General features: G+C 46.7%; 1 protein-coding gene across 2 annotated transcripts; it reads right to left on the bottom strand.

The window, feature by feature from the left end:
- Positions 1–29,575: 29,575 nt before the first annotated feature.
- Positions 29,576–101,945, bottom strand: NPC1L1 (NPC1 like intracellular cholesterol transporter 1). 2 transcript variants are annotated; one of them, XM_075601719.1, is made up of 20 exons: positions 101,822–101,945; positions 94,985–96,316; positions 87,316–87,530; positions 86,341–86,441; positions 85,946–86,118; positions 63,518–63,646; positions 62,336–62,518; positions 60,827–60,941; positions 60,437–60,564; positions 60,071–60,208; positions 59,043–59,132; positions 58,272–58,462; positions 49,188–49,306; positions 40,379–40,505; positions 39,380–39,435; positions 37,363–37,513; positions 36,939–37,170; positions 32,139–32,252; positions 31,727–31,889; positions 29,576–31,436 (listed from the first exon to the last, which is right to left on the bottom strand). In XM_075601719.1, the coding sequence occupies exons 1-20, from the start codon at positions 101,873–101,875 to the stop codon at positions 31,276–31,278; spliced, it is 3,972 nt and encodes a 1,323-aa protein (XP_075457834.1). In that variant the 5' UTR covers positions 101,876–101,945; the 3' UTR covers positions 29,576–31,275. The 2 variants fall into 2 exon arrangements, with proteins under 2 accessions (XP_075457834.1, XP_075457835.1); XM_075601720.1 differs by lacking the exon at positions 101,822–101,945 and adding an exon at positions 97,099–97,439.
- Between the last annotated feature and the right edge of the window lie 38,102 nt (positions 101,946–140,047).

Here is a 140,047-nt window from a genome sequence, read left to right as displayed (position 1 = left end):
AGCTTTAGCATTGCATCCTTTGGTATCAGAGTTTCAGCATTTCATAGCTCCTCTGCCTTTTGGTTTTCCCCCCTCATCTTTACAAACCTCTCCCCTGTCCAAGGCTCGGAAACAGAACTCCTGCTGTGAGATCATGTGATGTGAGACCAGCTGACTAGTGAAGGCAGAAATGGAGGACGCAGGACAATGAACAAACACTACAGTATCCGGGGGAGAAGACCAATTCAGACTTGTCCTGATTCAGGCCCCCGGCCCCCTCCAGCGTGGGCCAGTTCTATGCCCCCTCTACCCAAGGGCAAACTCCCAGTCCCTACAGTGTTGAAGTGGAGAGGGGGCTTTTAACGTTGTCTGTTTATCTGTGTTTATCTCCTCCATCCCAATTCATTCTCTCCACCTCCCCACACCACCACTGCCCAGATTACCCCTCTGTATCTGGGTTTATTTCACCCCGCGGTTGCAGGTCACATTTCCGGAGAGTCAAAAGGAATAATCAGATTATATTGTAATTCCTGTTCAATTGGAAAATTGCTCTCTCTGTTGCCTAGATATTAAGCATCTCTATACACTTCCAGTCCTGGATAATGAACATACTGGGCCTTGGCACAGTGCTGCTCAAACTTTTTTTAGTGGAAGTGGGCCGAACGTGAAACCCAGAAATGGCCGAGGGTCGCAGAGAATCTAATGCATCTGTTTTTACCAACCACAACGTTTGGTAGTATTTTTATATATCGAATGATTAAAACAAAACAAAAAATACACGGGTCGGCACGCCGGTAATATTCTGACATGGAAATTCAGGGGTTTATGCAAACCAGTAAGGTGGCTTCCTAAATGGCATCACTGTATGATGATTAGCTTAAAATGTTACATAATTCTACTGTTAATCTAAAATGCTGTGATGGTTAACCCCTGCAGTGCAAGAACCAATGGCACTGAAGGGGTTAGCTGATTATTACTGCCAGGAAGACTGCTCTTTCTAAATCTAAAACCCTTCTCTTACTGTCTTCTATTTTCCTTTCCTAATGCCCTTCCCTTTTTCCTGTGGCTCTTTCTTTTTCCCCCCTCGTGTGTCTCTCTCCTGTTGTTTCTTCTCTGATCTTCTTTCGCTGTCAGTCCCATTGTCCCCTCCTGGGACCATACCTTTTTAGGCTCCTCCACGGCGGCCCCCAAGTGCAGTTACCGCTGCTTCCCTATGCTTGCAGCACTGCCGTGGGTAGCATGGAGAAGAAGCGACATGCCTGGCACCATGTGACCTCCATTGCTGTTCCACTGGCGCAGATGTTGGCGCCAGATCTGCGTCCGTGCAGACGATAACCAAGTGGCCCAAATCTCGTGCAAGCCATTTGTATTGGCTTTGCCCCTGCTGTGTAATGATGCTGAGTATTTCTATAGCCGATGATGAACATGCTGTGCTCTAATGATGTTGAGTAGTGCTATAGATTGATATGACCACACCATGCTGAGTATCTCTATATATTGATAATGGACATGCTGCATTGTACAAAGGTATTGAGTATCTCTATAACACTGGTGAAGGTCCCTAAGATATAAAATGCTCATTTAATTTTTTTTCATTGCTGCCCGTGGAGGGGTCCCTAACCCAGCAGGGAAAGCGTTCATGTTAAGCTTTGCTTCCATGAGAACGTTTTCCTAATGCGACATCACGCATTGACTGCGCTAGTTTTCCTATAAATACAAAGTCACCCAAAAAAAATCCAAACCCTGACATGATCTCCACAGGAGGGATGGGGTTAACAATCATCACTCCTTACATGCTTCCCCCCTTAACCCTTTCCTCACTGCAGGGGCACCATGTTCAATTTTAAGATAGACCAGCAGAGTCACAAACACAGACTTCTAATGTAATAGTCATAATTTTTTTATTATTATTATTATTATACACTTTATAGTATTGGGGAGGGTGCATTGCGGACAATTCCAGGCTTCAAGTGGTTAAAAAAAAAAAAAAAAGCCGATCAGAAAGAAACTCGTTCACCTGGACTTAAGGAATTAACCTTTTCTTCTGCGGAGTGAACGCCTTCCATTGCAATGCATAGGCACCTCTAGCAGCCTCAGCCATAAGGACCTGTGGGTTTGGAAAGAGTTAACTCCGCATCCAAGCTCTGTATAGATAAATTATTGTATATCAGTTTTTTTTTTTTCTTGTCTCCAGTGAATTTTTTGCTAACGAATCTGTCGAGATTGTATTTTAATAAAGGTTGGCCTAACATTTCTGTAACAAATGCTTTACTGATGGATAAAATGTACTTTATAGCTGTTGTCATGTCTACGAGGGTTTTATTCAGTAGAAGGGAGATTACTATTGCGGGGGGGGGGGGGGGAGGGGGCCTCATCCGAGGTAGCAGGTAACAAAAGTAAACAACTATTGTAAATGGCCCTTCCAATATTTTGTCAGTATTCGAGAGAAAAAAATATATATATTCTCCATTTTGTAAGGGGAGCACTGTAATTGTGTTTTATTTGACTGCTCATTTGCATGTCATTTCCCAGAATCCCTGGCTGTAGTGGAAGCACTGTATGCTGAGAGATAATGGGGGGGAAAGCAGGGTTGCCGATCTGTGAATGTGCTCTGTTTATTATATTCTCATGTTAGTATCTTTCACCCGCCTCTCCAAGCTTGTCCTGCTATTTACATTTAAAATAAACATGTTTTTGTGGTGTTAAAAATCTCTAGCTTGTGGTTATCACGGTAACACTGCACTGGTCTGTGGAGAGCTCCATTTTAACCTCCAGTTAATATTTCAAGCGCTGATATGTCCTGAATGGAGGATCGGAGATAAAATACCAGAAAGATTAGCGTGACTTCTGCTTTAACCCTTTGGCCGTGATTATACCAAAATCGGCTGGCGGTGTCACGTGGCTCAAAAATAAATTGCTGCAATCCAATTAAAGTAAACATACCTCGCACGCCGATATACCTGTTGGGGGAGGGGAATGGGAATTGGAACTTCTGCTCAGCCAAATAGCATGTTGGTATTACATGTAAAGGAAACGGTGCTGTGCTGAGATATGTACTAATTGCAGATACCGAAGAAAAAGAAATCGGATGTTAAGCACGCTTTAACCTAAGTTATGTTGTGAGAAGTAATTAAAAATATTCTTTATTAATAATCTTGATTAAAATAAATAGTGCACACATAATGGACAAAACTAATACGTAACAGCGTATCGGCCTTGAGGAAGCGCGCATGCGCGAAACGATTGTCGGAAGAGGCTGACTTGTGCAAAGGCTGTATCACTTCGGGCTCCTGATACTCTGTAAACACAGCATATACTAGAGTCGACTATAGATTTTAAAGTTGCGATTTTGGGGTTAGTGGTTACAAAACACCACATAGACTGATGGCCTCAGAAGCAAAATTGTGCTGAGATCAGGGAGCCCGTTTTGAACGATACACAGTAAAGCCTGCCAATGACTTCATGCTGGGAGTGTCCGGACAGACCGCTGATTATACTATAATAGATTACTGGTTTGGATACAGACCCAGCACCTTATCCTTACATACTTATAGGATTTATTATGTTTATGTTGTCAGCCTTGCCCAGGTGTCATTTATAAGATATATCACCCTACTATCTGCATACTACTCTAACAGCATAACTAAATGCAATTAACTGCACTTTCAACATTGGGAGCAATAGCAGCTGCACAAATACAGTTACGATTGCACTATATATATATATATATATATATATATATATTCGCACTCCTGCATATCAACAACTATCAACATTCTATTTAAGGAGCTATATGAGGGTACACTCCAGTGTGGGCATTATCTAACCCTGGAGTTATATTTGTTGGTGGATTAGATCATATATGGATAATTTAAGTATGTAGATACATCTTCAAAGGGTGGTTTAGTATATTATACCTATACATACATACCCATTATAGGTACTATTCTGGTTTAATGGAATGCTAACTTTAGCACCACCATCTGTGACCCTACTATATAGATTAGGGCAAGATTCTGTGTTACGTATTAGTTTTGTCCATTTTGTGTGCACTATTTTATTTTAATTAAGATTATTGATAAAGAATATTTTTAATTACTTCTCACAACATAACTTAGGTTAAAGAGTGCTTAACAGCTGTGTTCTTTTTCTTCGGTATCTGCATACCTCGCACGCCGCCTGAATCTGCAGGGCGGCACACTGGCAAGCAGACTTGAGAATGTGTTATCAGGCGATGGCTGCGTCACGTGAGCGGTTCAGCCAATGAGGGCGAACTGCTCATGGCCACGCCTCCCTGTCTCCTCTGCTTGTCTCCTGCCTGCAGCTCAGCATGCCGCTCGGCAGCATCGCTGGGATGACGTCACCGGATCATGCTGCCACCCCGTCGGAGCTGGTATAATCGAGGCCGTTGAGTGCTCCGAGACATAGCAACAACATCATGGGGTCTGTTAATGCATAGGCCCTATGATATAGCTCGGTCAAAAAAAAAATGGGCGCCCGACGTGATCTCCCATAGCAAAACAATCTACGCTGATGACGAACGGAAGGGGATATGACTTTTAACATTCCGTCATCAGTGACGGAGCGATCACATGACCGCAAGTGTTGGATGGGCCGTGGCACCCAAAGGGTTAATAATTCCTTTTTAAGCAGTAGAAAGAGAATAATTGAGGGGTGCCCTTTGAAAAAAAATGGCCATGTAATTTTATGGTTTGTGGAACAAAAGGACCTGGGAACATAAGGATATAAAAAATATATAAAATAATCCATCTTGAAATGATGAAATGTGGCAGGATAATGGGCTGAAAACATAATCACTGTAGGAATATAATTCTTTTTCTCCCCCACAGCTGCTGCAGATGTCCTGAAGAGGCTCATTTTCTTCCACATGAAGTCTTTTTTTAACTTAAAGTTGCCAGCAGAGAGCAGTCGTGTTGAGTACTGAATATAACATCTAGTACCATATACTGGGTCTTTTCTGCTTGTTTAATTAACTCACCCCCTCCTAATATATAGACATTAGGGACAATCTCACCCCCTCATAATACACAGACATCGGGGACGTACGTCTCACCCCCTCCTCACACAACTAATATGGACCCACTCATTCTCCCAGAGTTCAGATGTAATGACTGCATTACTCGCTCCCCTGTGGCAAGGGGATTCATACTTTGTCCAGGCTCTGACATAAGATCAACTGTTCCCAGGATGAGAATGTCAAGCTGAGACTTTGCAGTGCAGGATGTGACAGGACAAGCCAAAGAGGAGAATGTTTACAAATGACAGCTTCATGTGGTCTGTGAGTGACGATCTGTGACAACAAGTGTCTCGGTATCATAAGCATTAACCAAGTTATACAATATATATTTACAAGAATGGGAATAGATGCAGTTATATGTGTGTGTATGTATATATACACGCAAAAATATGCAGATGTATTTTAAAGGCTACACTGCCAGTTTAGCAACTTCTTTCTCAATATCCAATGCTCCTTGATTTCCTCTAGTTTGAAAGCATAATTTAACCATAATTTAACTAGGTCATCAGATTAGTGTGACGTTATAATGATAGGTTTGTGATGTAAATGAAACAGATCTTTCATGATAGACAGATACATTGATGACATAAGTGCGTACGTATATATACACTCATGCATGTGCACATACATATATAACGTGTGTGTATGTATATATATATATATATATATATATGTATAACAAAAAGCAGCAGCCAGCACTCCAAGCAACAAATGTAAAGTCAAGGTGCATGCTCCATAGAAATCAATATAGAAACCCTGTCTTCCCATAAGAGAAGGCATAAAAGCAGCAACACTCAGATAAAGCAAAAAGACATGTATTAGCAGTTACAAAACAGCACACTATAAACCCAACGTTTCGGTCCTAGGCACCCCCCTGAGGAAGGTCCTGCCTAGGACCGAAACGTTGGGTTTATAGTGTGCTGTTTTGTAACTGCTAATACATGTCTTTTTGCTTTATCTGAGTGTTGCTGCTTTTGTGCCTTCTCTTATGGGAAGACAGGGTTTCTATATATATATATTTATATATATATATATATATATATATATATATATATATATATATATATATATATATAATATCTCAGGTCACTCCCCTGTAGGAGGTAATTAAGTGAAATTGTGGGTGTTACCAGTACCGCCTGCGGGTGAGAGTGAAGACAGACATCCCAGGGGAGACACAGACCTCTCAGGAGAGGGAGGGAGAGAGACATCCCAGGGGAGAGTGATCCCATTGCAGCTGTATAAAGAGACCCGTCAGATACACTAATGAGAGAAAATACAGAAGAGACAGCCGGGACAGTGTGAGACAGACAGCCTCCCAGGTGGGACATGTCTAGGGGCCGTGGACCGAGCCTTTCCCCTGGACCCCAGGTGAGGTGATGGGGAGGGCTAAGACCCCCCTCTCTGCACTGTGGGGCATAATATTAGACCCCCTCAATAAGTAAGTTTGGATTCTCCTCCCATGGGCTGCTCTTTCATCTACATGTTCATGTGCACAGCAGAGTAATGCTCTGCAGAAGAGATAGGGATTAATGGAGATGCTCTGCAAGAAGAGAGCGGTGAACTGAGTGATGGTTTAGTACAGGGAAGGTGTTTCTGGAGCGATGGTGTGCAGCAGGGACGGGTTTAAGATTATTGTTCTCTGGAAGAGGGTTAATGGATCGACACTCTAGGTCTCTGGCAGTGGAGAGGTTAATGGAGTGATGCACTGCAGGTCTCTGGTAGCGGAGGGGTTAATGGAGTGATGCACTGCAGGTCTCTGGCAGCGGAGGGGTTAATAGAGAAATGCACTGCAGGTCGGTGGCAGTGGAGGGGTTAATAGTGATGCTCTGCAGGTTTCTGGCAGCAGAGGTGTTAATGGACGCTCTGCAGGTCTCTGGCAGCGATGGGGTTAATGGAGCAATGCTCTGCAAGTCTGCATTCTAGATGTGATGTTCTGCTCTTGTGCGATGTTCTGCAGATTGTTTTTGTGTAAAGTGGCTGAGCTGGGATCTCAAGCCCCTGGAGGGCAGGGAGTGGGTGCAGAACTGCCTGTGGGGAAGGTGCTACCCTGGGGGGGAGGGAGCCGCCCGTGGGAGGTTGTTGGGGGGAAGGGTGCTGCCTGTGGGGGGCTGTTGGGGGGGAGCTGCCCCTGAGGTGTTGATGTGGGGAAGAAGTTGCCCTGGGCTCAGGATTCCTGCGCTTTTCCCCACACGAGTTTTCCATGTCGGGGGAAACCGGATTGACTGCATTGCTGGGGAAGTCATGTATATGTTCCACCCTAGGGGTGGCTGCTCCGTGTCCTCCCCTCCTCCCAGCACAAAAGAGCACTGCAGATGTTATTTTACTGTCATGTAACATTACTTCAGACTGTGGGGGGTCAACTGCAGTGCATTGCGGAGGAAAGTCCACCTCTGTATCTCTGTCTATTAATGTGTATGTGTGCGCGCGCACTCACTTTAACCCCCTCACAGAGAGGCCTGGAATGCATTGCTGTGCATGGTATATATGAAGACAGGGGCACCGTGCAATGCTCTGCAGACTCCTCTCACAGGGGTGAGGTTAGAACGTTTCTGTCTCATTCACTGTCCCTCCTTTCTCTCTCTCTCAGCAACTTTTTATGTGGATGAAGAAAATAGAGGGGGGGTGTCATCAGCACGTCCTCTCTCTATATGCATAGGGTGACCATATGTCCTCTCCTACATATGCATAGGGTGACGATACGTCCTCTCCTATATATGCATAGGATGAGCATATGTCCTCTACTACATATGAATAGGCCATAGGGTGACCATACGTCCTCTCCTACATATGCATAGGGTGAGCATATGTCCTCTACTACATATGCATAGGGTGACCATACGTCCTCTCCTACATATGCATAGAGTGACCATATGTCTCGGATTAGCCACGACAGATCCGGATTCCGGCAATTTTCTCAATTGTTAAATGACCCGGTTTTTAGCTTTTCCCTGTTCGAACTCTCTTAAAACTCTTAAAACCGTAAAAATAGGCACTGTGTGTGTTTTTATGGAAACATTTTAAATATGTTGCTAAACTCCTAATGACTGGTAGTGATACAATAATACAGTAATGCAGTGTGGTCGTGAGATTGTGAGGACCCTGTTGGGCCTGTGTTAGGGGGTCCTGACTCCCTCCTCTCATTGGCACAAGGATCCAACTTCCACCTGATCAGAGGGGGGGAGCTGGAGGAGGGTGCCAGGTCATTCCCCTCACCCCCCTCCCCTCCGGTTGGGGGGCAGGGGGAGATCTTGAGGATCCAGATGTGTATGCATATGCCAGCGTGACTCCTTGGGCCCCGCAAAGCCTAAGGCCCTACCCGCGGGTTGGTGGGTGAAATACGGTGAGTTGAGAAGATGGTATAAAGAAAGAGAATAACATGGAGTTTGATATTCATGCCATATTAGTGATGTGCAAATATTAAGATGCAGGAGGTAAGATTAGATCATTTAATTAAACAATGTATTAATATAAACCAAACCGTTATTTTGCGGCACTTTTGGATTTGTGTTGTTAGGGAACAGAAAATAAATCAATAATGCAGCATAATTGTGTACGCTATTAGAAAAATACCATATCATATTTATTTTTAGTAATCTCATTTGTTTTCTGAATAATTTTTTTTTAATGTGTTTTCGGTTTCCACTTTTGAAAATATAATCACCCTAATATATGTATGTTTGTTTCTTTTATATAGAGCCAGTGTGCACAGGATACAATACAGGGACTTATAATACAAGAAGTGCAACAAACATTAAAATCAGGCAATAGGAAAGAAAATCCCTGCCCCGGGGAGCTGACAATCTAAATATCTAAATTTGTGTAATGACACTATACACAGGTCAGAGTTCTTGCTTGTAATTACCCTTACTCTGCTCCCTGTATTAAGATGTTTCAAGGACTCGCCTCATAAACCTTAACCCCCTACAGTGCCAGACCAAGGCGGGAGGGGTTCATGGAACAACTCTATGTGGGTTTCTAGCAGGGAAAGGGTTAATGAAGCGACGCTCTGCAGATCTCAGTCTCTTCTTGCTCTGGTCTGCAGGGGGATGCAGTCCCTAGCAGAGAGCGAAGCTCCGGACCCCCAAGTCTACCCGGGATCCCCATGAGCTGGAGCTCCCCGCCAAATCCCACCAGCAGCACAGAGACCGAGCACAGGAGCGGCCTGGTACCAGGTACCCGCAGGGCACAGAGCTGCTGATGGGGCCCGTCTCCCCTATGCTGTGTGCTCACTTTCTACCTTTCTTGTGTCCCTCTGTTACTGTCCCGTGTCTCATGTGTGTTTCCCCCCCCCTCTGTTTTTGTCCTGTGTGTCTCCCCCCCCTTCCCTGTCTGTCCTGTCCAGGTGCCCCCCCGCCTCATCTCGTGGGCATGCCTGTTCTCCCCCCCCCCCGTCTCACCAGCCTGCCTTAACTCGCCAGTCTGCTTGCCTGTCCGTCCCCCCCCCCCCCTTCGTCTACCTGCCTTTCCCCACCCTCTCTCACTTGCCTGTCCTGCCCTCGTCTGCCTATCTGTCCCCCATCCCCCCCTCCCTAAAAATAATAATTATAATAATAATTATGTTGCTACTGCCTCTCATGCCTCGTCTGCAGGTCTCATCGCTGCCTCTGTGTTCATAATGTTGCTGCTCTGCCTCTATACTATACTATGGAGATGTATGGTGTCACAGTCACTCAGGTGAGTGTCACCGCAGGGAGGGAGGTGAGTGTCATCTGTCACTCACCTGAGCTTCCTTCTCCCATGTATGGAGTGTGTATAGGTATATAGATCTCTAAATATACAATCACCACCATTATTAGCAAGACATTTCAGATCGGTAATATACAAAGTTACAGAGTATGTAAAACCGGAGACGTCACTGCCCTGCAGAGCTTACAATCTAAATGGAATAAGGGGAGAATTACAGGATAGAATAGGTGCAAGTGCAGTATAGAATATACTTGGGAGGAGGGTAAATGCATTAGGAATAGATCCAGGCCTAAATTAAAAAAAGTGCTTAACTGAGGGGGAGAGATTTCAAGCATGACAAGAGATGGGGGATTGGAGAAGGCTCAGTAGGAGGAATTTCCTCAGGTAGCGAGCCAAAATGACCACTCTGCTTGCTGAAAAGGCTCTGCAGCACCCACTGTCTTTCCTGCCACTGTTGAGTGGCTTCTCGCTGTGGACCAGTGCATTGTTTGTGCGTTAATTTAACCCTTTCCTTGCTGTGTCCCTGCAGACATGTGAAGCGCCACCAGAGGAAGCGTCCCCCCAGCAAACCAATGTCACAGAAGCCCCTCTGTGCAGTCTGATTGGCAGAGCATCGCTCTGAGCCGCTCAGAGACGTACTGTGCCATAGGAAGACCTGCAGAGTATCGCTTCACAAGCTCCCTGAGCCATTGAGAGATCTGCAGAGCATCGCTTCATGAAACACATTGCATTCTGAACGTAGAGCACCTCTCCATGAGCATCCCTGTACCCTGCAGAGATCTGCAGAGCGTCACTGCCTAATCGTCCCTGCAGAGAAGGCCTATAGATTTAATTTTTTCCTGAACATATTGAATATTATTTATTTTTATTTTTGGCTAAGACACTTTTGCAGCGTGTAGGAATCAGCAGAGCATTGCACCTTTCTTTTTTCGCCGCAAAATTGGTGTAATTCACCTCGGACCTGGACCACTGCAGTGTTGCGCTACTGTCACAGGATTTTCTTAGTCCATTGTAAATACATTTGTTGTCACATGTTGTGAGCTGGACTGCTTTGTGAACACTGTCAGGAACATGTTTACGCAGTAAGCCCAACAACAAAGGCGATGGTGCCTAAATTGCCAAACCCAGGTGCTCATGGTCACGTTTAGGGGTTGCCAAACCTAGTTGTTCAGTGGTTCTAAAGAGCCCTTCTAAACATAAAGAAAAACAGCGGGCAGTCTTGCGTACCTTCCTATTACAAAGAACCGTAATACATATCAGAGTGAAGCCATATAGGACCCAATTCATCAATATGGTTTATTGTATCCATAAATAAATTGAACCTTTGAAATATGTAATGACCATTTCAATTACTATAACCTCTAATACATCACCCTAAAAACATACTTTATTCATATTTAGCTTGCCAAAATCTCACTGGTAATCATCTAAATAAAAAGCACGTTACTGTAGATATCTAGTGTCACACTCTACACCTGCTGCCCATCGGCTGATGAGCAGCAATCACAGGTGTTTAAGTTTGAACGTGCTATATCACGATGTCCAGTTCCACTGACGGATCACTCTTTGACAAAGGCCTCATGGGCTGAAACGCGTCAGAGGATCCGTCAGTACTACACTTTGTCTCAAAGTTTTATTAGTCACCATCCCAGCCTTCTCTCGCTCTTTCACGACGGCTGTGCATCGTTCCTGCCTCCTTTGGGAGGAGCTCCTGTTTCCTGTTTGTCTCCGGTAGCATGCCGGGTTGCTGTCTATGCTACCTTTGACCAGTGCAGTCACCGCCGGTCATGTGACCACCCATCGCGATGGCGCAGTTGCTTGAGGGTTGGCGGTGCAACAGACTGCAACTACAACGGACTGCATGAGGATCATCAAGGCACGGCACCACACACTTCATGAACTGTGAATCCCTTTATCTCAACTTTATTAGTGCTCACAGGGGAGCCAGCTGCTGGGAGAGACTCCTACACTCACTTGCTTGAAGTTTGCCGTGACTTGCTCTAACACTGCATTATTAAGCAACATTCAGCTACCATTTTTTCTTCTTGAGCACCTCGTGGGTTAACCCTTCGTTCACCCGTTCACATGTTTGCGTACCTTCCTATTACAAAGAACCGTAATACACATCAGAGTGAAGCCATATAGGACCCAATTCATCAATATGATTTATTGTATCCATAAATAAATTGGACCTGTGAAATATGTAATGACCATCTCAATTACTATAACCTCTAATACATCACCCTAAAAACATACTTTATTCATATTTAGCTTGCCAAAATCTCACTGGTAACCATCTAAATAAAAAGCACGTTGCTGTAGATATCTAGTGTCCCATCTAGATATCTAAATTTCACTTTGCTACTTCATCTGTGACCTTTTGCATTGTTTAAAGTTGGTGTAGCCGTGCCTGGTTTGGCTACTAATCTACCCTGCCTACATGTTAGCAGTGCAGGTAGTGTTGGGCCCAATCCAGAGTTTTCGCCACCAGCAAGTAGCTCCCTTGATTGACAAGGGGGGAGGCAGGCTAAGGCCTGTGTTCTGCTCAATAAGGGGCTCAGACCTTGGACTCTCCCCCTCGGTACTTAATCGGGCGGAGTATCGCCCTGAGAATGGTCCAATAAGAGTGTACTCAATCAGGGCCCCCTATTATAAAGGTAGGCTAGTTAAAAAGCCTGACCCCCAAGCACTATTATTGATGGGATACAAGGTTCTCCATGTTGGCAGGGATCTAGGTCTCATTACGTTAATAAAGAGTGTATGCGATAAGTGCATATTGCCGGTTATAGTAGGTGTACTATCAACTGTATACCATTGTTGTATTGTTGGGTATGATATTGTCGTGTTGTATTTCAGGTTGTTCAACTGAAGGCTGGCACACTAAATACGGTTCCAAGCGGGGACGTTGGGTTCTCCACCACCGGGAGAGTGTAGCCATGCCTGGTTTGGCTACTAATCTACCCTGCTTGACATGTAAATCCTGGTATCAGTACAGGCAGTGTTAGGCCCAATCCAGGGTTTTCCCCACCAGCATGTAGCTCCCTTGAGTGACAAGGGGGGGGGGAAGTGGGCTAAGGCCTGTGTTTGCCCAATAAGGGGCTCAGACCTTGGACTCTCCCCCTCGGTACTTAAGGGGCTGCACACCCAAATTGTTTCAGTTCTCCCTCTCCCTTGAGAGAGACTGGTCTCACAGCAGAGGTGTTCAGGTCTCTGGCACCTTCTGTCCCCTCCCCTTGGGGAGAGGGAGTGAGCACAAGACCCCCTGCTCCACCAGGGAGTCACTCAGTAGGGGAAGAGATCGGCCAGCTCTGGAGGCCTCAAGCCCCAGAGTTGGAGTCCAGGGACCATCCGGAGGCTGGAGGCCTAGTGTGTGCTGTGTATCCAATGTATGCTGCAGAGAATAAAGTGTTCCTGTTTATGAAAATATACTTCTACCTGGGCGTGAAGTCTGTCTGAGGGAGGAGTAGACAGTTCTTCTGCAGGGACTGCTTCCAGAACTACTGGAGCCTGCGGTGGATGGAGGTGCTGACACCAATGTGAGAACCAGCTATCACCCCTAAAGCCTGTCCTGTTTCCCCAACAACATTGGCGGAATCTCAGATCTACTGTGAGCCAACATGTACTTAGCACCACTGTACGCCTAGTAGCTGGGGAAATCTCCCAGAGGGTGGGGGAAACACCACTACATTGGTTTGGTTTGTATGCCATGGATATATACTGGAAGTACATTTACATCACGGAGTTGCATCCCATTTAGAGATGCTCAATCAAGTTAACTATTCCACTGCATTATAAAGAAGGGACTGGGTGTTTGTATTTAGTTGGACACTGGCCAAAGTGGGCCGTCTCCTGTCTCTCTCCCTCCCGCCCCCCTCCCCCTGTGATAGTGAAGGAGTACGTACCCAGGCCAATAAATAAAGGTATTATGTCCGGTTGGGTGGCCCTGAGCCATATGGAGGAATTGTGATTGTCAGCTCTTCAACCCAATCATGGCATGTAACTGCATTGGTAATAAAGATATATGTGTATTTTTACTGTTCCAGGAGTGCCAACCAGTGGAGAGGTGCAGGGCATGAGTTTCAGGGGTGATTTTACAGTAAAATGTCAGAGTGTTTTGGGTAGAAGGGAGCCAGTGTTGCGGGTTACCCCGAAACATGTACTCAGGAATCCCCCCCAGCTTCCTGACGACATGAGTTACACAGACCACTGGATAGAATCCTCCCTAGAAAGCAGTTTGCAGCTCACCGCCAAATCTCCCTGCTTCAGCACAGACCAGAACAGTAAGACTGGGCAGGGAATCGAATTACATTCAAAGGTTCCTGGTATATGCCCCCCCAAAAAAAACTCAGAATCAAGGGGGTGGGGGGCGGGGGGAGGATCAGTGTATCATATGGCAGGGTTTCTCTGTATAGGTGGAGACGAACATGGTTTTAAAAGTACCCAAGGTTTATATGTTTATTGAAGTAAGGTACAGAGGAAGTCATTCAGTATGGATAAAAATCCATTTGCATGGAAAATGGGGGCTACTCTGCCCCCTAAGCTTCAGGGGCACTCCAGGATATGGAGGCGTTAACCATTTGTTAGCAGGGGGGGGGAGAGAAACATAATTTCAATAAGCCCTCCTGGCCAGTTTCAAAGGCAATCCAGGATATGGAGGTGTTAACCATTTGTTAGCAAGGGGCAGGGGAAAGGAAGAGTAATTCAATAAGCCCTCATGGCAAATGGCTACTCTGCCCAGACTGAGTGGCGGCAGGTAGAGGGGACAGGCCTCATATGCTAAGCGGGAAGGTGCAAAGTTGGCACATGCCCAGAGCATACTGAGAAGCCCCTCTGCCACGTTTGCAAAGTAGTGGCAATTCCATGATAGGGGGAAAGAATTATTCCCACGGAGTAGATTGGCTGCATGGGTTAAGTATAGGACTGTTTAGTGCATAAGAAACCCTGCAGGCCATCAGGAAGGAGTTCCATCATGTAACAAGATTCATCATGCAGTGAAAGATTCATCCTGTAACCAGACTTACTAGTTACGCTGTTAAGTGTATTTTTCGTTGTAATTGTAAATAAAGCTGTGTATGTTCATTCTGTAAATAAATCACAATTTATTTTATCTCTTGTTTTACTCAATCAAAGGATCTGGGTATTAATGTGTTAAAAGCGATGGTCTCCCGTGACACGCCCCTCCTCCCCCCCCAGATTGTTGCTGCACTGGACACGGACTTTTACAAAGTCCCCCAATGTCCCGCCAATTTGTTACTCAGTTCATTTTCAATCCTGTCGATGTTTTGCCCATGTGTATGTGCAATATTTGATGAGGATACTTGCCACTGCACTGGCGTCTGTTGACAAATGGTCCATTCCCGGGGTTCCTTCAGTCACTAATTCTGATTCTCCTTCCCCCTCCCCCACAGCTTGCGAACCCTTCACACACTCTGAGTGTATAACTTCTCTGACTTTGACCATGCCTCTAAAATGGCCAGATAAAGTAGCAAAGAGACATTTATATTTGGAATTGTGTCAAACATCTCCAGCTGTCTGTTAGAAAGATCTGGGCCGCAAGATATCTACAGCAATCTGCTTTTGATGTAGGTGAGTTCTAGGCTTCCAATTGATGTCTTATTTTGCATAATATATGTAAGCCCTCCCCCCCCCCCCCAATGGACACACACAAGCAAATTGATAGACATTGCCCTCTGGCCAATGGCAGTAAGACACTGAAAGTACTAAGATCATTGGACTTTGGGACAATCAAAATGGAGCGACTAGCGGCAACCAACTCTCCTCCGAGCTGCCCAGGGCAGCTCATGCTAAGTACAAGTAAGGAAACCAGTGCTTCAAAGATTAATTGTATCCATATAATTATATAAACACTCCGCAAATGGACTCCATATAGATTGTAGAAAGTATCAGCATCTCATAACCAGGGAGTGGGGAACTAGTACCTAGTGCTGCCAATGGCACAAGCACAATAATAAGAGTACAATATACAGTATGTCCCCAAACTAAAAAATAAACCATGAATAAGGGAACAGGGCAGAAGTAACTCACTCAGTGGATATCCATTTGTCCTGTCCGTCCATGGTGTCCATAATGCAGATCAAACGGCATGCAGAATCTGCCAAAGAGGGTAGGCAAACAAAAATATGAACAGGGCAGAGCACTGCCACAAATGATTAGGAGGAGGCTGACATTAGAAAAATAGAAAAGTTTATTGTATCATTACAGACCTCTGATACAATAACGCACCTACGCATTTCAGGGCATACGCTCTTTATCAAGGTGTGACTAACAATGGTTAACACCGGCATTTAAGTACCTTACTTTTTAGCGCCAGCAAATGTCACGGGTCGCCGTCCAATGAGCCTTGCGCCCCTCCGTATTTAGAGCTAGCGCCAGCCCTAATTGAATGCTACCAGTTTTAACAAGAAAAACATTAATGGACAATCTCCACATAGACAACCTGTGTCAGAGGATCCGCGAAAGCGCATACTGCCATCCGCGCACACTCTACACAGGAGCGCGCATACTGGTGCAAGCCTCGGGCAACCATTAGGGAATTCAAAACTTAAAGAATAAGCATACACAGCTCCCGCAATGATGTCCAATAAGTAAGTGAAACCAATGTCAAAAGAAACATTAAAACCATTAGCAATGTAATACACAGTAATGAAAAGAAACAAAAGGAAAGAACTTTTTTTAATAAAATGGAGAAAAAAACTCAGAAATGAACAATAAATAACAGTAACTAAATTTATTAATCATTAAATTGTGGGGAAAAAAACAAATTCGAAAGAAAGATTTTTTTTTTTTTTAAGAAAAAAATATTTAAATAACTAAACCAAATTAAATGATAATACCCCTCCACTAGAATAAATACTGTGTGTGCAAGAAAAGTACCAAGGGAATCAATATATAATTGACTATCCATATCCATACAAAGAACATATCTTATAGTGTAGTATAACACCCAAACTGGGTTAATCTCAAAATTATTACATACTAGCTGAGATACCCGGCGTTGCCTGGGATTTAACTTTCCCACTCCCCCCCTGTCTCCACTCCCCTCCCCGCATTCACAGCTCCATTCCCCCACACTCCCCCCCCCCGTACCCAGCTGCGCCTCCCCTTCTATTCACAGCTGTGGGCCCCCACTTCAAACCTTTTTTCCCCTTCACAGCTCAGTTCCCCCCCCCTTAACAGCTCAGTTCCCCCCCCTTCGTTCAGAGCTGCCGTCCCCACCGCTCACAGCTCCATTCCCCCCCACTCATTCACAGCTGCGAGCCCCCGCCAGTCACAGATCCGTCCCCCCCGGTAAGGTCTGTTCCCCCCCTTCACAACTCCACACATCAGTCCCCCCCCCCTGCACCTCACATCACTCTCCCCCCCTGCAGGTCACCTCACTCTCCCCTCGTGCACCTCACATCACCCCCCCCCCTACAGCTCACATCACTCTCCCCCTTGTACATCACATCACTCTCCCCCCTTGTATCTCACATCACTCTCCCCCCTGCACCTCACATCACTCTCCCCCCCCTGCACCTCATATCACTCTCCCCCCCCCTGCACCTCACATCACTCTCCCCCCCCTGCACCTCACATCACTCTCCCCCTCTGCATCCCCCCTCTGTCCCCGGTGCTCGTTCCCCCCTGCCCTCGGCACTCGTTCCCCCCCCGGCGCTCGTTCCCCCCCGGCGCTCGTTCCCCCCCTCCCCCGCGTCCCCGGCACTTGTTCCCCACCCCTCCCCCATCTCCAGGCACTTGTTCCCCTGCCCTCCCCCCCCCCTTAGGCCCCCGGCGCTCCCCCCCCCTCCCCGTCCCCAGCGCTCCCGGTGGGGTGAGGTGTGAGGCGACGGGTGAGGCGGGAGGCAGTGCGGTGGCTGTGTGTGAGGCGGCGGATGAAGTGGGTGGCGGTGGATGGCAGTGTGGCGGCTGTGTGTGAGGCAGGAAGCGTCGGGTGAGGCGGGAGTGCCCGGCGTGTGGTAGGCACTCAATCAGAGGCGCACACAGTGTGAGGGTGGTGTGAGTCTCACGACCTGCGTAGCCCTGGCCGTGACGTCACCCCACCCCGGCAGCCAATGAGAGCGAGAGCCGTTGGCGGCGACAACCAATCACAAAACGCAAAAACCCACAGACAAACATTTCAGTTTTATATGTATAGATGGTGTTTGGAGATAGGAACCCATATAGAGATCACATTATATTTTATCGTCGCTTCATTGATTGTAGAGGGAGAGGGGGGTTGGCCCGGTATTAAAGGGGTTGCAACCCATATGGCCACCCCCTGACCTCACCAGAGAGGCAAGGGGTTAACTGGACAGCGGTCCAGGAATGTGGTTTACACCTTGTCATGTCATGAAAAATGTATGTTCCCCTGTTCCCATGTTTCATGATAATCCTGTATTTTAATGTTTTAAAGTGCATTTCTGTATCTCCAGTTCTGGAGGTCACAGAGAGTTGATATTTGGCCAATATGTGGAGGCACTGTAGGCATTAAAAACTGGCAAATTTCGACCCACTGAGCCCACCAGAATGGAACTTATTAATATGTGTAGATATTAAAGTGTATATGTATGGTATTTTGGATCTGCTCTGACAATGCAGATGCCATCTGCTATGCTAATAGGTCATGAAGGGCAGCCGGCTGATTGAGCATAAGCACTGTGATCAAAAGTTAACTGCCTGATTGTTTACACTAAGTACTAATCAACCGACCAAGTACTAATCAGCAGACTGCCACTCTAATTGTTACCTGAGGGCAGAGAATCATCAAACTGGAGTGGTTTGTAAGTGTTATGTCTACACCTACAAACAATGCAGATACTTCATTTGGTAGATTGATCGTCGCCCCTGATTTAATTATGGGGCTACCCATAGAGTCTCAGTACACATGGGCTAATTAGCTGGGGGGCATGGGTTAATCTGTGTCTCCACGTTAGGGATTGGATACAGATAATTGTTCACCAATAGTCTGTATTCAATGTTAAGAATAGGGTTACCCAGGTATATAAACTGTGGCAACCCTACAGTTTTTAGTTGTTCTTCTGATTCCACCTGGGATGTCACCGGATTGCTGGAGAATTGCTAGCTGATACTTCTCCATCCCCCCAACCCTAAGTAAGTGTTACCTTCTTGCCTGTTAAGTGTACTATATTGCTGTGTTCACCTTTTTTAGGAATAAATTATATTTTATTATATCTAAGCCTCGTTCAGTTCAACCCAGATATTTGGTGTTCATTATATCTTGTCATAAGTTACCGTGAAATTGATGACCTGATTTTTGTTTGGGAGGGTGATGTCACATCACTATTATTATTTATAGGATTTTAAACAGTAATGACATCGCGCTTTCGCCGATCCTCTGACACAGGTTGTCTATGTAAAGATTGTCCATTAAAGTTTTTCTTGTTAAAACTGGTAGCATCCAATTAGGGCTGGCGCTAGCTCTAACTACAGAGGAGCGCAAGGCTCATTGGACGGCGACACGTGACGTCATTCGCTGGTGCGAAAAAGTAAGGTACTTCTATGCCGGTTTTAACCCTTGTTAGCCACACCTTGATAAAGGGTGTACGGCTCAAAACGCGTAGATGCTTTGTGATTGTATCAGGGGTCGGTCGTGATCCAATATACTTTTCTATTTTTCTATTGTCAGCCTCCTCCTAATCATTTGTGGCAGTGCTCTGCCCTGTTCCTATTTTTGTCAGTTCATGCTAAGGTAAGTTATTAGGGGTTAGAGTAGGGGTTTAAGCTTTTTAGGGTAAAGCGGTAGAGTTAGGGGGTTAGGATAAGGATTTTAGAGTAAGGGCTCCAATTAAATGTTAGGGGTTTTAGGTATGGGGTTAAAGTTTATAGGGTGAAGATTAGCAATTGGAGTTTTAGGGTAAGGGGTTAATGGTTTAGAGTGAGGACTTAATGTTGGGGGCTTAAGGGTTAAGGTTAGTGGGTTACCTTTGTGACGAGACAGGCAGCGGCGAGTTGCCCTTGGCGGTTGATCAGCTGCAGCGAATCGTCCTAGAACGGGGAGTGTGACATCACAAAAGAAGAGTGGCGAGATATAGGCTGGGAGCAGCACGTGAAGAGGGGAGAGCTGCAGAGTGCAAGAGAGTGAGTACCTGTCGCGTGAGAAATACAAGGCGTTAGCAGAGCCTTTGCAGTCTGACAGAGCAGCACGTACCGGAGGTAGCTGGAACATCCCGGAGAGTACTGCATCGGTGTAAACGAGACCCCCGTAAACCTGAGTGTCCCGAAGCAGTGAGTAGGCCACGTGGAACCACATCCAGGGGACCACCCCCACTACTCTGCAGTATCCTTTTCATTGTACACTGCTTACACCACTCTTTGCGAAGTAACAGGCCTGCACCTATAATACCATTGTATACTACATGTTTTCTGAAGCCAGGGTCACGTTTGATGTGTGAATGGCTCCCGATAGCATTAACTCAGTTCCCTTTTAAATCACTCCAAGCCCTGTAATATTTCCTCCACTTTATTGGGAAAAGCAGCAGAATACAGATACTTGTGGATGGTATGTAGTGGTTATTATTAGTTAGAAACCGGTAAAAAGAGATGGCCTCACCGTGGGAGATGAACAGGGAAGGGTGCTGTACTCACTGTCTCCAGGGTGGAAAAGGAAGTGAGGGGCAGTGTGGGTAAAGGGAATAGTCTTGGGGCAGACTATCTCTGAACAAACAGGGGGGGGGGCAGACTAGCCCATTCTGGTGAGGATCTCAGAAGCTGCAGTAGCAGCTCACTGATTTCATGCCCAGAGGCAAGAAATGCAACATAGTTACATGTCACACAGGCACAGTATGTGTATGCAAACTCCATGCAGCTGAAATAAGAACTGACAGGCAGAAGCTGCGAAGGAAAGAGGGGGGTGAACCAAAAATGTAGTTCTTGTTCCATGACAACATGAGCTCCAACACTGTGCCAGCACCATCAGGGCCCTATGGTTAGTATCGGGGCCACTGGAACTGAGTGAGAGACATTGTGGGACAAGTGGCAGTGAGGTACCTCCTTAATTGCTCTTTGCAGGTGTGAAATGTTTTGTTCAGGGTCCTTTGAGTAAGAGTACCCGTGTATGTAATCATTGTGTTCTGTAAACATAAAGTAAGGTACCTTAAAAGATATGTGTTACTCTGTGTTGTCTGTCCCCAGCCTGGTTTTTGTAGGCTGATTATTCTCTATCCTATGCAGGGGATGACACCAAGTGAAATAAAAAGCGTTTCGATATATTTATGAAGGCAGCAAAGAGAAAGTGCAAACATAATCACTTGAATAGGTGAATGATAATGAAAAGTGAAGACTATAATAATAATCACCCTATGGGAGAGGTACAGCTGGTAGAAGGGTGTTTCTCAACACCCTTAATTAGAAGTCAGAACACCACTTCCAAAACGCAAACTCTCCTCATATGCAAAGGAAAATATTTAGTGCAGATATATACACAATAGTGAGTGAATTTAAATCAATAAATGTCCACTCATATGGTGGGGATGGAACGCGAACACTTCTGCTGGGGAAACCCGGTACTGTGACCCTCTGCAATTCAGAGATCAGCCTAGTGCTACCAGCTACCATCCATCTACCGGCTATGTGCTAGCAGGACACCAATATCGCAGACCCAGAGTGGTCAAAACGATCGTTTTTACTGTGGGCATGTGAGTTTGTGCGGGCTCACTGCTCATTTGTGCTTTTATTTATAAAACTGTTCGGTACCATCTATATCTTCTCTTTCATTGTATGATTTGGGGAGTTCCCCATCTATCAACCTACCACGCAGAAAAAACGTCTATATATCTTTGAAAACGATTGAATTCCATCCCCACTTCGTGTATGGACATTTGTTGATTTAAATTCACTCCCTATTGTGTATATATCTGAACTAAATATTTTCCTTTACATATGAGGAGAGTTTGCGCTTTGGAAGTTGTGTTGTGACATATTTCTGAAGGACTACCAACGGCTGGCCTGCACCGTACAGGTTTTGAGAACGTTTCTTTTTCATGAGATTTTAGCAAGCTAATTATTAATAGATGTAGCCAGGTTCCCCCCCTCTGAGGTTGTGCCCCCTTACTGCTGTTCATGCAGGAGAGTTGCGGACGGTTGCGGGGGCGTGCGGATGCGCGTGCACGCATGTCGGGAGCTTCAAGAGAGGGAGCGTGTAGCGGGAGGTTGCCGGTGTGTGTGTTGCCGGGGGCTCGGGTGATTGCCGATAGACAGCAGCCATCTAGGTCGCGCATGCACAGTGGGAAAGCGCACGAACACTAACCAATCAGGGAAGGCTCTGGAAAAGGACTACAAGTCCCATGAGCCTTAGGAGTGTCCCACCTGACGCCAGGGAGTGAATAGGAGCTGGAGAAGTGCTGAGGGAGGATAAGGAAGTGTGTCACAGGAGGTAGCGTGGCAGAGTGTGACAGGGAGAGGAAGGGGACAGAGGGTCCGTGTGGAGGGCAAGTAAGCCTCTACACTAGGCCAGTATATACCTCCCTAGGCCCAAGATAAGCCCTGAGTCAACCATAGCTTGTGGCTGCTACAGGAACAGGCCCTAGCATAGGGAACGGATCCCTGTAGTACCTAGATATATTAGGAACACAGCAGAAGCTAAACTCCTTGCAGAGAGGTTTGAGATGAGGCTCACTGAAGAGACTGCAGAGACATTGCCTTGGTGGGATCACCTTGACGACGTCGCGGTGAGAGGGAGGATCGGCGGATCCTTTGTGAAGCTTCATCAGACCGGGTGCTGTTGCACCCGGCATATAACAGTCAACAAGTGCACCAATATACCGGTCTATACCCAGGCACTGATCACGCCTATAAGGGTGGGTTCTTTGGGGAATAGTGGCCAAGGGATTTTACACGCTAGAACTCTTAGGGACTCTGTGTGAGATACACATTTCTCTGGACACAGTGGTGGGTAGAAATTCAGGAGAGTAAGCCCTGCAAGGCGTATGGTATTCGTGTATCTATATCTTACGCATAAGGGAGAATAATCCTATAATCTATATAAATCGCATTACAGTCAAGGTTGCATTATTTTACACTGTGTGGGTGTTTATTGTTGTGTCCTGTGAGTGTCTGCTTCTGCTCTACTGGGATCCCTAACAGGTAGAGGCGCTGCAACAGAGTAAGTATACACCCCAGGCTCTCTGTGGCAGAGGCTCAGGCTCCTGGAGCCAACAAGTATAAGGCTTTGGTCCCGTTGCGTCCGGCGGTGCGCGCGGCCGCGGGCCACCAGCTCCTTTCCTCCAGTCTGAAGGTCCCCGCTGGCTCCTTCAGACATGGCTGACTGCGTGCTGTGACGCGTCAGCTGGCCAATGCTGCAAGCTTCTGGTGATCAGAAGCGCTGACGCGCCACGTGGTGCAGCAGTCAGCCAATGAGGGAAGGGAGGTGGCTACCCTGTCTGTGCAGCCGTGCATAGCGCCGCCCCTCCCCCCCATCTCTGGTGCCCGTTTCGCAGGCTGTCCCTGCTCCGGGAGGGGGGGAGAGGAGGGGGCTCCGGGAGGAGGGGGAGAGGGACCGACAGGTTGGGGGGGGGGACAGCACGAGAGCCTTCCCCTCAAACCACGCCCCCCCGCTCAAACCACGTCCCCAGCTCCCGCTCCCTACAGACCGCAGGGAGCGGTCAATTGCAGGGGCTGAGGGGCTGCTGTGGGGCTGAGGGGCTGCTGTGGAGCTGAGGGGCTGCTGTGGAGCTGAGGGGCTGCTGTGGGGCTACAGCGCTGTGCTGTGGGGCTGTGTGATGGTCCCGCCCCCTCACGTCATGGCCACGCCCCCCCCCACCCGTTTTGGCCACGCTTAAGGGCAGCAATAGGTAGTTCCTGTGTTCTAGGGGAAACAGGGCTACATAAAACATGATTTTTAGGATGATGTCTTAGAGGGTATAGTAATGAGATTGTCTTTACAAATGTAATGGGACCAATTTATTTATTTAAAGACAATGACTAGCACTGAGTTTGAATCAGGGGAACCTGGTTCAATTCCCAGTGTCGACACTTTGTGACCTTGGGCAAGTCACTTTATCTCCCTGTGCCTCAGGCACCAAAAACATAGGTTGTAAGCTCCACAGGGCAGGACCTGTGCCTGCAAAATGTCTCTGTAAAGCGCTACATAAAACTAGCAGCGCAATACAAGAACATTATTATTTATATTATATTTATTAATTATTTATAACCCAAATTGATGAATTTGGTGCAATGACTGCACTCTGTATTTACTTTTTGTAATAGGAAGGTATATAGCAGTGAAGTTTGTGGGAACAGGTCACAGATTGGTGCATCCAAAACCCTCTGAGATGGTAATAGTTTTTGCTTTGAATAGAGACTGTTAATGAATCTTGAGTAGGCCTGAAATTTGCTGTATATAGTGGGTTCCCGTTATGTATAACTGGAATGTTCATTTGATAGAATAGAGCCAATATACCTGTGGAAATCTCTGTGTTAGACTTAGATTGGGAGAAGGGGCACGGATACCGGCGATCACACACAACCTCTGCTACAACCCAACCCTCGACTGTGTGTCTCCCTTGGACAGCCCGAGTGCAAAACCACCCAGGCCTAAATTCTCAGAAAGCAATCAAGTGAGTTTCACTCCATGGGGCTTATTCTGTAAACTCCGATAGCGCTGAACCGTGCAATCTGCACGGAAAGCTCCATTCAAGTCAATGTGGCTTTCTGTGCAGATCGCATGGTTCAGCACTATCAGAGCTTGCAGAATAAGCCCCATGTGCCTCTTTACTCATGGTACAGTAGTCCCTGGCCGTTCCCTTCTATTTGGTGTGCTCCTGTAGGATGGTCGAAAAACAGAGTAGCAGAAAAAGAAGAAATGGCGGTGCTCTGCATGGATGTTTGAAAAGGGCTGTAGTTCAATTACAGTAGAATTCAAAGGTTTTGAAAATAAAAATAAATGTGTAATTTGTGCTGATCCATACTATTGTTCTTTAAGGATCCTTCTCAATATATCTCTTTTGAGGAATAGATATTAAGAGTGTTATCCATATGCAAGAGTTTCTCCTGTTTTCACTACTTCTAGGGGTCTGGATAACCCCATACCTACTGCAGGATTACACTTTCAATGTTGACCTTATTGACCAATTTAAAGTTAAGGTGTATAATATATGTAACCCTTTTATCCCCCCCCCCCCCTAAGTGAGATGGGGGGTATGCTCCTTGCTGGTTACCTCAAGCGGTCTGGGTGCTGCAGCCTGCTGGCAACAGGAGGGCTGAGGGCTCCGCGGTGGTGTGGGGAGATCCAGGACAGGGAACAGGGGGACAGATTACCTTGACCTCTGATGTCTTCTGATAGTGCAGTGCCTCCAGCCAGTCAGGATCTCTTGTAGATCTGCAGAGGATGGACCCTCACTGACACTCCTTCATACCCAGAGACATGAATCCACACAGCAATGTCTTTCTGTATTTTATTGCAGATAGCCCCAGCACAGAGAAACAGTCTTTCATGATCAGTCCTTTCTCTCTCTAGCTCAGAGCCCTGACTTGTAGCATGATATTCTTTGCCCCCCTCCCTCCAACCCAGGCATTGATGGAGGGAGAGAGATCCTGCAACCACTCACTCTCTAACTCACAAGCTAACACCAACTGAACTGACTGATAATTTAGGAGGCATGTCCCAATTTGAACATCTTAGGGGAGTGTCTCTAAGGGCTCGTTCAGGGAGGCAGCTGAGGACTCGGAGGGGGGGCGTGCGGGAGGCAGTGCTGGGAGTTTGCTGGCGACATGTGATTATCCCCCAGCTGACTTTTCAGCGTTGGGGAGGGGGCGGGGCTACAGGCTGCAGGGTTAAAGTATCCAAGCTGCAGCCATGAAATCATTCTGAAGAATGATTTCATTGGCTGCCTTGGTCCCTGTGACGTGGCTTCAGCTCCAAGAAACGAAATTTTCGTTTACTGAGCTGTCGTCAGCGGCAACGCCTGGCTTCGGAGGCAGGGCAGTAGCTACCTTGAAAACAAGTATTCAAATTGAATACTTTGTTTCTCACTGCAGCAAGCACGTCAGCACGCCCTCCCTCCGAAGCCAGCACCCTGAACGAGGCCTAACTCTGGCTCATTACAAGCCAGAGCCGGATACAGATTGGCCCACACACAGCAAGGGGCGTTCCAACCAATATCCACCCCTTAGATTGACAGCCTCAGAGTTGCAAGGCCCGCCCTCGAATATTGATACAACATTCAAGGCTGAAATACACATGCAGGCCTAATGGTGGAATTAACCTTTCCACTGCCTGCACTAACAGGACTGGCAGAGGAAAGGCCCAGAAAAAGAAATAGCTGCTGGAAGGCCAGGCTATATATATATATATAAATATATATGTGACCAGGGTTCCCCCCTCAAGTTTCCCTTACCTCCCCTGCAACTCGGGAGAGTGTGGTTGCTGCAGGGAGGTTGCACCGGGCGAGCACATTGCCGGAGGCGCTTGTGGTTTGGAGAGTGGGGAGCCGCCATCTTGTGGGCCATCGCAAGAGGAGCCCGGTGGCCAATGGCAAGGGAAAGGGCTCGCAAGGGACTAAAGCCCCCAGGATGCATAGGGGCAATGCACCACCTGACCCACGGCAGCCAATAGGGCTCTAGGATTCCCTGCTGAAGGGAATAGATACATTTGGCGCGCTGGGACAGCGCGTCAGTCGGTGCTGGGACAGGATAAGGGTAGGGTGTGTATGTGCAGGGAGCCAATGGCCCCTGCACTAGTCCAGATACCCCTCATTTGGCCCCGACTCCCCACAGCTTGTGGTTGCTGCAGGGACCGGCCCATAGGATAGGGACATAGCCCTGTAGGACCAGCATAAAAGAGGGACACAGACAGGACACGGCGGTCTCCTGTTCACAGGTGGTCTGGGACCAGACACCTACTACATAGACACTCCTAAGGTGGTACCATCCACGCGGGACCCACCCAACGTAGAGGCGGAAGCTTCGTGGGTTACGGCACCGGATCCGTGGATCCCATCATCTGCAAGACAGCATCAGCACGCCCGGGTGTGGACACACCCAGCAGGTACTTTCCTCTAAAGTGCACCAACACACACAGTATAGTGGCAGCGCCGACCACATATAACGGGTGGGGATATATCCTTGTGGACACTAGGGTGGTTGAGTGTCCAATGGCCTCATAAGGTACTGTGGGGACTGTGGTCAAGAGTGTGGGACGTTGGTGGGTGGTTACGGCCGTGTGAGGCTGGCGGGTAGCTGTAACCAGTTGCCATGCTATATTGCTATAGTAAACTGTTATTTTATGTTACCCAGAGTGTGATTATTGTGTAAGCGTATATATATATATATATATATATATATATATATATATATATATATATATATATATATATAGCAAACGACAGGGGGTGCCCAGTGCTACATCCAAATTAGTGCCACAGCCCAGTGGCACTCTATGTGGCATTACATATAGTCAAGATTAGGTGGGTGTGGGCGTTTGAGCTTGCTGGGTTTGTGTGTTAATATATATATATATATATATATATATATATATACATATATACATATATACATATGTATATATGTATATATATATATATATATATTGTCCTGTAATGGGCAATTCCACATCGTAGTATCCGTTACAGTTGGAGGTGCTGACGAACATCGTTCAGGGATACACCACAGGCTCCCAGCAGGGGAGGCTCAGACCTCCTGCCACAGGTATTGCACCACACACACTGTAGTCACATCACCTCACAGAGGGTGGGGGATACATATGTTACACACATCTGTATGTATGTATGTATATATATATATATATATATATATATATATATATATATATATATATATATATACATGTATATATATATATATATATACATACAGATGTTTATATATACATACAGATGTTTATATACACACCGTATCACACATTAGCACCTCTTTCTTCTGTCTTATGCAAGTCGATAAGGTTAAATGAAATATTTAATCAGCACAAGACAAACGTGTAGAAGGAAAAAAATCCTCTGATGCGTTTCGTGCCTGTCCTGGCTCTTTATCAAAGAGGGATTGAACTTGATCAATGTGATCCTTTCTGTATGTGTTTCACACCGCAAGTGTATCCCCGAAATATAGCAGTGGAAAGACACAAAATGGGAGTGTAGCAATGAAACAAAGCTGTAGCGACACGGTCAGTGTATGAGACCCGCAGATCTGAAGGATAAAAAGTACTGAAAACATTTAAAAATAAAATATCATAAAAAAACAACATGGTATTAAACGTAGTGAGACATTTGTCCGCAACCGCATGGCCACCGCAGACGGATCCTCCGCCGCAGTTGATTCGCCAAATCCCCGCCGCCGGACACTTCTAAGGTAAATTATTACTGATTAGGGTAGGTGGTTAATTTAAGGGTTTAATCGGTTGGCGTAGGGCAGGCCTGCACAACTCCAGTCCTCAAGGGCCGCAAACAGTCCAGGTTTTCAGAATATCCCTACTTCAGCACAGCTGGCTCAATTAGTGCCACAGTATGACCGAGCCATTAATAGAGCCAGCTGTGCTGAAGTAGGGTTATCCTGAAAACTTGACCTGTTTCCGGCCCTCGAGGACTGGAGTTGTGCAGGCCTGGCGTAGGGGGTTGACTTACCTTAGGGGCCGGCAGAGGCAGCTTCCAGGGGCGGAGAGAGTTGCGACGAAGCGCTGGCGGCCACTTAGTCATGGTAAAATTGCCATGACAAAATTTCCTAGACCGGATAATAATGCCTGTTGGTTTTCAATGTTTTTCTTTATGTATAACTCCCTCACTCTGACTCTTCCCCTCTCCCCCCTCACTCTCCCCTTCCCCACACACTCTCTCTTTGCCCTCCTCACTTTCTCTATCCCGCTCCCTCTGTCTCCAAATGACGCCGCGTTGCCATGACAACGTGGTGCTGCGTGACGTCGTCATGTAGCATTTAGTTGGCATGGCAATTGGCAGCCATATTGCTAGTATTTGCTATGGGAAGATGCCGGGAGATGTTGCCGCCGCCACCGCCCACCCAAGGTTGCCACAACCCGGAGGTTTACTAGGTAAACCCATAGCCCGGAGATACGTGGCCAAAACCCATAGTCTTCGGGTAAAACTCATAGTGGTGGCAACCCTGCCCCTTGCGCGCTCACTCTCTCCCACCCCCCCGCCCCCCACCCCTCCCAAGTGTGTTCAGCAAGTGCTTGTACAGACAGTCTCCCTCAACGTTTTTGGTTCTCGGATAAGGACAGGGTGGAGTTATGGGTAAAGAAAACACTTCATTGACAAACACTTTCCTATTCAGAGGCTCTGAAGAAATTTAACTGGCCAACTATTTGGTATTGCACTTTTTTAAGGGGTTAGTTAGTCGCGCCTAGGACCCGAGTACTAATGACGGTGACATGAAGGGGTCCCTTCCAGGTGATTGATGCATTTTGACTCAAATCTGTCACATGTATTTTGCAACATTATTTAAAGTTACTTTGCCAACATAACATGGGGATCTGAGGGGTTTGCTCTTCTCTGGCTCATTTCACTGTGACCAGCAAGCGCTTGTACACAAAGCTCCCCTCTCTCCTCATCCTCCCCCCCCCATATTGCCCCTCTGATTTGAACAGATTGGGATAAGGGTAAATAAGCACTCCCATATTCAGAGACCACAACGAAATGCAATTTTAAGTTATTTCCAAAGAAATAAAAGCAACCAAATCTTTGCTTTTAGCACGGTTGGATCAGTTCTAGGAAGCCAATTTAATGCTTTAAATTTTTTTTTTTTTAAATGCTGCTTTTTTGTGTGTCCACTTTGTGCTATTAAGCCTTTAATGCAGATTACAGAGCAGCACCTGCAATAGTCAGCATTGCTCTAAAACGTTGCGTGCTCCGTTTCAAAACAGTTTGTTTTTTTATGAAAGACACCGGCTGCAAAAATAGTATTTTTTTTATTGTACAATATATTTGTCATTTATAACATTTAAGGATAAGAAATTAGCAAGAAACCACAAATAACCCGTTATCAGACCTGTACACACTGGATTTGGGTGTCATCTAAGGCGTGACTATAGTGATCGCGTGACATCGCGCATGCCGCAAAGAAAAGGCCACACCTCTATTAGGCAGGCCATAGAGCGCATGATCGCATGCGCGATTTTTCAAAATACAATTGAATGTTTTTGCAGCACGACGGCCGCGTCACGTGAGCGGTTCAGCCAACGATGGCGAACCGCTCATGTGTCTTCATGGCCACGCCACCCGATTGCCTGCAGCTAGAGTGCATGTTTTGTGTGTGCGTGATATCACGCACTCGGACACGCGCGTGCCCACTATAATCTTAGCCTAAGGCTGAGATTATAGTCTGTGCGATGGCACTTGCACGACCAGAACAGGCAGAATCCCTGTGAGGCCGCCCCTAGTGAGTGCGCGTACGACGCATTGCGATGAAAAAAAAATTGTCTTTTCAAACGACGGCCGCGTCACAGCCGAGTCATGTGAGCGGTTCAACCAATCATGGCGAACCAACCTGGTGACGTGTCCGCCACGCCTCCCAATAGCTGGAAGTTGAATTCACACGTACGCCAGAACGGACTATAATCTCAGCCTAATCCAGCTCTGTTGGTTTTATATATTTTATTCTAAAAGGTAGTCCCCTTTAATGGTAATTTGTTAAAACTTCAGATGTGGTTCTGTGGTGTGCTGCATGAGGTTCTGGTGTGCTGCAGGGCCGCCGAGAGGGGGCATTTTTTATATGTATTGGGAAGGGTTGTTTTTTTATAAGTATTGTTTCAATTTTTTTTTAGATGGATATTGGGGTATATATATATATATATATATATATATATATATATATATATATATATATATATATATATATATATATATATATATATATATATATATATATATATATATACACTGAGTTAAGTTATGGTGAGTAAAAAAAGTGACAAAAACCCTCCACAGGAATACAGAGCATACAGCTATATTTGCATATATATATATATATATATATATATATATATATATATATATACCGGTATGTATGTATGTGTGTTTGTGTGTGTAGGGGGGTTATATGTATTGGTTTTTTTTTATATGTCTTGGGTAGGTGGTTTTTTTGTATGTATTTGGGGGGGGGGGGGTTGTATATATTTGCGGGGGTGAGGAATTTTTTTTGTATGTATTTAGTGGTTGGAAGTTTTTTTGGGGGTGGGGGGGACCTGTGTCAGAACTGTAGACCAGGGAAATCTGTTTGCGTCCCTGGTGTGCTGCATGAGGTTGTGGTGTGCTGCATGAGGTTCTAGTGCGATGAATGAGGTTCTAGTGTGCTGCAGTGTGATTCAAATGCTCTGCAGGATCTAATGTGCTGCAGTGCACTGCGTCTTCTAATGCACAGAGTGTGCTGAATGAGGCAATAATGCACTGTAGTGCTCTGCATGAGGTTATAATGTATGTTCTGCAATGAACTGTATGCGGTTGCAGTGTGCTGCAACTCATTGCAGCCCCCTCTGGCAGTAAAGACATTTAAAGCTGTGTCCTTCTTTTGTGCTGAATGGTGGAGGTCAGCTTTAAAAAGTTCATTAAATAACCAGAGTCTCCTTTCTATTGAGCCGTGGATGGGCTGCCCTAAAACTTATGCACTGTGGGGTCCTGGCTCGGGGGCTCCTTCTCCTCCCCCTGGAAGCCGAAGTTACACGTTGTGTAAATGTGGCTCTCCTTCCGCATTCTCTTCTCTTTCTCCTCTGCCTCCTGCTGCTCCAGTAACACCGCTCGGTTAATTCCAGGACCTGCGGACCAAGGGTTAATAATGTTAGTGCACATCAGCTCTACCCTGCTAAAGACCTGCAGAGCATCGCTCCACTAACCCCTAGAGATCTGCAGACGATTGCCCCAATAACCCATGGAGAGCTGCACAGCATTACTCAGTTATCCCCTAGCATTCTGCAGAGCATCACTCCAATAACCCCTAGAGACATGGCGAGCATCGCTTTAATAACCCCATGCGATCCTGTTAACCCCTCCACAGCTGGTTCTGCTGAACATTGCTCTGTTAACCTCTTGGCCACCAGTCACATACCGAAGTAGCTGAGAGCAACAGGTAGAAAGACGAGTCCGTGCACTAATCCGAGCAGTGTGATGGTCAGATTGAGACGGAAGAAGAAGATCTGAATGAGCTGAGTTTTGGCAAACGCCAGGACAATGATCCCGGGGAGATTGGTCATCGCAACTCCAGCAAAGACCTGTCAGTGGAAGGAGGGGGTCAGAGGCACAGAGTGGTATGGGAGAAACGGGACACTGTCACTTCTGTGGGGGGGGGGGACAAATTCCATGGGTCACATATCCGTTCTGTGTGTGGGGTTCCCCTGCTATCCCCATGTTCCCGTGCATGCTGTCCCCTCTATTGGGTCCCCGTGTCCTCCCCCAGATGTCCGCTCTCTTGGGTCCCCGAGTCCGCCCTCCGTGCTGTCCCCTTGCTGTCTGCCACTCACCGCGCTCCCCATATAGGTGGTGGCTTCTTTGGCTCGTTTCACTTTGGTGGGTTTGCTGCTAAGAGCGAAGGAGCGAGTGAGATGAGAGACAAACTCCACAGAGATCCCAATGGCCTGAGGGGACAGAGAGAGGTATCATAGACAGGGAACAAAGAGGGGTGTCAGAAACAGGATAGAGAGGTCAGACAGAAAATGGTCACAGATATGGGGCAAAGAAAGAGAGATCGAGAGGGGACAAAGAGAGAGAGTGGACAGAAGAGGACAGACTGATATTCAAAGATAATACATAAACTATATATGCACTGTATATATTTATAAAAATATTTTACCAGGAAGTAATACATTGAGAGTTACTGCTCGTTTTCAAGTACTGTATGTCCTGGGCACAGAGTTATAATGACAGATACATGTTTACAAATACATGGTTACATAGGAGAACAGGCTTATACATTATATATAAATACATTACATTAGGTGAACAGGGTTATACATTAAATATGAAGACACTGCATGAACAATTAAAGATAAAATAAGTTATAGGAGTATGTAACAGATACAGACCAGATTAAAATGTGAGACAGCTTTAGTTTTGAAAGAATTTAGACTGGTGGTGGTTTTGAGAATCTCAGGTAGATTGTTCCAGTTGTGAGGTGCACAGTAAGAGGAGGAGATGCCGGATATTTTATTGAACCTGGGGACCATGAAAAGTCCCTTGGAGTCAGATCTCAGGTGATAAGTGCTCCGTGTGGTAAGGGTGAGGAGCTTCAGATATGGGGTAGCTTGTCCAACAAGTTTTTGAAGTCAAGACAGGAGAGATGAACTTTGCACCTAGACTCAAGTGATGGCCAATCTAGATATTTGAGCATTTGGCAGTGACGTGTGTTGTAGTTACATTGCAGCACAAAGCGGCATATTGAATTGTAGAGGATGTCTAGTTTGCTAAGGTGAGTTTGGGATGCTGTGCCATATATTATGTCCCATAGTCTATAATTGGTACTAGCATCTGCTATGTGATGCACTTTTTGACCAGCGGGCTTGGGGACAATTTGTTCCTATAAAGCAGGGGAGTGCAAACTTTTGGAGCTGCGCCACCCCTGACTGCTCCCCCAGGTGCTCACGCCCCCCCCTTACTTTTTTACCGGCGTTGTGACGTCACATGACACCGTGGGGCCATGTGACATCACAGCACATGGCCCTGCTGCGTCATTTGATGCCGGGTTGCCATGGCATAACAAGGCTACTGAATCCCGGTAAGTAGGTTACAGGGGCCTCGCACGATCCCCCGGCATTTCATTTAAATGCCTTGAGGAAGAGCGCAGGGCCTATGCAACCGCCCGCGCCCCCCTCCCAGTTTGTGCACCCGTGCTATAAAGTACGCCTAGTTTGGCATAGGTTTTGGATGTCAGGGTATCAATGTGCAACCCAAATGTTAAATGGGAGTCCAACCATATGCCCAGATATGTAAAACTAGTAACAGGGGCAAGGATGGTTCTTATCTGAAGCTCTGTTATAGGTAGCTTTAGAAATTTAGCCATGCTCCCAAATACCATAGTTACATTCTTGTCGGTGTTCAAAAACAGTTTGTTTTGGGAAATCCAATTTTCAAGTCTCAAAAAAGCAGATTGAAGTACGTGTTCTAGGTCAGAGAGGCGACGGCTACGTGCATATAGAATTGTGTTATCCATGTACATGTGTATTGAAGCTCCCTTACAATCTGTAGGTAGATCATTGATTAAGACTGAGAAGAGTAGGGGCCCCAGAACAGAGTCGTGCGACGCACCGCAGGTGATATCGAAGTGCCTGAGATAGACACATGTTGGGATCTGCCTGATAAGTAGGAATGAAACCAGTTTAAAGCATGCTTCCCTATTCCAGAGCACTGAAGTTTGTTTAGCAAGATAGCATGATCAACAGTATCAAAAGCCTTTGCACAATCTAGGAATATTGCACCAGTAAGTTGTCCCAGTTCCATTCACACTGAATCTCATTGCAAACTATTAGGAGGGTAGATACCGTGGCGCATTTGCGGCGAAAGCCAGATTGGAATTCGCCTTAATTGGGAGTGATATATATATATTATACACATATAATTATATACTTACACACACAGATGTGAACACATACACTTGTGTGTGTGTGTCATATAAATATATAGATATACATGTATATATTTATGTGTGGTTGTATATGTATCCCCCCTCCCAAAGGGTTACTAACATGGCTTTTATATGTTCGGCCCCATCCTGGGTTGCTATGGGTATCCAGATGTTATGTAGGGGTATATACTGTAAGAAGGAGGGACTATTCAATAAGGTTAGGTTCCTTGAGGACAAGAGGAAAGAGGCCTTGGGGAGAGTAGATAACTAATGTCTATAAAGTAATAGTATAGACCAGGCCCCCCAATTTATTATGTTGTAGATAGGGACAGTACCCATTAAGTAAGGATCCCGAAAGACAGAATGGAGTCCTGAATAAGTTCCAGCGTAATCGGATCAGTATCGATGATGATGAGCAGCCAGGGGGACTGGGTCTCACGTTTATTCAGAGCAACCAAGTCAAAGTACCTCCACCGGAGTGTTAAGAGTGGGCACTTATGGAAGAACTGTATTCATTAGTTCGTATAGTGTATGAGCGGTCTCTGTGATTGGGGACACGAATAAATGATATTTGGACTACAAAAGTGCCTGGTGCCCATTATTATACCACCTTGCTACCTCATTGCCCAGCCGCCTGAATCCAGCCCGAGTCCAGGTAACACATGCGACTAACCACATATAATACACCAATGTAATCTCCCTAGAAGCAGGGCAGGGAACGATATATCGACAAACCTATACATTTGCTCGCCCCGGGCGAGTGGATTTAACCCCCGGGCGAGTAAATATTGGCCCAAGCAGCACACGTTTGGTACTAGGTGGCGAGTAGATTTTTTTTTTGTGATTTGTCAACCACTATATATATATATATATATATATATATATATATATATATATGTATATATATATATATATATATATATATACAGCTAAACCCCGTTATAACGCGCCTCGTTATACCGCGATTCGGTTATAACGCGGTTTTCCCGTGGCTCCCGTTTTTTTTTTGCACACTGCACACACACTGCTCATTGCTCACACTGCCACACTGCACACTGCACACACACTGCTCATTGCTCACACTGACACACTGCACACACACTGCACACTGCACACTGCACACTGCACACTGCACACACTGCTCATTGCTCACACTGCACACACACTGCACACTGCACACACACTGCTCATTGCTCACACTGCACACACTGACACACTGCACACACACTGTACACTGCACACACACTCCTCATTGCTCACACTGCACACACTGACAAACTGCACACACACTGCACACTGCACACACACTGCTCATTGCTCACACTGCACACACTGACACACTGCACACACACTGTACACTGCACACACACTCCTCATTGCTCACACTGACACACTGCACATACTGACACACTGCACACACACTGCACACACTCACGCACACTCACGCACACTCACCCACACTCACCCACACTCACACACACTCACACACACTCACACACACTCACACACACTCACACACACTCACACACACTCACACACACTTACACACACTCACAGACACTTACACACACTCACAGACACTTACACACACTTACACCCACATACACACACCCATATACACACACACACTTTCTCTCCCATATATACATACACACACACACTCTCTCACTCTACACAGACGGGGGGTGGGGTCGGAGCAGAGGAAAGGCCGCGACCAGCACCACCACCCGCTCCCCCCCCACCTCCATGCAGGCAGCGGGATCTGAGGTAAGCGGCGACCTGAGGGACATCCCCGCTCCCATCTCCTGCCCCGCGGCCTGTCCCGCGGTGACAGGGGGAAGCGGGGACAGGAGGGACATCCCCGCTCCCATCTCCTGCCCCGCGGCCTGTCCCGCGGTGACAGGGGGAAGCGGGGACAGGAGGGACATCCCCGCTCCCATCTCCTGCCCCGCGGTGACAGGGGGAAGCGGGGACAGGAGGGACATCCCCGCTCCCATCTCCTGCCCCGCGGCCTGTCCCGCGGTGATAGGGGGAAGCGGGGAGCGGAGGGACATGCCCGCTCCCATCTCCTGTCCCGCGGGATGAATATGCGCTAAAGCGCGACGGCCATTTTTTTTTCCGCGACCCCGTTAGTAACGCGGTGGTCTCGGGGTGGACCCCGAGACCCGCGTTATAACGGGGTTTAGCTATATATATATATATATATATATATATATATATATATATATATATATATATATATATATATATATATATATATATATATATATATATATATATGTCAGATAAGGCAGTTGGCACTCCAATAGGTGCTGGTAAGCCACAGGTGCACGTCCCATATAGAGAATGTAGTTATACGTTACCCTTCCAAGGATTGGTAAACAAGAGACAGCACTCAATGTTGAAAATCAAAGTGTATTAGTGAAAGCAAAAATACATCCAGAAACCCAACGTTTCGGTCCTACAGAACGGGACCTTCCTCAATGGGACCTTCCTGTAGGACCGAAACGTTTGGTTTCTGGATGTATTTTTGCTTTCACTAATACACTTTGATTTTCAACATTGAGTGCTGTCTCTTGTTTACCAATCCTTGGAACGGTAACGTATAAATATATATATATATATATATATATATATATATATATATATATATATATATTATAGTGTAAATATACACGCGCACACACACTCCCATTCCACTGACCGTCACAAGGTTGATGAGGGATATTGCATTGTAATCGATGCCCCACAGGGTCATGACGCCAACCGTATCCACGAGGATCATGATGATGGTGAGCAAGTTGATGAGGCCGGAGCGCAGATCCATGCCCAGCAGGATACAGCACACAGCAAATGTGGGCAACAAGCAGAGCGCCAGCGTGAAGAGACCTTCCTGTACTATAGTCAGGTACTGCTCATAAAACACGTATGTGATCCTGTGGGAGGGAGAGAGTCACCATCACCACATGTGCAGGGGTACCACACACAGGGGGCATAGCACAGGGCAGCACCGTGACATCACTTGGTGATACTGCAGAGGGCATCACGGGTACAGAGGGGGCATCACTCACACAGGACACCGGGAAGGGTGGCACAACACACAGCTCCAGGTCCCCTATGGTACTCACGCGTAGGGAAACACACTGAAGTTGGGGTCTACGCCCGGCACTTGTCGTAGCGTCTGTGTGATGCTGTCAGCGAGGTCCCGGGCAGCTTTTAGAGCAGCTGTATACTCCTGGGAGTTCTTAAGGGGGCTGTGATACGCCATGAAGCGGGTGGCTGGAGATAAAGTCAATGTGTGAGCTGTGCCTGAAACGCTGCACTTTCTGTACATTAAAAGGAGACATGAAGGGGCAGATCTACTAAGCAAGTGCCATGCAGCAAGCCATTGAACAGGGCTGGCGTAGTACTGCTCAGTAAATCTGAACATCGTGTGTTACTTTGAGGCAACACAAAGGAGATTTGGGAACGTGAGTGCAAGCAGAGCAGAAAACAGCACAGGAATGATCCTTTAAAAGGAATCCTATTGAAATGATTTGCATACATCTGGCGCTGCTTTCTGTCCTGGTTTTGCAGCCATTACTAAATGAACTCCTTTTGTCAGCCTAAGCTGTTTTGCGGCTCCAAGCTACGGTGGCCTTACATAGACAGAAAAAGTAATAAGAAAAGGGCCGCTAGGGACAATATTTCAGCTATATTAGTGCTTAAGATGCAACTACGTATAGATGTAGAGTAAACCACTTGCTAAACATGTGACCCCATTTTGCATAGACAATTCAGGTACACGTTAGCTGGTAAACATTATTTTGACCCTGTGACTCCGATACTACCCCAGACCCTTCTATGTTACACCATTCTTTATGACGAGGGTGTGCGCCGTTTAGCGGGATTTCTTTTGATTAGGGGAGGGACTTATTTGCCCTTTTAAGTTTGAGTGCCGGCTTATCACTTTGGGTTCAGATCCACAGAGCTCTGTTAATATGACGTTAACCTTACATTAACTTACACCTTATCTCGTATCTTCAAAGGCGAACAACGTAACATTAAGTCCCGTTTTTGCCTGTGAACAGCATTGCGTCAACTGTAAAGGCCATTAATGATAACTACATGCAAACGAGGCGTTACGCCTAAAAGCGTTAAACGTTAAGTCTATGCTAACAAGATGTGCAAAGGCCATTGTTTTTGCATGTAATTAGCTTTGTGGATATGGGTTACTTTTGTGGACAATAACATGCCTTACTGGTTTAGGTAATAACACGATATGAGCCCTGATTTAACAGAGTTTTGTGGATCTGGCTCTTAGATTTCATCACCCATCTGAAGAAGGGGCAGGATGACCCCAAAAGGTATGCAGTTGACGGACTATGTGTCCATCTTTGAACTGTTATCTGGAAGTAAACGGGATTTTTTTGTGCACTGTGTAATAATTCCAGTGAGCTATTATCTGTTTAGTTATGATGCATAAGGCCGCGTCTGTGGCCAGCGCAACTGCGCACGTGGCGCGCTCAAAATGCCTTAAGGCAATGATTGTGGCCATAGATCGCAAGTGTGCGCGCATGAGCCAGTGCGAAGGGGCACACAAATAATCAAATCAATTTGATTCTGCGGCGCGAAGGCTGGGTCACATGAGTGGTTCACCCAATGAGGACGAGCCAGCTCCGTGACATCACAGCCACACCTCCGCCACGCCCCCCAACATGCCTCTCCGTCGCGTCTATCCAGGCCGCAAATCACTGCAGCTAAAGGCGCGCGTGATGTCATGCGCACGGTCGTGAGCACGCGCTTACCCTGGACGCGGCCTTAGATGTTCTAACGGAAAAACAGCTGGATTAATAGACTGCATTTTTTTTAATGAAATGACAAAATGTATGCGAAGCGGCATTTGCTGCAATAAACCTGCTTTTGAACGTATTTCATCGGTGTGCTTCTATTTTGTATTTGAGATTTGCTTTGCTAAATTTGGTGCTGTTCTTTAGCACTGCTTTTTAAGATTATCAATAAATAATATTATTCACAGGATTCTGCCCCTTTTTTTGTAGTTCAGTAAATAGGGTCCCTAAGTCTGTGTATAGTGAGCAGTGTCGCTGGGAGTGTTGTGGTCAATGGGATGCACCTTCTGACCACGTCGGATCTCAGGCTCCTTACCTATAATCTCTCCCTGATCGTTGAATTTCACAGCGTTATCGTAAGCGCCAAGACCCCTGTGAAGAAATCATTGCATTGTGTGACAGTGTGTCGCATTTGTGTTTGACTGGGTGTGTACATATGTGTATGTCTGAGTGTGTCACTGTGTCTCTGTATGCGTCTGTTAGTTACACTTGGTGTTTTTGTGACTTTGTGTCACTTTGTATCCCTATTTGTCCCTTAGTGTCACATCATGCCCTGTGTTCCTGTGTCTCAGTTCCCACTCCCCTGTGTGTCACTTTGCATCCCTATGTGTCCCTTAGTGTCACATCATGCCCTATGTTCCTGTGTCTCAGTTCCCACTCCCCTGTGTGTCACTTTGCATCCCTATGTCTAAGAAATATTTATTGTGTGTAATACAGATTAGGATCTGTGTGATACATTTCTGCGATCACATCTATTGTCAACTTTGTTTTCCTGATATTTCTGCAGATTCTCTGGAAAGAAACTGAGAATTCATGCTACAGGATTCTACAAGATAAGTAGAAGAGGCCCAAGCAGAGCTTATCTTATAAAGATAAGCATGTGGAGACAAGTTCATGGTCCAGTGATTCCCTACTGATCTGAATTAATCTGTAATGAAACAGATAAATAATGGAGGTTAATTTCATGTCAACAGTGACATCTGCAGGAGTTTGTGTGTATGCTGATATTGCAAGAAATATCGCTGACATCGCATAACAAACATTAACCTGATTAGCTGGGACTGTTCTTAGGGTCTGGTGTGTCAAGGAAAGTATAATTACTATAGTTTAAGCCTATTGCGTAGGTTCCTCAAGAAAAAGCGCTTTGAAGATCTTGTCCAGTTCCCACAATGGACAAGGCTGTACTACACCTGTATTTATATACTGAGCATATTAAAGTGGTTACTTTCCGAAACATCTCCGTGTCAGAATTATCATTCAATCACTGTGTCCCTTAGTATCACTTCATGCCCCTGTGTGTTTCTGGGTCACTTACCCTTTGGGACACTTTAGGTTTGGCAGGTCTCCCAGGAATATGGGCAGATATTTATTGAAATCTTGCAGATTCGGTCTCAGCACCCCGTCCGGAGTCTTCATACACTTCCTGAGACAGCTGGGTAACGCTGGGGAAGACAGGACTATCATGGGAAGGAAGCAACATCTTTACCCTCACACCTGTGCTGAAATTGTTAGTTTAGGTATGCAGTATGTATAATCTGTCTGAAATATTATAATAATAATAATAGCATGTTCTTGTATAGTGCTGCTAGTTTTACATGGCACTTTACAGAGACATTTTTGCAGGCTCAGGTCCCTGCCCTGTGGAGCTTACAATCTATTTTTTGGTGCCTGAGGCACAGGAAGATAAAGTGACTTTCCCAAAGTCACAAGAAGCAGACACCGGGAATTGAACCAGGTTCCCCTGCTTCAAACTCCATGACAGTCAGTCGTTACTCACTGAGCCACTCCTTCTCCTTCTGAAATCACCATCTCCTGTGCTGAAATTGTTAGTTTAGGTATGAAAATTAGTTGGATTGCAATTCACATAACATTTGTCTTCTGTGCCTCACATGTGCTAATTGAGCTGTGTCTGGGCAGAAGTTAATTCATTCAGGTGACTTATTAGGCCAATATATTGAGAGACAGACTGGGCAAGCAGCCAATGCAGGGGGCAAGCAGCATCTCATATTTAAAGTGTACCATTTTAAGTGGAATTCTACATAAGTGAATCAAGAAGTGGACTGCTTTACACCTACTAGTCCTGGATTCTGGAGTTGAACTGCACTGGAAAGGAGGACATTTACTATTACAGACTCAACGCTCTTCTGCAGAACTACCATTAATATATTGCATTTCTCACATTTTGCACATTGCCTTTATCCTAACTCCATTTTCAGTGCCCAGCTCTTCCGCCAACTTTCAACACTGAACTTGCATCACTGCCATGCCTACTCTGCTATTTATATTCGCTCTAACCTCACTTCTTTCCAACTACACTTTACTTTCTACAAGCCTTATGTCACTAACTCCCTTCATATTTCCCCATATCTCCACATAGAGGTCATCTATCGCCCACCTACTCATCTCCCTTCGGTCGTTCTCTCTCACTATGAATCCTGGCTCGCCTTCTTTCTCTCCTCCGACTCTCCTGTTCTTCTGCTTGGGGGACTTAAACTACCATATTGATGACCCCTCTCACCCTTGGGCTTCCCGCTTTCTCTCTCTAACCTCTTCTTTTGGCCTTCAACAGGGGACTGCAGCCAGCACCCACAAGGATGGCACTACCTGGACCTGGCTTTCACTAAAAAAATAATTCTCTGACTTCTCCATTTCCCCCTTTCCTCTCTCCGACCATCTTATCTCATTTTCTCTCCCTCACTTCTCCGCTTCCATCGACCCCTCCTTTCTGCAGAAACCTACGCTCTATTAACCTACCAGCTCTTGATTCCACTTTGCGCTCCTCCCGTTCCTCTCTCAGCCCCACTACAAACTCTGTCAATCTTTTCAGGAACTACAACTCTGCCCTATCCCCCTCTCTTGATTTACATGTCCCTCTTCTTCTCTCCTGCTCTTGCCCTTCTACCTAGACCCTGGCTAAATTGCCACACATGCATGCAGTGTTATTGCACTCGATCCTCTGAACGCCTCTGGAGGAAATCTCACACTCTCCCCGATTTCTTACATTACAAATGTATCATATTTCAGCTCTGCCCTCTCACAGGTTAAACAAACCTACTTTTCGTACTAATCAACACTCACAAGTCTAACCCGCACAGACTCTTCTCTCTTTTTGACGCTCTACTCAGACCACCGGTCTTTCTTCCTCTATTTCACCTCAGGACTTTGCTGACTATTTCAAGACAAAGATGGATTCCATTCACCAAGGCATCCCCGCTCTATCCTCCTCATATTCTACACCTCTTCCTAACTCTCCTCCTGTCTTCCTAAACTCTTTTTCCTCTGTCACAGAGCTGGAACGTGTCGCTGCTGATCTCCTCTTCTCTTTCTCTCCTCCCTCTACTCTGCTACCTTTCCCACCTCCTTCAAGCATGCAACAGTTATACCCTTACTCAAAAACAACAAGCTTGACACTGTCTCTCTAATTATCACCCTGTCTCCCACCTGCCTTTTGCAACCTATACTCATTGAACGCCTTGTTTGCTCCATTTTACCAAGTCTTCTTTAAACTGCTTGGCTATAAGTTTTTCCATGCGTCGGGCAGTCTTTTCTTTCCTGAGATTAAGGTGACCACCGGTATCAGGTTCAGTATCAATGATCGCGAGTGGTTCAACCTGGGCAGAGTTTTTATCCACTCTGGCCACAGTGGCCCAGTGACGGCCTTAGTCCTATATTAATAGGCAGCTATACAATAGCATAAGGATCCCGAATATCCATAAGGGATCCCCATATGTTTCATCAACCTAACTTACCAGAGTTACGTTACTAATGACAGTCACGTACTGTTTGATATATATCTTATTTTAAACCCCATTTTTTTATTCATTGATACCAATAAAGTATTTTAATACATTCATTATACATTTAGTTGTGAAGAAGAGTGCTTATATACTAGGTTTCTTTTCTCTATTTATGCATTCTTGTTTCTACCTAGTTAGCACCTCACATTGGTTCAAAATACTAAGTTGTGCGGGTGTTCTCTGTGTATATATACTTAAATTCCAGTACATTAATTTGGTTGTAGTTCTCCTCACACCTAACTGTTACCCATGGCCTCTTTTTTGTAGTTAGGTAAGTTGTAGTCATGTGCCTTTTTCCCTTGCAAAGACGAGTAGACAACTTGTGTTGCATCTTTAGGGGAGTGATCACAGATACAGTTCTGTCTTATTGTCGCAAAAGACTGAATCCTTATAGCGGCTATTTTCATTGTGGGGAATCTGGATTGGACCCCATGAGAATGGTAACAGGACTGAATTTGTATTGTCCATCTCAGTCCGATTTCTGTTCTTTTTCCCTGGGTTTTATGGACCGTCAGTTGTAGCACTGAGATGGTATTGCAGATGCACTTATAGCAACGCACAGCTTGCTTTGTTGTGACGTAGGACCTACAGTATATCTGAACTGAATCACACAAGCAGCTTCTTTCATTTTCATGTAGCATCTTTGCTGCAGACACTGGCTAACATTTGACTGGAGTAAAATTACACTTTGCTACAAATGTGCAGAATTCTTTCTTTGTCGTTGCATTCTCCATATTGACTCCATTCTGGCGTCACAGCTGATGAGTTTTCGTTCCTTTGTAGGCAGCCTGCATGATGAGTGCTGCAGAGTGTTTGTGCAGATACCTTTCTCTCTCCAACCTTCCTTAGATTAGAGCTCGGCCATATTTCTGGAGTGCTAGCATGCTTCTCTTCTCTCTTTCAGAGTCTGCTCTGATCTGAGAGTCCCAATTGCAGACACAGGGATTTGCTCTATCCCTGGTGAAGAGCGCCTCTGCTTATTCCAGTGCTAACTGTACTTCCAACTTTCCTCGTTGGAGTTATTGCTTCTCCTGAACTTCTTTACTGGCTTGATCAGTCAGATATGAAACCTCCTCTGTCAGGTCTCTATTCTTTCTTTCCACAGTCTCTATAACACTGAGGGCCTTCTCGAACTCCTTCCTTTTATGCAGACTCCAGGTCTCCTGGTGTGAGACTTCCAACTCTAGGTTGAGGGCATGAAGATCCTTCTGTGAGACTTCCAGCTCCGCCGCTAGACTGTGAAATTCCCTTTTAAAGCTTTCCAGTTCTTTGTGGAGACGGCTGATCTCCTGTTGTGAGGCATCCAGCTCTATGCGGAGCGTATGAACCTTGTTCTGCGATATGTTCAACTCTGTCCAGAGACTGTTGACATCCCGGTGTGAGACATCAAGATCTATATTGAGGGCATGGACCGCTTTCGGAGAGATCTCCCGCTCAGTACCTAGACTGTGAAACTCTTTCTGGGAGACATCCAGCTTGGCACGGAGACTGAATCTCTATCCAAGAGACTTTGAGCTCCGTACTGAGGCTGTCAAACTCCTTTCGAAAGCCTCTGAGCTCTGCACCGAGACTTAAGCCTCAGATATTGTAGACGTGCGTGCGCGTCACAGAGCGTATGGCGTCACACGCGCGCCTGCAAGAGAACCAATCTATGGCCTGTAGGATTCCTATGACGTACGCGAAGGAGAGGCGTGACGGAGGTGGGGCCGTGACATAGCGAGGCTGGTTTGGCCTCATTGGCTAAACCGCCACGTGACCCGGTCGTCGCGCGGCAAAATAAAAAAAATTGTCTTGCAAAAAATTGGCCGCGCTATTGCACTTCCTCACGCATGATCTTGCGCTCTATGTCCTGCCTTTTGTTCACGCACACGGTCACACGCCATATGGACACAGCCTAAGAGACTGCTTCTGAGATAGTCCAAACTCTACACTGAAACGGAGGGCCTTCTTTTGAGCCTCCTCCTGCAAGTCAGCAATAACTTTATCCGAACTGGTCTGTTTCTTGACCGTAGCGGTAATAAAAGCGTTCACAGTCTTCAGCTCAGTCGTCAGGTCTTCAAAGTCACTACGTAAGCAACGCTCCGTGTTCATCACAGTCCCATAGTCAAAGGCGAGTGCGCAGATCACTCTGTAGCTTGGTGTTAGCTTCTATCTCCTTTTCCAATCGTTCACAGAGGAGATCACCGTGAGGTCTGGCAGTTTGCAGTGCATCTTCAGGGCTGCTCAAGGGATCATTACTTATTGGTTCCGGCTCCGCTTCGCTGGCACTGTGTGTTGAGGGTTTCTCACTGTCAGAACCGGACAGACACTTCTTCTGCCTTGGGACCTCTGTAGATTCCGCCATTCCTGTGACGAACCTTCTATTCACTCTAGGCTGCAGGTCATCTCGGGCCCCCTTCTGAGGTCGCAGGTTCATCTGCGGACATGTCTACAACATGGTAAAGAACTTCTTTTCTTTTTCTGCCTTTTTTGCTTTGGATAACTCCATCCCATCAGTGATACTGGGGTCTCTTTCTTTGCTGGAAACTTGAACAGTTTCACTGTATCCACCATGCTTCTCTTGCGGTTGTATTAGCTAGCAGAAATATTCGGAATTCAGCTGGTCCTGCTCTTGCTTCCGTCAATCATATTTGTGGTCATGGAGACCTGTCTTTTCGGTGCATACAGAGTTCAGGCATCTCCACCATCCTAGGGGTGTTTTGTGGGTGTGTAGCGTTTCGGGGCCCACATAAGAGATGTCTTTATCCTCATATGTATCCTCTTAGGACCGGAGGACACTCTTCCATGTGGCTGGGTTCATTACAGGAACATCACATTTTGCCCTCCCATTTGGCGGTATCAGGTGTATTCTTCCCCCTGACCTCAGGTGGTGTGATTGCAGTGATTTTCTCTGTATATGCTAGAACCCCAGCTGGTAGTCCTACAGGTGTGCACAGGGAAACCAAATGGTTAACCAACCAGGTGCTCAAAAAGTTAGTAAAAGTTGCTGAATCCTGTTCATCAATTCAATTCAAGTAAAAAGGTCACGGCTAAGCTCCAGATTAGTGAGTATAGGAGTCTCTCCCAGCAATTGGCTCACCTTAGAGCACTAACAACATTGAAGATAGAGGGACTCACGTTTGAAGCGTATGACGCCGAGCCTTTGTATGTAAAGTCTTCCATTGAGCAGATACACCGCCAACCGTCAAGCAACTCCTCCGTCGCAATGGATGGTCTGTGACCGGCGGTGACTGCGCGGTCAGCTGAGACAGCAACCTGGCGTGCTACCGGAAGCAAACAGGAACTGAAGAAAACTCCTCCCACCGGAGGAAAGAACGATGCACCGCCGTGTAGAAGAACCGGAGAAGGCTGAAGTGGTGACTAAAAAACTTTATTGAAGCATAGTGTAGTTCTGGCCGATCCTCTGACACGTTTCAGCCACAGCAGGCCTTTGTCAAACAGTGATTTTCTCTGTATATGCTATAACCCCAGCTGGTAGTCCTACAGGTGAGCAAACTTCACTTGGTGTTTGCAGCTCTCATAGGCGTCGCTCTAGACTTTTTTTTTTCCTGAGCGGCCATTTTAAAAATCCATGTTTTATTTTTATTTTTGCCCACGTAGTGGGATAGACTTTGGTCACAGAGTCAGTACCTTGTGTGGGTCACCGTCTGTCACAGTCCCCTCAGACTGGCGTTGTAGCTTTCTCCAGTGCAGTGTAGTTTTCCTGCCTGGATGTGTAGCCCTTTAATTCTGGTCACTTATGCACGTGGTTCTTTTGTTACATAATTCCTGGTTTTGTTGCTCGAAGTGTTGCAGGAACTGTAGGCAAACAAAAAGCACAACAAATTTTCCCAGACAGTCTCCGGGGGCCCCTTTTAAATTCAAGGGCCACCTCTCATCCCACTCCAAACACCATATGTAGGAGACGAGTGCAGAAGTATAACCAGGGCGACAAATACTGGGAGGGAAAAAACTTTGGCTTTTATTTAGCCTGTATCTTCAAACAATACAGCTTTAAGGCAGCATACAAATAAACAAACAGCCTATCCCTTTGTAAAGGCTAACTCACTCTCCCAGTCCCTATCTGCAGGGCTGGGAGGATAGGCCTCTTACCAGCTTCTGACACACAGTTCAAAGAGGTACCTGATATCAGTGGCTCTTTCCCTCAGTCCTAGTCTGGGTTGGTGTCTGTGGGGGGCACCCTCTGGTGGGTTCCAGTGACCGCTGCATCCTGGAATAGAGGTTTCCTGAGATCCCTCTCTGTCAGCAAACACTTTCCATGTGCTAGAGCAGGGGCACGCACACTTTTTTTGCGGCGCCCCCCCCCTGCCTAACCTTCTCCGTTGGCTTCCGCCCTCCTCCTTACCTCACGTCACGTGACCCACAGCGTAATTTGACATCACGTTACCAGGGCAACCGTAACGTCATTTGACGCCGCGTTGCCATGGTCACGCATGCTGAAGCCGGCTGAATCCCGGTAATAAGAGGTTGCAGAGGCCTCGCGCGGTCCCCCAGCATTTAATTTAAATGCCTGGGGGGAGAGCGCGGGACCTCTGCAACTGCCCACAGCCCCCCAAAAAATCTCCCCCCCCCCCCAGTTTGCGCACCGCTATGCTAGAGCGATCCCCCGAAGTTCAAGCAGGAGGCTTTTCTACCTGTCTGTTGAGTCAGGTGGTGACTGGTTAATTGTCTAGCTGCAATTAACTAGCTCCCTGCTGAACTCATCAGACCAATACAGGCTTTCTATTGAAGCCCTTTCAGACAGGGGTTAAGGCCCTGTCACAGTATCCGTAACAACGCTCTATCCTGGATTTCCTCTTTGATTTCTCCAATCGTACTTCCAGTGTCTCGTTTGGTAACACCTCCTGGCTCTGTCCTGGAACTTCTTCTCTTTTCTCTTTACACACTCTCTCTAGGTGACCTTATCACATCTCTAGGGTTCAAATATCACCTCTATGCTGATGACGCCCATTTACCTATCAACTCTGACCTTATACCTGCTGTACAGACCAACATTTCTGAATGTCTCTCCGCTATATCATCCTGGATGTCAAACTTAATATGTCCAAAACGGAGCTTCTCATACTATCTCCCAAGCATGGTACCTACTGCCCCCCTTCTATATTACTATTGGCAGTACGATCATACACCCAGTATCACAAGCACACTGCCTAGGTGTCACATTTGATTCCTCCCTCACATTCACAATGTAGTTAAACGTTGTTTTTTCCTCCATAACATTGTAAAGACGCCCTTTCCTCTGTCCCTCTACTGCTAAAACTGTCGCAGGCCCTCATTCTCTCCCATCATGATTATTGTAAGCTTCTACTGTCCGGCCTTCCTGCCTCTCACCTGTCTCCTCTACAATCTTTCCTAACCGCTGCTGCTAGAATCTCTTGACTCTCTTCCTATTAAATTCTGTATCACTTAGAAAATTATCCTCCTCTCTTTTAAGGATATAGACTCTTCTGCCCCTCATCTCAGCCTTAATTTCTCGCTATACACCTGCCCGACTTCCATTCTGCTCAAGGATGTCTTCTGTCTACCTTTTTGTATCTAAGGCCCACTTCCACCTAAAACCTCTCAATCACTGCCCAACACCTCTGGAATGTCCATCCCCTCAATATTCGACTGTCACCCTGTCTTTACACCTTTAGAACCTTTTCTTAAAACACACCACTTTAGCAAAGCATATGGGTAGCTCCCCTGACTGATACTACAGTACATATCTCAGATGCACTGCCCTTCGCCCTTTGTACCATAACACCCTCCTACTCTCTCTGGAAGTTTTCCCTATTTACCACTTAGATTGTAAGCTCTTCAGGACAGGAACTTCCTTTTCTATTGTTTCTTTCATGTCTGAATCGCTTATTCCCACTATGTGTTATATTATTACTGTATGTGACGTGTGTTACTGCTTTGAAGCGTTGCCTGGATGGTGCTATATAATTAAAGATATATATACATACATACAAACATACAAACATACTGTACACCAAAAAACCCAACCTTGTGCTGTTTTTGTAGCTGGTTTTGCTGAGTTTAGTGTAGATCCTGGATGATTCTGATTTAGTGAGGGGTGTGCTGGATGTGCACATAAACACAGAGTTACTCATGATACAATAAATGAACCCAATTCAAGGCCTCCAACAGTGAAGGTGATTGGCAACCTCCAAAGTGGCACATGGCAATAAGGCACCTCCGATGTATGGTTACCAGCTGTTACATGTAAGTTCTCCAGAAAAGCAGAGGAACATTTCCTGAGGGTGCCCTCTGCCATGCCACGGACTGTAATGTTGTTTTGACGAGTCTGTGCCCCAGAACCCTGGCCCTCCCTGGGGTACTTACTGCTGGTGGATGGGCAAAACGTATCATTCCTCAACAGCAGCCGGCAGCAGTCAGACGTGGGGTTCAGCCAATCTATGAAATCATCCACCCAGGAGGATGCTGGGATGGCCAGATAAGAGCTGGAATAGAGGAGGGGACGGGAGTCGGGACTCTGTCACTACACAGATACATTGTGACACCAAGGATACAGTGTGACATCAACACACACATCTATAACAGAACCTTAGAAACACTCAGAGTGCAATATAACAAAAAAGCAATGTCCATGCAATGTAACAACATAAAACGTAATGAAATGCAACACCTCTAACAGTTATAGCACGTGAGAAATACTTGTAACACAAGGAATATTCTGTAACAAGCATGTATAGACCCTGCTACACACACATATATATGCAGCACACGTTTGGTACTAGGTGGCGAGTAGATTTTTTGGTGATTTGTCAACCACTGTGTGTGTGTATATATATATATATATATATATATATATATATATATATATATATATATATATATATATATATAAACAAGAAGAAAAAACAGGCGCACTCCTAGTGTGATAAAGTATAAAACAGTATTTATGGGATTGTAAAATATAAAAAGCGCACTCACAAACAGAGTAAAAATAATAGCATTTATGCGATATACTCAATCGCCTTGAAGCTGTGAAGGGAATGTATCAGCCTGTCCAGTTGGTGCCACCTCTGGTGTATCCGTTGGTTCAGCAAGGTGCACTGGAGCCACCGCAGCCAGATGATGTAATAATCAGCAACACGGTCAGAGACTCCCTCCAGATACACCTCCCACAGCTCTCACTGCTCACCAGCAGGCAACTGCAAAACCGGAAGCGACAGCAGTCCCAAGCAAAATAGCAACAGCTCCAAGGTACTCTCTCCGTTCGTGCAGTAATGTCAGCCACAAACTCGCCTCTTTGGGAAACGCCCTACGAGTTTCGTCACTAAGGACTTTGTCAGGGTATCTATATATCGAAGTCTCTAAGACGAAACGCGTAGGGCGTTATCATTTGGAATATTTTCATTTTATTGCATTGGACTTTCACTCTTAAAGAACGGAAAAGACTATCCCTATACTATCGGGATCTACTGCCAGTACAGCGCTCGATGTGCGGTTACTGAGAAGGCTAACCCGGAAAACTTCCATGTACTCAATGTACCGTGAGTGACGGGGCTAACCCAGAAGCTCTCTATGGTGAGAGAAACGCCTGAACAGCAAGGAGGTTTCTGGTTCCTGTCTTCGATATACGGAATATCTACCACAACGGGTTCCTCCTGTACAGCGACGTAACAGCTTCCTACCCGGAGTTGCAGTCGAGTTCCTGCTTCACTTGTTGGCGATTGAGAATTTATCTCATACATGCGATTAACCTTTCTCCGTTTGTGAGTGTACAGTTCATATTTTATCCAGTACCATATAAAAATTTTTACCTTACTACACTATGAATGCGCCAGTTTGTTGTTTTTTTCATATATATATATATATATATATATATATATATATATATATATATATATATATATATATATATATATATATATATATATATATACACACACACAATACAGAATTAATCTGCTCCACCTATCACATGGTGCGATAAGGAATAAGAGACTATCCCAGATCTGCTTGGCAACACATGACCAGATATATGGGATTGGATAAGAAGAAAAACGGATAGAATCTGGAGACCAACTGTCCTTCTGAGAGACACAGAGATGGGGAGTAATAGTCTGAGAGGCATACAGAGAGAGAGACAGCCCAGATGACAGGGGCTTAAGAGAGACAGCCTGACACTCACAGAGGTGAAAGAGGAGACTTGTAGGAGATTGCTAACTAAGGAGAGAAAGTGAGAGACAGCACCAGAAACACATCCCCTACAGACAGGGAGGACAAGAGTCCACAGCAAGAGAGATCCAGATACCTGCTGGGCTGTTAAAACGCAAAAAGATAACAGATAGCGTCTGTCAATTTTCTCTCAACTTTCACATATCCTTTGTGTATTACACACACCTCACAAATGTTTCACCCTTAACTGGCCTGCAATGCAACTAAACCCCATTTTAAGAAAAGTGCTCCAACGCAGTGCTGGCAATAATATTCGCCTAAGTGACTTCCACATTGAATGAGTGTGTGTGTGTGTGTATATGTATATGTATATGTATTCGTTTCGGTCCCGCATGGAGACCTTCATCAGGGCCGTGCAGGACCGAAACGTCGGCTTACGTGTGTCTATGTTTTGAATACAGTTTTTTTTTATTAACCCCGTGCAGTTTGCTGTCTCTTTACTGGTCCTTGGATTGGTTCGTATGCTGTGTGTTTCTCTATGGGACTAGCATCTGCTTTTTTGCTTCATTACAGGGTGCAGACTGGCCTCTTGTGGAAATATATATATATATATAATTTTTTCCCAAAACGTTGTACGTCTGTCCCAAAGGCCAATCTGATTGGTCAGTTGGTCTGTCACTCACCCTCTGGCCAATCAGATTGGTCCATGGACCAGCCCCGCCCCGCACGCCTCATTGGTCACACTCACCCACGCTGCCTGCTCCTCGGCATCACAGCCTCACCTCAAACGCTCCCCCTCCTCCACCTCACCTCTCGAAACACCGCCTCCCGCCGAGTAACCGATGCCACCGCCTCTCACACGTTGACAGGTACCTCATCATCCCCCCCCCACAATCCCACCCCGCGGCCGGGCCGGGAAGCTGGGTAGCGCCAGCAGCTATCACCACCCCACAACCACCCCCCCTCCGCGGCAAAGGTGGCGCACACACACATACACACACTGACTGACGCACACACACACACCCACTGAGTGACGCGCACACACTGACTGGCACGCACACACACACAGACTGACGCACACACACACAATGACTGACGCACACACACACACACACACACACACAATGACTGACGCACACACACACACACAGCCGGATGCGCGCGCACACACACTGACGCGCACACACAGACTGGCGCACACACACACCCACTGACGCGCACACACACTAACAGATGCGCACACACACACGACTGACGCGCACACACACACACACGACTGACGCGCACATACTGCATGAAGCTGTAAAGGAGGGGGGAACGGAGCTGGAAAGGGGTCGGGGGACCGGACCGGTAAAAGGGGGGGGAAGGGACCGGACCGGTAAATGGGGGGGGGAGCTGGATTGATGGGAATGGGGGACAAACAGAGGGGGGAGACAGGGGAAGAGAGAGGGGGGAGACAGGGGAAGAGAGAGAGGGGAGGGGGAGGGGGGAGACAGGGAAAGAGAGAGAGGGGGGAGGAGAGCAGGAACATTACATTCCGGGCAACGCCGGGTCTCTCAGCTAATATATATATATATATATATATATATATATATATATATATATATATATATATATATATATATATATATATATATATATATATATATATATATATATATATATATATATATATATATATATATATATATACACACACATGTATATATATATACACATTATATATATATATATATATATATATATATATATATACAAATGTAAATACAACTGTATGCTCATCTGCATGTTTTAGGCAGGTCTGCAACCCCGCCTTTCCCCATTATCACCCAGCACACAGCACTTCCACTGCAGCAAGGGATTCTGGGAAATGACATGCAAATGAGCACACAGTGCCACTTTTTGCTTCAAAAACCATTTTTAACATGGTTCCATATAGGCTTAAGCTTGCTGCATGGTCACAGCTTTGAGCACAGCCAGGGTTAAGGTGCATACCCAGAAAACCACCCACATGTTTCGACCTTAATGGGTCTCATCAGTGTGGGGTTGATTATTGATACATATATATATATACACATATATATATACATACACTAGCTGAGAGAACCGGCGTTGCCCGGGTTTAAAATTTCCCACTCCCTCCTCTCTCCGCAGCTCCGGTCTCCCTCACCTCCTCCACCTGCGCAGCTCCGGGCATCCCCCCCCCTCCTGTACAGCTCCGGTCGTGTGTCCCCCTGCGCTGCTCCGGTCCCCCCCCCCAGTTCCCCCCTGACGAGCAGCTCTGTCCCGTCCCCCCAGCGCAGCTCTGGTCCCCCCACTTGCGCAGCACAGTGTCACACACACAGTGAGACACACACACACACAGTGTCACACACACACACACACACATTGCAGTCAGTTGGAGTCTCTTGCCTGTGCTGTCTGTGGCTCCCTCCAGTCTGTGAGGGGGGGCTGGAGGTCATGGAAGCAAGCAAGCCAATGAGAGGCGTGCGGGGGCCGGGCCGGGCCACGGACCAATCTGATTGGCCAGAAGTTGAGTGATAGACCGACGGACCAATCAGATTGCCCATAAGAACAGAAAACAAAGGGGGAGGGGAGGTGTTGGGAAGGGAGGCGGTGGGAAGGGGGGGGAGGCGGTGGGAAGGTGGGGGGAGGCGGTGGGAAGGGGGGGGGAGGCGGTGGGAAGGGGGGGAGGCGGTGAGAAGGGGGGGAGGCGGTAGGAAGGGGGGGGAGGCGGTGGGAAGGGGGGGGAGGCGATGGGAAGGGGGGGAGGCGGTGGGAAGGGGGGGAGGCGGTGGGAAGGGGGGGAAGCGGGGGGGAGGCGGTGGGAAGGGGGTGGGGGAGGGGGTGGGAAGGGGGAGGGGAGGTGTTGGGAAGGGAGGCGGTGGGAAGGGGGGGGAGGCGGTGGGAAGGGGGAGGGGAGGCGGTGGGAAGGGGGGGAGGCGGTGGGAAGGGGGGGGAGGCGGTGGGAAGGGGGGGGGAGGCGGTGGGAAGGGGGAGGGGAGGCGGTGGGAAGGGGGGGGCAGTGGACAGGAGGGGGGGCAGTGGATAGGAGGGGGGGGCAGTGGACAGGAGGGGGGGGCAGTGGACAGGAGGGGGGGCAGTGGACAGGAGGGGGGGGCAGTGGACAGGAGGGGGGGGCAGTGGACAGGAGGGTGTGCAGTGGACAGGAGAGGGGGGCAGTGGACAGGAGAGGGGGGGCAATGGACAGGAGAGGGGGGCAGTGGACAGGAGAGGGGGGGCAGTGGACAGGAGGGGGGGCAGTGGACAGGAGGGGGGGCAGTGGACAGTGGACAGGAGGGGGGACAGTGGACAGGAGGGGGGGCAGTGGACAGGAGGGGGGGCAGTGGACAGGAGGGGGGGGGCAGTGGACAGGAGGGGGGGCAGTGGACAGAAGGGGGGGCAGTGGACAGGAGGGGGGGCAGTGGACAGGAGGGGGGGCAGTGGACAGGAGAGGGGGGCAGTGGACAGGAGGGGGGGCAGTGGACAGGAGAGGGGGCAGTGGACAGGAGAGGGGGGCAGTGGACAGGAGAGGGGGGCAGTGGACAGGAGAGGGGGGGCAGTGGACAGGAGGGGGGGGCAGTGGACAGGAGGGGGGAGCAGCGGACAGGAGAGGGGGGCAGTGGACAGGAGAGGGGGGCAGTGGACAGGAGGGGGGGCAGTGGACAGGAGGGGGGACAGTGGACAGGAGGGGGGGCAGTGGACAGGAGGGGGGGGCAGTGGACAGGAGGGGGGGCAGTGGACAGGAGGGGGGCAGTGGACAGTGGACAGGAGGGGGGACAGTGGACAGGAGGGGGGGGCAGTGGACAGGAGGGGGGGCAGTGGACAGGAGGGGGGGCAGTGGACAGGAGGGGGGGCAGTGGACAGGAGGGGGGGCAGTGGACAGGAGGGGGGGGGCAGTGGACAGGAGAGGGGGGGCAGTGGACAGGAGAGGGGGGGCAGTGGACAGGAGAGGGGGGGCAGTGGACAGGAGAGGGGGGCAGTGGACAGGAGAGGGGGGGCAGTGGACAGGAGAGGGGGGGCAGTGGACAGGAGAGGGGGGGCAGTGGACAGGAGAGGGGGGGCAGTGGACAGGAGGGGGGGAGCAGTGGACATGAGGGGGGGCTGTGTACAGGAGGGGGGGGCAGTGGACAGGAGGGGGGGCAGTGTCGCACACACACACACACACACACACAAACACACACACACACACACACACACACACAGACACGTCAGTCCCGTGATGCGCCCTTTCTCAGTTCCGTGCGGCGCCGCAGGTGGGGGGGGCGGTGGGGGAGCGACACACGCAACACCTACCTGTACTTCCGGCCGCCGCCATCTTCTCACTCGGCGCCGCGAGGGAGGAAGGGGGTCCGCCATCTTACGCGCCACGTGGCAGCTTGTTCCCCCGCTGGGGGGGAGGGAGTGGAGCGGGAGGGAGGTGAGTGGAGCGGGAGGGAGGTGAGTGGAGCGGGAGGGAATGGAGCGTGAGGGAATGGAGCGGGAGGGAGGAAGGGGGTCCGCCATCTTAGGCGCCGTGTGTCAGCCTGCCTGTTCCCCCGCCGGGGAGGGAATGGAGTGGGAGGGAGTGGTGTGTAGCGGGAGGGAGTGGAGTGTAGCGGGAGGGAGGTGAGTGCGGGAGGTGAGTGCAGGAGTGGAGCGGGAGGGAGGTGAGTGTGGGTGTGGAGCGGGAGGTGAGTGCGGGAGTGGAGCAGGAGGTGAGTGCGGGAGTGGAGCGGGAGGTGAGTGCGGGAGTGGAGCGGGAGGGAGGTGAGTGCGGGAGTGGAGCGGGAGGGAGGTGAGTGCGGGAGTGGAGCGGGAGGGAGGTGAGTGCGGGAGTGGCTTCCGGGCGTGTCTTAGGTGGGCGCGTGTCCCCCCGCCGGGGAGGGAGTGGAGCGGGAGGGAGGTGAGCACCGGGGAGGGGGGGAGGTGAGTGTGATGGGGGGGGAGAGGACAGAGATATATGTGTGTGTGGTTTTTTTTTTTTTGGACCTTTGGCCCGTCACTCCGCCTCAGGCCAATGAGAGGTGTGGGGGGCGGGCCACGGGGATGGTGTGAGTGTGTGAGCCCAATGAGAGGTGTGCGGGGGTGGGCGGGCCAAGGGACCAATGAGATTGCCGCTAGGGACGCAGACATACAGTGCTTTCAGAAATATATAGTAGATATATATATATATATATATATTCGTATGAAACGTTTAGGAATTGCAACCATTTTCATACACAGTTCCCTTATTTCAGGGGCTCAAATGTAATTGGACAAACTAACACAATCATAAATAAAATGTTCATTTTTAATACTTTGTCGTGAATCCTTTGCAGGCAATGACTTGAAGTCTGGAACGCATGGACATCACCAAACGCTGGGTTTCATCCTTTTTGATGCTTTGCGAGGCCTTTACTGCAGCTGTCTTCAGTTGTTCTTTGTTTGTGGGTCTTTCTGCCTTAAGTTTTGTCTTCAGCTAGTGAAATGCATGCTCAATCGGGTTGAGATCAGGTGATTGACTCGGCCATTGCAGAATATTCCCCTTCTTTGCCTTGAAAATCTCCTGGGTTGGTTTCGCAGTATGTTTTGGTTCATTGTCCATCTGTAAAGTGAAGCGCCGTCCAAACAACTTCGCTGAATTTGGCTGAATCTGAGCAGACAATATATCCCTATACACTTCAGAATTCATCCGACAGCTTCTGTCTTCTGTCACATCATCAATAAACACTAGTGACCCAGTGCCATTGTAAGCCATGCATGCCCATGCCATCACACTGCCTCCATCGTGTTTTACAGATGATGTGGTATGATTCAGATCATTAGCCGCTTCAAGCCTTCTCCATACTTTTTTCTTCCCATCATTCTGGTACAGATCTTAGTTTCATCTGTCCAAAGAATGCTGTTCCAGAACTGGGCTGGCTTTTTTAGATATTGTTTGGCAAAGTCTAATCTGGCCTTTCTATTCTTGAGGCTTATGAATGGTTTGCACCTTGTGGTGAACCCTCTGTATTTGCGCTTGTGAAGTCTTCTCTTTATGGTAGACTTGGATAATGATATGCCTAACTCCTGGTGAGTGTTCTTTACTTGGCTGGATGTTGTGAAGGGGTTTTTCTTTACCATGGAAAGGATCCTACGATCATCCACCACTGTTGTCTTCCGTGGACGTCCAGGCCTTTTTGTGTTGCAGAGCTCACCAGTGCGTTCTTTTTTTCTCAGAATGTACCAAACTGTTGATTTGGCCACTCCTAATGTTCCTGCTATCTTTATGATGGATTTTCTTTCTTTTTTTGCAGCCTAAGGATGCTCTGTTTCACTTGCATTGAGAGCTCCTTTGACCGCATGTTGTGGGTTCACAGCAACAGCTTCCAAATGTGAATGCCACACCTGGAATCAACTCCAGACCTTTTACCTGCTTAATTGATGATGAAACAACGAAGGAATAGCCCACACCTGTCCATGAAACAGCTTTTGAGTCAATTGTCCAATTACTTTTGGTCCCTTAAAAAAGAGGGTGCTACATATTAAAGAGATGTAATTCCTAAACCCTTCCTCCACTTTGGATGTGAATACCCTCAAATTAAAGCTGATAGACTGCACTTTAAGCCCATATTCATTATTTAACTGTAATTTGAATTTATTTTGGTACACAGCCGAAGACACGTGTGTGTGTGTGTCCCTGTTGAGGACCGAGACGTTGGTTTTGGTGTCCTACGTTATCTTTAATACAGTTTTTTTCTATACCACTGTGTGCTGTCTCTCTGTCACGGGACGTTCTGGCTACTCTGGTAACTATACAAGTTTATTATCTGCTTTATGGGACAAGCATCAGAATTTTGAGAAGGCTAGTGTGCAACACTGTTATATATATATATATATATGTTTTCTTTAAGATTAAGTGCCATTGGATTACGTTTTCCCAGGGTTCATAAAGCACCGGTTATACACAAGTCTTGTCAGGTTTTATTCCACGAGTCCAATTATAGTGTACTAAGGGAGGGCAGACTCAGACCCTGCCATAGCACATATAGACTGTAGAAATAGAAGGGTTACACATGGAACACATCAGACACACTTCTAACACCAGTTTACACTATGACACCAATAAATGAGCAATGACTGGGTGATACAAGTGACACTGTAAGAAGGAGTGGGAGGGCCTGATAGGAAGTGTCCAGTACAAGCAGGGTCTGGGGTGAAACAAGGTTCACAGGTGATGCAAAGGGTAAGAGATGGCACACGGGCTGCAGGTGGAACCCTCAAGAGGTGAGAGATGGCACAGAGGGTCAGAGGTTGCATAGGTCCCAGAGTTGCACTCACCGGTTAGGGTACTCAGTGGCATACTGTATTTTCTGGGTCATGGAGTTGTTATTGCACCCGACACTGGAGCAGATGCCGTTAATGCCATCGACGCTGGAAAAGTTGTACCCGGCCGTGGTGACAAAGTAGGTGGGCAAACCGACCATGAAATACCTGTTCAGGTAATGGAAATAATCCAGGATATAGGAGTCCTGTGGAGAGGAGGAGTCAGAGAAAAGGCACGAGGCACAGTATACAGGGCATATCTATGTACACACATTCAGCTCTGTATATACACACACACACACACACACACACACACACACACATATATTACAGCCTCATATAAACCGCTCTATACAGTACATACTGTACTGGATACAGCCTTTCATATACACAGTTCTGAACATACAGCCTTTCATATACACGGCTCTGTACATACAGCCTTTCATATACACCGCTCTGTACATAGAGCCTCTCACGTATACCGCTCTGTACATACAGCCTCATATCCACAGCTCTGTATATACAGCCTCATATACACAGCTCTGTACATACAGCCTTTCCTATACACCGCTCTGTACATAGAGCCTCTCATGTATACCACTCTATACATAAAACCTCTCAGAGTTCTGTACATAGAGCCTCTCATATACACAGCGCTGTACATACAGCCTCTCATATACACCGCTCTGTACATACAGCCTCTCATATACACCGCTCTGTACATACAGCTCCCATATACATAGCTCTGTACATACAGCCTTATTCACACAGCTCTGTGGTTCTTACCAGCGGCACAGACAGTTCCTGATTGAGTCCCACACGCGTATGCATCATAAAGTATATCCCCGCACAGAATAAGAAGAAAAACACCAACATCTGTATACAGGGGAGAGCAGGAGCTGAGAGCAGTGTGTATAGAGGGGGGAGACCAGGTTGTATAGAGGGGGGAGAGCAGGGTGTATAGAGGAGGAGAGAGCAGGGTGTATAGAGGAGGAGAGAGCAGGGTGTATAGAGGGGTTAACAAATTGTATATAGAGGGGAGAGCAGGGTGTATAGAAGGGGAGAGCAGGGTGTATAGTGGCAGCAGAGTGTATAGAGGAGGAGAGCAGGGTGTATAGAGGTGGGGAGCAGGGTGTATAGAGGGGGAGAGCAGGGTGTATAGAAGGGGAGAGCAGAGTATATAGAAGGGGAGAGCAGAGTATATAGAGGGGGAGAGCAGAGTATATAGAGGGGGAGAGCTGAGTGTATAGAGGGGAGAGCAGGGTGTATATAGGTGGGGAGAGCAGAGTGTATAGAAGGGGAGAGCAGAGTGTATAGAAGGGGAGAGCAGGGTGTATAGAAGGGGAGAGCAGAGTGTATAGGAGGGAAGAGCAGGGTGTATAGGGGGGGAGAGCAGGGTGTATAGGGGGGGAGAGCAGGGTGTATAGGGGGGGGGAGCAGGGTGTATAGGGGGGGAGAGCAGGGTGTATGGGGGGGCAGCAGGGTGTATAGAGGTGGGCAGCAGGGTGTATAGAGGTGGGCAGCAGGGTGTATAGAGGTGGGCAGCAGGGTGTATAGAGGTGGGCAGCAGGGTGTATAGAGGTGGGCAGCAGGGTGTATAGAGGTGGGCAGCAGGGTGTATAGAGGTGGGCAGCAGGGTGTATAGAGGAAAGAGCAGGCTGTATAGAGGGGAAGAGTAGAGCACATAGAGGGGGCAGAACGCATAGACGGGGTAGAGCAGAGCGCATAGAGGGTGCAGAGCGCATAGAGGGGGCAAAGCAGAGTGTATAGAAGGGAGGGGCTTTAGTGCTCGGTGAGGGGGGAGTGCTTCTCACCACGATGACCCTGCAGACTGGGTTTAGTAGGATGGGGGAGTAAACCTTCCTCATGAAGCGGACCAGCAATCCCTCTGACTTCTTCTTGGGCTTCTTAACCTTGGTCTGGATACAGCAGCACACGTCATACCGAGAGTCCTAGGGACAAGGACAGCAGGGACACTGACCGACGAGGCACAGAAATACAGGGACTGCACTGGCATGTGATGACATGTTATGACTAGCATAGCTTGATATGATTGACCTGCCTTGGCACTGCATGATATGTCAGGCACAGGAAGGCATGTTTGGCACAGGAAGGCATGTTTGGCACAGCATGGCATGCTTATATGTGTGGCACAGTATGATATGTCTGCACACTTTTACCTCCTGTCTTTTTGTATCCAGAGACACCAGAGCCACAAACATGGATATCTGCAGCAGGAAATCCAGCAGGATGGCGAGGGCAGCATTCAGAGCAAAGGTGCGTACAGCAGGCATCGGTGTGAGGGCACCTGGGGGCACAGTGACACAATAACACCACTAAACAGTGGGCATCTGGGGCACAGTGATACAACTACATAGAGTAGTAAGGTCCAATGGTCTGCAATACATGTATAGTTAGGTTCAATGCTGTGCAGAGCTTGTAGTGTTAGGTGCAATATTCTGCAGTACATCTAGTGTTAGATGTAGTGTTCTGCAGAGCTTGCAGTTTTAGGTGAAATGTTCTCTAGTACATGTAGTGTTAGGTGCGATGCTCTGCAGAAAGTGTGTTACCCAGGAAGAAGCAGAGGGACTCGGAGATGCTGCAGAGTAACATGCTGGGGGCCACATTGCCCAGAACCCTCCCGATCTGCTCTTCCCTGCGCTCTCCCTCCTTCCGTTCATCTCTCTGTAAACAGCAAGAAAAGAGCACAGCTCAGCCAGCAGGAGCGATGGTCTGCAGTTCACTTACAGGGGCATGTGATAAATGTGCAGCCCCTTTAGTATCTTTGGGTACAGGTGCGCCGACGAGTATTCTAAAACTTGCCTTGGAAAATCTGGGGCTATCACCAACAAGATCCAGGTACATGCTGGGTACATGCTGCAATATTTCAGTGACATTTCTGCAGAGACTAATGGCCCATCGGATTAACACAGCAGGGGTCCCTGGCAGTCCCATTCAGTTTGAATGGGACTGCCAGGGACCCCCGCTGTTAATCCGATGGGCCATTAGTCTGTCTGCAGAAATGTCACTGAAATGTTGCAGCATGTACCTGGGTCTTGTTGGTGATTGCCCCAGATTTGTTTTAGAATACTCGTCGGCACTACAGTATGTGCTGCCCCTCTGGGTATCTCTGGGTTTGTGCTGCCCCCTTGTGGTATCTCTAAATATGTGCTGCCCCCTGTAGTAACTCTGGGTATGTGTTGCCTTCTGTGGTATTTCTGGGTATGTACTGCCCCCCGTGGTATCTTTTGCTGCCCCCTTGTGGTATATATGGGTATGTGCCGCCCCCCTGTGGTATTTTGGGGTATGTGCTGCCCCCGTGGTATCTCTGTGTTTGTGCTGCCCCCCTGTGGTATCTCTGGGTATGTCGCCCACATGTGGTATTTTGGGGTATGTGCTGCCTACCTGTGATATCTGTGGGTATGGGCTGCCCCCTGTGGTATCTCTGGGTATGTGCTGTCCCGTGTGGTATCTCTGGGTATGTGCTGACTGTGGGGGGCAAATAAATCAAAAGAACCCAGAGCTTTAGAGGACCCCAAGCTATCATTTGGTATGCGGGTCCTTGATTGCGAGCAATCGTGTTAGCCACGGTTATAGTGGTGTCCCGGTGTAGACTGAACGCTAACGGAGGTGACGTCAGCGGGCGTACCCTACATAGGTTTAGCGTAAACGCTAGGCAGCTTTCTCAAGTGTTACTTATATGTATTCCATGTCTTTTGTGTCCCGAATATTTTATAATTAGTCTATAGGACAATATTAAACTGTTTTTAGTACACTACCATTGGTACTCACCCTCATTGTCAGGGACATTTACTGGGGGACGTTATACTCACGTCTATCCTGCACCGATTACATAAGTACATTTCCAATTATACACCTTTTATCAGCGGGTGCATGTTACCAGGGGGGCTTTTCCTCCAGTGCCCACTCTCCTCCTTTGGAGTATCGCTAGGGCTCTGGGTTCTTTTGTTTTATTTACCTATCCTTCCCCTAGTGCACCCTGAGCCCCTATTAGTGGCTGAGCGGGTATCTCCCTTCCTCCATGACTCTGTGGGGGGTACTCAGGGGAATTGTAATACCTGCAACTCCAGCATGAAGATGAAGATGTTATCGGCTCCCACAGCCAGCACTAGAAAGGGGACGACCTCCACGATGATAAGAGAGGACGGGACTCCCAGGTACGAGTAGAAACCCATAGAGGATAAGACGGCCCCCAGGACCACCAGGATCCCACCCAGACCCAGCGTCACCTTGGAGTCCACCTGCAGGAGGCGGGAGAGGATGGTGAGGGGAAGGGGAAGGGCAAGGTGGATCTTAATAAAGAGGTATTTCTCATATAAAGAAGGCTTGTTCTTATAAAGATGGTGTATTCTTATGACGAGGGCGTGTTCTTATAAGGAGGAAGTGTTCTTTAAGAGGGGGTGTTCCAATGAAGAGGGTGTGTTCTTATAAAGAAGGTGCATTCTTATAAAGAGAGTGGAGGTTCTTGTAAAGAGTATGGATGATCTTAGAAGACTCAGTTATCTTACCAACACACATCTTAAAAAAGAGGTTCTGTTCTTATAGAAGCGGATATTCCTATATAATCAATTGTTATACAGAGGACTCCATTTTTATAGAGAGTGTTCAGTTGGTACACAGAGGGCTCTGGTTGGAAATTAATGGACTCCGTTGTTATAAAGACGACCCTGGTTGTTATACAGAGGGCTCAGTTGTTATACATACTCTGGTTATTATAAAGAGTATACCCCTTACTGTTGAAGCAACACCTTCATTTTTAGGTTAACTGTATACCAGTACCTTCATTTGAAACATTGATTTAATCACATTTAAACTGTTTCATTCATTTTTCTATCCAGAGTACATCCAGTACTCGACATAGGATTACTATGTGTGTGTGCTCTAGTGGATTTTAACCCCCATTCTTTTAAATTGATGAACAATTAAAAATTAATTTTAATTCATTTCATTATACATTCAGTTTTTGGAAATTGAGTGCCTAATTGGGTTTCTAGCTTTCTCTTGTTTTTTTCTATTATAAAGAGGGCTCTGTTTCGTATATAAAGGGCTCTGTTGTTATACAAAGGGTTAGGATATTATACAGAAGGCAGTCAGTTGTTTATACAGAGAGTTCAGTTGGTATATAGAGGGCTCAGTTGTTATACAGAGGTTCTGGGTGTTATACACAAAACTCTGTTGTTATACAGATAGTTTGGTTGTTATACAGAGGATTCAGTTGTTATACAGATTGGGTCTCTTACCAGTATACGCCTGCAGCTGCTGTACTCCCCCAGGGCCAGTGCTATGTACAGGAAGATCACAGCGTAACTGATGGTGAAGATAGGGATGTCCTCTATGGTGGTACGGCTGATCTCATCCTCCAGGGAGCGCTACAATGAGGGGGCAAGGCAAGCAGGAGAGAGGGGGTTACACAAGAATCAATAGTGCCAATAGTAGCAATAGTGCCCAATATCAAGCAGTAACTGCAAAGGCAAACAAGATCGTATCTTGCATTAAACTGGCAATGGATGAAAGGGAAGTAAACATAATGATGCCACTTTATAAAGCCTTAGTAAGACCACACCTTGAATATGGAGTACAGTTTTGGGCACCTCTCCTTAGAAAAGCCATTATGGAACTAGAGAAAGTGCAGAGAAGAGCCACCAAATTAATAAAGGGGATGGACAATCTATCTTATGAGGAGAGGCTAGCTAAAGACTTATTAACATTAGAAAACAGGCGTCTAAGAGGGGATATGATAACTATATATAAATATATTCAGGGACAGTACAAGGAGCTTTCAAAAAGAACTATTCATCCCAAGGGCAGTGTAAAGGACACGGGGTCATCCCTTAATGTTGGAGGAAAGGATATTTCACCAGCAACAAAGGAAAGGGTTCTTAACAGTAAGGGAAGTTAAAATGTGGAATTCATTACCCATGACGACTGTGATGGCAGATACAATAAATTTGTTAAAAAAAAAAAGTCGGACATCTTTTTAGAAAGGAAAGTTATACAGGGTGTGACAGAAACCAGGGGTTGGTAATAAACTCCATATACAGGGCTCCCAGGATACTGAACAGTTTCTGTCCTCTCTAAGCTGAACAGGGCAGCCTCGTGGTACAGGCACTCCATTCCACAGTTTGTCTGCTGCCTGTTTTCTGTCACCTGTCATGCTGATTAGAGTTCAGGTATATAAGACCTGTTTCCTGTTTCCTCTGGGCCCCGCCCAAGAGCCTGGAAGGCTGCTGAACTGCAGAGGGGTGAGAAAGCCTCTTTCCCAAATCGCTTCATTCATTCTGTTAGTTTGTCTAAAGACTGCAAAGGTACTTATTTTGTTGGTGGAAGTGGACAAGCCACTTCCAACTCTGAGTCAGGGACATCTAAGTTTAAGTTATCGCTCAGACGAGCAGCTTTTTGTTTGGCTTTGTTTTCTGTTTAAACTGTGGCAGTCTCAGTGCCTGGGACTGAATAAACCAGGCATAGCCTGTTTAAAGGAACAGTACGTGACGTCTCATCATTTAACCTACCCTAAAAGACCGTGTTCTAACAGTCCCGGACAGACGGCGGAGCCCCGGAGTAAGCCGTTTGTCACATATGGTGGAGAATGCGGGCAGAACACTAAAAGGTCTGGGGGTTAAAGAACTTTAAAGAAAAAAAAAAAAAAAAAAAAAAAAGGTTTTTTTCTCTCTCTCCAAACAAGATGGAAGACGTGGTGAGTGCGCTGGTACGCAATGTCGCTGTCCAGAGAGACGCGAATGAAGCCCTGCAACAGGCGAATGCAAACCAGCAAGAGACAAACCGCTTGCTGAAAGAGGAGCAACAGCGGTTCGCTCAGGGCTTACAGCAGGAACTCGAGATCCTGAGGGAGACTATCAGTAACCTTCCACTGGCAGCGGCAGCCCCAGTTCCGAAAATGACCAGGGCAAGCCACTACCTTCAGAAGATGGGACCCTCGGATGATGTGGAAGCCTATCTTCTCACGTTTGAACGCACGGCACAGAGAGAGGGATGGCCAGAAGCTGAGTGGGCTGGTCTAATCGCACCCTTCCTAAGCGGCGAACCCCAGAAGGCTTACTTTGATCTAGAGCCAGCCGAAGCTAACGTCTATGCAAAATTGAAGTTCGAGATCCTCGCCCGCCTCGGCGTAACCACGGCTGTTCGCGCCCAAAGGTTTCACGCATGGTCCTTCACGATGGATAAAGCCACCCGAAGCCAGATGTATGACCTCATCCACCTCGCCCGGAAGTGGCTACAACCCGAGATCAACTCAGCAAGCCACATCGTGGAACGGTTGGTCATGGACCAGTTCTTGAGGAAACTTCCCTCTGCCTTACGCCATTGGGTCAGTCGGAGTGACCCCCACAATGCGGATGAGCTTGTGGCCCTCGTAGAAAGGTACAATGCAGCAGGAGAGCACCCGCAACCCACAGTCGTGGAGCAACCCCACTACCCGAGGTTCCAGGACTCTTCCAGAGACGGTAAAAGGGTACCGGGGTTAAGGGGAGCTGAAGAGCGGCGACCACCTTCACGCAGCACCAGCAACAGTGGTTCGCACACTAAGGGCAATAGCCAACATGGGGAGCCGGGAAAAGGCTCTAAGTGGGACACAGACTATGTACCTAAATGTGTAAATTGTCATGAGAGGGGCCACACAGAAAAAATCTGCCCACTAAATGATGAGCCCATGCAATGCAACAGCGTGGAACCTTATTCACTGTTGTCCCAATGTATGGGCCCTAGCCCAGAGGACCCCTTGAATAACCATCTGTGGGCATTTGTAAAGGTTAATGGTAAGAGGGTACGGGCACTTCTTGACTCTGGGAGCATGGTCACACTAGTGTCCGAATACCTCTTGCCCATTAAGAAGAAACAGGTAAACAGTTCACAAAGAGTGGCAATTTGTTGTATACATGGGGATAATCATGAATATTCCACTGTTGATGTTTTTTTTGAAACAGAATTTGGTTCTTTAGATTTCAAGGTGGGTGTTGTACCCAAACTGGCACATGATGTGTTAATAGGGACCGACTTTCCCCATTTTCTAAAAATGTGGTCCCCAGCTCAGAATAGCGCCCAGAGTTCAATAGCAGACCATAACGAAGTGTTAGAAGAAACAAATCCTTTCCCTTTTTCAGAAATGGAGGTTGACGAGGGCCCAAATAAGAAAGGGGAAAAGGAGGAGTGCTGTGAAATTCCCTTCCCCATCACTACTTTGGTAGGGAATACCCCAAATCAAGATGTTGATCAGGCACTTACCACCCCAGTACAGGATAAGACCCTCGCTGACCTAGAGGTCAGTCCTGGGAGTTTTAAGAAGGCCCAGTGGGAGGACCCCACATTAGCGGTAGCAAGGGGAAATATACGGGACCAGAATAGTACTCATGGCCAACCAGATAGGTCACTTGCTTACCCCTACTTCGAGGTAGAGAACGACCTAGTATATCGGGTTGATAAAAGAAAATCAGTTACAACTAAACAATTGTTGGTACCACGGACATTCCGTAACGTAGTATTACACCTCGCACATAGTCATCCATTGGGGGGACACCTAGGGGTGGAAAAGACAAAAGAAAAGGTTCTCCGAAGCTTTTATTGGCCTGGGGTTCTGGCAGAAATTACAAACTATTGTTCCTCATGCCCAGAATGTCAGATCACCGCCCCGTTCAAAGCATACCGCAGCCCATTGGTACCCCTTCCCATAATAGAGGTACCATTTGACCGGATTGCTATGGATCTAGTAGGACCCCTAATAAAGTCTGCTAGGGGACATCAGCATATATTGGTAATATTAGATTATGCTACCCGATATCCGGAGGCAGTTCCCCTACGTAGCACCTCTGCTAAAAACATAGCAAAAGAGTTAGTACTTCTGTTTTCCCGGGTCGGAATTCCTAAAGAGATCTTATCTGACCAGGGAACACCATTTATGTCCCAAGTAACAAAAGAGCTATGTAAACTCCTAAAAATCAAGCATCTCAGAACCTCAGTCTATCATCCACAAACAGATGGTTTAGTGGAAAGGTTCAATAAAACCTTAAAGAGCATGTTACGCCGGGCGGTCGATAAGGATGGGAAAAACTGGGACTGTTTGTTACCATACCTGTTATTTGCCATTAGGGAAGTTCCCCAGTCATCCACAGGCTTCTCCCCGTTTGAACTATTGTATGGCCGACATCCAAGGGGCTTACTGGATATAGCCAAAGAAACTTGGGAACACGAGGTTACCCCTTACAGAAGTGTAATAGAGCATGTTGCCCAAATGCAGGACCGCATTGCTGCAGTCCTACCCATAGTGAGGGAACACATGGAGAAAGCTCAAGAAGCACAAAGGAATACGTATAATAAGGGTGCTAGGGTCAGAATTTTTTTTCCAGGTGATAGGGTACTAGTTCTGGTTCCCACCGTGGAGAGTAAATTCCTTGCTAAATGGCATGGGCCATATGAGGTCTTGGAAAGAGTGGGAGAAGTAAATTATAGGGTAAGGCAGCCAGGTAGGAGGAAACCTGAGCAAATTTACCATATAAACCTACTCAAGCCCTGGAAAGATAGAGAGGTCTTGTTAACCCTAGTACCCCCAGGTCCGTCAGAGAATCAAGAAACTGACCCAGAGGTTAGCATAGCTGAAACACTGTCCGTGCATCAGAAACGAGAGGTCCAGAGTTTAGTGAGAAGGAACAAAGAAATCTTCTCTACACAGCCAGGTAAAACTAACGTAATTAAACATGACATAGTCTCTGAACCGGGGGTCCGAGTTAACCTTAAACCGTACCGAATCCCAGAGGCCAAGAGAGAGGCTATAAGTTTAGAGGTTAAAAAAATGCTAAAACTAGGCGTAATTGAGGAATCCCAAAGTGGGTGGAACAGCCCTATAGTTTTAGTCCCAAAGCCAGACGGTACAACAAGGTTTTGTAATGACTACCGGAAACTAAACGCGGTGTCAAAATTTGATACTTATCCTATGCCCAGGGTGGATGAACTTGTAGAGAGACTGGGCAAAGCCCGATATCTCACAACCCTAGATCTAACAAAAGGGTACTGGCAGGTTCCCCTCACAGAAAGGGCAAAAGAAAAAACAGCCTTCTCAACCCCAGACGGCCTCTTTCAATATAAGGTGCTGCCTTTTGGCTTACATGGAGCTCCCGCCACATTCCAAAGAATGATGGATAAAATTTTAAAACCACATGTTCGGTATGCTGCCGCCTACCTGGATGATGTGGTAATCCATAGTGAAGATTGGCAGTCCCACCTTCCAAAGGTCCAAGCTGTGCTCGACGCAGTTCGGTCTGCTGGACTAACTGCTAACCCCGCTAAATGCACTATTGGTCTGGAGGAGGCCAAGTATCTGGGGTATTCTATTGGTAGAGGGTTACTCAAACCACAAACACTCAAAGTAGAGGCGATACAAAATTGGCCAAGGCCAGTCACAAAAAAACAAGTAAGGACCTTTTTGGGGTTAATTGGCTACTATAGGAGGTTTATTCCCAATTTTGCAACTAAGGCAACCCCACTAACCGACCTCACAAAAGCAAGAGGACCGCTAATGGTAAAGTGGTCCCCCGAAGCCGAACAGGCCTTTAGAAGCCTGAAAGAAGCTCTCTGTGCCCAACCAGTGTTGGTCACACCTGACTTCTCCAAAGAGTTCGTAGTCCAAACCGACGCATCTGAGGTAGGGCTGGGGGCGGTACTCTCCCAGGAGTCTCAAGGGGAGGAGCACCCCATCCTTTATTTAAGTAGGAAACTAAATCCCCAGGAGAAAAATTACTCCATAGTCGAGAAAGAGTGTCTCGCAATAAAGTGGGCTGTAGAGACACTCAAGTATTATCTGTTGGGGAGAAAGTTCCGATTGGTCACAGATCATGCACCCCTTACCTGGATGTGTCAAAATAGGGAGAAGAACGCTAGGGTGACCAGGTGGTTCCTAAGCCTACAGCCCTTTAAATTTTCTGTGGAACACAGGTCGGGGCACAAACATGGCAATGCCGACGGGTTGTCAAGGATGCACTCCCTAATATCCATGGTCGCTCACCCCTCGAGGTCTGAGCTGGGGGGGAGGATATGTGACAGAAACCAGGGGTTGGTAATAAACTCCATATACAGGGCTCCCAGGATACTGAACAGTTTCTGTCCTCTCTAAGCTGAACAGGGCAGCCTCGTGGTACAGGCACTCCATTCCACAGTTTGTCTGCTGCCTGTTTTCTGTCACCTGTCATGCTGATTAGAGTTCAGGTATATAAGACCTGTTTCCTGTTTCCTCTGGGCCCCGCCCAAGAGCCTGGAAGGCTGCTGAACTGCAGAGGGGTGAGAAAGCCTCTTTCCCAAATCGCTTCATTCATTCTGTTAGTTTGTCTAAAGACTGCAAAGGTACTTATTTTGTTGGTGGAAGTGGACAAGCCACTTCCAACTCTGAGTCAGGGACATCTAAGTTTAAGTTATCGCTCAGACGAGCAGCTTTTTGTTTGGCTTTGTTTTCTGTTTAAACTGTGGCAGTCTCAGTGCCTGGGACTGAATAAACCAGGCATAGCCTGTTTAAAGGAACAGTACGTGACGTCTCATCATTTAACCTACCCTAAAAGACCGTGTTCTAACAGTCCCGGACAGACGGCGGAGCCCCGGAGTAAGCCGTTTGTCACAAGGGATATAAAAAAATAAGTATACATGGGAAGGATGTTGATCCAGGGAGTAATCTGATTGCCAAGTATTGGGGTCAGGAAGGAATTTATTTTTCCCCTTATGCCTTCCTCTGGATCAATATACTACAAGTACAAATATAGGATAAAGTATCTGTCGTCTACATTTAGCATAGGTTGAACTTGTTGGACGCATGTCTTTTTTCAACCTCATCTACTATGTAACTACTATGTAGCTATGTAATTGCCAGGGGTGCCACCAGGCTCCAGGCTTATGAACTCTACACTGCCAGAGAAACCTGCTATACAAAACTAATACATTAGGGTTCATTTATAAATCTGGACAGAAGGACAAGTAGATAGAGATAGACACACAGATAGATAGACAAATACATATGTAAACGATGCACTGTGTAGAATAAAGATAGACAGCTGTATACAGTGCCGCCGACAGGGGGGGAAAGCTGGTGTTGGTATCCCGGGCCCGGTGAGTCACTGTTGACGGCCGCGGGTAGTGGTGCTGCAGCCTGCAGGGCCCCCCCCCCACGTGTCTTTCCTACCTCAAAGCCACCCGGGCCCTAGCCATCCTTGATCCTCAGCCCACCCTCCCCAACCGGCATCCTCTGCCCCCCCCCTCAGACCCTACCGGCATCCTCTGCCCGGCCCCTTCCCCCCCTACCTTCCTGGGACTGAGCCTGTCCTCTGCGGCCCGTCTGCAGCAGGCTCCTCTGTTGCCGCCCGGAAGTGGTGCTGCAGGCCCCTCCACGTGTCTTTAGTAAGTCTGGTTTTTTAAATATGTATTGGTGGGGTGGGTGTATTTTTTAAATGTATTGGGGTGGTGGAGGTCTTTTTAAAATGTATTGGGGCGGTGGTGGTCTTTTTAATATGCATTGGGGCGGCGGGGTCTTTCTAATATGTATTGGCGGGGGCTTTTTTAATATGTATTGTGTGACGGTGAAGCGGTTAACCAGGCTGATAATAAAGGTCAAGCCCACTTGGTTAACCATGACCCGTGTGTTAGGGTCTTAGAGTGTCAGCTCTGGAACCCAGATGTCAAAAATGTATTACTGCAACTGTATACTGATTTTGCGACATTAAAGAATTATGTGATTTTTGCCTTTACTGGGATGCTGGGATCGGGGAATTTCTAGGCTGTAAGTTTCAGGGTGGGTTTCACGGAGAAAGTCTTTGCAGAATGTGTCTAGGTAGCGAGGCTCCGGAGTTATGGGATACCCCAACAGTTGTATCTTGAGATTGAGTGATATCTTCGGATACAGCTAAGCGCATTACTCCGCAGACTCGGGCCCTGGAAGCGTTATTATGGCTCAACGCCAGAGTCCCTGCTGCAGCACTTCCAGACAAGGTAAATGGGTATTCAGGGGTTAAAAGATATCTGCAGGTATACACAGAGTCCTTAGTATAGCAGGCGCTCCCCAGTATAGCAGAGGTACCCACATACATGCCCAGGTATACTGAACCTAGTTTAGGGGTTCAGGGGCTGCTCCAGCTAGGTTATAAAGCTGAGCACGTTTTTAAAGTGTCTAAAAGTCTTAAAGTTATTTTCTCATGTGTGCCAGAAATGGGGCTAGTGATTGTAGGGAATATACACTCACTATTCCTGACACCAGAATAGGAACCCATACCTTTCAGCACACAGAAAACAGGACACAATATATTTTATTAAATTGGTATTGTTTAATGTGTATATATATATTGATACAGTATACTTAAATGATTTGCATAGGCGCCACAATTTCCTTTGATATCAACAGTGATATATAAATTCAATGAAAATAAACATAGAAGGTTACCCAACCAGATACTTCTCAACCTTTCCAGGAAATGTACTAAGATTTCCCACAGATGCAGTCTTTGTTTGGGGTGGGAAGGGAGCGATCCAATCAGGAACACATCACGTCAATAAAAAACATAAAAAACAAAAATTGTGCAGTATATTAATACACTGTATTAATATACTGCACAATTTTTGTTTTTTATGTTTTTTATTGACATGATGTGTTCCTGATTGGATCGCTCCCTTCCCACCCCAAACAAAGACTATATATATTGATAACCTGTATATAAACTGAGGGCTTTCTAAGTCACGTATAGCCATGCATAATAATGGTATACTACTTTCCTCTCTGTTGGCAGTAAGTCCTGATAAGTACAGGTATGCCAGCAGTAGTTATGGAGGTTTTCCCTCACACCCTGGTGAGGTGCCCTATGTATGGAGGGGAGTGGCTGTATGCTCTGAGTCCCTGGATAGTGACATCAGGGATGCGCCTGCCTCCTGAAGTATATAAGGCACAACACTGTCAGTTAGTTAGTCGTTCCAGCAGTTATGTGAAGTTGCTGGTAAATTGTATTCTCCTGCATAAGGGATTGTAGGAACACATTGTGACCCTAGTGCAGTAACTAGCGGTACAGGTTGACCAATCAAGCCTGTCTAAGCCACTCTGTGTCCAGGGACCTGGCACAGAGAGGGTCTCCCTAGGAGAAGGGGGAATCCCACTTCAATACGAAAGGGCGTACCTGGCAAAGGGACAGCACAAAGAGATGTGCGGCTAGAGCCGGCAGCTGCATGGGGCAGTCTGCTACATCCCAATCTACAATAAAGATGACCTTGTTAATGAAAATCCCACTGTGTGAGTGTGAGATTACTCAGCAGTGGCAGTCACCACCAAGAAGGAGTTCCTCACCAGGACCATCTCCCTGCGGAAGCACAGACCCTGATGAGGTGGAGGCGCTGCACATGATGTAAGTTGAACTCGCACCCACTACCTCAGCTACCTGTCCTGATGACATCCCCTAATACCATCAAGCGGGAGACTCAGGAGTCCTGTTGCCTACAGGTGCACCACCAAACACGAACACGTAATGGGGACTGGTTAGACCACCCGGGCCAATGTGAGATTGGGGGGGGGGAAACCCGTTACAATTGGAGGCGCTGCTGAGAGGGACCTGTCAACAGGACAGGCTTTTGCTAGGCACACGCTCGGAAACAGGGAAAGTGTATGCTGCCACTTTGTGCTGTGTTGGGATGGAACCGCAGGGACGACCTGGGAACCTGAGAGGAGATACAGCAGACACAGAAAGAGTGAGCCTAGCCTGAGGTAGTGCAAACACGAGTCAGATCTACGTTAGGTACACGAGGTGGTGCACAAGGCATGTTTATTGTACTGATGTGGTAGCTGCCCCACAGAGCGGAGCTCCATGTACAATAATCCAGTATACAGTGATTGAGAAACAACCGTCAGAATGGAGGATCTGCAAAGAGCAGAAGGTCCAGGATGCCGGACTGAGGAAGAAGAACTAGCTACAGAAGAGACTTTTGTGAGCTTGTTATGGAATGGCGTGAAAGCCGTGGCTGCGCCGTGTTTGTCCTGTCTATGTTCTCGGGAAAGTACCCTCGAGACTAGTGAGGACGACAGTCTTGCAAGATGGGAGGAACGAAATGGACTTTATTATACACCAATAAACAAACAGCCAGACGCTACCTCAAATATGAAGAAAGACAATACTAACCAAAACCAAGATGGTGGTTCCCGCGTTCCCGGGCCACCGCGTGGGCCAGCTGCAGAAAGTCTAGCAACTTTGCAGTTTGCTAATTGTTGGCCAGGATTGGCGCAACGAGAAAACCCCACCCTGCTGGGGAGTTTGGCGCGAAAGCTGGAGCCGCGCCCTCATGGACTATGACTCACTCTGCACCTGTGCTGGGTCAGCCTACAAGTCTACGAGACATCCCCCTAGTTTCAACCAGGGGGAGTGGTTTGCCTTTCCGCCGGATGCCGATGGAGAAAGTAGGAGGAGGGATTGCTCAACCAGCCCCTGCCCTTCAGTTGCGAAGAGCCATTGATCGATACAGACCTCTAAGACGAGTGCCTCCGTTGGTGACTATGGCTGAACCTTCTGAGAAAGTGGACCAGAGTCCCTTGATCTCTACCCATCCCTATTCGGTTCCAGGAGGCTTCCTGATTATCCGCGTAGAGGGTGTGGAGACAGTGGTCTGTCTCTGCCTGCAGTGCAGACTGCCGGGTGGAGCTGTGGGCAGCGAGGCTCGATGCCCTCACTGTGGACTGCAGTATATGTGGCCCATGATGACGTTTGTGCCAGTACAAGCCGTGGGAGTGAAAGATTCTACCCCGATGTCGGCAGCGGAGCTTCCGGGTGCACTATGGAGTGAGAGTGCAGGTCCCGCAGAGCAGGAATCAGGCCGGGTTCTCAAGGCAGAGAAAACCAGCCATCGGAGAGGTGACCGGAAAGGAGCCCATCGGCGGTCCCCTACTGGAATGCCCCGCCTGAACTGTAAGTTGGAGTCCTCGGACGAGGAGTGTGCCCGACTGGCTGATACCCAGGACTTGTTAACAGAGTACCATACCAGTGGTACACCTTGGCGAGATGCTATCCCGCGTGGTGTGGAGACACGGAGTTGAGTGTCTCCAGTACCGCGACAACCCGATCGCCGGAGTCCCACTGTCGTGGTGACTAGCGGGTCGGAAGGAGGTCGATCCACCCCGACGCTGCGAAGCAGTAGGCTAGCCCAGTCTATAAGGGAGGGGGCATTAAGGGAGTTCAAGCTGAGCAGAGGGTTTCCCAACTGATGAGGGTTTGGAAAATCGGGCGCAGTATTTACATGCACAAGGCGGTGTACTGTAATGAGCGAGGTCTGCCTCAAGAGTATAGTGTGACAGTCACCGATGCAGTGGGATGGGAGGTGAAGAAACCAGACCCTCGACACTATTATTAGGTCCCGGACAAGAGTGGTCTGATCTTTTCTTTAGCGCCCCTGCTGGTCAGTGTGCGTGATGTTCTGACATTATTATGTAAATGTGGTAATGTTTGACGCTTAATTTGTGTGTTCTTTTACAGTGTTTCCTGGCGCAAGGTACACCAAATTTAGGCCCCAGCCGGGACGGTGGGGATTCACCAGGGGGAGTATAGCCATGCATAATAATGGTATACTACTTTCCTCTCTGTTGGCAGTAAGTCCTGATAAGTACAGGTATGCCAGCAGTAGTTATGAAGGTTTTCCCTCACACCCTGGTGAGGTGCCCTATGTATGGAGGGGAGTGGCTGTATGCTCTGAGTCCCTGGTGTCAGGGTTCTGCTCGCCACAAACCAGGGTCGGACCGCGAGGCTGAGGTGGGGTTGTAAAAGCACCGACCTGAGACCGCGCAGGCTGATCCGGATTGCGCAGTTCGTAGTCATATGTCGCAGGATCAGGATTGGAGAAGACAGCGTCGTCGTTGTACAAGCCAGGGTCAGAACAGGAGACGTCAGGATAAACATTGTCCATGCAGGAGTTCGGCAATAAGGAGATAGGAGAGACCCGCTTCAGCTTAGGAGCGCGGGGTTGGCCTTTGCGCGAGCGACGACCATGGCCCATGGTGCTGGTCACAGGAGATGGTAGGCAGACCAGAATAGCACACCGTCTTGCTGCACGGGTGCACCAGTGCTACAACGCAAAAGTCCTGAGCGGGCAAGGGAATCCACTGTTTCAGCGCAGGAACCAGGACACGGCCTCTCTATATTAGGGAAAGAGTAGGCCCCAGGAACCAGGAAGCTGTAGATACAGGGAAACCTCCGCTTCAGTGCAGGAATCCAGGAGACTGCAGAACGCAGGGACGAAACCTCTACTTTAGTGCAGGAATCCAGGAGGCTGAAGGACGCAGGGACGAAACCTCTGCTTCAGCACAGGGGAACAGAAGCTGAAGGATGCAGGGAATACCTCCGTATCAGCATAAGGGAACAAGCGGCTTGAAGGGAGCTGAAGGATGCAGGACGTAACCTGGAATCAGCATTGGAGAACAAGCGGCTTGAAGGAAGCTGAAGGACGCAGGGCGGAACCTGGTATCAGCAAAGGAGAACAAGCGAGAGCTTGTGGCAAAACAGTTGACATCCAGTTAGGACTATGCTCGGCCAGGAGCATTATGGGCAAGCAATACTTAAAGGCCAGCGGGCCAATCCCCGGCGGGGGTGTGAAGGTACTGCCCCTAATGAGTGAATGCAAGTATAGTTTGCAATGAAAGGCTGCACAGCTGCAGTAGATACCAGAGGGAGTGTGTATTGCTTTGAGTGAATCCAGGCTGCAGCAAACCTCAGGAAAGCTGTTCCAGAACTGCACCGGTCTGCAAGGTAAGGTAACCAGTAAACCGTGGAGCGGATTCCTTACAGTACCCCCCCCTTCACGCGAGACCTCCGGGCGAACATGAGCACTCATAGAGTTGGAGGCCCGGGAATTGTTGCTGAACCGTCTAGGATTGGGGCTAGAGTCGTACTCCAGAGACTCATGATTAGTCCTTAGTGTACCCCCACCCCCCGGTGAGAACTGTGGCCAGACAGGACCATCCATGGGCCTTGGGGACATTGAGTAGTTCCTAAAATTCTTTAGGTAGAAAGGGCATCCGTAAACGAGCAGTTCTTTGGTGAGTACAGTTCTAGGATATAAGATTGATGGAGGAAACATCCTTGGTACATGGCTTGCCTCGCAAAATGTCTTGGAAATCCAGGGCTGTGAAGAACCAGAGAGTTCCAGAGCAAAAACGGTAGAAGAACCCCAACTGAAAGCCCAGTCCTTAATAAAGAAACCTGAATCTAGGATCAGCGGGCCTGATAGTTGATCGAATACACCAGGAGAAACTTTGTAACAGAAAAAGTCTTGGCTGACCACTGCATGTTGGAATTTGCGAGGAATTTTTCCTCTAGAAGGCTCCCAGGTAATGGTTAGTAAGGGTATAGGCTGGTTGGAAGCATCTCCCGGTATTGGTATGGAAGGTGACAAGGCAAGCAGTAAACCAGGCATAGGGACCGAAATCTTGGGATACGTACAGAGTATTTCCAACTGAGAGGAAATAACAGGGGCAACCGAAAATTCCGAGGGACAAAACCATGGTTTAGCAGGAGCAGAGAAGCAAACAACAGTAGAGCTCTCCAATAGTGGGAAATCTTCATTGGGAGATAATATTGTCAGTGAATCAGGAATAGTCCTTGGGATCTTCAAATCAGTAGCTTGAGAAAAAGGCAGAGCCAGGGTAGTGGTGGGAGGGAAGCTAACATCAGAAGCTGAAGTCTGTACCTCAGTGACAGGGCCCTGAGAATCAACAAGCAGCAAGTATGAACTATGAAAACTCTTAATGACATGCACCTTAGGAGTACAAAGAGTCTTCTCTAAAACTGCAATGGCCCTAACCACAGGGGTACCTAACCTGACAAAAACATGAATTGGTGTGTTTTCTAGTGCAAAATCTCTGATCACAGGACTCCTAACCGATAGTGAGGGTATCTGGGTTTGATTAGAGAAAAAATCAGATGTATTGATAAGTGACATAGAAACACTTACTGAGATTCTAAATTTGCTGGACATGTGAGAAAAAATACCCTTTAAGACAGGAGCTTTAATCTCCCCCCCGAGTAACCCCATGTTTGCTGGGACATATTTAGACACAGTACTGAGGGACTGGGTTTCAGCAAAGGCAGGACAGCTAAAAAGCTCAGATTTAAACCCCAGGACTTGTAATATGTGCATGGTGTCCTCAGACAGTACTAAGGGAGTGACCGCAGATATGCTGATCCCCAAAGGATTAGCCTGGAGAGAGAAATCAGGAGAGCCCCCAGACAGGATACCCCTTATAGAAAGAGCCTCAGAATCAGAAGGAGAATCATTACCTCTCAGAGTCTCAAAACTAGTAAGACACAATTCAGCGAAAAGGGAAACAGTGTGCAAGCTCTTTACTGATCTATATGAAAAAGCGTCACTTTTGGGAGAAAACCGTGCGTCCGCAAACATTCCTGGGAACACAATATGAACCCCAGGAGAGACATACAGACTACTGTATGCCTTTAACCCTAAGCTTAAAGAGGAGGAGAACTCAGACAGTACATGGGGGTTAATCATAACTGTACTGGTCTCTGAAGTAGGTATTTGGTAAGGAATGTCTGGGAAACCAGAACTTACTGCAGACTCCATAATGTGGGAACTATGCGCTGAAGCAGGGATCACCGCTATGTGGGCGACAGGCTGGTTCAGTGAAATACCCGGGAGAAGGAACTCTGCGACTAAGCTTAGGGAAAAACCTGACTCCTGAATACATTTAACAGGAACCAGAACTTTAGCCGAAGTCTCCGGAGACGAAACTGCGGAAACTTGAGCTGAAGCAGGGGATTTATAGCAAAGAATATCTAGAGACTCCGTACGGTTATGGGAATCCCTCAATGCAACCTCTGCTGTCTGACTTGTGGACTCATTCTCTGAGGCTACAACGAAGGCATTAACTTGGAGGCAGCAATAATTTACAGGGGTTAATGCAGACAATGCCTGAGAGTAATACATAGGTAACCTTTTCTCTGTATTAGAAGAGCGCAGGAATCTCTCGTCTGAAGCTAGGGGCGTGACCGTGGCTGACAGAGAACAGGGATTTACCAAAGGAAACTCAGAGAGCTGCCCCACAGAGGTTAATACAGAAATAACCCTGGGAACAGAACTTAGGGATTCTTTCTCTGACGGGGAAAGCGCACAGGACTGTCTAGCAGAGTTTAAAGCTGGAAAACCCTCAAGACCTAGAGAGAGGGATTCAAAGCTAGAAATAGGAGAACTAAGGGACTTATTCTCTGATACAAGAACCTTAGTGTTAGTTAGTGACACATATGTGTTCTCCAAGGGGACCTCACAGGACTGATCGGCAGGGGTTAATGTAGACATATCATTAGTGTCAGGGAACCCGGGCATACAATCAGAGCTTGGGACTGTGGCAGTTACTACGTTGGGAGATATTGGTAATAGTTCCGTTTGGTCCTCTCCCGGAGAGAGAGATACGTCCCCCGGTTTAGCAACAGGACTGGTAGCCGAGGGATACCGCCAAACGACGGCGTGAGCGGCTAAGAGACGATCCTGTTTTAACAAGCAATCATCCAATGCACGGGAAAGTAAATGCAGCGTCTCGTGAGCGAGAGCCACCATGACGGAAGGTTCCGGGAGTACTACAGGAATGTCCAAAGATAAAGCCAGGGCATTGAGTGTACTACAGGCGTTGACCAGTTCCACAGGACTCAGCTCCTCCCCAGTTAAAGGGAAATCAGGGGAGCAAGCAATGTTAGCAATGACCAAAACACTGGCCAGATACGGTTTTAAGTCTCTGAGGCAGTAAGCCTTATAAACCAGATTATTACGGCATTTCTTTTGCAAGGGAGTCAAGCCCTCCAACATAAACGGATCTTCCATCAGAGGTATTATATCGCACAAATAATTATTCTCAAACTGGGACTGGTCTACAGGCTGGGACAGGTTTTTAGGAAAAAACTTACCAACCCACACCTCAGCGGGGTCCGAGTTTGTAGGGCCGAGCATACTGTCAGGGTTCTGCTCGCCACAAACCAGGGTCGGACCGCGAGGCTGAGGTGGGGTTGTAAAAGCACCGACCTGAGACCGCGCAGGCTGATCCGGATTGCGCAGTTCGTAGTCATATGTCGCAGGATCAGGATTGGAGAAGACAGCGTCGTCGTTGTACAAGCCAGGGTCAGAACAGGAGACGTCAGGATAAACATTGTCCATGCAGGAGTTCGGCAATAAGGAGATAGGAGAGACCCGCTTCAGCTTAGGAGCGCGGGGTTGGCCTTTGCGCGAGCGACGACCATGGCCCATGGTGCTGGTCACAGGAGATGGTAGGCAGACCAGAATAGCACACCGTCTTGCTGCACGGGTGCACCAGTGCTACAACGCAAAAGTCCTGAGCGGGCAAGGGAATCCACTGTTTCAGCGCAGGAACCAGGACACGGCCTCTCTATATTAGGGAAAGAGTAGGCCCCAGGAACCAGGAAGCTGTAGATACAGGGAAACCTCCGCTTCAGTGCAGGAATCCAGGAGACTGCAGAACGCAGGGACGAAACCTCTACTTTAGTGCAGGAATCCAGGAGGCTGAAGGACGCAGGGACGAAACCTCTGCTTCAGCACAGGGGAACAGAAGCTGAAGGACGCAGGGAATACCTCCGTATCAGCATAAGGGAACAAGCGGCTTGAAGGGAGCTGAAGGATGCAGGACGTAACCTGGAATCAGCATTGGAGAACAAGCGGCTTGAAGGAAGCTGAAGGACGCAGGGCGGAACCTGGTATCAGCAAAGGAGAACAAGCGAGAGCTTGTGGCAAAACAGTTGACATCCAGTTAGGACTATGCTCGGCCAGGAGCATTATGGGCAAGCAATACTTAAAGGCCAGCGGGCCAATCCCCGGCGGGGGTGTGAAGGTACTGCCCCTAATGAGTGAATGCAAGTATAGTTTGCAATGAAAGGCTGCACAGCTGCAGTAGATACCAGAGGGAGTGTGTATTGCTTTGAGTGAATCCAGGCTGCAGCAAACCTCAGGAAAGCTGTTCCAGAACTGCACCGGTCTGCAAGGTAAGGTAACCAGTAAACCGTGGAGCGGATTCCTTACACCTGGATAGTGACATCAGTGATGCGCCTGCCTCCTGAAGTATATAAGGCACAACACTGTCAGTTAGTTAGTCGTTCCAGCAGTTATGTGAAGTTGCTGGTAAATTGTATTCTCCTGCATAAGGGATTGTAGGAACACATTGTGACCCTAGTGCAGTAACTAGCGGTACAGGTTGACCAATCAAGCCTGTCTAAGCCACTCTGTGTCCAGGGACCTGGCACAGAGAGGGTCTCCCTAGGAGAAGGGGGAATCCCACTTCAATACGGGAGGGCGTACCTGGCAAAGGGACAGCACGAAGAGATGTGCGGCTAGAGCCGGCAGCTGCATGGGGCAGTCTGCTACATCCCAATCTACAATAAAGATGACCTTGTTAATGAAAACCCCACTGTGTGAGTGTGAGATTACTCAGCAGTGGCAGTCACCACCAAGAAGGAGTTCCTCACCAGGACCATCTCCCTGCGGAAGCACAGACCCTGATGAGGTGGAGGCGCTGCACATGATGTAAGTTGAACTCGCACCCACTACCTCAGCTACCTGTCCTGATGACATCCCCTAATACCATCAAGCGGGAGACTCAGGAGTCCTGTTGCCTACAGGTGCACCATCAAACACGAACACGTAATGGGGACTGGTTAGACCACCCGGGCCAATGTGAGATTGGGGAGGGGGGAAACCCGTTACACATGGATTCCAGAAAACCCAGCTGGCGACCAAGCTTGGTGCCTCTGTGTCTGTCCGGAGTACTTACTTGCTATACTGCTATAATGCTATACTGATGTAGCCAGGCACTCTCCCAGGCACCCAGTTCCACTCCCTTGCCTCCGCTACTGCGGGGAATGATGTGGGGGAAAGTGCAGGAGGCGATGGGTTCGCCGGCGGTTCCCTGCACTGGGTGCCGCCATGTTGGAGGCACGCGCATCACTGAGGTTGCGCATGCGCGAAGAGGTCGCGGTGGCCATTGTATGAGTCACGTATGCGCAGTGAGTCGCGCATGCGGCAGCAGTAGTAACAGGCTGCAGAAGGAACTACAACTCCCAGACTAGGGAGGGAGTACCACCTGACGCCAGGCAGCCAATAAGGCTGCAAGACTTCCTGGGGGAAGAGATAGTCTTTCGCGCGCTGAGAGACAGGAACGGGCAGTCAAGACCGGGACCTTGGTGGTGCAGGTAGGGTCCACGAAGCTGTGCTCCATGGACTAGGCCAGAAGTTACCCCCAAGGGCCCAGTTAGTCTCCTGAGACACAGTAGAGGAACTTATTGAAATTGCTGTAGGGAAAGCCTTAAGGTAGGGACCCTTCTCACCATAGCATTAGTGTGAGAGATGCTGCAGGACACTGCCTGAAGGAGAGTGCAGTTTGCTATCTGAGAGCAGATCAGGACTCGTACTGAACTACCCGTGCAGCTTTTACTTGTGTGGTTACCAGGAGGCCTGAGCCCCCGTCACTGGGAGCCTTTGATACACTTACTTCACGGTGCCGCGCCTCCACCGGTAAGGGATCCCAGCGTGGTGGGAGTATTCCCTCACCGGAACCAACATACACAATCATTGCACACGTTTGTATAAGAACAGTATTTACTAAACTCTTGTATAATGCATGTACCATATCATAACCCAGTAACACAGCTCCAGAATATGACCCACTAAAAACACTGTCCAGGTGAATGTCCCCAAACCACTGAATGTCTAATGGCACTTAACCATTGAGTGTCTCTTTCCCAAAGTGTGTGAGGGGAACGTGCGCTTCCCTGTGTTGGTGCCCGGTGGTGCACTTTGGAATACCTCCCTGGTCTTTGTCCAGACCAGGATAAACAGCAGCGGTGTTTAGACCTGCGACGTGGTTCCGCGGCACGGTCTGATGCTCCTCTCTTGGGTAGATCCTTAGGCTGGCTTCTCTGAAGGGGCCTCCAGCCGGATGGCACCTTACAAGCAGTCTCTGATATGGAGTCCTGATCTGCTGTCAGATAGCAAACTGCACTCTTCTTCAGGCAGTGTCCTGCAGCATCTCTCACACTAATTCTATGGTGAGAAGGGTCCCTACCTTAAGGCTTTCCCTACAGCAATTTCAATAAGGGGGTAACTTCTGGCCTAGTCCCTGGAGCACAGCTCTGTGGACCCTACCTGCGCCATTAAGGTCGTGGTCTTGACTGCCCCTTCCTGTCTCTCAGCACGCGAAAGACTATCTCTTCCCCCAGGGAGTCTTGCAACCTTATTGGCTCCCTTGCGTCAGCTGGTACTCCCTCCCTATGCCGTCTGGGAGTTGTAGTTCCTTCTGCAGCCTGTTACTACTGCTGACGCGTGCACGACTCACTGCGCATGCACGACTCATACAATGGCCACCGTGACCTCTTCGCGCACGCGCAACCGCAGTGATGCACGCGTAGTCCAACATGGCGGCACCCTGTGCAGGGATCCGCCGGCGAGCCCATCGCCTCCTGCACTTTCCCCACATCATTCTCCGCAGCAGCGGAGGTAAGGGGGTGGAACTGGGGGACTGGGGGAATGCCTGGCTACACTTGAGTACACGCATCCTGGTCTGACACAAGTCAAGCAAACCCCATTTGCCAAAATCCAGACTGTGGAGCAAAGAGGGTGGTCTCAGTATGCAAAGAGGCGGAGGGGCCAAGTTAACCCATGCCCACTTGCTACCCGAGAAAAGGTGCCCACCCTGCTTTACAATACTGGCAAATTGGTGATTGGCTGGCAGGAGAATTCCCACGCTCTGATAAGCTGTCCAGGTTAGTGTATGAGGGCCTGAAAGCTTAAGAGGGCCTGCAGCCAAGGGGGAGCACAGATTCCAAGGAGATTCCAAGCGCCACACCAACGGCGGCGAAGTAACAGATGTTCAGGACTTTTTGTGAGTAACTACTGGTCATTGGAAAGTGCTCTAAAAAGGTGATCTGAAGGAATTTCGTTCCGGAAACGGAGTTATTTGTTAGCCCCATCCCCAGTAAGGGTGTTAATCTTGAATTGTGTAACTTTGTGTTTCTGTCTTTTATAAGAAATAAATTACCATTTATTTTACCATCTTGTTTTGCTCAATCAAATTATCCCAGTTATAAAAAGGTGTTGTAGAACCTGGTCTCCCGTGACATATTGGTGGGGGCTTTTTTAATATGTATTGATGGGGGCGGGGTATTTTTATTATGTATTGCTGGGTGGGGTTATATGTATTTAGGGGGGTGGGGTTTTTTGGTATGTATTTTGTGGGGGGATTGAGTGAGAGTGGGGTAATTGATGAAAAGTGGAGGCGAGTGAGAGGAGAGAGGGGGAGGGAGTGAGTGAGGAAAAGAGGGAGTAAGAGTGACATGCAGGGGAGAGAAATACATGCGAGAGGGAAGGGGAGAGTGAGTGAGATGGAGGGGAGAGAAATACATTGGTAGAGGATGGGAAATAGAGGGGGCTCGTGAGGTGTGAAATGGCGGGGGGCTGGGTGAACCACCGGAGTGGGGGTGCCACTGAGGGGGGGTCCCAGACCCAACTCTAGTCCTGGGCCCCAGGAAATCTGTCTGCAGCTGTCAAGATAGAGAGTGTTTGGCCCGGGATTAAAGGGGTTACACCCCATTTGGCCACCCTCTACTCTCACCTGTGAAGCAAGGGGTTAACTGGACTGAGGTCCAGTAATGTGTTTTGCCTTGCTTCAGTATCCAAATGTTTATTCCCCTGTGTAAATGTATTGTGTTATCCAGGTGTTTGCACACACACATACACTAGGGTTGATGCGGGAGGGAAGGGGTTAATGTTAAAATAGTGATTATAGCCTTTTGTGTAATTTTCCCGCCTTTTCAGGCTCCATTTTGCAGCCGTCCATAGGTCGCCATTGAGCCTCCATGCTTTTTAATGGCAGAAGTAGCGGTTTTGGACCTGTTTTCCAGCGATGACCAGCAGGTGGCGTCCGAGAGGAGGAGCAGCGGTTTCCCATTGTAAGTCAATGGGCTCATTGACTTCAATGGAGATTCCTCAACGCCGGCCTCGAGGAATAGGTTGGCAGCCATCCAAACCGCAGACCGCAAATGCGGATACAATGTCTTTTAAAAGAGTTTAATCACTACGGTCAAGTTCAACGACAATTGGCATGGGAATCTTGGGTTCTAGGGCCCCTGGGAATAAAGTTCTTTTTGTCCCTAGCCCCTAGGAACCCCCACACACGATCCACACCGGGTCCGGGAATGAGGGACCCCCGTAAAGGGTCGAGCGGAGAAGGAGGGTCGCACCATTGAATCTAATGGCAGCGGGCGCCATGCATTGTCAATAGCGGCGCTGGCCATTGATTCCAATGGGGAAAAGCCGCATGGCGAAAAAACGACTAAGTGTAAAATGCTGAAAAATGTAAGTCCATATCTCCGGTTCTGGAATGACCAGAGGGATGGGATTTGGGTAGCATGTAGCCAAGGTTCCGGCTTTAATGCATGCCCCTTCCCAGCCCCCTCAGACCAACCAGACGGAGTGTGGGCGAATGTAAAGATTTGTGGATTTTCTCATAGACTTCAATGGCAGCGGTTTCTCCATTGAAAGTCTATGGCGGGAAACTCCATTGACTATAACGGCGGAGTTGCTCCATTGAAACCCATGGCGGCGGAGCCCGTTGTTTTCAATGGGGATTTAGTGAAAATCTGATATTTCTTTTTAGCGGAGATTTTTATAATAAAATATGAAACGATTTATGTGGTATTCGTATAACTCCGGTTCCGAAGGTCGTAGAGGGCTGAAACTTGGACCCTATAGTGTACCACTTCCGTCATTAAGGTATGGAAAGTTTGGACCCGCTGGGCCTACCAGAACCGGGTATTTTAATATGTGTAGGTATTAAAATGTATATGGGATTTTGGATCTGCTCTGAAAAATGCAGACTCCATCTGCTATGTTAAATAAGGCAGGAAGGGCATCCTGAGGAATTAACATAGCCCGGTGATCAAAAGCTAACTGTCCTGATTGTTTATGCTAAGGGCAAGAACAAAGGGGCTGAGTGTTTTTAAGTGTCGGTCTTCACACTTACAGGGAAGCCAAAATCTCCTTCAAAGAGATTTTTGCTAGACAGCTCGGCGCCTTGATTGTAAGAGAGGGGGTTGAAAGGGTCACCCCTTACTCAAATGTCTTCATGTATGGTCTGCATGATCTTCATGTATTGCTGTGATGCCAACATCTGAACCTGAATTATGGAAGAAATGGCCCATCCTGTATCCTGATGGCTTTCTTGTCCTAACCTTTAAGTAAGTGTCATATTTTGTCTGTTATTTGTATAATCTCGTGTGTTCACCTTTTTCAAGGAATAATTTATATTTTATCATATCTAAGCCTCGTTCAGTTCAACCCAGTTATATTTTTGGTGTGTATTATTAATAGCCCATCACAAAGCTACTGTCACAGCGGCCCTGGCTGTATAGACAGACAGCTGTATAGACAGATAGACACAGATGTATACTGTAGATAGACAGACAGCTGCATAGACAGACAGAGACTGCTATATAGACAGACAGGCAGCTATATAGACAGACAGACAACTGTATAGACAGAAAGACAGACATATAGACAGACAGACATTTTAAAGATAGATAGACCGTTACATACATAGGCAAATACAGATACACACAATGCGAATTCACCCCCCCCCCCCCACCCCTCCCTTGCTCTCTCACCTCGGCCATAAATCCGAATGTGAGGTTATTGCGGGGGTCTTTCTGGTGTTCCTTCAGTATCTCCACAAATCGCTTCTCCCAAAGCAGTGCAAAGTCAAAGCGCGGGTCAGAGCGGGCAAAGTTATTCAGCGAGATGGTGAGGATCAGAGCCTCCGACTCAGAGTACTGACCATCTGTAGGGAGAGGGAGGGGTAAGTGAACAACGCTCTGCTGGGAGTGGGAGAGAGAGATGCTCAGCAGGTAAAGAAAGGTGAGGGAGTGACGCTTGGGGTCAGTGGGGAAATTGAGGGGTTAAGGGGTATCAGCGGGGGAGTAGAGAGATTTCGGGGTGTCAGCGGATTAGTAGAGAAGTTTGTGGGGTGTCAGCAGGGGAGTAGAGGAGCTAAGGCTGTTACCTTTATATCCCCCCACAGCAAGGAAGGGGAAAACAGGGGCCCCATATTCTGCCATACAGCTGAGCTCCAGGTCTGTGATATCTCTAAATGAGAGGGGGGAGCTGTAGAGAGAGAGGACATCAGGGTTAGAGGCCGAGAGCAGACTGTGGGGTCCCTGAATGTTCTTTCAAGACTTCGTCTGTTTCCTACTTTAAACATGTTTGCAACTGTTATTTGTAATATTGTCAGCCTATGTATGTATATCTTTATTTTTATAGCGCCATTAATGTACATAGCGCTTCACAGCAGTAATACACATGATAATAATATAAATAACAAATAATACAAATAACACATAATGGGAAGAAATGCTTTCAGACATAAAAGGGACATTTAGGAAAAGGAAATCCCTGCCCGAAGAGCTTACAATCTAATTGGTAAGTAGGAGGAACGTATAGAGACAGTAGGAAGGTGCTCTGGTAAGTGCTTCTGCAAGGGGCCAAGGTTTATGCATGAGGTGTAAAGTATCAGCCACGGAGCTACTGAAATGCTTCTTTAAAGAGGTGGGTTTTAAGATGGGTCTTAAAGGCGGATAGAGAGGGTGCTAGTCAGATATTGAAGGGAAGGACATTCCAGAGGTGTGGGGCAGTCAGTGAGAAAGGTTTAAGGCGGGAGAGGGCTTTAGACACAAAAGGGGTAAACAGAAGGCATCCTTGAGCAGACCGCAAGAGTCGGACAGGTATATAGCGAGAAATTAGGGCTGAGATGTAAGGAGGAGCAGAAGAGTAAAGCTTTAAAAGTGAGGAGGAGAATTGAGTGCGACACACGGGATACAGGAAGCCTATTATGTATTATGTACCCAGGAGATACTTAGGAACCAGACGTAACTCCCAATGTATTTTACCTTTTAACATATTTTATAAATAAATATCGCTCTATGAAGCAGTAACGCAAGGGGTGATCAATCAAGCTTGGGTTGTGTCAATGGCCACTCACTTGACACAGTACAGGAAGTGGTCTCTCCAGTCCACTATGCCTTCTTGCCCTGAAAGGGTCTGCGTCACGTTCATGGAGAAGCGCGTGCGGTTGTTCTGGAAGTACTGCATCAGGCTGTTCACGAAGCAGTCGGAGGCGCTGGCATTTGACGGGTTCAGTGGGGCGTAGCAGACATCCCTCAGGCTGATCTTTCTCTGGTGCTTCTCTGACCAGACCTGTAACGGGGCGGAAGGAAAGACAGTGGACCCCAAAACTCAACAGGGAACTCCTGCTGTCTGTTGTTATTTTAAAGCTACAGACTAAGCAATATCCTATGTGTGTTTTTTTTTATAAATCAATTCTGTACTTTGAGAAAATACTTGTAGCATTTTTTTAAACAACTCTGAATGACATTTTTAATGTATCATAATGTAACAAGCATTTTGTGTTTCTGTAACAACCATTTATAAAGTCACATCCCCTTCCTCTTCTGAAACAAGCTCTGGCACACCTCTTTTTGAGCAGAAAAGAAAGAGCGATGTGACTGCCGCTCCAAGTGAAATAATGTTGGAAACTCACCAGCTGATTTAGAAGTTAAAATCCATTTATTCAGCTACATAAAAACGGACAAAGATAGGACATAACTCCTCCTCCCACGCGCTTTTTCAAGTAGTGTGCAGTTAGGAGATGAAGGTACTATATATACCTCCCCCTCAGAGACAGAACAGCTGATGTCAATTAACATATAATGACATATAGAGAGAAACAGGTGAACAGATAATATGCTTGACAACAAAATGAATACAAGAAAAGAAAGAGAAAGAAAAGAAAAAAAGAAAAAAAAAAAAAAGAATAAGAAAATAAGTCCATCTGATATTGATATAGTAAATAAGGCAATATAACGATAGAAAATTAAATATAGAGATAAATAAACAAACAATTAAATAACAAAACATTTAAAAAAATTGAATTGTTTTGTAAAATAGTAAAAGATAAGTGATAAGCAAACATACATCATGAATCTGAGTACAGCCTATAATTTTAGAGACTTGATGGTATGTTTAAGAACATATATTGAACCCCACATAAACATGTGGAGTTGAATTGTTTTCATGATAACTGCAATCATGAACCTTAACAAAATCAAATGTGAAAATAGATATATATTATAACCAATTATACTTTGTTAATAATTAGTATATTTAGTCCATTATGAATAGATGAATCTGAATTCAGAGACACGTAAACACACAAAGACAGCTTATCATTACATGATTATGAAAAAATGCAATAGTTGAAACAAGAAATGGAATATTGAAAGTATAGAGCATTATATTTTAAAGATAGACATCCACATAATATGAACTAATAAATTCTCTGAAAGAGTCCAAAAAGTCAGGTACTCTTATTACTTGTCTCAGAGAATTTTTTTCCAAAACTGGTATAGCTAAGGCTTTAGATAATAAATGTAAGAAATGTGAGATGAAGGAAGGGGGCGGGAGCGGTGGAGGGGAAAAGGGGTGAGAGGGGAGAGGGGGGGGGGGAAAGGAGTGAGAGGGGAGAGGGGGGGGGGGAAAGGGGTGAGAGGGGAGAGGGGGGGTGGAGAAGGGGAGCCCTGCCCTCTCTCTAGCAGTGCACTGTGACGGTGAGGGAGTAACCGGGCTCACAATAGAGATTAAGCCCGTCTGGTTACCCCTGATCCATGTATTGGAGTTCAGGAGTGTCAGCTCTTGAGCCCAATGTTTGTCAATGCATTGTATAAAATTATGTGACAATAAAGAATTTTCTGTGTTTTACCTTTCCAGGTGTGCCAGCAAGCAGAAAAAGTCTTCTAAGATTGTGCCTTGGTAGTCGGGGTCCAGAGTTGCTGGATATCCCAAAAATGTACCCGGGAATCAGGTCGGAATCCCGGATACATATAGGCACAATGTTCCAGGCAAAATTCTGCCCTGAAAACGCTTGTGCCACTCACCGTTTGGATTCCCTGCTTCAGCACAGACCAGAAAGGTAAATGGGGCATAGGGATGTGTGGTATCACTGGAACGTTAAAGTGGCCCCAGATCCCCCAGAATCTGGTATAGGGGTCCTGGGGGTACTCAAACCATACATAAGGTTGTGAGATGTTTTAAAGGGCCTCATGCAGAGAGCAGCGGTGGAATTAATTGGAGAAAGAAAAAACTAGTACCTTTTTTGGCGTGATTTAATCTCCATATGCAGAAAGGTCATAAAACTGCACTTAAAATCCTGTCTGCATATGGAGAGTTTCAACCAGCGATATCTCCCCCACCGGCCGCCGAGCTCCAGCTTCTTGCCAACTTTTGTTGGCGAAGCAAAATGTTGAAAATCGCGCCATTTTTTGGCGCGAACAGCCGCTAGATGGCGTTCGCGCCTCTCTGAATACGGCCGTTTTCAAAACTGGAGAGATTTAGGTTCTCTCCAGCCGCGCGGCGAAATTTGCAAATAAAAAAAAAAAATGGCGCTTCTTTCAAAACTCTCCATTATCTGCCTTTCTAAAGGCAGATTTCGGCAAAAAATGCCGCTTTCCCTGTTAGCGCTGCTCTCTGCATGAGGCCCAAAGTCTAAGTCAGGGTTGCAGTGTGCTGGGGATATGGCTAGTGGGAATAAAAGTGCAGATTCTCAGTCTAACCCTCATAACCAAAATACTTAGAAAGTATAACAGTGTAAAGCAGGCCTGCACAACATGCGGCCCGCCCGGCCCCTCTGTGCGGCCCGCGATGAGATTTAAAAAAAAAAAATGGCGGCGATTCCCCGCGGTCCCGGGGGTGATGTGAGGTGAGGTGCATTGAGGTGAGGTGCAGGGGAGGTGAGGTACAGGGGAGGTGAGGTGCAGGGGAGGTGAGGTGCAGGAAGGGTGATGTGAGGTGCAGGGGGTGAGGTGCAGGAAGGGTGATGTGAGGTGCAGGGGGTGAGGTGCAGGAAGGGTGATGTGAGGTGCAGGGGTGATTGGAGGTGCAGGGGGGGTGATTGGAGGTGCAGGGGGGGGTGATTGGAGGTGCAGAGGGGTGATAGGGGATGATTGGAGGTGCAGGGGGGGTGATTGGAGGTGCAGGGGGGTGATTGGAGGTGCAGTGGGGGTGATTGGAGGTGCAGGGGGGTGATTGGAGGTGCAGGGGGGTGATTGGAGGTGCAGGGGGGTGATAGGGGGTGATTGGAGGTGCAGGGGGGGTCATTGGAGGTGTGGGGGGTGTCATTGGAGGTGTTGGGGGGGTGTCACTGGAGGTGAAGGGGGGTCACTGGAGATGAAGGGGGGTCATTGGAGGTGCAGGGTGAGTCATTGGAGGTGCAGGGGGGGTCATTGGAGGTGCAGGGGGGTCATTGGAGTTGCAGGGGGGGTCATTGGAGGTGCAGTGGGGGGTCATTGGAGGTGCAGGGGGGGGTCATTGGTGGTGCAGGGGGGGTCATTGGTGGTGCAGGGGGGGGTCATTGGAGGTGCAGGGGGGGTCATTGGAGGTGCAGGGGGGTGGTTGGAGGTGCAGGGGAGGGTGGTTAGAGGTGCAGGGGGGTGATTGTAGGTGCAGGGGGTGATTGTAGGTGCAGGGGGGTGATTGGAGGTGCAGGGGGGATGATTGGAGGTGCAAGGGGGAGAGTGATGTGAGGTGCAGGGGGGGAGAGTGATGTGAGGTGCAGGGGGGAGAGTGATGTGAGGTGCAGGGGGGGAGAGTGATGTGAGGTGCAGGGAGGGAGAGTTATGTGAGGTGCAGGGGGGAGAGTGATGTGAGGTGCAGGAGGGAGAGTGATGTGAGGTGCAGGGGGGGAGAGTGATGTGAGGTGCAGGGGGGGAGAGTGATGTGAGGTGCAGGGGGGGAGAGTGATGTGAGGTGCAGGGGGGAGAGTGATGTGAGGTGCAGGGGGGGAGAGTGATGTGAGGTGCAGGGGGGGAGAGTGATGTGAGGTGCAGGGGGGAGAGTGATGTGAAGTGCAGGGGGGAGAGTGATGTGAGGTGCAGGGGGGAGAGTGATGTGAGGTGCAGGGGGGGAGAATGATGTGAGGTGCAGGGGGGAGAAGGATGTGAGGTGCAGGGGGGGGGGGAGAGTGATGTGAGGTGCAGGGGGGAGAGTGATGTGAGGTGCAGGGGGGAGAGTGATGTGAAGTGCAGGGGGGAGAGTGATGTGAGGTGCAGGGGGGAGAGTGATGTGAGGTGCAGGGGGGGAGAATGATGTGAGGTGCAGGGGGGGAGAAGGATGTGAGGTGCAGGGGGGGTGGGATGTGTGTGGTGTGCAGGGGGGTATTGTGTGTTTGATGTGGAGAGGGAGTATTATGTGTGTGGGTGAGGGGGAGAGATGGGGGTATGAAAGATAGATGGGGAGTATCGCAAAGGTTGATAGTGAGGGGTTCTTGGGGAGATATGAGGATGATGATGAGAGGTGCTGGAGGAGAGATGATGATGATGATGATGATGATGATGATTTTACCCGTGCGGCCCAAATTTTTTTTCCTTGCAGCAGTTCGGCCCTTCTCGCTTTACGAGTTGTGCAGGCCTGGTGTAAAGTATATTTTATTAAACAGGTATGTTTACAGTGTATAAATGCTTGTGCACAGTATATGAGCTGGGGACTTCCAGGTCCACGGTTCTGAGAGACCATGTGGCTATCAAGCTTGGTGCCATCAAGTCTGCTCGGGTCCCAGACATGAAAGCCTCAGAGGTTGCCAGGAATGAAAGCCATTTGGGCAGCGGAGCTAGCCTCAAGTTCCCACGTCCTGGGCTGAATGGAAATCATCGGACCACCATTTGCCCCAGCCCAGACTGTGAGGAGCCTAACCTGCGGGTAGCTTCTGCCTGACAAGTGGCAGAGGTGCCAGGTTGGCGCATGCCCTTGTCAGATTCTGAATCCACGCTTGCCCGGCTTAGATAGACTGGCGGCGCTCTGATAGGCTGGTAGGAATCTTCCCACGCTCGGATTGGCTGCCGTATTTCATGAATGAACTCTGAAATACTATAAGAAACCCTCAGCCAATCCGGAGGAGAGATTCTAAGCGCCAGAACAGCAGCGGCAAATTTGAATGTCCAAAAAGATGCTCTTGGAGAAATAGCAGCGAGCCGGCTTCAGAAATTTCATGTCGAAATATTTTCTAAGTCCCACTTTTCGGGGCCAAGTTCTGAGAATGGAATATAGCGGTTGTGGCTAGGATTGCAAGCCGAAAACAGTTCAGGGACGTTTGGGACTAACTCCCGGTCAAGGGATTTGAGCATCTCCGTAAGAAAGAGAGCGGTGGCATCAGGAACTTTATGCCGATTTCAGTTCCAGGACATTTCGGGACAAGTCCCGGTCAACCTAAAGACTTTGTTTTATGTACCATTTCACCTAGGAAAGTCTAGTTTTGCAGCCCAGACCCCCAGTAAGTGTGTTTTCTTCTGTATTTTGTAATCCACTGTGTGTACGTCTGTTTCAAGGAAATAAATTACAATTTGGTTTACTAACTTGTTTTGCTCAGTGAATGATCCCGGTAAAAAGGTGTAAATACCAGTGACATGCACCAATTGTATCTAGTGACTGCCCGGTCACATGATCTTTCACACAGAACTTTGCATCATTGGTCCTCTTCTGCGGTACTGACAGCCATTTAGTGAACCAACGAGCCGAATCTTCGCTGATCGATCGGCAACTTAGCTAATTACTTATCATTGCGTGGATTGTATTGATGCACATATTAAACGCAGCTTGTTTTCATGTCAGGTAATAACTTTGTGTTGGGGACCCAAGAAAATCCCCAGCAAGCCCCGGCATCGGGGGCACACAGTCTGAGTGCAGCAGCCCACTGTCTCTTTCTCCCAGGAGCAGAGGGGACAGGGGCTTTACTGCCACAAATAATCATAGTAGTTTCTTCCCCTTCCCTCTCGTCAGCTCTTTAATGACAGAGCCCTGATAAATACCCCTCTTCTGTGCTAATCTCGAACTCTGAGTGTAAGGAGAGGAGCAGGGCAGTATTTATGAGCGCACCGGCATTAAAGCAGCTTACCTGCAAAAGTACAGTCCCCCTATTCCCCCCAATGTTACTCTCTATCACTATCCCAAACCCCCTCTGACACAAGCCCCCATCATGTCAGCCTTAGCCCCATGTTACGCTTCCTTTCCCCTTCCCATGTCACTCTTTCCCCCTCTCAACACTACTTATCCCTGTGATATCTCCCATTCTGTTCGCCCCATGTTCCCCCATGTTACCTATTCTCTCCCTCCCATGTTATCCATTCTCTCCTCCCATGTTACCAACTCTCTCCCCACCATGTTACCCACTCCCTCCACCCCATGTTTCCAACTCTCTCCCCCCATGTTACCAACTCTCTCCCCTTTGTTACCAACTCTCTCCACACGTTACCCGATCTCTCGCCCCGATGTTACATACCAACTCTCCCCCCCATGTTATCCACTAACTCTCTCCACCCATGTCACCAGCTCTCTCCCCCCCCCATGTTATCCACTCTTTCCCTCCTCCACCAGTTACTAACTCTCCGCCCTCCCTGTTACCAACCAAAAAATTAAATGTTCTTTTTTTGTCAAAGAAAAAACCATAATATATGTTTTTGCGAACATTGTGGGTTAACATTTTGAGTAAGAAATTCACGGTAGGATTTTTTGGGCAAAGTTTCATATCTTCACAACCTTTCTCGCCAGCCAAAAATTCCCTGCGAATTTACATGAACGTTTTCCATAACTGTGTGTGGGAAGGAGTTGGTGTATCCCTAGTGCTAAATAATAATAATAATAATAATATGTATCAACGTAAAGAAAGTATTGAGACGCACTGCTCCATTTTTTAGGCTGAGGCATACTTTATATAAGAACAGGTTCTTATACCTGATGCAGAATTATAGACTTACACCACTTCTGATGTGGATGATTTTTGGGGCCAAAGGTGAAAAGCATGACGCAGAGAGACGCAGAATGTGATACATCTCATTGTAATCTATATCAGTGGTTTCCAACCTTTTTTTTGGTGAAGGAACCCTATGTGAAATTCTGAGGAACCCCCAACCCTCTCTAACAGCAAGCCTGACATCAGATGCATTGTATATTCTTCTGTATTTGGTACCATTTTAAAATGACCGGAAAATTACAGGGAGGATGCCTGGGGAACCAAGGGTTCCCATGAAGCCTGGTTCAAAAACACTGATCTATATGCACCAGGTATCCTCCCCAACTCCTCCTACTGACATTCCCCATATTCACAAGTTGGGGCAGACAGGACAAAATTGGAGTAATATACTTTGATACATAGGTGCTGGATGAAAATACCCCCCGGTTTTGCTCCAAAATTGCTGTGATACATACAGTAGTCCCCATAGAATTGAAGGCTAACAGTAGATACAGATGTGATATACCGGGTACATACAGATACTCTGACACATATAGAAAGTGGGGTGCAGAAATGTCCTTTGCTTTGTTACAGGACAATATCAGGTTGATATCAGCTGTCATTAAACTACTAGCTGATTTATTACAAAGGGATCAGACTGCTAATAATTCTTTTTTTTCATTGTTTTACTCCATGTAATTATCTCTGTATGAGGTTTGTTTTAAATTGTAGTCTCTCGCCCTCCAGCCTCAGAGCATGACCTCTTATTCTAGCACTTCCCTCTGTTTGATATATGCTCCACTCCTGCACCTTGTTGAAACCTCTTAGTGCATTTGTAAGCCTCTCTAATGGGGGTTAAGGTGACCTTGTCACTTACCTCGATGCTCTGCAACCGGTCCTGGAGATCCAGCATTTCCAGCAGGATATCTGGGGAGAGGATCCCGCTGAAGTTCTGCCTTCCAAAGAAGAGTGAGTCATGGGTGTATGTGGAGCGGTTCTGCACCGTGATGATCAGCTGGTTGGTACGGAAGAATGGTCCAAAGTTGGCATCGTGTAAGTCCTTCTCCTGCCTGCCACGGCTGTTGGGCGAGGACCACAACTCCACAGGATCTGTAGTCAGCTTGATGAAAACCATGCCGGCTGAGAGCCCCACCACCAGAACCAGCGAGACCCCGATGGCTGTCTTAGGGTAGGATGCCACACGGATGCCCCACCAGTGGAATGCCCGTGACAGGGACTGGTTGGTCCTTAGGCTCAGCTTCTCAGAGAAGCTCAGGCTGGCACGGGTCAGCTTTGGCATCTCCGTGACCTTCTTGTCTTTCTTGCAGCACTTATTGTTGCAACGGCTGCACAAAAATACCAGAAAGAGCAGGGTCAGCGTGAAGAAAACCACCAGGCTCACCACCAGGTACCCGTCCAACGCCCCTATCTTGAAGGGATCGGGCAGAGGGACCGGAGGGGGTATTTGGGGGCATGACTCCTTGCAGTCCTGACAGGTACAGGCATTCTCTGCCTCCCCCCCGTGTCCCTCATTGCACCCCCACACCTTGCTGTAGTGTGGCACAATGCCATCCCCAACTTCTGTGCTGTTGTCCAGCAGCCGGAAGTCGATTATCAATGGTGCCAGCCCATTGCTGATGTCCCCTTGGAAGTCCAGCCATCGCTGGCTTGTGCACAGCTCTGCCCCGTATTTGCCACACATGGCAGCAATAGCATAGCCCCCTGTAGAGGGCAGACGAACGTTGCGGCAGGAGTTGAAGGACTCGTCAGCGAACTGGCGCCGGAAGTAGCACTCATACTCCAGCAGGCCCTGCATAGGTTGACCTGCCAGGGTGGTGTTAAAGGTACGGGTGACGTTGATGAAGGTGCTCTGGTCCGGGCTGCAGATGTTCTGGCAGTGGATGTTGGCGAAGTTCTCCGCACAGGATGGGCAGCGGCTCAGGACGACCTTAGAGAGGGCAAAGCTTTTCTTGATGCTCTGCAGTTGTCTGCTGGTGCAGCAGGCGTAGGTGCTGTTATCTCCCATGAAGAACATGGGGCAGATTTCCTTGAGGAGTGTGAGCTGCTGGCCGCTGACCTTCCTGGCAGGCGTGTTCGACTCACAGGGGGTGTTAGCTGGTATTAGGCTGCCCGACACCTCAGGGTTCAGGCCACACTCATCATAGAAGGCGCAGTATCCCTCTTTGTGGATCTGAGTGACCCCAGCAACCTGGGAAGGTGTAAAGATGCAGGAGAATGAGATAGGGTGTGGTCAAAATGGGATGGTACAGAGAGGTATGGAGTACCACTACTTTTTATTTACAGATCCACACTACTACTGATAGGAAGCCTCTCTCTCCCTCTCTGTTCTCTCTCTTTTTGTAATATATATATATGGTAAGGGTATATATCAAAAAAGAAAAAGAACCAGCGCTCAAACACTCATAAAAATAAATGTGAGCGTAAATGTGACACATATATATATATATATATATATATAATTAATTAACTACTTGAATTAATTAATAACCGTGATCAAATTGTGAAAGAGGAAATGTGTTCATGAAGGAAAATGTAGCTCTAAACCGGATTATCCAAATCCAATAAATGTTAGCAAAAAGAACAAAGACCGCAAAATCCTATATAATATAAATGTGGGCAGTTTAATAAAAAGCAGATAAATCCTTTTCCCTGTAGATAGAAATAAATGGTAAATATAATAAAAATACAATGTACATACATGTCTAAAATACAATACAATGTGCCAATCAAGAGTTAATACTCAATGTAGAGGAAGAAATGAGTACTCAGGTTGAGGCTAGCAATGCACGCAGGTATTCGTGGGTGTGCAGTCGGCTGATAGAAAATGCTATTTAGCATATAGAATGTATACAGTACCATATACATATATTGACTGTAGATAAAGTTACTATGTTAAAAAATGGATAGTCAATCCGGTGGCTAATTTTAGGATGCATCCTGGGGGAGAGAGGAAATAAAGAATGGTCTCACCAATGATGATTAAAGGTATTGGATCCGGGAGAAGTATATTCAGTGTCCTGTCATCTAGGCCTCTCAGATGAACAGCAGGGCGGCCAGGATGTGCTGATCTGGGAACAATGCGGTGAAGTGGTGCAAAACTCTTGAAATCAATCAATCAAAAGCGGATCAAAATGCAGATGGGTAACCGTTGTTACCGCAGGTAGGCATGTAAGTCTGATGTGTTAAACAGGCTAACTGCCCGTGAGCAATAAGCCAAACTCCACGGTTCCCTTCCTCCCAGAGTACAAATCAAGAACGCTACCAAAAGTAAAAACAGCCTGCACGCTCCTTTCAACTTCCAGGCAGCCTCAGCCTAGGGGGAGTCCTCACACAGCTGATCAGTACTCAAAGTTGTGACGTAGCCCTACGTTTTACGTCAGCTGATGTGCTGACTTCATCAGGGGTGTGCTGACAGGGCACTGAATATACTTCTCCCGGATCCAATACCTTTTATCATCATTGGTGAGACCGTTCTCTATTTCCTCTCTCTCCAGGATACTTCCTAAAATTAGCTACCGGATTGACTATCCATTGTTTAACATACTGACTTTATCTACAGTCAATATATGGATATATACGCATCCTATATGCGAATTAGCAATTTTCTAACAGCCGATTGCACACCCTTGAATAACTGCGTGCATTGCTAGCCTCAACCTGAGTACTCATTTTTCCTCCACATTGAGTATTAACTCCCGATTGGCACATTATATTTGAAACATTTATGTACATTGTATTTTTATTGTATTTACCATTTATTTCTATCTACAGGGAATAGGATTTCTCTGTTTTTTATTAAACTGCCCACATTTATATTATATAGGATTTTGCGCTCTTTGTTCTATTTACATATAGATAGATAGATAGATAGATAGATAGATAGATAGATAGACGTTACCTGTAGGTAACCAAGAGGCAGCCTTCAGAAATGTTGTTCAAAAAGGAATTGTATTGATGAACAGTGGCACATAAATCCGGATTCATCCGGATTGAAGTGCATTAATACACTTCCTTTTTTAACAACATTTCTGAGTGCTGCCTCTTGATTACCTACAGGTAATGTTTATCTATATTACTCCATATGGAACAAGCACCAGCCTTTATTTCTACTACCGGAGTGCCAACTGTTTACAGTGTGTGTGTGTGTGTGTGTGTGTGTGTGTGTGTGTGTGTGTGTGTGTGTGTGTGTGTGTGTGTGTGTGTGTGTGTGTGTGTGTGTGTGTGTGTGTGTGTGTGTGTGTGTGTGTGTGTGTGTTTATTGAAAATTTGGCATTTCAATTCAGTTTAATAATAATAATAATAGTTTACAGTACTGTATATTTGTCACATACAGTATGTCAGCAAAGTTGTTGCACCATCATAAGTTTTTGTTATCTATACTTTTCCCTTATATCTTTATGATCTTATTTATTTATTACTATTCTTCCTACTCTTTTATGTTATACAAAAATAACAGCGTATAGAAATATCAGATAACTACATTACTTTACAATATATTTCAATATTTTGTATTATTTTCCTTATAAAGTTGACTCTAGAACCAGCCACAGTATCTAATAACCAAACCAACAATTAAAATCATGTAACTGAGGTATTTTTTTTCCATTAACAAGAGTCATCCATACAGGTGTATTTTCTTCTCAACATATACATTATTCCTCAGACGTATAACATGCTCCACCTCTATTTCCTCCATAAATTTGTTTATATAGGTTCCATGTGGTATGAGCAAATGTTTTCTCAATATCTGATCTTATCTATTCTGGTAATGATTTAATAAATGGATTTTATTTCTGGAAAATCTTCTTTGTTTTTGTTCTTGATAAAGCTGGCTTCTATTTTATCTATATTCATGAATTAAAATAAGTACATTTTGAGCACGTCTGTGTGGAAGGAGATCGACATTGCCATTATAGCTCTTCTTGTCACGGATAATATTATCTTTGTTATTTTTAGTATTTATTATTGTTATTATTTCCACCTTCCCCCAGCTGTTCTTGTTCCATATTTATAATCAACAACATCAAAGGTGATGTATTTATTTTGTTTTGCGTCATTTTTGTAATCTATTTCAGCACGTTGTCTCAAAAACTTGACCTCATTCTATTTAGCCTCTTGTGTATATTTTATATCAAAAGCTATATATACCCTATGCATAGTATATATACCCTATTGCTAGTGCTAAAGTGTAGAAGATTGGATACACTGTAGCCAGGGTCTTGAACACCAAATTATATTTCTTTTGGGTGTATCCCATATGTACATCTTGGAATCCACTCCATTCTTTTTTTAGGAAGTACTTCTACACTGAAAGGGTGGTGGATCCATGGAACAGCCTCCCAGCAGAGGTGGTACAGTTTAATACAGTAAGGGAGTTTAACATACAGTAGTTGGGATAGACTCAAGGCTACCCTAAATATGAGAGAACCCAAAGAATCTAAAAGGGTCTGTGCTTTCCCAGCAGATAGGCGAATGGGGCAGGGGAGGTAAGTTGTTCTTATCTGCTGTCAATCTCTAAGTTTCTATATTTGTAAGGCGGTGTAACAGGGACATCCCTGTTTGCGAGAAACTGCCTCTAAATCCAGCAGGGAGCTGGTTAATTGCAGACAGGCAATTAACTAGACTTCACTTGGCCACATAAGAGCTCTAAGAAAAGCCTCCTATTGGAAACAGGGGAGAGATTTTTCTTAGCTCACATTTGGGCTGACAGAAGGAAAGCAGAGAAGCCTGCACACTGACACTGTATTAAGCACAAAGGCTGTGCTGAGATCAAGACATCCAGCCACCCAGAAACCTATATTTCCTAGACACAGAGGACCCATGAACCTTCCAAAGACTGACATGGAAGACCATCTGCTTTAGGTGCCTCCTGAGACTTTGGAGTGATAGGCTGGTAATGGGAATATCCCTCCAGTCCTGCAGATAGAGTCTGGGGAAGTAAGTTAGCCCTTACAAAGGGATAGGGGTTTGTTATTTTGTTGTTTTTGTATGTTTTGCCTGGATAAAGGAACAGGCTCAATAAAGCCAAGCTATAATTGCACCCAAATCGGTCTCCATTATATGTACCTCTGCACACATCTATTACAGGCGGCATAACACGGTTTAGTAAAAAATGGCCCATAAAGAGTCATTTATCACAGCAGCAGATCTGAGAATGTGGGATTTTCTCCTTGATATATGGCAGGGGTGCACAAACTGGGGGGCACGCAAGATGTTCCAGGGGGGGCGCGGTGATTACAGAGGCCCCGCACTCTTCCCCAAGGCATTTAAATGAATTGCCTGGGGATCGCGCGAAGTCGCTGCAACTTCCCTTACCTTGTCTTCGGCGATGCGTCGGAGACAAGGTAAGGAGGGGGGAGAGCTGGCAGGGGGGACGCAAACTGAAAAGTTTCCGCACCCCTGATATATGGGGTGCAGTATTGTTAGCCCCAGTTTTGCAGACCTTGATAAATGTCCATCGATGTTTTTTCAATAGGGAGAGGTTATATGGGGCAATAGGAAGAGTTATAGGGAGAGGTTATATGGGGCAATAGGAGAAGTTATAGGGAGAGGTTATATGGGGCAATAGGAGGAGTTATAGGGAGCGTTTATATGGGGCAATAGGAGGGGTTACACGGGACAATAAGAGGAGTTATAGGGAGCAATTATATAGAGCTATAGAAGGATTTGTATAAAAATTGCTATATCGGCACTAGAAGGAAATAGAAAATATTTTTTGGGTGCACAAATCAGTTGTATTAATTTTTTTTTTTGCATTAATACGTATTTAAGATGCCAGGTCTGAGTAGGATCTGGGTTAATTACGAAATGTACTAGAAATCAGACCAACCTAAAAAAAATCTAAACACAACACAGAAATTAGTAAAAGAAAGTCGTGTTAGCGCTTGCAGGGGAATTTTACCTCCCACATACTGGCCACATATGAATGAACAGATTTAACAGGATGTCCCGTTACTTTTAGTGGGATTTGAATAGCCTTTAACCCCTTCACTGCCAAAGGGCTCCATTACATAAACGGAGAAAGGAGGAGAATATTATATTCTTAATAGAGGATGCGTTTAGCAGACCTGTATATGAGTGATATAAGAACACACAGAGATCTACAGTATAAGAACATGCAGAGCGATATATAATATAATGCAAATAACACACAGAAAGACATAACAACATGCAGAGATATAATAACATGCAGAAGTATTGTACAAATCTTTCTAAAATATGGTCACCATAGCTTTTTCCCACTGTTACATTAATTTAGATTTTATTTTTAATTAGACTGTAACACTACTTTTTTAAGTCACTTTAACCACAGCGGACATATTAACTAAAGTTTCTGGGCTAAAAAACTTGAGCGAAACGAATGCAAAAAAATAAATAAAAAAATAGCACCAGATATCTAAAAAGAAATGAGATGCTATTGAAATTTAGGGGGTTTCCTTGGACAAATCTCGTCCTGTTTTTTGCCGCTGTTTTCTCTGGAGACTTTAGTCATTTACTTCCAATATGTCATAATTGATCCTTTCTTCTTGTCACTCGTCCCTTCTCTTCCCTCCACACACATTTAACCCACTGACCTCTTGTCACAACTGCTATTACATGTCTGACTCTCCGTGCAGATATTGAGGTTTGTCCCAAATGCAGAGGCCCCACTGCCCCCCCCCCCGCCCACTGCTGTCCCCATAGGGTCACTCACCTTGGGGGGACACACTGTCCCCAGCAGCACCACAGTGACAATCCAGGGCAACATCCTTCACCCCTCCAAAATAGCCACAAGGGGGGGGGGGGGGGATAAGAGGGGGTGGGGGGATCTCAGAGAGTTTACAGTGTAGAAAGGGAACTGAGGATGGGGTGACAGGAACACAGGACAGTGCCAGGTGTAGGAGTCAAGTCCAAGATAGTATTGATCTGTCTTTTTCTAGCCCAGGATTCTACACAGGAGCCAATTGGGAGCCAGGAGGAGTGATAAAGCAGGCTTATTATTAACCTGGGAGAGGGGGTGACAGTCAGTGCTTCTTCCCCTGTGTGGGGACGGGCACACTATGAGATGTCACCTCTTTAAAAGCCACCGTCACAACATATCATGCGGGAAGGTGAAAGCACTCGGCCACTAAACACCTGCTCTGCTATTCTTAATGGTTAATTCAAGATGCGTTAACTCCTGTATTGCCAGAGAAGCCTGCAGCCACAGAAGATGTATAGCAAAGTGTTACACGGTATAGCAGAGTGTTACTGTAACAGTGTTACATGGTATGACAGAGTGTTACACAGTATAGTACAATGCTGCACTGTACTGCACCGACACACTTTATTCGAGCAAATACCCAGTATGTACCTGGCAGATACCTGGAATGCGCCGCTCCTCACCTCTGACAAGCCCCGTTGCGTTTGCCTTCCCAGCCTGGGTTCATGCCTGGCTGACGGGCGGCTGATCTGTTAAATGATAATGATTAGGATTTAATAGGCTGCAATGCTTCGCGTGTCTACCAGATGGCATAAATTCATGAATTTTAATGCAGTATATATATATTTACTGTGCAGTATTGCAGCCAGCGGGAATAAAATGCTTCAATCCCTGCCTGGAAAATAACCCAATGCACTCGGGCAGAAAACAGTCACAAACCTCAATACACCCGGGTATACCCGAATTCGTGGGACTAGCCGAGCTCGAATAAAGTGTGTCGCCAGTGTATAACTAGAATGCTGCACTGTATAACTAAGTTTTAAATTATATAGTAGTGTTACACAGTATTGCAGTATTTCACTAAATAGCAGAGTGTTACACAACGTAGCATAGTGTTACGCTATGTAGCACGTGGCCTACTCGGGGTAGTACTGGGGTATGTGTGGGGTATCTGCTCTTACTGAACCCACCCAGACCAACAGCTCACTGGTACTTACAACCAATGACCTATATAACAGGGAGAGACCCAGACAGCTTCTTAACTGAGGATGAGGCAAAGCAAGAACCACACCAATTTTTAAATATATATATATACACTTTATTGTGCTGGACTGGAACTCATGAATATAATTTGATTAATTAATAAAAAAAATACTAGTAACATACCAAATGACTCTCTCCTTTTTAGTCTATTCCCTGCTAGATTCTCGTTTTTATAATCTTAGTGCAAGCAGACTTAGGCTGCGCTTATAGTGCCCGCGACGGTGACGGCGCTCGAAAACAAAACAATTGACTCTGTCGCCAGCGCTTATAGTAAGCGCGATGGTGACGGAGCAACGGAGCATCTGGAAAATTGGTAGCCGGGTCTATTTGATTTTTTAGAGACAGTCGCCACATGTGACTGTTTCTAAACCAATCAAATTGTGCAGCCCGCCCTTTAGTGACATCACTGGCAACGTCACGTCGCTAAAAAAAACAAATTACAACTTTCGCGGGTGGCGACGGGTGATGTCATCGGTCGTGTCGCCAGCACTATAAGCGCGGCCTTAGCCATGTGTAGCCATGCTGTAAAATGGTCTGCAGTTTCCTCTCATGCTGGCCGTAAACCTGGTAAGTTACAGGGTTGCCAGCAGTAATCATGGAGGTTTGCCCTCACATCCTGGTGAGGTGTCATATGTATGGAGGGGAGTGGCTACATACTCTGAGTCCACAGTTAGTGACATCAGAGATGTGCCTGTTTCCTGGGGTATATAAGGCACAGACTGCCCAAAGTTAGTTGTTGGATAAAGGAACAAGTCTGGGTTGAGACTTGAGAATGCAGGGCCCACTAGTGCAGTAACTAGTGGCCCAGTTCAAGGTTAACAATCAGCAAAGCCTACACTGTGTCCAGGGACCTGGCACAAGGGTGATCTCCCTACGGGGAGAGGGGATCTCACTCCATTGGGAGGGCGTACCTTTCAAAGGGACAGCAGAACAAAATGTGCGGCTAAGAAGCTGGCTGTGAGGGGCAGCTGGCCCATATACGAACAATAAATATGCTCTTGATAAAAGATACCCTCATGTGTGAGTCTGGAGTTACTCTACAGAGGATGGCACCACAGAGAAGTTCCTCATCAGAACCATCTCCCTGCGGCTGCAGAGATCCTGATGAGGTGGAGGCGCTGCACGTGATATAGGTAGGACTCGCACACACTACCTCAGTTACCTGTCTGGGATGACAATCCCCGAACACTATCATGCGGGAGACTCAGGAGTCCTGTTTCCAACAGGTGCACCACCAGACACGACCATGTAATGGGGGCTGGATAGACCACCGGGGCCAATATGAGATTGGGGGGGTCGCTCAGATAGGAATACCCGTTACACCTGTGTAGCCCTTTTTGTGAACCCCTGCACTAAGGAACTACTGGTGTTGTGTGTTACCTGCGCTTCAGGAGCTCTAAGCCTCCGCTGTTGGGGAGCCTGGGGTCATACCCTCACTTATCATGGTGCAGCGCCTCCACTTACCCAGGATCCCCATAGTAGAGGACCTACCCTGAGCAAGAAACATAACAATCGTATTGTGCAACAGGCAACCTTTTACTATTGATACTAACTAATGGAATCATGCAGAGTACACATAACATGCATAAGACCCTTATACTCTACAATCACAACATAACACACTGTGGCTCGGCCACACCTTGATAGGGATAATGGTCTGTACACAGGTGGCTCTGCCACTCTCCCAAGGAGTATGTCCTGCAACTATTATCTGTATGGAATAGTTTGATGGCACACTAGTGCCCCCAATTAGTTAGTGGGAGGCGGGATCAGCGCCTGGTGACCGGTGTAGGTGCACTTGTTGACTAACGATACCTCCCGGTCACTACGGTGACCACACCACTTCACAAAGGGTCCGTAGTGTTGCTCCAGCCTTGCGCCGACACTCCGCTATGCTGTGTGGTCTGTTCTCCAGACCAAGATGGCGTCCGCGACTCCGCAGCTGAACCCGCACTAATGGAATACGTCCCTAACTGCTACGGCCGTCCCTACAAAAGCGGCACCCTACGATGACAGGGGTAATACTCCTGGGGGCTGGGGAATGTATCTGACCTAAGCGGAAGGGTCACTGACCCTCTGCTCGCACACACGAGGTTCCGCCACCTTCCTCCTTCACCTCTCACTCGTGTCTCCCACTGCCCACACGCATCCTGTCTCTCCCTATCCAGAGTCTCGCACCCTATTGGTCCTCAGCCTCAGCTGACTCTCCCACAGTTCAGAGTTCAGAGTGCAACCCCCAAAGTCCCTCCAGATTGGTTGCCTTTCGCGCGCTTCCCTCGCGCATGCGCAGCCTGACTATTCACACAGTGACCTTACTGGCAAAAGAACAGTATGGCGCTTCCTTTATTAGTGACAGCGCGGAACCCTCATATATATGTATACACATCCTTACATTCTCCCCTCTCCAGAATCCAACGTCCCCGCTGGACTACCTAAACAACATATATATGAACTTATTTACACAGCCCTCTCTTCCCTAGATTAGGTTACAAATTTCGTTGAACAGTACCACCATAGATTGCATTCTATGCCGAGCCCACTGCTGAGCCTCATAATGGGGTGCCCCAAATTGATCGTATGCCATTCGCATGGGAGGCTGACTGGTTCTTTGACTTCGCCGAGGTTGATTCTCCTCTGCTTCCTCTGCAGAGTATCCAGTCTCAACTGGTGTTTCCATCTCTACCCTTGAGGGGTTTTCAGCATTAGTAAAGTCTCTCTGGGGTGTGAAACATGGGCTTTGTGGATCTAGGGACTGACTCACTGGAGTCAGATTGTCGATGTTCGGGCCAAGAGGCTCTTTACCCGTGGCTCCTTCGGGAGATGCCCCCGCGGCCGGAAGGCCCCTTTGAGAGGTTCCTTCCATCGGATCCTCAGAGGTGGCAAATTTTACAGTCTCTAGGCCATCCTCTGGGTTTTCAACTTCTCCATCTATTAGCGTAGCGGGTAATTCCAACTCGTCGTTCCCTACTTGAGGTATAGGAAGCAGGTGATTCCTATGCCACACTTTTACGCGGCCTTCGGAGTCCTTGATCCGATACACAGGAAGGCCAGGCATCTGTGACTCCACCTCGTACACACCTTCCCGCCACCGGTCCGCCAATTTATGTTTCCCAGGAACACCTAAGTTGCGTAAGAGGACCGCGTCCCCGGGGTGAATTTCCTTGTGACGTACTTTGTGATCGTAGCGTCTTTTATTTCCCGCATTCAATTGCGCTGCCGTTCGTTCAGCCAATTTATAGGCCTGCTGCAGACTGTCCCTTAGCCGCTGTACGTATCGGAAATGCGTTCTGTTGGATACCCCATCGGTAGATATCCGCAGTCGCACATCCACCGGTAATCGTGCTTCTCTTCCGAACATCAAAAAGTACGGGGTGTACCCGGTGGACTCATGCCGGGTACAATTATAAGCATGTACCAATGTCTCCACGTGCTTACTCCACTCCGTCTTTTGTGGGCTTGTCAGAGTTCCTAACATATCTAACAAAGTGCGATTGAACCGTTCGGGCAAAGCATCCCCTTCGGGATGGTACGGGGTGATACGTGACTTGGCAATGTTCAGTAGTGTAAGCAATTCCTTTATCAGTGTACTCTCAAAGTCCCTGCCCTGATCAGAGTGAAGACGATTTGGTAATCCATAATGAATGAAATACTTTTCCCACAGGACTCGGGCTACCGTTACGGCCTTCTGATCTTTCGTAGGGAACGCTTGGGCGTACCTGGTGTAGTGGTCAGTGATCACGAGAACATTGCTAATGCCCCGGCTGTCGGGCTCAATACAGAGAAAATCCATACACACCAGATCCATGGGGCCCGAACTTTTCAAGTGTGCCATGGGAGCCGCCCTGGTGGGCAGTGTTTTCCTTTGTAAGCAGCGATTACACCTTCGACAATGCTGCTCCACGGACTCTCTCATCCTAGGCCAGTAGAACCTATCCTGTAGTAGCCCAAATGTCTTATCAATGCCCAGATGGCCATGGTCATCGTGAAGGGCCCGAAGGACCATAGTCCTCAAGCGTTCCGGTAGAAACAGCTGACGCCGATCGGGATGGTTATGATATGGTATCACCCGATATAACAAACAATTGTCCATTTCGAACTTCCCAAACTCATTCAACAGGAGTTTCACCAAGTTTTTGGGGGCTTGCTTAAGTATAGAAGGATTATCTTGTTGTACCGCTTGACGGGCCAGCTCCACTATGGGGTCTTGAGTTTGGTAATGCACTAGATCCCTCCACGAGATGATATTATCTTCCGTGATATTCATCCCTTCTTGACCTTGATAGGCCCGAGGAATGGCTCGCGAGTGGCATCCCAAAGAGTCAGCAACCCGTAATTCCGAGAATGCTACCTGATTGTCGACTACCGCAGCCACGGAGCAGAGAGCACGGATCCCGGGACCCGGTATTTCTTCCCATACTTCCTCATCAGGGGTAGATTGAAGGCCAGGTCGACGAGACAGGGCGTCGGCACCTATGTTGGTGGGTCCGGGTTTGTATTTAAGGTTGAACCTGTAGTTGGCCAGGGCAGCTAACCAACGGTGTCCCGTGGCGTCCAATTTGGCGGACGTATTTATATATGTCATGGGGTTGTTGTCCGTGCGTACTTCGAACTGTACCCCATACAGGTAGTCGTGCAGCTTGTCCACCACTGCCCATTTTAGGGCCAAGAATTCCAGTTTATGGACCGGATAGTTCTGCTCACTAAGTGTCAAGCTTCGGCTCGCATAGGCCACTGGACGTAGCCCCGTCTCATACTTCTGATGCAATACAGCTCCCAGCCCACTAAGGCTAGCATCTACATGTAGGACATATTCCCGTTCTGGATCTGCATAGGCCAAGACCGGGGCCTGAGTGAGGCTAGTCTTTAAGTTCAGGAATGCCTGTTCACATTCTGGGGTCCATTTCTCCCCAAAGGGTGTCTGCGCCGTGACCCCCTTTCTCTCGGTTTCTCCTGGATATACCTTTAGAAGATCGTTCAACAGCTTGGCTTTGCTGGAGTAGCCTTCCACGAACCGCCGGTAATAGCCACAAAATCCCAAGAACGACCGCAACTCTTGGATATTATGAGGCCTAGGCCAGTTCACCACCGCTTCTATCTTCCCGGGATCGGTGGACACCCCTTCGGCCGATACGATGTGGCCCACATACGTCACGGAGGACCGACAGAATTTACATTTGTCCAGAGACAGTTTGAGGCCCTCCTCCTGAAGTCTATCCAGTACCTTCATTAGTCTCTCGGAGTGTTCTTCTAGAGTTCGCCCGAACACTATAATGTCATCCAGGTACACTAAGCATTCTTGCGGGTTCAGGTCTCCGAGAGTCTTTTCCATTAATCGCTGGAACGTGGCGGGTGCCCCACAGATCCCTTGCGGCATGCGGGTGAACTGATAAAACCCTAATGGGCAGATGAAGGCCGTATTTTCTTGGTCCTCCTGGCCCATGGGTACCTGGTAATACCCTGACCTGAGATCGAGTACGCTGAACCATGTACTTCCCGTCAGAGCGTTCAGTAGATCTTCGATTCGGGGCAGCGTGTATTGATCGGGAATGGTGCGGGTATTTAGGGTTCTGTAGTCCACGTATAGACGTACGGTCCCGTTCTTTTTGCGGACTACCACGATGGGTGATGCGTAAGGACTTCGGGATCCCTGCACGATCCCAGCCCTCTCCATTTCGGCGAGTAACCTCCTCACTTCGTCTACGTCCCATGGTGCGAGCCGTCGGGAACGTTCCCGGAAGGGAGTAGCATCGCTCATTCGAATGGTGTGGCGGGCACTGCGGCTGCACCCCACATCCATGTCACTGGTGGAGAACACATGTTGGCGCTTTTGTAACTCGATCCGCAGCCTTTCCCTCCATTCCTCTGGGAGCGGAGAATCTCCAAAGTCGAATTCTAGCCGGGATCCGGAGGTAGGACCATAGTTACGGGGACGCCCCGTTACGCCCTTCTCTTCGGGGGTCACGGGGTATATTCTGCCCAGCGGCTGGCGCCGATCAATGCTCATGGGATATGGGGAGATGTTCCGCACGTATACCCAGGTGCGCTCAGGGATTTTTCCAGGCCACTTTTTGACGGAGGCCAACACCTCGTAGCCGAGCCGGTGCTCATCCTGGGCCACACTTTCTAGGGAGAAGAGCTGATCCTCCGGGCGTCGGTCCGGGTAGTGACATGCGGCGACCATCATTCTTCCTTCCCCCGGGGGAATTTGAGTCAGTCCCCACTCTTGGCTATAGAGCATCCCATGCTCCTCTTCAGTCGCGATTTTGCCGCAGACCTCTTGGAGGGCGGGGCAGGCGGCTAGGGCCAGCAGCGGGGCTTCTCCCGCTTCTTGCAAATACATGCGGAACACCGCGCGCACAATGTCAGCATTAGTACCCAAGATGATCGGAGCGCTGGGGTGATCCTGAGGTTCAGGGCACACTAAGGCCTCCACTTCCATGGGATGATGTTTACCAGTGTTCAGTTGGGGAATGTCTAACTGCACCTTTACTATGCCGTCTATGGGGTAATCCTCATGACTCAATCCCCTCAGTCGCAAGGCATCCGCAGAGAGCAACGGTAATCGATGTAGGTGTTGGTCGTAGAAGGGCCGGTATACGATGGTCACCTGAGATCCCGTGTCCAGCAATACGGTGGCGTAGATGCCCTCGATAACTACCCGAATAATGGCGGCGGGCCGATTCGGCTGCTTGGGGATGGCGGCGACGCCTCTCCATCCTCCAGGGTCTTGCACGACATCGACTGCGCGGGCCGGGACGCCGTTTTCCGTAAGGTGGGGCAACGGGCACGCAGATGTCCCATCTTTCCACACGCGTAGCACTGAATTTGGCTGAGGTAATTCTCGCTTCTCCCGGTTGGTGAACTTCGCCCGGTCGGGAGACGAGGCCGGGGCGTCACTGGTGCGCTGGCATCCTCGGGGTCGGGGTCCCCAGGTTCGGGCACGTCGGCCTTGGGTTCCACTTTCTTGACTTCCTTACTTCCGGGCAGGGGCTTTTTCCCAGGGGCCAGGTCACGTCCTAACAACACCGTCTCGTGCGCTTGGACCCGATCCATTAGGTCGTGAAACGATAAGGCTTGCCCGGGCGTTAGGCAGCTACTGACCCGCACCGACACGGGGTGTAGGGGTAGGAGCCCCCTCAACAGCTGAGTGGTGCGCAGTCCATTGGCTTCTATCCTTGGCAACACGCCCTTCCTCACCAGATTCCATAAGTCCAGGTGTAGTCGCCTGAGGAAGTCGGATACCATTTCCCCTTCCTTCTGGGCTAACGCGTGGAATTTGGCCATCAACACATAAGTGTCCACCGGAGCCCCATTCGCCTTTGTCAGGCAGTAGATGAGATCTGCTGCATCAGCCTCCGGGTTGTCATCTCGGTAGTAGTGCACCATGTGGGACGCGGGGGGCCGTAAGCACTCAACGATGCGTTGTCTTCGGACCGCGTCCGTGCAGGTCCATTCAGGCAGCACCTGTTCTGTATGATCCAACCAGTCCTCTATCCCTACTTCCCCTTGGGGCGTGGGTTTCTCACCGGAGAAGGCCTTTAACTTCCTATACTGGAGCGACTGGGTTGTGTTGTGGAGAGCGGCTGCTATCGCGGGAATAGAGGTGTCTCCCGGTAAGCTATCCCTGACTGCGGGGTAAGTGTCCAGTCTTGATAGGCTAAGTCGGTTGAGGCCAGACCGCAGGCCTGGCGGGGTGGACGAGGAGCCTAGGTTCAGGGCTGCCGGCCAGCGAGGTTGCAGGCCACGGTCAGGGGAGTGGTCTGGGCCCCCAGTCGCGGCACCTACTGTGGGTGTATACTCTCTCTGTGGGGTGGGAGTAGCCAGGGGCGCAGGGGTGTCCACCTGGACTATGGGGCAGCGCACCCCCGGGGCCTCGGGCAGCAGCAGTATACGGGGCAAGGCCTCGGGGCATATATCTTGTTCAGTGGCATACAAGACCCGGCGCCAGGCCTGGTCGCGGTCATAGAAATGGTCTTGTACTTGGGCATTGTCCAGGAGCGGGAGCTTGCGGACCTGCTCGGTCACTGTACCTAACGAGATCGTGGCGGGGACATGGCCCAGCGCGAAAACACGATTCACGGGAATCCCGCGCCGCTGGGCCCACTTGCGCACCTCGAGCGCCGAGGGCACCGACATGATGTGGGTTGGTTGCACAATAGAGAAAAATGTGGGGGCACCCCAGGTCTAAGTATCTCAGCAGCGCCTCCAAATGTAGCCCTTTTTGTGAACCCCTGCACTAAGGAACTACTGGTGTTGTGTGTTACCTGCGCTTCAGGAGCTCTAAGCCTCCGCTGTTGGGGAGCCTGGGGTCATACCCTCACTTATCATAGTGCAGCGCCTCCACTTACCCAGGATCCCCATAGTAGAGGACCTACCCTGAGCAAGAAACATAACAATCGTATTGTGCAACAGGCAACCTTTTACTATTGATACTAACTAATGGAATCATGCAGAGTACACATAACATGCATAAGACCCTTATACTCTACAATCACAACATAACACACTGTGGCTCGGCCACACCTTGATAGGGATAATGTTCTGTACACAGGTGGCTCTGCCACTCTCCCAAGGAGTATGTCCTGCAACTATTATCTGTATGGAATAGTTTTATGGCACACTAGTGCCCCCAATTAGTTAGTGGGAGGCGGGATCAGCGCCTGGTGACCGGTGTAGGTGCACTTGTTGACTAACGATACCTCCCGGTCACTACGGTGACCACACCACTTCACAAAGGGTCCGTAGTGTTGCTCCAGCCTTGCGCCGACATTCCGCTATGCTGTGTGGTCTGTTCTCCAGACCAAGATGGCGTCCGCGACTCCGCAGCTGAACCCGCACTAATGGAATACGTCCCTAACTGCTACGGCCGTCCCTACAAAAGCGGCACCCTACGATGACAGGGGTAATACTCCTGGGGGCTGGGGAATGTATCTGACCTAAGCGGAAGGGTCACTGACCCTCCGCTCGCGCACACAAGGTTCCGCCACCTTCCTTCTTCACCTCTCACTCGTGTCTCCCACCGCCCACACGCATCCTGTCTCTCCCTATCCAGAGTCTCGCACCCTATTGGTCCTCAGCCTCAGCTGACTCTCCCACAGTTCAGAGTTCAGAGTGCAACCCCCAAAGTCCCTCCAGATTGGTTGCCTTTCGCGCGCTTCCCTCGCGCATGCGCAGCCTGACTATTCACACAGTGACCTTTCTGGCAAAAGAACAGTATGGCGCTTCCTTTATTAGTGACAGCGCGGAACCCTCATATATATGTATACACATCCTTACATTTGTATAGAAAGATTCTTGGTGACTCTTTATCCACAGGCCAGGGCGTAATATTTCTATAGCGTTTTCTGATAATGTGTGACTCCATGGCTGTGTTTTAGGAATATGTAGGGTAGCATGACCAAGCTACACCTGTTGTGAGTATTTGAGATGTTACAGTACTGTGCTGTGTGGGTTTATGCAGCATCCAGATTAAGCTCTCACTGAGCATATTGGTGCAGGTTCCTCTTGCAGGATCATCATGCAGATCATAAAGCTAGGGATTTGATCTCCTTGGGACAGCAAATAAAGATGCCACTTGTGAGCACATTCACATATGCCAAACTAACCTTATTTATTTCTTTAAGGAGGTAAGTAGGAATTTAGACAGGGTAATGCAGTTGATATGGTCTACTTAGATTTTGCAAAGGCTTTTGATACGGTTCCACACTAGAGGTTTGTTTACAAACTAAAGGAAATTGGACTCTGTAAAAATATTTGCACCTGGATTGAAAACTGGTTGAAGGATAGACAACAAACACAGAGTTGTCATATATGGAACTTTTTCAGGTTGGGCTAATGGTGTGAGTGGAGTACCTCAAGGATCGGTACTGGGACCCTTGTTTTTTTTTTTTTTCCAACTTATATTTTTTATTATTTTGTTCAGTACATAATATGCATACAGTAAAAAGGCTCATAAGAACAAACAGTATCAGCTTACTGCATGTGACATTCAACTTTGTAATTGGGTAGAGGGTTTTGGACATACGGGGTAGACGGACAGACAGACAGGGGGGGGGACTCCGGCCAGAAGTCGGAGGGGAGAGACAGACAAAAAGAGGGGGAGAAGAAGAGAAAGAAGGCGGGGGGGGGGGAGTTCGGGGGGTCTCCTTCCATGATTCCGCCTCTGCCTCTCTCATGCTGGTTCTCTGCGTCTGAGGACTTTGTGCATACCCCGTAGGACCTCTAACTTTTGACTAGTTTGTCTCTCTCATTTTCTTTTAGGTCCCTCTTGGGGCCGGCGGGGTTTTGGAGTGTGGGGGGGGGCGGGGAGGGGGCGCTGCGTGCGTCTAAGTGTGGTACGGGTTCTACCGTTGAGCACTTCCTCACGGGAGAACGCATTTGTCCCTATCAAAGCCAAATTGAGGTCCTCTCCACTCCCTGGATTTCTTTCTGGGCTAACCATGGTGCCCAGACTTTTTCAAAATTTTCGCCAGTGTCATTGACCAAGCTTGTCAGCATTTCCATCTGGCATACCGTCCAAATTCTATGTCTAATATTTGGGATTGAGGGAATTATGTTCTGTTTCCAGCGTGCTGCAGTCTCCCCCCTCATCGCCATAGCAAAGTGAGCTATCAACTTATTTTCTCCTTTAGTGAACCCGACTGCTGGTCTGTTCAGGAGGAACAGCCATGGATCTAATGGGACGGGTTTACCTGTGATAATGTTCAACCAGTCTTTAATTGAGTCCCAGACTGGGACGATTTTGGGGCAGGACCACAGCATGTGCAACAAATCTGCCTGCTGTCCACATTGTCTTGGACACAATGGGGAGTAACTGGGCAGAAATTTAGCTAATTTTGTGGGAGTGTGATACCAGCGCATCATTACCTTATATGCGTTCTCCCTTAAGGTCGTGCACATTGAACTTTTGGAGGTCGCCGTCACTATCTTTGTCCAGTCCTCTACCTCCAACTCCTCTCCTAGGTCTGTTTCCCATTGGGTCATATATCTGGTTTTGTCCTTTACTGTCGTGCTAGAACCGGTCACTTCTTTATACATCTGCGATGTAAGTCTCACCGTGGATGTCCCTGATCGACAGAGCTTTTCGAAATTTGTCATAGGGGATTTTGGCTGAACTTTTTGATAGAACGCCCTGATCTGGAGGTACCTAAAGAGCTCGGCATTGGGGATATGGAAGTCTGATTTGACTATTTCGAAGATTTTTATTCCTTGTCTTCCCTCCAGATCAATCAATCGCTTTATGTTATTTTGTTTCCAGATAGAGAATTCTGTGCTGGACTGGCCCGGAGCAAAGAGGGGGTTATTCCAAATTGGTGTCATGCCCGATGCCCTGCTGGTCAGGCCATATTTGAGCCTTGTGCTTTCCCAGATTAACAGCGAGTTGGTCATTGAGGATAGCGGCAGTTTGGTGCTATTGCGCACCTTCTTAGGGTACCAAATCAGGTGCTCTAGTTCCAATGGGGAGCATGCCTCTCGTTCCAACGCGACCCACCTTTTAGAGTCGGGGTTAGTGTGCCATTGCACAATTTGACATAATTGGGCCGCTCGATAGTATGACAACAAACAAGGTACCGCTAGCCCTCCCGCCCCCGTTTGTGTGCGCATTATCTGTTTGCTCACTCTCGCCTTTTTGCCTCCCCAGATAAACTTATCTATCTCAGTTTGGAGGGAGAGAGTTTCCTTCAAACTTAAGGGCACTGGGAGTGTTTGAAAGAGATACAAGAGGCGAGGGAGCAAGTTCATTTTTACGCAGTGGATTTTGCCAATCCATGAGATTTTATTTTTGGCCCACCTATGTAGATCCTCTCTCAGGGTCCGTATCAGCCGCGGGTAGTTAGCTTGGCCAATTGTATTATATGTCCGCGTGATATTGACCCCCAAATATTTAATTTGCTGTTTTTGCCAGCGGAAATTGAAGTTAAGGGCAATTAGTTTTTCTACGTGTTTAGGGAGGTTTATGTTAATAGCCTCTGATTTGCTCTGATTGATTTTGAACCCGGAGACCCTATTGAAACGTCCCAGCAGATCGAGCAGGTTTGGCAAGGAGGTGAGGGGCCTGGATACTGTCAGGAATACATCATCCGCATAGAGTGCCACCTTATGCGTCTGGTTTCCGATGGCAATACCTGAGATGTCTTTGCTATCCCGTATCTGAGCCGCCAGCGGCTCCATACACAATGCAAAGAGGAGGGGGGAGAGCGGGCATCCCTGTCGCGTACCACTCTTAATTTGGAAGGGTTCTGAAGCGAATCCCTGGTGGGTAACCCTAGCCGACGGGGTCGAATATAGCGCAAATATAGCTTTTGTTAATTTGTCACCCATTCCGAACGCTCCAAGCGTGGCTTCCAAGTATGGCCAGTCTATCCTATCAAACGCTTTTTCCGCATCCAGACTGAGCGCCATAACTGGTATGTCTTTATGATTGGCTATTTCTATCAGATCAATAATCCGTCGGGTGTTATCTGAAGCTTGCCGACCCTGGATAAACCCGACTTGATCTGGGTGCACCAGTCTGGGTAGGATAAGACTCAATCTATTGGCCAACAATTTAGAGTAAATTTTGATGTCCGAATTAATTAGGGATATAGGTCTATAGCTTTTACAGTCCTGTGGGTCTTTCCCTGTCTTGTGTATTACTGAGATGGACGCTTGGAGCATTTGGCTAGGGAACTGGGAGCCGTTCAGCACTTGGTTGAACATACGGAGTAGATAAGGGGCTAGTTGTTTTCTAAATTTTTTGTAGTAAAGGTTCGAGAACCCGTCGGGGCCCGGGGCTTTAGAGGGTTTCAGGTTTTTCATAACCTCCGATATTTCCTCCATTGTAAAATCTCTACCCATCACCTCTCTGTCCACCCCGCTCAAGCAGGGTATATTTGAGCTATCTAGAAAATTCACCAGGGCCTCCTTGTTCGCTGGAGATCTAGCTACTTTATCTCCGTCGTATAGTTTTGCGTAGAAGTCTTTGAATTCCCTTACAATTTGTTTGGGGTTGGCGGTAATTTCCCCTGATTCTCGCCGTAACGCTTGGATATTATAATTGCGTGTTTTGGAATTAATCATATTGGCTAGTAAGGTATCTGGTTTGTTTGCTTTCTCGAAGAATCTTCTCTTTGACCAACTTAACGCTTTCTCAGCCTGGGAAGTGAGCAGAAGGTTTAGTTTAATCTGGGTGTCCTTTATTTGTTGCAGGGTCGCTGAATTGGGTAACCTTCTATGTTGTTCCCAGTGCTGCTTTAGCTCTGCTTGCACCTTAATAATTTTTGCGTTGCGCTCTTTTTTCTTGCGGGCTCCCATGCTAATCAAAACCCCCCTCAGTGTTGCTTTATGTGCCTCCCAGAGGGTTATATGTGAGTCAACGCTATCTTTATTCTCCCTGAAGAAGTATTTAATCTCCTCTTTGATCTTTCTCTCAAGGTCTGGGATCTTTAGAAGGGAGTCATTTAGTTTCCAGTTTGCTCTTGGCCTTTCCAGCCCTATCTGCGTGCACCTTAGCTCGATCGGTGCGTGGTCTGACCATGAAATATCATGGATCTCCGTATGGGTGACCGCGGAGACCAGTCTACTAGACACAAAGAAGTAATCGATTCTGCTAAATGAGTCGTGTGGGTGTGAGTAGAAGGTGTAAAGTTTTTCTAGTGGGTGGGTTTCTCGCCATGCGTCCACTAGCTGGAGGTCTTTTAATTCTTGCTCTAACGCGGAAGATCTGGGATTGGCTTTGTGTTTGTGAGGCCCTGAGCGATCCAGAGTTATGTTCATAGCCACGTTGAAGTCCCCCCCTAGGATTAAGGCTCCTTCACTGAATTTTTTTATGACGCCGAATGTCTTCTTAAAGAATTCTGCCTCATGGGTATTAGGAGCATACAGCGTGGCTATTGTTATGGGTAGTGCATTTATGGATCCTACGAGCATCAGAAACCTGCCCTCTCGGTCCTTCTTTACTTTATTTACTATTAGGCCTACCCTATTATGAACTAGGATTGCTACACCCTGCTTCTTTTCTAGGGCGGAGGATAGGAATACTTGGTTATATTGTTTATCGAAGTATTTGGGAGCGCTAGTGGTACTGAAGTGCGTTTCCTGGAGAAGGATGAAATCTGCTCCCTTTTTTTTGTAATCAGTAAGAGCTATCCTTCGTTTGCATGGGGAGTTTAGTCCCTTAGTGTTGTGGGATATAAATGTTAGAGGCATGTTGGTGCGGGGTACTGACCTTGTATTCTTAGTGTTGCTCTTGGGTGTATCGAGCCGCTACGGTGCTGCTTCTGTACCTCTGCAGTACTCAGCTCTGTGCGGGGCTTCGGCGGTGGACCACTTGTGAGGGAGACAGTGTGGGGGAGGGTAGACACAGTAGGTACGTGGGATACATGAGGGAAGAAAAAGAACACATATAAAACACATATCAACTTGGGAGAGTGGTCAGCGGCATAGTACCACTTTCTCTCCCTTGCCTGTGGGTCGGTGGGTCTCTGGAGCACGCCCTCCATCTCCTTCTTTCTCCAGAGGGCCGTGTCACCCCACCTCTTCCCCAGGGCTTCCTCAGGTTCTAGGGCAGCTGCCCCAGCCCGAGGGTAGACACACACGGCGACTGTAGGACCGCCGTCCCAGCCGTCTAAATATCAACTTTATTAGTCCTAACTTGGATCTCGTTAAAGTTCGCATGTGAGATAGTCTGCGTAAAACCTCTAATGTGAGAACAAACCCAAAACTGACCATGTAATCATAACTTTCCACAACTTGACCCCCTTTCCTCTATATTTGTGACGCCCCTCATATTGCCTGCTGAGCTTAAGCTATCTGCTACATCCTGTAGGTATAATCTCTTCCCTTTTAGTTCAAAGCTTTAATTTAGTTCAAATTAGCTGCTCTTAGCTTAATTGCCCCCCAGAGGTACCTGTCCGTCTGGACCTATCCTTGAACCACCCCATCTCCCCTCTCGTGCCTATGTTGTCGCTCCCTTTGCAGGTTTCTACATTGGCATCTCCACTTCCTAACTTACAGGTATTCCGTTGTTATCTGTTGCTTCTGTGTGCACTCCAACTTTTACCTCCCTCCCCCCCTGCTCCCTCCCCCCTCCTCCTCCTCCTCCTCCCCTCAGCAGGCTCCTTCCGCTTTCTCCTGCTGCCCTCCGCTCTAGCTCCCTGCTTTACCTTGCGGGGCCCTGTATCTTAATCCCCCTGCGCCGCTCTGTTAGTGTGTGTTGTGTTACTGCTGTCCACAATCTCCCTTCGGTGCCTTGTGATGCTGGATTTCTGGTCCGCTTCCGGGATCTTGTTCTTGCTCCCGCCTCTTCCGGTTGGGTACGACCGCCGCCATCTTGGATGTGGCGCCTCGATCGCGTACCTCTCGCGTGAGGCGCTGCCTCCTTCCTGCTGACGTCATCTGCTGCCGCCCCTTCTCAGTTGGGCTCCGGAGCTGGTCCAAGATGGCCGCTATTCCTCTTCTGCTGCCGTCGGGGGTACAGGCAAGTGGTGCAGTGATGCTGTGGGAGATCAGGGCCTTGTCTCTGCCGGGTTGCGATGCGAACGCCGTGGGGGGGGGTGGGTGGGGGGGTGCGCAGCCATGAGAGGGCTCCTGGTGGGGTTTTCGTGGGCATCTTTGGCTAACGGAGAGGTAGGGTCAACTGTAACTGTGGAGGAACATTGATTCTTTATTTGACCATTTACCGTGGGCTGCGGGCTTTGTTGTTTTTGTTGGTTCTTCCTGCCTCCCGCCATGTTGGATCTGGGGCTGCTCTGTTTCCCGCCACTTCCTCCGTGATTTTATCTTGCAAGCCCAGTTTTGTAAGAAAGGCTCCTCCATCCTCAGCTTTCTTTATTGTGGTGGATGCCCCATTTCTGGACACCAGGAGCCCGAAAGGGAAGATCCAGCGGTATTTAACCCCTTCGTCCCTGAGGATCCTGGTGATTGGGGTAAGTTGCTTTCTTTTCAGCAACGTGGTGGGGGAGATGTCCTGAAAAACTTGAATCTTGTGTGACTCAAAGGACGGGTTATTACGGGTCAGCTGGGCAAACAGTTCTTTTATTCTGAAGTAATGGAAGCGGGCGATGATATCCCGCGGGGGGTCTCCCGGTTGTGGCCTGGATCTCAGGGCCCTGTGGCAGCGATCCAAATGCAGCTCCTGGGACGTTTTGTCCGGCATCAGCTGGGTCAGCCACCGGGCCATGAAATCTTCTTGGTCGGTCTCCTCTTCTGGGACCCCCCGTATCCTCATATTATTTCTTCTCTCCCGATTTTCGGAGTCCTCCTGCTTATCTAGAATGTCCTGGATAGTGTCCTTTACTTGGGCCAATTGTTTATCTGTTCTATGGAGTGCTTTCACAGTAGTGTCCAGTTTCCTTTCCAAGGAGTCAGTTCTGGACCCTATACTGCTTATGTCTGCTCTTAGGGACGCCACCTCGGCTTGCAGGCATCTCTTAATGTCCGCGCAGAATTCCTGCATGTCGCGTCTCCGCATGATTCTGTTGCCGTTATCATTCTCCCCCTCTCCCTCCGAGTCGGAGCCGCTTAGCGGGAGGCCCTCTTGGCTGCGGGCGCGTGGCTGATCCCCCTTGCTATAATAGTCCGTCATCACTGTGGAGGGGCGCTTTGATCTTGTTCCCTTTGACATCTTGGGGGTATCTGCGGGCTATGTGGGCAGTTTTCTTTAGATTTGGTGAGGTTTTAGCGCATTTATTGATTTTTTAGTGCCGGCTGGGAGCGGAGCTGAAGGTTCAAGCAGCCATTCAGTCCGCTGTCGCGCATGCGCATGGACCCTTGTTTTTTAACTTGTTTATTAATGACCTTATTGTTTGCATAGAGAGCAAAGTCTCCATCGTTGCTGATGACACTAAATTGTGTAAGGTAGTAGAATCAGAGCAGGATGTAATTTCTCTCCAGAAGGTCTTGGAGAGACTAGAAACTTGGGCAGGTAAATGTGAGGTGAGGTTCAATACAGATAAATGTAAGGTTATGCATGTATGGCTACCTATCCATATAGTTATTGTATGTACCTATCTGCCCATGTGTCGTTTCTAGCTACCTGTGTTTATACCAATATACTTACTTATTGATCTATTCCCTTACCTAACTCTCTAGCTACTTAAAGTTATGTCCGGTAATAATTGGACACTGATACAAGTTTTGTTATTTCAGCTGTGTACCAAAATAAATTCAAGTGAAAGTTAAATAATGAATATGGGCTTAAAGTGCAGTCTATCAGCTTTAATTTGAGGATATTCACATCCAAATTGGAGGACAGGTTTAGGAATTACATCTCTTTAATATGTAGCACCCTCTTTTTCAAGGGTCCAAAAGTAATTGGACAATTGACTCAAAAGCTGTTTCATGGACAGGTGTGGGCTATTCCTTCGTTATTTTATCATCAATTAAGCAGGTAAAAGGTCTGGAGTTGATTCCAGGTGTGGCATTCACATTTGGAAGCTGTTGCTGTGAACCCACAACATGCAGTCAAAGGAGCTCTCAATGCAAGTGAAACAGGGCATCCTTAGGCTGCAAAAAAAAAGAAAATCCATCAGACAGATTGCAGGAACATTAGGAGTGGCCAAATCAACAGTCTGGTACATTCTGGGAAAAGAAGAACGCACTGGTGAGCTCTGCAACACAAAAAGGCCTGGACGTCCACGGAAGACAACAGTGGTGGATGATCGTAGGATCCTTTCCATGGTAAAGAAAAACCCCTTCACAACATCCAGCCAAGTGAAGAACACTCTCCAAGAGGTAGGCATATCATTATCCAAGTTTACCATAAAGAGAAGACTTCACGAGAGCAAATACAGAGGGTTCACCACAAGGTGTAAACTCTTAAATAAGCCTCAAGAATAGAAAGGCCAGATTAGACTTTGCCAAATAATATCTAAAAAAGCCAGCCCAGTTCTGGAACAGCATTCTTTGGACAGATGAAACTAAGATCAACCTGTACCAGAATGATGGGAAGAAAAAAGTATGGAGAAGGCTTGGAACGGCTCATGATCCGAAGCATACCACATCATCTGTAGAACACGGTGGAGGCAGTGTGATGGCATGAGCATGCATAGCTTACAATGGCACTGGGTCACTAATGTTTATTGATGATGCGACAGAAGACAGAAGCAGCTGGATGAATTTTGAAGTGTATAGGGATATATTGTCTGCTCAGATTCAGCCAAATTCAGCGAAGTTGTTTGGACGGCGCTTCACTTTACAGATGGACAATGACCCAAAACATATTGCAAAAGCAACCCAGGAGTTTTTCAAGGCAAAGAAGTGGAATATTCTGCAATGGCCAGGTCAATCACCTGATCTCAACCCGATCGAGCATGCATTTCACTTGCTGAAGACAAAACTTAAGGCAGAAAGACCCACGAACAAACAATAACTGAAGACAGCTGCAGCAAAGGCCTGGCAAAGCATCACAAAGGAGGAAACCCAGCTTTTGGTGATGTCCATGCGTTATTGCCTGCAAAGGATTCTCGACAAAGTATTAAAAATTTACATTTTATTTATGATTGTGTTAATTTGTTCAATTAAATTTGAGCCCCTGAAATAAGGGGACTGTGTATGCAAATGGTTGCAATTCCTAAAAGTTTCATACAATATTTTTGTTCAACCCCTTGAATTAAAGCTGAAAGTCTGCACTTCTATTGCATCTCGGTTGTTTCATTTCAAATCCATTGTGGTGGCGTACAAAGCCAAAATTATGAAAATTGTGTCAGTGTCTAATTATTTCCGGACCTATTGATTTATTCTATCTATAAACCTGACTAATCATCTGTTTACTCTCCCTTTCCCAGTGTCTGTCACTGTTTTTGTCTCACACGATCACTCTTTCCTTCAATCTCTCCTGCACACTTTCTGGCTATTTTTCAGTTTCTAACTATTTTCTTTTACTCCCTTTTATCTATGTTTCCACTATGTCCCACTAACCTTTCCTATGTGCTGGTGTTTAAACTTACCTAACAGCACCTTTAACATTCTGTATTCTGCGCATGTCTCTGCGTGCGCCTCTCTTTCCTGCTCATGGAGATTTCAATTCCTTAAATTGATTGACTTCCAAATAGGATATAGTAGTCTGTACATATCCTTATTAATGTTAACTAGAAAGAAACATTTTAATATAGAGTTGGTAACTGCAAACCTCCCAGCTGCGATACCTCTAGTAGGACACAGCTGCCCTTACTGATTAAGGAACAAGTGTCGGGACCTCCCAGAATCCCATCTCTCATAAATATAATGTGCGGTCCTTCGTCCTCCCTTCCTCAGTCCCATCTCTCTTCGTCTTAATAGTTGGCTCAAGACTTGATCCTACTTCAATGTCTTCCCTACTTTTAAATGTTAAAAAAAGAGTTGTTTCCCCATTCTTCGGTTGTACCCGACAACTCCAGGAAAAGCCATGTGACAACTACACAAGGGTCCGGATCCCATCTAACATCGATTTTTCTTCTCGGATTATTCTTCACCAGTTTGCTAAGGTTTAGCCTTTGCTCTTTTATTATAGATTGAGATTCACTCTTCAATGATCTTATTAGACTTTTTCCAAATCACATCAGCTGCTTTTGGATCCTCACCTTATGCTCTTGCACACAGTTTGTTTCTAATGTGGTTTCATAGCCATCCTAAGTATACAAAAGAGGTGTACATCAGTGGGAAATCCAAACATTGGACCCTGGAGTCCAAACATCAAAAAATAAGGCTTGTATCCAGTTGTTTGATGTATAGTATTGTTGTACAGGAATACCAGTTCTAACAAATTGTAGCCCAATGCATTTTTTGGCACACTGGAATTGTTCTCAACATGTATATTATAGTCCTGTGAATCGTTCACATGCTCCATTAGTTTGTGGATGGTAAGCTGTCCCTCTTTCTGTTAATATTCTCTGGAAACCCATACGTTGTCAGGAGGTCAAAGTTTGCTTTTGCCTAACAATTTCTTTCAATTTGCTGATAATTGAATTTACAGCTGATTCTGAATCATAGGTTGCTACAGTGAAACAGGATGGGTGTCGCCACCATTTTATCTTCACGGTGGCCTATCTGTTTGGCCAATAATTGAAAAGGGTGGTATTTGCTTCTTCCCTGTTTCACAATCTAGAGCGAGCATCTGAATTCATGTTCCTGAAAGTTGTCACATTAAGCGCTGAAAAGTTACAAATGCATTACACAGACCAGAAGGCATCTGAGTGAACTCACAGAGTCCCATGGGATATATAAATGGTGTCTTTTCATGGTCTTTCAAGCTTATGGAAACCTGCCAGTTTTAAACTTGCTAGGTCTAGCGTGAAGAAAATGCTTGTCGATTGTAACGCCATCCCATCACTGATTACTTTATACGAGGCAGTGGGCATGCGTCTTTATGCATTATCACTTTCAGCTTCCAGTAGTCAACACAGAATTGGAGACTGCCATCTTTCTTTTTTTTTACTAAAAATCATATCCACTTCTAACATTTTGTGTATCATTTCTTTTACTGTTTGGTATAAGGTGAACAGAGATTCTTCTCAATTGGAATTCGATTATATACAGAGGTAGCTTACGCAACATCTAACGGCGTCTTACTGAAAATTTCAGAGTTTATCTTTATAGATCTAGTATTTATTTTTTCCATTATTTAGGTGTATCTTCTGTCTGAGGTCTATACTTTCCCATCAAGAACAAGCTTCCTGTAGAACTTATTCCACTTTTAGGGCCTCATGCAGTAAGCGTTGATAAGGATTTTTTCGGCATTTTATAGCCAAAATTGGGTTTGAGATTCAGTAAGAGCCGATAAGTGCTTGATTTCGGCAGGTTTCGTAGCCGATAATTTTGTTATGGCCAGTCGGCTGCCGATAAGCCTGTTTTCGCCACTGATCGCCACTTTTTTAAATTGGCTGGATTCAAGTACCAAAATCAGCTTATCGGGGCTGATCGGCACTACGAAATTGAGATGTTATGGCCAATTTCTCCCGCCAACTAAAGTTGGCAGGTTGGAGGGGAGAACGATCGCTAAGGCTGCCGGAACGGCACTTAGAAAAAAAAAATCTTCTGTACATCAATGGAGTCAATGGAGCGGGGACGTATAACAGTATAGTACTGTTTACGTTTCATTGTTCACAATACAAACGTCATTTGCATTACAGTGTGGGGGCATTCCCTGCATTGTGTCACAGCTGACGTGTATTATTTGCATAACATTGTACTTTTACATGTTTTCAGCATTTGCGTGTCACATTACTCATCATGTGATGATGTGTCAAGGGTAAATACTATACTCAACTCTTAAAGGAGAACCTCACATCATATCACACATTTTACTGAACTGAGCGACAATTATTTACATGATGTTACACATGTCACACATACACCGTATATTCAGGTTCCTTTACATTACACAATGCTTGTAATGTGTGACGCATCTTTAAACGTTCATGCACATCTTTATTCTCATGTTTACATCTAGTTTTGGGTCCTCCCTATTTTCATGACGTCACTTATTGGACGCTCAATCACATTGCATGTTTACATTGTAACCGTTGCATTACAAGCACTTCAACCTAACTTATACACACATGTACAGTAATTCATCATTGTGACACCTTGTAAACTCATTCTATAGCAACTATCCTCATTACAGAAATGGATGCATATGCACACGAGAATTCATTGTTGTCAACATGTGACAATAACATGGCTAATTACACATGTTACAGCAAACTTTTCCCACGTCAATCTCAGCCTTTTTGTCTAATTACATGACTGACTGTTGCGTTCAGAAGTGTTACATGCATTGCACATTAAACTATTTATTTTCAAGCAATGTTTGTACAAAGCTTCACGTCACATCATTGGCAAATATCATCATTCCCTGCAGAATACACACAACAAATACTTCTAACATCAACTGCACACAGCTTGGCACAGAAGTACTTTATTATGTTAATGTAACACCTTGCATTTTACTATGTCACCTGACATCATCACATACCTATTTAAAGGACGCCCATTACCTGCTCATTCACAGCTACTCATTTCAAAATGTTGCGATTGTTTAGGAGACGGAGGAACATTCTTTTCTATGACATGCTTGCTGATCAAGAGAATGATATAGGGCAAGGGAAGGACAGACCGAGGGACAGTGACAGGGACAGGCACGCGGATACGACAGGGACAGGGAGAGGGACAGGCCGAGGGACAGGTAGAGGGACAGGAGATCAGAGGAGAAGACAGAGGAGACAAGTTGTGCCTCGTCCGCGTGTGTACAGGGAGAGAACCCTGTTAGATGGGATGAGTGAGGAGGAGATAGTAAGTCGCTATCGTTTGAGTTCAGCAGCAATCTTATCTCTTTATGAGGAGATAAGGGGAGATTTAGATTTTTTGACAGCCAGAGGTCGTGCAGTCCCTGGGCTTGTTAAAATGCTGTGCTCATTACATTATCTTGCTTCCGCGTCATTCCAGACAACTGTGGGCATAGTGGGCGGGGTCTCGCAATCTACATTCTCGCGGGCCTTTACCCAGTTTCTCTATGCACTCAATAGACGCGCTAGGAATTATATTCATTTTCCTACAGAGGCGACAGAGTGGCTGGAAGTCAGGAATGGCTTTTATAACATAGCAGGGATACCATGTGTGCTGGGTGCAATCGATTGCACACATGTTGCTTTGATTGCACCTAGTCAGAGTGAGCATGTTTACCGCAATCGTAAGCACTACCATTCACTCAATGTACAGGTGGTATGTGATGCCACGATGAGGATAATGCATGTGGTACCCAAATTCCCTGGTTCCAGTCACGATTCCTCTATCCTGAGGAACTCTTCAGTCTTCCATGCGTTCGAAGAGGGACATTTTGAACATGGTTGGCTGCTGGGTGAGTACACATTTGGATGTTGTAACACAAAACACATTTTTCTTTAGGAATGTTTTCATTGTAGAATCTTATCACTAATGTAAGCTTATGTGTGCTCCATTGATTATAGGTGACTCAGGATACGGAATTAGGCCGTGGCTCTTGACTCCGGTGCTAAACCCTCAAACTGAAGCAGAGGAGAGGTACAATGCAGCCCATATCTCTACAAGATCTGTTATAGAGAGGACATTTGGCCTACTCAAGACCAGATTTAGATGTCTCGACAGAACTGGTGGGGCTCTTCTATACAAGCCTCAAAAAGTGTCTGATATTATCCTTGCCTGTTGCATTTTGCACAATGTTGCACTCAGGCACAATGTACAATCAGACCTAGCTGAGCCTTTGGTAGACGAGCATCCCACCCATGTAGCTGCTGAAAATGAACAAACAGCCAGTGGTGGCCAGACACGCCAGAATCTCATCAATTCATTTTTTTCTTGTAAGTAAAAACATATATGTTCCTAGTACTACTTTTATAGTTTAATTATGTTATATTAACAATAATGTTTCTTTATATAACCTTCTGTTAGGACACAGATGAATATGGGTTGCACACCTTTCTTTTCTCTGCTGTGTGCACAAAGGGATGTGGCACCGGTATGTTATTGTTGCACAGGTTATATAATCCCTCTTCAATTGTACATTAGTTGTGTGTATGTGAATACAACTGGGGTAACAAAGCAGTAATATTTTAGCATTGTGTTGTTCCTTATGCAAACACAATACACATAGTATGGCCATAGTCATTCATTCTTCTAGTATGCTTACCTACAATGTTATTGGTGCAGTGTAACATGTACATCCATATGATGTGTACACCAGGCTGCTTTACATTTTGAATGTCATTAAATATACATGGTGTTGCACATTTAACACCAAATACACACGTTGCTGTGTTGCTTACGGTACTGAAGATGGCATGTCAATGTTTGCAATTTATATATTGTTCCATTGCATTATAGGTATATCTCTAGTATGACTGATCATGGTATGTATATTTGCTGACATCTGTCATAAGATGTGCCTATCTCAATCTTCCTATAAGTATTTGAAGTAAAAACCCAACATATTGGTTTAAACACAAATGTAACATACATGTACTTTCTGTATCATGTACATGCATTTAGCTACTATTGAGGTTTCATGTGCATTGTATTAGAAAATGATTACTCCCATTTCATCACATTTTATGTATGTTTCCTTATAAATTCCATTAATGTAATATAGAGGTGTTTGGAGAAAAGGGGATAACTGTACTTATTTGTTTACTTACGGGAGCTCATTCATCACGGATGCAATTGACTGATCATAACACTCCATGCATGAATGCCTGTAATCACAACAATGCGTAGTACATCTTATATTTAGCAATGTAGGTGTCTATTAATGCTAGGAATTAATAGTCAACATTAATTAAAATTTGTGACATGTGTATGTATAAGTCACACGTGTGTGGATGTGACCTACATGTAACAAGTGTCAAACTGTTAACAGAAACCACAATTTTGTCGCAAATGTTACTGTAATTTTGCATTTCTAATTTCCCACTATGACAATGTTGGTAATATATTTGGAATGTCATTCACGTCACTTCATCATTCTCATGATGATAATTATCAAGTATTCTCAAAATTTAAACGTCAATCACGTGCACATTAGCATAGGCACACTTTTTAAGACAACTGTTTGTGTCTGTATCAATTTGTGTAGGATCCATGTATAACATCGACAAATGATAACAGCAGGTTTATTATGGTAGCTTATATCATCATATTGACTGTACTATTTATTTTTAGAACGTTTAATAAACACAGTAAACTATAGTTAGTTAGGTAAATGAAATATACACAGAAACGTACTTCATTACATGATGTTGATGTAATATTCAGAACATCATGCATTGTAGGGGACCACAACATCTAGCCAATAACATTATTTGCTACAGTCCCAAACCATTTTATCAACATACCCATGTAACAAGAGATTTTTAACAATAAATGGCTAGTTGGTTGTAAGTGTCCTTTACATTGGGAGAAGGAGTGGCTCAGTGAGTAAAGACACACACTGGCACTGAGTGTTTGAAGCAGGGGAGTCTGGTTCAAATCCCGGTGTCGGCTCCTTGTGACCTTGGCCAAGTCACTTTATCTCCATGTGCCTCAGGCGGCAAAAAATAAATTGTACGCTCCACGGGCCAGGGACCTCAGCCTGAAAAATGTGTCTGTAAAGCGCTGCGTACAACTAGCAGCGCTATACATGAACATGCTATTATTATTATTATTGTTACATAGTTTCGACAGTCATACGTTCCATTACACAATAGAATACAGAAATGTGTTAGCAGAGTGGGAATGGTTGTTATATATAAAACACACCATGCCATAAAATGTTAGTAGTAATTAAAGAACACTCAATAAAAATTCATGAGGCACTCTTTTGCAACATCATTATGTTAATTAAGTGCTTATGCAATATAGGCATAAGGGTATCACATTTTTAATTGTTTGTTAATAAGCTCTGCAAGCAATATAAAATTAGTTCCATATGTAGTATCGTAGTCGGTGGCTCCTCCTCACAATCATCTCATATAAAGGTAGACTCTTCTGAAATCATACATTGATCCGATTGTATCTTCCCCGACATCTCTGAAATACAGCAAACACATGATGGTCAAAGATGGCACCTTACTATATATGTATCCGTGACAACGCGTTACACAGCTCTATATGATTGTGTAGATACACACGTCAGTCACTTATATGTTATAACTACAAGTATACATCATTATGTAATCTGTCATTAAATTAGTAGCAGGCATAACTATGTATATGAAGTGAACATTGCCTGTATACTGAAAAATGTGCGCGCACATCTTAGTGTGCGCACGCACTTCACGCTTGGGTCGACTAACTGTTAGCGCATGCGCAAAACAATGCGTACATTGTGCGTTCAATACATGTTGAAAATACCATTAACCATAAAATATTTATTTCAAATACTATGAAGGCGAAACTACATTCGTTCTAAACGAGTACATCTGTATTCTTTTTAAACAGACGTGTGTGGACAGAAAGCACGGCCGATAACACAATGCACAAATGCAATACGTGTGACGTCATGTTAAGGCAGCGTGAAGCGCACGCAAACACTCCTCCCACTCAATTAACATTCGGCTAATGCCCAGTGTACGCCCACAAACACTGAGCCGCACGCATGACACACTGCAGTTACCGTAACTATAACAAAACAACACAGCCAATAGGCTTTGACGCGCGCACGTCGCTTGGGGGCAGGACTTACAGCCGTAATCCTTTTTAAGGACGCCTTGGCACATGACAAGGGTCCCACGTCATACGTGGTGGACCCGGTTTTGTATTTTGTAGATGTTGCATGATAACAAAACAGGTATGTGTTAGAGTTATGGTAACATGTTGCTAATATGTTTAAATGGATAGGAAAGTACGTATATTTATTCCGTCAGCAATGTGTACTACTCTTTCAGGTTCTACTATATTGTAATAGGAAACAATTTGTTTGTGATCGCTACATGTTATGCAGTCTGCAATGTTACGGTGTATCCACGCATTTAAAGTGAAAATGGTGGTTCGGAAAAAAAAATAAAAAAATTAAACGCTGAGTCAACGCATAACGATTGTTATATTTACCATTCTTGTAGAATTAACACTTCGTCTGGCTTCAACTGGTCGCTCCAGAAAAGCAAGGCATTTGCATCCACGCTTGACCCAAACGCTGAATCCTGTATGACACACATCTCCTCCATGAAGCGCTCATAGGAATCGCCACAGCTTTCTTCAAACAATTGGTCCGGAGGTAGGTTCATTTCTTCGGGTACCCATTCCAATGCATTTTCAGCTGAAAGGCTTGGTACATAATCATAGTAGTTATGTTCTTGTACAATGTGGGTTTCAGGAATGGAGGGTGCAGATATTGCAGCAGGTATCGATTCACACGGAACAGTAGTAGCGGATCCATTGCTATTGGCATTAGGAATAAATATGCCATTTAGCACAATATGTGTGCCCTCTTCCACGGTGAAATGTTTTTCCTTAGCAATCTTCCAAAAACCATACCTGTCTTGTAGCTTATCCTGCACACGTTCAAAACAGTCATTAGTTGATAAAGTGAATCTTACTGAGGATTTAAAATTTCGCGCATGCCCAGGTTCTTGGTAATAAGGATACTTGGCTCTAATCAAATCATAGATTTGGCCCGTGTTGGCTTTGTGTCCCGACGCGGACAAAATCGCTTCTGCTATCATGAATTTGTATCCTCTGTGCGGATGCATATTTTTTAATAATTCATCAGCCATTGCAGATTAACAGAAAAGATGTCTGCAGTTCTCTGTTCTTTGCTCATAAGAATGAAACTGCTCAATTGCGAACTATTTGCTGTCTTTCCTTTTCAAGGTCATAAAAAGTATCAACTTGTACTCCTTGTTTGAAGCACCAATTGGATGTGTAGAAATAATTGGTTTCACGTTTGTGGTTTGTGATAGCCGTTTGTCAGACCAACATGTATCAATTTTTATCTACTTTCTCACAACATCGCTAGACTTTTAATTAAGAAACATTGTGGGTTGAGGAAAAATAATAATAATAAATAATATGTCTGTAAAACCAAACTTTACATGTCTGTGTGTGTATATTACAACTTTTAAGGGCTTATATGTAAAGAGGGATTTTTATATTGGTGTGATTTATTTAAAGGTTAACATAATAGAGGCTTAAACTTTTATGGCCTATTGCATTGACCTGTATGGTAAATGTGTTTTACCATCAAAAAATGTTTATTTTTAATTTAGAAGGGCTGTAGTGTTAAAACCAATAATATATATATATATATATAATACAGGAGTACACACAACATATTGATGCCAGTAAGTAGGCCTTGTATGAAACCTATTTAAATGGTGATAAACATGAGTGAATTAAGTAATAAACATTTGTTTTAGGCCAATACTGTTATAGGCTCACAGGTAGTATAGTTCACAAACATTAGGCCTGTATTCTTAAAATACTGTGTTTTCACAAGGAAGCATGAAGTGTATGTTTTTTGTAAATACATCTATACCAGTTTAGATAGTACTATATATACATACATACACACACACACAGTGTGTGTGTGTGTGTGTGTGTGTGTGTGTGTGTGTGTGTGTGTGTGTGTGTGTGTGTGTGTGTGTGTGTGTGTGTGTGTGTGTGTGTGTGTGTGTGTGTGTGTGTGTGTGTGTGTGTGTGTATACATACTACATATATATTAGTATACATTCAGAGATGTTCTTGAAACAAGAACACATAAATGATTAAAGGACAACATTACAATGGCCAAGCAAGGCAAAGGTAAGTAATATTTAACACATAATCCTGCTGTACATGGACAAGAAAGATGTTTGCAGTTAAATAGATGTGTGTTTTTAATTGCATGTGAATAATATGCACATGCAATGATTACATCAAGTAACACACCCAAATACAATGTTTTGCAGGTAAGTCAATGGCAGATTCTCTAAACATAGCAACTGACTCCTGGTGGACCATTACTGAACAGACGATTAATACATCAATATTAATAACACTATTCATTAATTAGGACTGTTAACATTTCCAAAACTTCACGTGTACAAGAACATACTTGAAAGTTTGGAAACAACACAGTCTTCAGCATACATACAATATTAATTAGATAATCTGAAGTCAACAAAACAAGGCCAAACACATATTTAGTGAATTATAACATTTATTTTTTTTGTTCCTTTTGAGAGCGAGTAACAGGCCTGCTTGTTGTCTCTTGGATTTTCCTTTTTCATTTTGCAACAACTTTAGCCACAACAGAGCCACTTTGAGTGGCCTCTGGCACTTCACGGGCAGGGCTTGTGGCCAGTGACTCACCTACAGGGCTTGTGGCCAGTGACTCACCTACAGGGCATTTGGCCAGTGACTCACCTACAGGGCTTTTGGGCAGTGACTCACCTACAGGGCTTGTGGCCAGTGACTCACCTACAGGGCTTTTGGCCAGTGACTCACCTACAGGGCTTTTGGGCAGTGACTCACCTACAGGGCTTGTGGCCAGTGACTCAGCTACAGGGCTTTTGGCCAGTGACTCACCTACAGGGCTTTTGGGCAGTGACTCACCTACAGGGCTTTTGGGCAGTGACTCACCTACAGGGCTTTTGGGCAGTGACTGTTCACCGACAGGGCTTTTGGCCAGTGACTCACCGACAGGGCTTGTGCCCACTGACACATGTGAGCAAGTTGGTAGACACTGCACAAGTGATGGTTGGTCTGTTTCATGTGTGTCTTTTTTTGTTTGTGTCCAAAAACTGGTCAGTAGTAACTGCTTGTGCTGTTTTGTTTTTGTCGCCTCCTTTGTAGGTGTCAGCTCCTGATTTTGTACAGATGGCAGCGGTAGGATGTCGTCAGGAACCTGCACAGCAATGTCTGCTACTTGACCGGTAACATTCGGACCTGGGGAATGAAGATCAGATGCATGTGGTGAAAAATTACCAGCATGTAAAGATCCTGCCTGTGAGGTGGTGAAGTTGAAATGTGGTACAGTAGTCATTCTCAAGTAATTTGCTTGGGTTTGCTGAACAACTAATGCTTCGAATGAGGTGTTGATTTTTTGCAACTGTTTAGGCACTTCAATGAAGACTCTGTGGAGATGTGCCAATTGTGATATCGTTTCTTCCTGCAGTGCAATCATCCTTTCCAGCACTGTCATCAGATCAGAATGGCGACGATTTTCTGCTTCCACAATTTTTCCCTCAGAAGCTACTATTGCATCGTATGTGTTAGTTGATGGACGATTTGGCGGTATAACTGTTTCAATTTGAACCTCTTCATGCTCACTTGATTGTATTTCTGTGTCTATGGCGGCATCATCATCTTCATCATCATGTTCTAAAAATAAATGTACACAATATTAAATGGCATGTTAATCTCTGCTGTTTTACTATGTCATTATACTGTGTCATAAGTAACACCTAACATGTTTCCATACGTTTCATAACCTCACATTAAAATCTACCTTGACTTACGAATAATGTTTGGACTCAGTATGAAATATGAATGAATGAACACTTGCTCTAAACTCAGAACTCCTACATGATAGTTCACATCACTAACACAATACATGTTGCCTTACACTTAATTTTCACTGACACTAAGTAATCCTATTTAAAGAACATGTGCAAAACAAATAATGAACATGACAACATAACATATAGAAGTGCACATATTATATGGCCACCAACTGATACACTCACCTTCTAGGTGTGTTGAGCTGCATGACCCAGGTGAAGACACTTGTTCCGTCTCAGGTGACACATGTCCTCCAGGGGCAACTATATATAACAATAACATTAGTTGTACATTTACATGTGTAAATATTGAACAAACAGTTATTGTATGTTCTGTATTTATGAGTACCTAACAACATCAGTTCATTAACCGAAAATGTGTGTGTGCAAGTGAACATAAATAGTTGTAATAACAATGTACATGCCTGTGTACTTAGAACTTTTGAGTTCCCTAACATACAACATACTATGTTTCTGCAGTAATGCGTGAGGATAAATTGATTAAATTTGTACATAAAAATCATATGTTGTGTATTCATATCAGTATCATAATGTACATAACTATCATGAGATGAACATTCACAATGGTTATCATGAAGGTGGTCATATTGCAAAAAGTTTTGTTTTTGGTACAGGATATGTGTGGTACATTAATAGAAGATGTGGCACACCTGAATGTGGCTGTCACTCAACAAGACAACACATGCAGTGTGTGATAATGTGTCGTTGATAGTAGTTCAACTATAGATATGAGTGAACTAATGTGTGACGTACGGTTTGATAACTAATGACTTGTTGGGGCATTTAGTAGCTAGAGTTAAGCTTTCAAATGAGTGTGATTAACTTCAGTTGTGCTAGTCAGGTTGTAAGAACGGTATTCCCTTCCCCAAAAAGCCTAATCAGCCAGACCTTTCAATTACTTCAAACAGGTGAAAATGGTGTGAACTAAGTTGACCCTGTAATTTGTGTGTGTGCTGAACCCCACCCCCTCTGTTGACGTGTATGCTGTGATGAGATATTAATTGCAGCTGCTTTAACACAATGGTAGAGGAGCTAAATAGTCGTCTGCAGTGTTTAAGTTATGAACACAATGACATAACATATGCTACGTGTGCCTCATTATGCTGTCTGTATATGACATAAAGCAAAAATGGACCTTTTCATAAACAACTATAGATGTGTTAGTGCAAGTGATGTTTGTAGGCCGTTGCATGCAATATATTTGATGCATGCTTAGAATAGGCAGTAATGTCGTGTTTGTAGGAGTAAAATAAATAAAAAACACAATAATATTATACATATTTATGTTCTGTACCTGTAGCTAGTAATAATTTCTCATTAGCATGTGGTTCCCCATCTTCACCCACCATCAATTGCTTCCACTGCAGCAATGCATTTTGGGAATTCACATGTAAATGACCACGCAATGGCACGTGCTATATTAGTTACTGCTTTTAGTAGGACTACAACATATATGTCTATTTTGAGATATATATATACAGAATCAGACATATACATATATAGATGCAGGTATGCTTATATTGTGAAGACAGTATAAAAAGCAGCGGAAATATGCAAAATAACTGTAAGCAACGACACGCCTAGTACAGTAATATTTCTCACCTGGTGGAAATTGTGAGGGATAAATTCCAATATCACGGTCACCGGCCAAGCCCTCCACGACGACGGGAAGTAATTTTGCCCGAAGCAGCTCCTCCAATGGAGTTAATATCAGACGTTGTGGTGTCGGCCCACCTCCAGTGCCAGTAGCATGCACGCGATGGTCTTGTATTTTCTGTTTTAATTTTGACCGAATATCGTCAAATCTCTTGCGACAATTATCCTTGACCCTGACACTATTCCCACACGTATTGACACCAATGACTATTGTGTCCCACATTTCTTTTTTGCTTGATGAACTTGTCCGCCCTTGAAAAACATAGAAAATATATGAGGTTAATTAATAATAATACAAGCACCAGTTTCCTACACTGCTAGCTGTTCCAAGAGAAAGCAAACATGCTGTTTTAGGTGTAATATGTGAAGCACATGAGCATTCACTACTAAACCTATACATGTAAGCAAGGTTGCATTAATATTGTATGCAGTTATCGCAAATTGTACGCCTGAGTTTTGTTGTCCTTGTAACGCATGATAAAAAGCTGTGTTTCCACACTAATTAACATAGAAAGATATTCTGTACCCATATTTGCATATGAACAAAACTCAGATGACCTAGGATCACATGTATTTGAAGAATAAATGGAAAGGTACACTTACCTACTAAATGTCCATAGATACTGTCATAGTGCTCCAGAATCCCAGTGACAAGAGCTCTATTTTCCTGGTCATTGAAGCGAGGATTACGTGGCTTCTCCACACGTTTCTTCCGAGCAGGTTTAGGCTCAGAGCTTGGCTGGTGCTGACTGGACTCTCCTTCTTCCAATGGAAGAGACTCCAAAAGCTGCCCACCAGCAAGCACGCCACCACCAGACACCCCATCAGCAACTGAGCCACCAGCAGCACTCCCACTCCCAGCACCAGCACTCCCAGCAACAGCACTCGCACTCCTAGCACCAGCACTCCCACTCCCAGCAACAGCACTCGCACTCCTAGCACCAGCACTCCCACTCCCAGCAACAGCACTCCCACTCCCAGCAACAGCACTCCCACTCCCAGCAACAGCACTCCCACTCCCAGCAACAGCACTCCCACTCCCAGCAACAGCACTCACACTCCTAGCAACAGCACTCACACTCCCAGCAACACCACTCGCAGCAACAGCACTCCCAGCAACAGCACTCGCACTCCTAGCAACATCACTCCCCTGAACAGTACGTTCACTCTGACGCGTACTCGCACGAGTAGCACTACCACTCCCACCAGCATCACTCTTCCCACGCTTTGCGGGCATACTTACAGCACTCACAAAAAACAGAAAAGAAATGTACAGCCAATCACACGAAACACTTCCACATATAAAACAAGACAAAGATGTAAACAAAACAACAAAGGACAAAGCTCTCACAATACACAACAAGTCTCTCAGTCAATATGCAAATATTAAATCACCCAGCTCTGTGCGTCTCTCTCTCTCTCACTCCCAACAACACAGAGAATGATTAACAGTACACGTTGCCTTTAAATATGGCGCGCTATCCAATACATGCTTGGTTCGCCTGATTCAGCAAGATTTGTGATTGGGCAACCTAACAGCACCCCGCCACGCACGCCGATACACCTGTGTGTGATCGGCAAATCATCGTGAGAGTGGACGGATTTGTTTTCGGCTTGATTTTGAATGTATTCGGCACTTACTGCATACGGAGAGGGAAAATCGCCAATAACATGACTAATCGGTAAGCTTGCCGATTTCACATATTCGTCGCTTACTGCATGAGGCCCTTAGTGGATGCAACAATTGCAGTATTCTGTACTTCCAGTTTTGGGTCCTAACGGCTGTGTCACTATAACTAAGATATTCTAGTTTTGCACCAAAGCATCATTTCATTATTAGCAGGAATCCAAACTGGGTTTTTACTTGCAGTGCGCACTTTCCCAATAACTTCTCCAGAGTTTTCAAATTGTTGGTAGCTATGGATTGTGTTTATAGCCTGTTGCAAGATGTGCTGTTCAGAAGGCACTGCAAAAAGAATTTCACCCTCAACAGCCGCATTAACTCATCTTTTGAGTGCTGTAAAATGTTAATTCCGAGAATTCCCAGTTTGAGTTCCGTATTTCTAACATCACATTTAATGATACTTAGGGGGCCTATGCAGAGAGCAGCGCTGGAAATAATTGGCGAGGGTAATAAAATGTACCTGTAATGGGGAGATTTTTTCTCTATATGCAGAAAGGTCCGAAATCTGCAATTATTATCTTGAATGAGGATGGCGAGTTGAAAACGGAGTGATGCGCGATGTTGAAATGTGTTAGGAAAAAATCGCGTTTTTTTTTTTTTTTCCCTCTGGCCGCCGAGCTCCAGCTTCTTGCCAACTTTTGTTGGCGGAGCAAATTGTTGAATATCGCGCCATTTTATTTGCGCGAACGGCCGCTAGATGGCGATCGTGCCTTTCTGAATAGGGACCTTTTAAAACCTGGTGAGATTTAGGTTCTCGCCACCCACGCGGCGAGATTTACAAAGAAAAAAAAATGGCGCTTTTTTCTCTACTCGGCATTTCCTGACTTTCTGTATGCATATTGCGCCAATAAATGCCGATATATCCGTTACCGCTGCTCTCTGCATAGGCCCCTTAGTTCTCTACCTGAACATCTTCAAAATATTTGTTCTGTTCCTGGCTCACTGGGGCGTTGTGAGTAGAAACAGGCAGCTAAACTCATCTTCTTTTCAACAAAGAGAGTCCTTCTTAGGTTTATGAAAACTTTATTGGGGAGTGCAAACAGAAAATTAAAGGGGGCTTTGGGATTGCAAAATTAGGGGAAGGTAAAAAAACAAAGCTATCCCAGGGAGAGCAGTATGGTAAAGACCACTATCAATAGCTGCTGGTTTCTAAGGCTGCGTCCATACTGTGGCAGACAGTGCGGACGCGTCCACACACTAAGCGAACAGACTGCCTTAAGGCAGTGTTCACGTGACAAGGGGAGGAGGGGCTGCCCAAGTCAGAGGAAGGATGGGGGGTTGCCAGGACAACCGAATGAAACCAGGCAGTAACTGGAACAGGAGACAGATCAATATTCCAAATGAATTGTTTTAGTGCTTTTGCTTGCAATTAGTTGGATCCATCTGTCTGGTATAATTTTTAATTCATTTAAACTCAAATTTTCTTTAATATATATATATTTTTATTGATGTCACTTGAGGAGGCCAAAATACTTTTGCAAATGGAGAAGGATTAAAACTAGGTCATGTTTGCACAGTGGGTGATTTTTATTATCCGGATATAGACTGGAGGAATGAGATTAGCATTGAAACTAAAGCAAAAAGGTTTTGTGGGTGCTAAAAGACAATTACATGTCCCCAATTATCGAGGAACCAACCAGGAGAGGGGCAATACTGGATTTGGTAATATCAACCAATAATGTTCAGCGCTCCTCGTGATATGGAAAGATGTGCTTTCTTTATATGTTACCTTATTTGCGCATTTTAAGTTATAATTAAAGTTTTTTCATATAACATTGCGGAGAGGGGTATAAAAGAAAGGGACACCAGGATATACCATACTTACCCCTGATGAAGAAGGACCACCTTTGAAACGCGTAGGGTTGCCGGGAGGACCAGTTTCAGTGCAACACCAAAGACCGGCTGGATCAGCGGTGGATGTCGCAGAAACCGGAGTAGTGCACACGAACTGGTCTGTCCCTATTTGTATTTTACACTGTTATGTGTTAATTCACTACCTGAACTTTTATAAAGGTGGAGCTTTTACAAAAGAAGTCCCTCTTGAAATCTTTATTGCCAACACGGAGGTGAATTATCTTCAAAAGATACCATTACGTGCCTGGTATAGGCACTTTAATGTAAGTGCATATCTTACCATTTTTATGTGCTGAAAATATTATGTGAACGTACTTCACTATATTGTTCTTTTCTTTCTCACATATTTCCATATCACGAGGAGCGCTGAACATTATGAACATTTTTGCTGCTGCTGGGAATTGGGAACAATTCAACTGTTCAAGCTGCACCACATCAACGTATCTCTAAAAAGTTTGGACTTTATTTATGTTAGAGTGCTTCCTATCTTTGCTATAATATCAACCAATGTAGAAGTAGTAACAAATATTCAAGTCTGGGAACATTTGGGAAACAGGGAGCATAACATGGGCTCATTTGAAATCTATATATAAAACTGAAAATCTTGGTTGTGAGTGTCTGTAGACCATTTGATTGGTCCGTTGGTCCGCCCGCCCTCTAATGGCTCTCATTGGCCGGTGTGTCTGCCCCCCCCCCCGTTGTGTCCAGCCCCCCCACGGCTCTCATTGGTCGGTGCTCTAGCCCACTGTTACATTCACACACCACACCGCATGCCCGCAGCCTCACACACTCCACGCCTTTGAGCCCGCTCCCCGATGCTCTCCCTTCCCCGGCGCTCTCCCTCCCACAGACCACTCCCACTTCCCCCACAATGCCTCCTTACCTTATCCCTCTGTAGCCAGGGTCCCCCCCCGGTCCCCCTGACTCCCCGTGGCAGCTGCGGCAGGACGCCGCCATGTTTAATGTTTCATCGCACATGCGCATAGCAGCCGTGGCGGCCATGTGGAGGTTGGCGCTTGTGTTCGCGCCTGTGCAGTGCAATGCGCAGAGGTTGGCAAGAGTAGCGGTGGCCATTACAGCTTCAGACATGCGCAGTAGAGATCGCGTACGCGGCCCCCATAGCAAAGAGCTCTACAATACACAGCAGCCTCTGGGGACTGCCCTATGATCCCTGTCACATGCAGCCAGACAGCCAATAGGGCTTGCAGCTTCTCCTGCTGGAGAAAGATACTTTGTTGTGGGCTGTGTGTGTGAGGAGTTGGAGCTGGGACACAGACAGGGGAAGTTGTGTGTGCAGGGGTCAGGGACCCAGTGCACTAGGCCCGTAATCCCCTAGGCCCCAAGCTAGGCACCAGTCATTAAAGGTTGGAGCTGCTACAGGGACATGCCCTAGATAGGGAACAGATCCCCTTAGCAGCCAGGTGTATTCTAATAAGATAAAAGAAAAATGTACCGGGCACGTCTATGTGACAAAGTGAACAAAGTGCAAACTCACATAAATGGTATAAAAAACAGAAATACAATGCGATAGTGATATTGTGCAAATAATGGGATAATAATTAGTGTGATAAACAACCACCAAGTGTTCCCAAATAAAGTTGCTAATACAACAATTGAAATAAAATAAGCTGCTCAAAAAACCCTTATATTGGACCGTTCGCTAGTCCAAAAAATGGTAATGTTCTTGTCTTGCTGGTAAGGGGAGCGCTGATAATCCTCGTGGATATAAACCGTCATTTCCGATTCCTGAGGAAGCAGCAGCGAAACGCGTTGAATCGATTGGCAGAGTTTGGGAGATGTCAGAACTTGCGTTCA

The sequence above is a fragment of the Ascaphus truei genome, chromosome 5 (assembly GCF_040206685.1).
Source record: "Ascaphus truei isolate aAscTru1 chromosome 5, aAscTru1.hap1, whole genome shotgun sequence".
NCBI lineage: Eukaryota > Metazoa > Chordata > Amphibia > Anura > Ascaphidae > Ascaphus > Ascaphus truei.
This window is presented reverse-complemented; position numbering and strand designations above follow the sequence as displayed.

Bases quoted from the DNA above. Each gene is read 5' to 3' on its own strand.
- NPC1L1 (XM_075601719.1), bottom strand. From the start codon at position 101,875: ATGTTGCCCTGGATTGTCACTGTGGTGCTGCTGGGGACAGTGTGTCCC. The intron at 86,119-86,340 runs GTAACAGCCTTA...CTCTCCCTACAG, and splicing joins TGCTGTGGGGGGATATAAAG to ATGGTCAGTACTCTGAGTCG. The intron at 31,437-31,726 runs GTATGTGACTGG...CTTGGTCCGCAG, and splicing joins TGTTGCTCTCAGCTACTTCG to GTCCTGGAATTAACCGAGCG.